The 143,582-nt window shown below is 58.1% G+C and overlaps 8 protein-coding genes across 9 annotated transcripts in view; 1 reads left to right on the top strand and 7 right to left on the bottom strand.

Moving 5' to 3' along the window:
• Positions 1–2,260: 2,260 nt before the first annotated feature.
• Positions 2,261–18,668, top strand: LOC308051172 (synaptophysin-like protein 1; the record flags this gene model as incomplete). The annotated part of the gene is made up of 4 exons (XM_080361502.1): positions 2,261–2,379; positions 4,716–4,926; positions 11,017–11,193; positions 18,561–18,668. Coding segments are annotated over 4 exons (615 nt in total), but the record flags the coding sequence as incomplete, so codon positions are not given.
• Positions 18,669–23,197: 4,529 nt separating this feature from the next.
• Positions 23,198–30,631, bottom strand: LOC308051179 (kallikrein-14-like; the record flags this gene model as incomplete). The annotated part of the gene is made up of 5 exons (XM_080361529.1): positions 23,198–23,350; positions 24,688–24,824; positions 26,295–26,548; positions 29,017–29,083; positions 30,586–30,631. The coding sequence occupies 5 exons, from the start codon at positions 30,629–30,631 to the stop codon at positions 23,198–23,200; spliced, it is 657 nt and encodes a 218-aa protein (XP_080217655.1).
• Positions 30,632–36,448: 5,817 nt separating this feature from the next.
• On the bottom strand, positions 36,449–43,465 carry LOC308051180 (trypsin-like; the record flags this gene model as incomplete). Its single annotated transcript, XM_080361530.1, has 5 exons — positions 36,449–36,601; positions 37,950–38,086; positions 40,291–40,556; positions 42,910–43,063; positions 43,453–43,465. 5 exons carry the CDS (start codon positions 43,463–43,465, stop codon positions 36,449–36,451), a joined length of 723 nt encoding a protein of 240 aa, XP_080217656.1.
• Positions 43,466–47,721: 4,256 nt separating this feature from the next.
• On the bottom strand, positions 47,722–58,479 carry LOC308051181 (kallikrein-14-like; the record flags this gene model as incomplete). Its single annotated transcript, XM_080361531.1, has 6 exons — positions 47,722–47,874; positions 49,772–49,908; positions 51,077–51,330; positions 53,007–53,169; positions 55,278–55,364; positions 58,431–58,479. The coding sequence occupies 6 exons, from the start codon at positions 58,477–58,479 to the stop codon at positions 47,722–47,724; spliced, it is 843 nt and encodes a 280-aa protein (XP_080217657.1).
• A 9,126-nt stretch (positions 58,480–67,605) lies between these two features.
• LOC308051182 (trypsin-like) lies at positions 67,606–80,446 on the bottom strand (the record flags this gene model as incomplete). The annotated part of the gene is made up of 5 exons (XM_080361532.1): positions 67,606–67,767; positions 69,003–69,139; positions 72,042–72,295; positions 76,427–76,589; positions 80,410–80,446. 5 exons carry the CDS (start codon positions 80,444–80,446, stop codon positions 67,606–67,608), a joined length of 753 nt encoding a protein of 250 aa, XP_080217658.1.
• A 9,865-nt stretch (positions 80,447–90,311) lies between these two features.
• Positions 90,312–97,708, bottom strand: LOC308051183 (trypsin-like; the record flags this gene model as incomplete). The annotated part of the gene is made up of 8 exons (XM_080361533.1): positions 90,312–90,464; positions 91,342–91,478; positions 91,710–91,957; positions 95,248–95,407; positions 96,666–96,848; positions 97,147–97,222; positions 97,451–97,526; positions 97,611–97,708. The coding sequence occupies 8 exons, from the start codon at positions 97,706–97,708 to the stop codon at positions 90,312–90,314; spliced, it is 1,131 nt and encodes a 376-aa protein (XP_080217659.1).
• Positions 97,709–113,383: 15,675 nt separating this feature from the next.
• LOC308051184 (kallikrein-8-like) lies at positions 113,384–120,339 on the bottom strand (the record flags this gene model as incomplete). Its single annotated transcript, XM_080361534.1, has 5 exons — positions 113,384–113,536; positions 113,752–113,888; positions 116,603–116,856; positions 117,092–117,239; positions 120,297–120,339. The coding sequence occupies 5 exons, from the start codon at positions 120,337–120,339 to the stop codon at positions 113,384–113,386; spliced, it is 735 nt and encodes a 244-aa protein (XP_080217660.1).
• A 12,095-nt stretch (positions 120,340–132,434) lies between these two features.
• FBL (fibrillarin) overlaps positions 132,435–143,582 on the bottom strand; it is a 17,499-nt gene continuing 6,351 nt past the window's right edge. For both annotated transcript variants that reach the window (XM_080361546.1, XM_080361547.1), the window contains 6 exons: positions 143,473–143,567; positions 141,955–142,125; positions 138,984–139,116; positions 135,843–135,955; positions 134,708–134,853; positions 132,435–132,573 (listed from right to left, as the gene is read on the bottom strand). In XM_080361546.1, coding sequence (XP_080217672.1) covers positions 132,552–132,573; positions 134,708–134,853; positions 135,843–135,955; positions 138,984–139,116; positions 141,955–142,125; positions 143,473–143,567 — 680 coding nt within the window. In that variant the 3' untranslated portion in view covers positions 132,435–132,551. The remainder of the gene's footprint in view (positions 132,574–134,707; positions 134,854–135,842; positions 135,956–138,983; positions 139,117–141,954; positions 142,126–143,472; positions 143,568–143,582) is intronic.

A 143,582-nucleotide genomic window follows, 5' to 3' on the forward strand; every position in this document is an offset into this window, starting at 1 on the left:
TGGGAGGGAAATGGGGGGGACTGGGAGCAAACAGGGACTCCAGTGGGTGTGAGGGACTGGGGGGAACTGGGAGCACTGGGAGGGAAATGAGGGGGGGACTGGGAGTGAAATGGGAGGGACTGGGATGGACTGGGAGGGAATGGGATTGAAATGGGGGGAACTGAGGGGGACTTGGAGCACTGGGAGGGAAATGGGGGGCACTGGGAGCACTGGAAGGGAAATGGGGGGCACTGGGAGCACTGGGAGGGAAATGGAGGGGACTGAGGGGGACTGGGAGCACTGGGATGGACTGGGAGCAAACAGGGAGTCCAGTGGGTGTGAAGGACTGGGGGGAACTGGGAGGGAAATGGGGGGGAACTGGGAGCACTGGGGGTAACTGGGATAGACTGGGGCGCACTGGGAGCACTGGGAGGGACTGGCAGGGAAATGGGAGGGACTGGGATGGACTGGGAGCGACTTGGGGGGAACTGGGAGGGAAATGGGGGGGACTGGGAGGGACTGGGATGGTTAATTGGGGGTTAATGGGGGACAATGGGGGGACTGGGAGGGAAATGGGAGGGAACTGGGAGCACTGGGAGGGAAATGGGAGGGACTGGGATAGACTGGAGGGGACTGGGAGCACTGGGAGGGACTGGGAGGGAAATGGGGGGGACTGGGAGCACTGGGGGGGACTGGGAGGGACTGGGATAGACTGGAGGGGACTGGGAGCACTGGGAGGGACTGGGAGGGAAATGGGGGGACTGGGAGCACTGGGAGGGAAATGGGGGGGACTGGGGGGGAAATGGGTGGAACTGGGAGCACTGGGAGGGAACTGGGAGCAAACAGGGACTGCAGTGGGTGTGAGGGACTGGGGGGAACTGGGAGGGACTGGGATGGAATGGGAGGGAACTGGAGGGGACTAAGGGGGACTGGGAGGGAAATGGGGGCGACTGGGAGGGACTGGGAGCACTGGGGGTAACTGGGAGGGACTGGGAGCACTGGGGGAGCCTCTGGGGCTGGTGCGGGGGCTGCAGGGGGTGAGAGTGGGAGTGGGGGGAATGGGGGGGACTGGGAGGGACTGGGAGGGACTGGGAGCAAATTGGGAAATTTGGAAATTGGGAAATTTTGAAGTTGGGAATTTTGAAAATTAGGAAATTTGAGAATTTGGAAATTTTGAAAATTTGGAAATTTTGAATTTGGTAAATTGGGAAATTTTGATAATTGGGAAATTTTGATAATTGGGAAATTTTGATATTTGGGAAATTTTGATATTTGGGAAATTTTGAATTTGGGGAATTTGAAATTTGGGGAATTTGAAATTTTGGAATTTTGAAAATTGGGAAATTTTGAAAATTGGGAATTTTGAAGTTGGAAATTTGAAAATTGGAAAATTTTGAAGTTGGAAATTCGATAATTTGGAAAATCGGGAAATTTGGGAAATTTTGAATTTGGGAATCGGGACATTTTAGGAATTGGGAAATTTGGAAATTGGGAAATTTTGAATTTGGGAATTTGGAAATTTAGAAATTTGAAAAGTTGGGAATTTGGGATATTTTGAATTTGGGAAATTTTGAATTTGGGAAATTGGGAAATTTTGAAAATTGGGAGAATTTGAAATTTGCAAATTCGGAAATTTTGAATTTGGGAAATTTGAACATGGGGAAATTTGGAAATCTGGGAAATTTGGGAAATTGAGAATTTGGGAAATTGGGAATTTTGAAAATTTGGAAATTTGAAAATTGGAAAATTTTGAAGTTGGAAATTTGAAAATTTGGAAATTTGAGAATTTGGGAAATTTTGAATTTGGGAAATTTGAAAATCAGGAAATTGGGAAATTTTGAATTTGGGAAATTTGGAAATTTGAAAATTTGGGAAATTTGGGAATTTGAGAATTGGGAAATTTTAAATTTGGAAATTTGGGAAATTTGGAAATTTGGGAAATTTTGAATTTGGGAAATTTGAAAATCAGGAAATCGGGAAATTTTGAATTTGGGAAATTTGGGAAATTTGAAAATTTGGGAAATTTGAAAATTTGGGAAATTTGAAAATTTGAGAAATTTGAAAATTTGAAAATTTGAAAATTTGGGAAATTTTAAATTTGGGAATTTGGGGAATTTTGAATTTGGGAAATTTTGAGTTTGGGAATTTTGAAAATTCAAAAATTTTGAAAATTCAAAAATTTTGGTTAGAAATCAGAATTTTGTGTCTTTTGGTTCCCTCCCCCGCCCCCGCTGGCTCCATTTTTGGGTTCAAATCCCCGTTTTTGCCCATTTCCCGGCAGTTTTTCTCCATCTTCGCCTTCTCCACCGTGGGCGGTTACAGCGGCGCCGTCTCCTTCCGCGTCAGCTGCTTCAACCAATCAGACGTCACCGTCAGCGCCGCCTTCGCCTACCCCTTCCGGTGAGGCCCCTGATTGGGTGGGGAGGGGCTGGAGGGGGCGGGGCCGGGTGGGAGGAGCTCTTTGATTGGTTAATCGGGTCTTTTGGGTTGGGAGGTTCTGGAAGATCCAGGAGGGTTCTAGAAGGTCCAAGAGGGTTCTAGAAGGTCCAAGGAGGTTCTAGAAGGTCCAGGAAGGTTCTAGAAGGTCCAAGAGGGTTCTAGAAGGTTCAGGAAGATTCTAGAAGGTCCAACCAGCTCTTGGATATCATGGGAGATAATGGAAGGTTCTAGAAGGTCCAAGAAGGTTCTAGAAGGTCCAAGAAGGTTTTAGGAGACCCAAGAGGGTTCTAGAAGGTCCAAGAAGGTTCTAGGAGACCCAACAGGGTTCTAGAAGGTCCAATAGGGTTCTAGAAGGTTCAGGAAGGTTCTAGAAGGTCCAACTGGCCCTTGGACATCATGGGGGATAATGGAAGGTTCTAGAAGGTCCAAGAAGGTTCTAAGAGACCCAAGAGGGTTCTAGAAGGTCCAAGAAGGTTCTAGGAGACCCAACAGGGTTCTAGAAGGTCCAAGAGGGTTCTAGAAGGTTCAGGAAGGTTCTAGAAGGTCTAACCAGCTGTTGGATATCATGGGAGATAATGGAAGGTTCTAGAAGGTCCAAGAAGGTTTTAGGAGACCCAAGAGGGTTCTAGAAGGTCCAAGAAGGTTCTAGGAGACCCAACAGGGTTCTAGAAGGTCCAATAGGGTTCTAGAAGGTTCAGGAAGGTTCTAGAAGGTCCAACCAGCTCTTGGATATCATGGGAGATAATGGAAGGTTCTAGAAGGTCCAAGAGGGTTCTAGAAGGTTCAGGAAGGTTCTAGAAGGTCCAACTGGCCCTTGGACATCATGGGGGATAATGGAAGGTTCTAGAAGGTCCAAGAAGGTTCTAGGAGACCCAAGAGGGTTCTAGAAGGTCCAAGAAGGTTCTAGGAGACCCAACAGGGTTCTAGAAGGTCCAAGAGGGTTCTGGAAGGTTCAGGAAGGTTCTAGAAGGTCTAACCAGCTCTTGGATATCATGGGAGATAATGGAAGGTTCTAGGAGACCCAAGAGGGTTCTAGGAGACCCAAGAGGGTTCTAGAAGGTTCAGGAAGGTTCTAGAAGGTCCAACTGGCCCTTGGACATCATGGGGGATAATGGAAGGTTCTAGAAGGTCCAAGAAGGTTCTAGGAGACCCAAGAGGGTTCTGAAAGGTTCAAGAGGGTTCTAGAAGGTCCAAGGAGGTTCTAGAAGGTCCAAGAAGGTTTTAGGAGACCCAAGAGGGTTCTGGAAGTTCCAAGAGGGTTCTAGAAGGTCCAAGGAGGTTCTAGAAGGTCCAAGGAGGTTCTAGAAGGTCCAACGAGCTCTTGGACATCATGGGAGATAATGGAAGGTTCTAGAAGGTCCAAGAAGGTTCTAGGAGACCCAACAGGCTTCTAGAAGGTCCAGGAGGGTTCTAGGAGGCCCAAGACGGTTCTAGAAAGTTCTAAGAGGCACAGGAGGGTTCTAGGAGGCCCAACAGGGTTCTAGGAGGTCCTAGAAGGCCCAGATTGGTTCTAGAAGGTTCTGGAAGGCCCAGAGAGGTTCTACAAGGTTCAAGGAGGCCCAACAGGGTTCTAGGAGGCCCTAGAAGACCCAAGAGGGTTCTAGGAGGCCCAGGAAGGTTCTAGGAGGTCCAAGAGGGTTCTAGAAGGCCCAAGGAGGCCCAGGAAGGTTTTAGGAGGCCCAGGAAGGTCCTAGAAGGCCAAGAGAGGTTCTAGAAGGTTCTGGAAGGCCCAGGAAGGTCCTAGGAGGCTCAAGAGGGTTCTAGGAGGCCTAAGAGGGTCCTAGAAGGTCCACGAAGGTCCTAGAAGGCCCAGGAAGGTCCTAGAAGGCCCAGAGAGCTTCTAGAAGGCCCAGGAAGGTTGTAGAAAGTTCTAGAAGGCCCAGGGAGCTCCTAGAAGGCCCAGATTGGTTCTAGAAGGTTCTGGAAAGCCCAGAGAGGTTCTAGAAGGTTCTAGGAGGCCCAACAGAGTTCTAGGAGGTCCTAGAAGGCCCAGATTGGTTCTAGAAGGTCCTAGAAGGCCCAGAGAGGTTCTAGGAGGTTCTAGAAGGCCCAGAGAGGTTCTAGAAGGCCCAAGAAGGTCCTAGAAGGCCAAGAGAGGTTCTAGAAGGTTCTGGAAGGCCCAGAGAGGTTCTGGAAGGTTCTAGGAGGCCCAACAGGGTTCTAGGAGGCCCAACAGGGTTCTAGGAGGTCCTAGAAGGCCCAGATTGGTTCTAGAAGGTCCTAGAAGGCCCAGGAAAGTTCTAGAAGGTTCTGGAAGGTTCTAGAAGGCCAAACCACCTCGCATTGTTGTGCCGCAGGTTGAACCAGGCCACGTTCCAGCCGGCGCTGCCCGGGCTGTGCAACGGCACGTGGGCGCAGGACGTGCACCTGGTGGGCGACTTCTCGGGGGCGGCGCGGTTCCTGGTGGCCGTGGGGGCGCTGGCCTTCCTGGGCAGCATGGCGGCCGCCGCGCTCTACCTGGGCGCCATGCAGATCTACCGCCGCGCCGGAGCGCGCCTGCCCCTCCTGGTGAGTCCGGACGCGACGACGCCGCCGCCGTCTGTCCGGCTTGGTTTCGGCCGTCTGTCCGGCTTGGTTTCATCCGTCTGTCCGGCTTGGTTTCATCCGTCTATCCGGCTTGGTTTCATCCGTCTGTCCGGCTTGGTTTCATCCGTCTGTCCGGCTTGGTTTCATCCGTCTGTCTGTCTCGGTTTCATCCGTCTGTCTGGCTTGGTTTCATCCGTCTGTCTGGCTTGGTTTCATCCGTCTGTCCGGCTTGGTTTCAGCCGTCTGTCCGGCTTGGTTTCAGCCATCTGTCCGGCTTGGTTTCAGCCGTCTGTCTGGCTTGGTTTCATCCGTCTGTCTGGCTTGGTTTCAGCCGTCTGTCTGGCTTGGTTTCATCCGTCTGTCCGGCTTGGTTTCGGCCGTCTGTCCGGCTTGGTTTCGGCCGTCTGTCTGTCTTGGTTTCGGCCGTCTGTCTGGCTTGGTTTCAGCCGTCTGTCCGGCTTGGTTTCGGCCGTCTGTCCGGCTTGGTTTCATCCGTCTGTCCGTCTTGGTTTCAGCCGTCTGTCCGTCTTGGTTTCAGCCGTCTGTCCGTCTTGGTTTCAGCCGTCTGTCCGTCTTGGTTTCAGCCGTCTGTCCGGCTTGGTTTCAGCCGTCTGTCCGGCTTGGTTTCAGCCGTCTGTCCGGCTTGGTTTCAGCCGTCTGTCTGGCTTGGTTTCATCCGTCTGTCTGGCTTGGTTTCAGCCGTCTGTCTGGCTTGGTTTCATCCATCTGTCCGGCTTGGTTTCGGCCGTCTGTCCGGCTTGGTTTCGGCCGTCTGTCTGTCTTGGTTTCGGCCGTCTGTCTGTCTTGGTTTCGGCCGTCTGTCTGGCTTGGTTTCAGCCGTCTGTCCGGCTTGGTTTCAGCCGTCTGTCCGGCTTGGTTTCAGCCGTCTGTCTGGCTTGGTTTCGGCCGTCTGTCCGGCTTGGTTTCGGCCGTCTGTCCGGCTTGGTTTCGGCCGTCTGTCTGTCTTGGTTTCGGCCGTCTGTCCGGCTTGGTTTCGGCCGTCTGTCCGGCTTGGTTTCAGCCGTCTGTCCGGCTTGGTTTCATCCGTCTGTCCGGCTTGATTTCATCCGTCTGTCCGGCTTGGTTTCATCCGTCTGTCTGGCTTGGTTTCAGCCGTCTGTCCGGCTTGGTTTCAGCCGTCTGTCCGGCTTGGTTTCAGCCGTCTGTCCGGCTTGGTTTCAGCCGTCTGTCCGGCTTGGTTTCATCCGTCTGTCCGGCTTGATTTCATCCGTCTGTCCGGCTTGGTTTCAGCCGTCTGTCTGGCTTGGTTTCAGCCGTCTGTCTGGCTTGGTTTCAGCCGTCTGTCCGGCTTGGTTTCATCCGTTTGTCCGGCTTGGTTTCAGCCGTCTGTCCGGCTTGGTTTCAGCCGTCTGTCCGGCTTGGTTTCGTCCGTCTGTCCGGCTTGGTTTCAGCCGTCTGTCAGTCTTTGTCCGTCTTCGTTTTGTCCGTCTTGGTTATTTCCATCCATCTGGCTTGGTCATGTCTGTCTGTCTTGGTCACCTCCGTCCATCTATCTTGGTCTTGTCCGTCTTGGTCGCCTCTGTCCGTCTATCTTGGTCTTGTCCATCCATCTTGGTCATCTCTGTCCATCTTGGTCACCTCTGTCCGTCCATCTTGGTCTTGTCCATCTTGGTCTTGTCCGTCTTGGTCTTGTCCATCTTGGTCATCTCTGTCTGTCTTGGTCACCTCTGTCCGTCCATCTTGATCTTGTCCGTCTTGGTTTTGTCCGTCTTGGTCTTGTCCATCTTGGTCTTGTCCGTCTTGGTCATCTCTGTCCATCTTGGTCACCTCTGTCCATCCATCTTGGTCTTGTCCATCTTGGTCTTGTCCATCTTGGTCATCTCTGTCCGTCTGTCTTGGTCTTGTCCGGCTTGGTCACCTCTGTCCGTCTTGGTCTTGTCCGTCTTGGTCTTGTCCGTCTTGGTCTTGTCCGTCTTGGTCATCTCTGTCCGTCTGTCTTGGTCTTGTCCGTCTTGGTCACCTCTGTCCGTCTTGGTCTTGTCCGTCTTGGTCTTGTCCGTCTTGGTCTTGTCCATCTTGGTCTTGTCCATCTTGGTCATCTCTGTCCGTCTGTCTTGGTCTTGTCCGTCTTGGTCACCTCTGTCCATCTTGGTCTTGTCCGTCTTGGTCTTGTCCGTCTTGGTCTTGTCCGTCTTGGTCTTGTCCGTCTTGGTCATCTCTGTCCGTCTGTCTTGGTCTTGTCCGTCTTAGTCACCTCTGTCCGTCTTGGTCTTGTCCGTCTTGGTCTTGTCCGTCTTGGTCTTGTCCGTCTTGGTCATCTCTGTCCGTCTGTCTTGGTCTTGTCCGTCTTGGTCACCTCTGTCCGTCTTGGTCTTGTCCGTCTTGGTCTTGTCCATCTTGGTCATCTCTGTCCGTCCATCTTGGTCATCTCTGTCCGTCCGTCTTGGTCTTGTCCGTCTTGGTCTTGTCCGTCTTGGTCATCTCTGTCCATCTTGGTCTTGTCCATCTTGGTCTCCTCTGTCTTGGTCGTCTGGGTCCTGTCCGTCTGGGTCCTGTCCGTCTGGGTCCTGTCCGTCTGGGTCTTGTCCGTCTGGGTCTTGTCCGTCTGGGTCTTGTCCGTCTGGGTCTTGTCCGTCTTGGTCTCGTCTATCTTGGTCATATCTGTCCGTCTGTCTTGGTCTTGTCCATCTTGGTCTTGTCCGTCTTGGTCACCTCTGTCCGTCTTGGTCACCTCTGTCTGTCTAACTTGGTCTTGTCCATCTTGGTCATCTCTGTCTGTCTTGGTTGTCTTTGTCCATTTGTCTTGGTCTTGTCCATCTTGGTCGTCTCCATCCATTTGTCTTGGTCATCTCTGTCCATCTTGGTCTTCCCCATCCATCTATCTTGGTCTTGTCCGGCTTGGTCATCTCCATCCATCTTGGTCTTCTCCGTCCATCTTGGTCACCTCTATCCATGTATCTTGGTCTTGTCCGTCTTAGTCTTGTCCATCTTGGTCTTGTGCGTCTTGGTCATCTCTGTCCATCTGTCTTGATCTTGTCCGTCTTGGTCTTGTCCGTCTTGGTCATCTCTGTCCATCCGTCTTGGTCTCGTCCGTCTTGGTCTCGTCCGTCTCTGTCCGTCCGTCTTGGTCGTCTCTGTCCGTCCGTCTTGGTCTTGTCCGTCTTGGTCATCTCTGTCCATCTGTCTTGGTCTCGTCCGTCTTGGTCTCGTCCGTCTCTGTCCGTCCGTCTTGGTCGTCTCTGTCCGTCCGTCTTGGTCTTGTCCGTCTTGGTCACCTCTGTCTGTCCATCTTGGTCTTGTCCGTCTTGGTCTTGTCCGTCTTGGTCTTGTCCGTCTTGGTCATCTCTGTCCGTCTGTCTTGGTCTTGTCCGTCTTGGTCACCTCTGTCCGTCTTGGTCTTGTCCGTCTTGGTCATCTCTGTCCGTCTGTCTTGGTCTTGTCCGTCTTGGTCACCTCTGTCCGTCTTGGTCTTGTCCATCTTGGTCACCTCTGTCTGTCCATCTTGGTCATCTCTGTCCATCTTGGTCGCCTCCATCTGTCCATCTTGGTGTTGTCCATCCGTCCGTCCGTCCGTCCGGTTCCTCCCCCCCTGTGCTGGTTGGGGACACATTGGGGGTCATGGGGACGTTTTGGGGGGTCAATAACCCTCTGACTTCTCTCCTCCTGCTGCCCTGGACAGGACACGGGGTAAGTGCCCCCCCTTGATTTTGGGGTCCCCCCCCTTGATTTTGGGGTCCCCCCCATGTTTTGGGGTCCCCCCAATGTTTTGGGGTCCCCTCACTTTTGGGATCCCCCCCAAACTTGTAGCACTTGGGGTCCCCCCATTGTCCTCCTCGCCCCCATATTTTGGGGTCCCCCCACTTTTGGGATCCCCCCCAAACTTGTAGCACTTGGGGTCCCCCCCATTGTCCTCCCCACCCCCACATTTTGGGGTCCCCCCCATTGTCCTCCCCACCCCCACATTTTGGGGTCCCCCCCACATTTTGGGGTCCCCCCATTGTCCTCCCCACCCCCACATTTTGGGGTCCCCTCCACATTTTGGGGTCCCCCCTATATTTTGGGGTCCTCCCCATTGTCCTCCCCACCCCCACGTTTTGGGGTCCCCCCCACATTTTGGGATCCCCCTTATATTTTGGGGTCCCCTCCATTGTCCTCCCCACCCCCACATTTTGGGGTCCCCCCCACATTTTGGGGTCCCCCCACATTTTGGGGTCACCCCTATATTTTGGGGTCCCCCCCATTGTCTTCCCCATCCCCACATTTTGGGGTCCCCCCTATATTTTGGGGTCCCCCCCATTGTCCTCCCCACCCCCACGTTTTGGGGTCCCCCCCACATTTTGGGATCCCCCTTATATTTTGGGGTCCCCCTATTGTCTTCCCCACCCCCACATTTTGGGGTCCCCCCACATTTTGGGGTCACCCCTATATTTTGGGGTCCCCCCCATTGTCCTCCCCACCCCCACATTTTGGGGTCCCCCCCACATTTTGGGGTCACCCTTATATTTTGGAGTCCCCCCCATTGTCTTCCCCATCCCCACATTTTGGGGTCCCCCCCACATTTTGGGGTCCCCCCCATTGTCCTCCCCACCCCCACGTTTTGGGGTCCCCCCCACATTTTGGGATCCCCCTTATATTTTGGGGTCCCCCCCATTGTCCTCCCCACCCCCACATTTTGGGGTCCCCCCCACATTTTGGAGTCACCCCTATATTTTGGGGTCCCCCCCATTGTCTTCCCCATCCCCACATTTTGGGGTCCCCCCTATATTTTGGGGTCCCCCCCATTGTCCTCCCCACCCCCACATTTTGGGGTCCCCCCCATTGTCCTCCCCACCCCCACATTTTGGGGTCCCCCCACATTTTGGGGTCCCCCCACGTTTTGGGGTCCCCCCCACATTTTGGGGTCCCCCAGATCTATAGGAATTGGGGTCCCCCACAACTGTCCCCTCCAGCCCCCAAATTTTGGGGTCCCCCCACTTTTGTGCCACTTGGGGTCCCCCCACTTTTTGGGTCCCCCCATAACCTGTAGCACTTGGTCCCCCCCAACTTTTGGGGTCCCCCCCATAACCTGTAGCACTTGGGTTCCCCCCACATTTTGGGGTCCCCCTACATTTTGGGGTCCCCCCACTTTTGGGTTCCCCCATAACCTGTAGCACTTGGGCTCCCCCAACTTTTGGGTCCCTCCATAACCTGTAACACTTGGGGTCCCCCCACTTTTGGGTTCCCCCCCAACCTGTAGCACTTGGGTTCTCCCAACTTTTGGGGTCCCCCCATAACCTGTAGCACTTGGGTTCCCCCCACATTTTGGGGTCCCCCCATAACCTGTAGCACTTGGGGTCCCCCCACATTTTGGGGTCCCCCCACTTTTGGATTCCCCCCCCAACCTGTAGCACTTGGTCTCCCCCAACTTTTGGGTCCCCCCCATAACCTGTAACACTTGGGTTCTCCCAACTTTTGGGATCCCCCCATAACCTGTAGCACTTGGGTTCCCCCTACATTTTGGGGTCCCCCTACATTTTGGGGTCCTCCCACTTTTGGGGTCCCCCCCATTTTTGTGACACTTGGTCTCCCCCAACTTTTGGGTCCCCCCCATAACCTGTAGCACTTGGGCTCCCCCAACTTTTGGGTCCCCCCATAAACTGTAACACTTGGGGTCCCCCCACATTTTGGGGTCCCCCCACATTTTGGGGTCCCCCCACTTTTGGATTCCCCCCCCAACCTGTAGCACTTGGTCTCCCCCAACTTTTGGGTCCCCCCCATAACCTGTAACACTTGGGTTCTCCCAACTTTTGGGGTCCCCCCACTTTTGGGTCCCCCCATAACCTGTAGCACTTGGTCTCCCCCACCCTTTTCCTCCCCCCCAAACCTGTAACACTTGGGGTCCCCCCACATTTTGGGGTCCCCCCACTTTTGAGTCCCCCCATAACCTGTAGCACTTGGTCTCCCCCACCTTCTTCCTCCCCCCATAACCCATCGCACTTGGTTCCTCCCACTCTCCTCCCTCCCCCCATTCATATCCCTTGGGTCTCCCCCCCCCAATTCCCCACCCCCCCCAATTTTTGGGGTCCCCCCCGATTTTTGGGGTCCCCCCCCCTGATTTTGGGGTCCCCCCAGGACTTTGTGTTCACGGTGGCGCTGTCGTTCCTATGGCTGGTGAGCTCGTCTGCCTGGGCCAAAGCGCTGGGGGACATCAGGACGTCCACGGGCGCCCCCCTGCCCGGCTGCCACCGGGGGGGCGTCACCTGTGTCCCCAATGGGAGCCCCCCCATGGGGTCCCTCAATGTGTCTGTGGTGAGTGGTGGGGACAATGGGGACAATGGGGGGGGATGGGACCCCCCTATGGGATCCCTCAATGTGTCTGTGGTGAGTGATGGGGACAATGGGGGGCAATGGGGGACAATGGGAGGGACAATGGGGGACAATTGGGGGCAATGGGGACAGTGGGGGGCAATGGGACCCCCCCATGAGGTCCCTCAATGTGTCTATGGTGAGTGATGGGGACAATGGGGGGGACACTGAGGCACAATGGGGGACAATGGGACCCCCCCATGGGGTCCCTCAATGTGTCTGTGGTGAGTGATGGGGACAATGGGGGGCAATGGGGGACAATGGGAGGGACAATGGGGGACAATTGGGGGCAATGGGGACAGTGGGGGGCAATGGGACCCCCCCATGAGGTCCCTCAATGTGTCTGTGGTGAGTGATGGGGACAATGGGGGAGACAATGGGGGGCAATGGGAGACAATGGGACCCCCCCATGGGGTCCCTCAATGTGTCTGTGGTGAGTTATGGGGACAATGGGAGAGACAATGGGGGGCAATGGGGGACAATTGAGGGCAATGGGGGACAATGGGAGGGACAATGGGGGACAATTGGGGGCAATGGGGACAGTGCGGGGCAATGGGACCCCCCTATGGGGTCCCTCAATGTGTCTGTGGTGAGTTATGGGGACAATGGGGGGCAATAGGGGACAATGGGGAGACAATGGGGGACAATGGGAGGCAATGGGAGAGACAATGGGGGCAATGGGAGGGACAATGGGGGGCAATGGGGGGCAATGAGGCACAATGGGGGACAATGGGGGGCAATGAGGCACAATGGGGGGCAATGGGGGACAATGGGGTACAATGGGGGCGACAATGGGGGCAATGAGGCACAATGGAGGACAATGGGGGGGACAACTGGGGGCAATGAGGCTCAATGGGAGGGATAATTGGGGGCAATGGGGGACAATGGGGAGTCAATGGGGGACAATGGGAGGGACAATTGGGGGCAATGGGGCACAATGGGGGCAATGGGAGAGACAATGGGGAGTCAATGGGGAATCAATGGGGGACAATGGGAGGGAGAATTGGGGACAATGGGGGGCAATGGGAGGACAATGGGGGGGACAACTGGGGGCAATGAGGCTCAATGGGAGGGACAATTGGGGGCAATGGGGGACAATGTGGGGCAATGGGGGGGACATCAGGACGTCCACGGGCGCCCCCCTGCCCGGCTGCCACCGGGGGGGCGTCACCTGTGTCCCCAATGGGAGCCCCCCCATGGGGTCCCTCAGTGTGTCTGTGGTGAGTCATGGGGACAATGGGGGGGACAATGGGGGGCAATGGGGGACAATGGGAGGGACAATGGGGGACAATTGGGGGCAATGGGGACAGTGGGGGGCAATGGGACCCCCCCATGAGGTCCCTCAATGTGTCTGTGGTGAGTGATGGGGACAATGGGGGGGGCAATGGGAGACAATGGGACCCCCCCATGGGGTCCCTCAATGTGTCTGTGGTGAGTGATGGGGACAATGGGGGGGACACTGAGGCACAATGGGGGACAATGGGACCCCCCCATGGGGTCCCTCAATGTGTCTGTGGTGAGTGATGGGGACAATGGGAGAGACAATGGGGGGCAATGGGGGACAATTGGGGGCAATGGGGGACAATGGGAGGGACAATGGGGGACAATTGGGGGCAATGGGGACAGTGGGGGGCAATGGGACCCCCCTATGGGGTCCCTCAATGTGTCTGTGGTGAGTTATGGAGACAATGGGGGGCAATAGGGGACAATGGGGAGACAATGGGGGGCAATGGGGGACAATGGGAGGCAATGGGAGAGACAATGGGGGCAATGGGAGGGACAATGGGGGGCAATGGGGGGCAATGAGGCACAATGGGGGACAATGGGGGGCAATGGGGGACAATGGGGTACAATGGGGGCGACAATGGGGGCAATGAGGCACAATGGAGGACAATGGGGGGGACAACTGGGGGCAATGAGGCTCAATGGGAGGGATAATTGGGGGCAATGGGGGACAATGGGGAGTCAATGGGGGACAATGGGAGGGACAATTGGGGGCAATGGGGCACAATGGGGGCAATGGGAGAGACAATGGGGAGTCAATGGGGAATCAATGGGGGACAATGGGAGGGAGAATTGGGGACAATGGGGGGCAATGGGAGGACAATGGGGGGGACAACTGGGGGCAATGAGGCTCAATGGGAGGGACAATTGGGGGCAATGGGGGCAATGGGGGGGACATCAGGACGTCCACGGGCGCCCCCCTGCCCGGCTGCCACCGGGGGGACGTCACCTGTGTCCCCAATGGGAGCCCCCCCATGGGGTCCCTCAATGTGTCTGTGGTGAGTGGTGGGGACAATGGGGGGCAATGGGGGACAATGGGGGCAATGAGGCACAATGGGATACAATGCGGGGGACAACTGGGGGCAATGGGGGGCACAATGGGAGACAATGGGGACAATGGGGGGCAATGGAGAGTCAGTGGGAGAGACAATGGGGGGCAATGGGAGAGAAAATGGGGGCAATGGGAGGGACAACTGGGGGCAATGGGGGACAATGGGGAGTCAATGGGAGAGACAATGGGGGGCAATGGGGCAGACAATGGGGGGCAATGGGAGAGACAATGGGGGCAATGGGAGGGACAACTGGGGGCAATGGGGCACAATGGGGGGGTAATGGGGGGCAATGGGGACAGTGGGGGGCAATGGGACCCCCCTATGGGGTCCCTCAATGTGTCTGTGGTGAGTGATGGGGACAATGGGAGGGACAACTAGGGGACAATGGGGGGCAATGGGAGGGACAGTTGGGGGCAATGGGGGACAATGGGGGGCAATGGGAGAGACAATGGGGGGCAATGGGGCACAATGGGCGGCAATGGGGGGCAATGGGGGGGACGGGACCCCGCCATGGGGTCCCTCAATGTGTCTGTGGTGAGTGATGGGGACAATGGGGAGACAATGGGGTGCAATGGGGGACAATGGGGGGCAATGAGGCACAATGGGGGCAATGGGAGGGACAGTTGGGGGCAATGGGGCACAATGGGGGGGACAATGGGGGCAATGGGGCACAATGGGGGGGACAATGGGGGCAATGAGGCACAATGGGGGACAATGGGGGCAATGAGGGACAATGGGAGGGGCAATGGGGGGCAATGGGGCACAATGGGGGGCAATGGGGGACAATGGGGGACAATGGGGGGCAATGGGGCACAATGGGGGACAATGGGGAGTCAATGGGGGACAATGGGAGCGACAATGAGGGGCAATGAGGCTCAATGGGAGGGACAATTGGGGACAATTGGGGGCAATGGGGGACAATGGGTGACAATGGGGGACAATGGGGAGTCAATGGGGGACAATGGGAGGGAGAATTGGGGGCAATGAGGCACAATGGGGGGAGTAATGGGGGCCAATGGGGGGGGACAACTGGGGGCAATGAGGGGCACAATGGGGGGCAATGGGAGACAATGGGGCACAATGGGGGCAATGGGGGACAATGAGGAGTCAATGGGGGACAATGGGAGGGAGAATTGGGGGCAATAAGGCACCATGGGGGACAATGGGGGGCAATGGGGGCAATGAGGCTCAATGGGAGGGACAATTGGGGGCAATGGGGGGCAATGGGGGCAATGGGGGGGACATCAGGACGTCCACGGGCGCCCCCCTGCCCGGCTGCCACCGGGGGGGCGTCACCTGTGTCCCCAATGGGAGCCCCCCCATGGGGTCCCTCAATGTGTCTGTGGTGAGTGGTGGGGACAATGGGGACAATGGGGGGGGATGGGACCCCCCTATGGGGTCCCTCAATGTGTCTGTGGTGAGTGATGGGGACAATGGGGGGGACAATGGGGGGCAATGGGGGACAATGGGAGGGACAATGGGGGACAATTGGGGGCAATGGGGACAGTGGGGGGCAATGGGACCCCCCCATGAGGTCCCTCAATGTGTCTGTGGTGAGTGATGGGGACAATGGGGGAGACAATGGGGGGCAATGGGAGACAATGGGACCCCCCCATGGGGTCCCTCAATGTGTCTGTGGTGAGTGATGGGGACAATGGGAGAGACAATGGGGGGCAATGGGGGACAATTGGGGGCAATGGGGGACAATGGGAGGGACAATGGGGGACAATTGGGGGCAATGGGGACAGTGGGGGGCAATGGGACCCCCCTATGGGGTCCCTCAATGTGTCTGTGGTGAGTTATGGGGACAATGGGGGGCAATAGGGGACAATGGGGAGACAATGGGGGGCAATGGGGGACAATGGGAGGCAATGGGAGAGACAATGGGGGCAATGGGAGGGACAATGGGGGGCAATGGGGGGCAATGAGGCACAATGGGGGACAATGGGGGACAATGGGGTACAATGGGGGCGACAATGGGGGCAATGAGGCACAATGGAGGACAATGGGGGGGACAACTGGGGGCAATGAGGCTCAATGGGAGGGATAATTGGGGGCAATGGGGGACAATGGGGAGTCAATGGGGGACAATGGGAGGGACAATTGGGGGCAATGGGGCACAATGGGGGCAATGGGAGAGACAATGGGGAGTCAATGGGGAATCAATGGGGGACAATGGGAGGGAGAATTGGGGACAATGGGGGGCAATGGGAGGACAATGGGGGGGACAACTGGGGGCAATGAGGCTCAATGGGAGGGACAATTGGGGGCAATGGGGGCAATGGGGGGGACATCAGGACGTCCACGGGCGCCCCCCTGCCCGGCTGCCACCGGGGGGACGTCACCTGTGTCCCCAATGGGAGCCCCCCCATGGGGTCCCTCAATGTGTCTGTGGTGAGTGGTGGGGGCAATGGGGGACAATGGGAGGGACAATGGGGGACAACTGGGGGGGATGGGACCCCCCCATGGGGTCCCTCAATGTGTCTGTGGTGAGTGATGGGGACAATGGGGGACAATGGGGGGGACAATGGGGGGCAATGGGGGACAATGGGAGGGACAATGGGGGACAATTGGGGGCAATGGGGACAGTGGGGGGCAATGGGACCCCCCCATGAGGTCCCTCAATGTGTCTGTGGTGAGTGATGGGGACAATGGGGGAGACAATGGGGGGCAATGGGAGACAATGGGACCCCCCTATGGGGTCCCTCAATGTGTCTGTGGTGAGTGATGGAGACAATGGGGGGGACACTGAGGCACAATGGGGGACAATGGGACCCCCCCATGGGGTCCCTCAATGTGTCTGTGGTGAGTTATGGGGACAATGGGGGGCAATGGGGGACAATTGAGGGCAATGGGGGACAATGGGAGGGACAATGGGGGACAATTGGGGGCAATGGGGACAGTGGGGGGCAATGGGACCCCCCTATGGGGTCCCTCAATGTGTCTGTGGTGAGTTATGGGGACAATGGGGGGCAATAGGGGACAATGGGGGGACAATGGGGGGCAATGGGGGACAATGGGAGGCAATGGGAGAGACAATGGGGGCAATGGGAGGGACAATGGGGGGCAATGGGGGGCAATGAGGCACAATGGGGGACAATGGGGGGCAATGGGGGACAATGGGGTACAATGGGGGCGACAATGGGGGCAATGAGGCACAATGGAGGACAATGGGGGGGACAACTGGGGGCAATGAGGCTCAATGGGAGGGATAATTGGGGGCAATGGGGGACAATGGGGAGTCAATGGGGGACAATGGGAGGGACAATTGGGGGCAATGGGGCACAATGGGGGCAATGGGAGAGACAATGGGGAGTCAATGGGGAATCAATGGGGGACAATGGGAGGGAGAATTGGGGACAATGGGGGGCAATGGGAGGACAATGGGGGGGACAACTGGGGGCAATGAGGCTCAATGGGAGGGACAATTGGGGGCAATGGGGGGGACATCAGGACGTCCACGGGCGCCCCCCTGCCCGGCTGCCACCGGGGGGGCGTCACCTGTGTCCCCAATGGGAGCCCCCCCATGGGGTCCCTCAATGTGTCTGTGGTGAGTGGTGGGGGCAATGGGGGGGACAATGGGGAGCAATGGGGGACAATGGGAGGGACAATGGGGGACAATTGGGGGGGATGGGACCCCCCCATGGGATCCCTCAATGTGTCTGTGGTGAGTCATGGGGACAATGGGGGGGACAATGGGGGGCAATGGGGGACAATGGGAGGGACAATTGGGGGCAATGGGGACAGTGGGGGGCAATGGGACCCCCCCATGAGGTCCCTCAATGTGTCTGTGGTGAGTGATGGGGGCAATGGGGGGGACAATGGGGACAATGGGGGGCAATGGAGGGAATGGGACCACCCCATGGGGTCCCTCATTGTGTCTGTGGTGAGTGATGGGGACAATGGGGGGGCAATGGGGGACACTGGGGGACAATGGGGGGACACTAGGGCACAATAGGGGGGATACTGGGGCACAATGGGGGACAATGTGGGGGACACTGGGGGACAATGAGGGGCAATGGGGGACAATGGGGCACAATAGGGGGGATACTGGGGCACAATGGGGGGACACTGGGGGACAATGCAGGGACACTGGGGCACAATGGGGGGACACTAGGGCACAATGGGGGGACACTAGGGCACAATAGGGGGGATACTGGGGCACAATGGGGGACAATGTGGGGGACACTGGGGGACAATGAGGGGCAATGTGGGGACACTGGGGGGCAATGTGGGGACAATGGGGGGCAATGGGGGACACTGGGGGACAATGGGGGGGACACTAGGGCACAATGGGGGGGACACTGGGGGACAATGGGGTGCAATGGGGGATACTGGGGCACAATGTGGGGACAATGGGGCACAATGAGGGGACACTAGGGCACAATAGAGGGGATACTGGGGCACTATAGGGGGGACAGTGGGGGGCAATAGGGCACAATGGGGGGACACTAGAGGACAATGGGGGGACATTGGGGCACAATAGGGGGGACAATGGGGGGACACTGGGGGACAATGAGGGACAATGGGGGGACACTAGGGCACAATAGGGGGGATACTGGGGCACAATGGGGGACACTGGGGGGCAATGGGGAACACTGGGGGACAACGAGGGGCAATGGGGGACAATGGGGGGACACTAGGGCACAATAGGGGGGATACTGGGGCTCAATGGGGGACACTGGGGGACAATGAGGGGCAATGGGGGACAATGGGGGGACACTAGGGCACAATAAGGGGGATACTGGGGGACAATGGGGGACAATGGGGGGGACACTGGGACACTATGGGGGACACTTGGGCACTATGGGGGACACTGGGGCACAATGGGGGAAACTGAGGCCCAATCGGTTCATTTTGGGGCAACTGCGGCACAACTGGGGGGTCGGTGCCATCGAGGGGAAACCGAGGCAGGTCGAGGTGGGATTTTGGGGTCAATTTGACCCATTTTGGGTCCATTTCCCCCCCCCCCAGATCTTCGGCTTCCTCAACCTGCTCCTGTGGGTCGGCAGCTGCTGGTTCGTCTACAAAGAGACCGAGTTCCACCGCCCGGCCCCGCCCCCCGCCCCGCCCACTGTGTGACCCCGCCCACCGCCACGCCCACCGTCACATGACCCTCCCCTCCCCCCCTCCCCACCCCCCCCATCTCGAGTCCTCCCCATCCCCCCCATCTCCATTCCTCCCCATTGATGATTTTGGGCTGGTCTTGGGTGAGTTTTGGGTGTGGCCTCTTCTGATTGGCTGCCGGGCCGGAGATCAGCTGTGATTGGTGCAGGGGGAGGTGGGGATGTGGGACATGAGGTCAAACTGGGCTGGACTGGGCTCAACTGGGGCCTTTTCCGGCTTGAGCTGCGCAGGGATTGGTCGAGTTGGCGTTGGTTGGTCATTGGTTGGTCAAGTTGACATTGGTTGGCCATTGGTTGGTCCAATTGGCCATTGGTTGGTCCAGTTGACCATTGGTTGGTCCAGTTGACCATTGGTTGGCCGTTGGTTGGTCAAGTTGACATTGGTTGGCCGTTGGTTGGCCATTGGTTGGTCAAGTTGAAGTTGGTTGGCCATTGGTTGGTCAAGTTGAGGTTGGTTGCCCATTGGTTGGTTAAGTTGAGGTTGGTTGGTCCAGTTGACCTTGGTTGGCCATTGGTTGGTCCAGTTGACCATTGGTTGGCCATTGGTTGGTCAAGTTGACGTTGGTTGGCCATTGGTTGGTCAAGTTGACGTTGGTTGGCCATTGGTTGGTCCAGTTGATGTTGGTTGGCCATTGGTTGGTCCAGTTGACCATTGGTTGGCCATTAGTTGGTCCAGTTGACACTGGTTGGCCGTTGGTTGGTCAAATTGACATTGGTTGGCCGTTGGTTGGCCATTGGTTGGTCAAGTTGAAGTTGATTGGCCATTGGTTGGTCAAGTTGAGGTTGGTTGCCCATTGGTTGGTTAAGTTGAGGTTGGTTGGTCCAGTTGACCTTCGTTGACCATTGGTTGGTCAAGTTGACATTGGTTGGCCACTGGTTGGTCCAGTTGACGTTGGTTGGCCATTGGTTGGTCCAGTTGACCATTGGTTGGCCATTGGTTGGTCCAATTGACACTGGTTGGCCGTTGGTTGGTCAAGTTGATGTTGGTTGGCCATTGGTTGGCCAAGTTGAGGTTGGTTGGCCATTGGTTGGTCAAGTTGGCATTGGTTGGTCAAGTTGACCTTGGTTGGTCAAGTTGACGTTGGTTGGCCATTGGTTGGTCAAGTTGACGTTGGTTGGCCATTGGTTGGTCAAGTTGACGTTGGTTGGCCATTGGGTGGTCCAGTTGACCATTGGTTGGCCATTGGTTGGTCCAGTTGACACTGGTTGGCCGTTGGTTGGTCAAGTTGATATTGGTTGGCCATTGGCTGGCCAAGTTGACAGTGATTGGCCATTGGTTGGTCAAGTTGACCTTGGTTGGCCATTGATTGGTCCAGTTGACCTTGGTTGGCCATTGGTTGGTCCAGTTGACCATTGGTTGGCCATTGGTTGGTCAAGTTGACGTTGATTGGCCATTGGTTGGTCCAATTGACCATTGGTTGGCCATTGGTTGGTCAGGTTGATGTTGGTTGGCCATTGGTTGGTCAGGTTGGCATTGGTTGGTCATGTTGACCTTGGTTGGCCATTGGTTGGTCGAGTTGGTTGGTTGGTCCAGTTGACGTTGGTTGGCCATTGGCTGGCCAAGTTGACGTTGGTTGGTCATTGGCTGGCCAAGTTGACAGTGGTTGGCCATTGGCTGGCCAAGTTGACCTTGGTTGGCCATTGGTTGGTCAAGTTGACCTTGGTTGGCCGCTGATTGGCCGTTGGCTGGCCAAGCTGATGTTGGTTGGCCATTGGTTGGTCAAGTTGGCGTTGGTTGGCCAAGTTGATGTTGGTTGGCCCTTGGTTGGTCAAGTTGACTGTTGGTTGGTCAAGTTGACCTTGGTTGATGTTGATTGGTCAAGTTGACCTTAGTTGCCCATTGATTGGGTTGTTCTTGTGTCATGGTGACCATTGGTGCTTGGTTGGTGGCCCAGACATGGGATTGGTCACCAGGGTGGGGGGTTGGACCTGGATTGGCCCGTCCGAGGGCTGGTCAAGACCGGGCTTGTCCATTGGTGGTTGAGTTGGAGCAGATCTGGATTGGCCTCTTCTGATTGGCCTGGTCTGAGTAGATCAAGACATTCTGGTGGCTGATTGGTCCAATCATTGAGTAGATCAAGACCTTCTGGTGGCCAATTGGTCCAATCATTGAGTAGATCAAGACCTGGTGACCAATTGGTCCAATCATTGAGTAGATCAAGACCTTCTGGTGGCCGATTGGTCCAATCATTGAGTAGATCAAGACCCTATGGCCAATCATTGAGTAGATCAAGACCTTCTGGTGGCCGGTTGGTCCAATCATTGAGTAGATCAAGACCCGATGGCCAATCATTGAGTAGATCAAGACCTTCTGGTGGCCGGTTGGTCCAATCATTGAGTAGATCAAGACCTTCTGGTGACTGATTGGTCCAATCATTGAGTAGATCAAGACCTTCTGGTGGCTGATTGGTCCAATCATTGAGTAGATCAAGACCTGGTGTCTGATTGGTCCAGTCATTGAGTAGACCAAGACCCAATGGCCAATCACTGAGTAGATCAGGGCCGTCTGCTCTCCCATTGGCCAACCGTTGGCTTGGCCTCTTCCAGTTGACTCCCCATTGGCCGTTGCCACCAACGGCCACCTTGACCCCCCCCCACCCCGAGTTGTCCCCTCCCCCCTCTCAGGGCTCCACCCATGGGTGTCGGTCACCCCATGTCCCCCCCTATGGCCCCGCCCACCCTTAGGGGCGGGGCCTGACACCATCACACTCCCATTGGTGGCCGCAACCATGGGTGTCAACGTTCAGGTCACCGCCCCCCCGATGTCACCCCCTCCCCAATTGGGGGGTCCCTGTCCCCCCCTTATCCACGGCTCAATAAAGACGTGATTGGTAGAACCTCCCGCCATATCTGGGGGGGCTTTGGCCACCACCATGCGCTGGGACGGACAGACGGACGGACAGACCCCGGGTTGCTTTTGCTGCTGCTTTATTGGCCCCACCCCCCAGAGTGCAAAGCCACGCCCCCCCCCTGTGACGTCACGGCCGTGTCACCCAATCAGTGGTGGCCCAGATCTTGGTGGCCTCATCATAGACTTTGGTGGCCAAGATCCATGGTCCATGGTGGCCAAGATCCATGGTCCATGGTGGCCCAGACCCATGTCCTTGTGTCCATGGTCATAGTCCATGGTGGCCAAGATCCATGGTCCATGGTGGCCCAGATCTTCTGGCCATAGTCATAGACTTTGGTGACCAAGATCCATGGTCTATGGTGGCCAAGGTCCATGGTCCATGGTGGCCCAGACCCTTGTCCTTGTGTCCATGGTCATAGTCCATGGTGGCCAAGATCTTCTATCCATAGTCATAGACTTTGGTGGCCAAGATCCATGGTCCATGGTGGCCAAGACCCTTGTCCTTGTGTCCATGGTCATAGTCCATGGTGGCCAAGATCTCTCTGTCCATGTCATAGACTTTGGTGGCCAAGATCCATGGTCTGGTGGCCCAGACCCTTGTCCTTGTGTCCATAGTCCATGGTGGCCAAGATCCATGGTCTATGGTGGCCAAGACCCTTGTCCTTGTGTCCATGGTCATAGTCCATGGTGGCCAAGATCTCTCTGGTCATAGTCATAGACTTTGGTGGCCAAGATCCATGGTCCATGGTGGCCAAGACCTTTGTCCTTAGTCATAGTCCATGGTGACCAAGATCCATGGTCCGTGGTGGCCCAGATCTTCTATCCATAGTCATAGACTTTGGTGGCCAAGATCCAAGGTCCATGGTGGCCAAGACCTTTGTCCTATGTGTCCATGGTCATAGTCCATGGTGGCCAAGATCTCTCTGGCCATAGTCATAGACTTTGGTGGCCAAGATCCATGGTCCATGGTGGGCAGACCTTTGTCCTTGTGTCCATAGTCATAGTCCATGGTGGCCAAGGTCCATGGTCTATGGTGGCCAAGACCCTTGTCCTTGTGTCCATGGTCATAGTCCATGGTGGCCAAGATCTCTCTGGCCATAGTCATAGACTTTGGTGGCCCAGGTCCATGGTCTGGTGGCCCAGACCCTTGTCCTTGTGTCCATAGTCCATGGTGGCCAAGATCCATGGTCTGTGGTGGCCAAGACCCTTGTCCTTGTGTCCATGGTCATAGTCCATGGTGGCCAAGATCTCTCTGTCCATGTCATAGACTTTGGTGACCAAGATCCATGGTCTATGGTGGCCAAGACCTTTGTCCTTAGTCATAGTCCATGGTGACCAAGATCGATGGTCCATGGTGGCCAAGATCCATGGTCCATGGTGGCCCAGATCTTCTATCCATAGTCATAGACTTTGGTGGCCAAGATCCATGGTCTGGTGGCCCAGCCCCTTGTCCTTGTGTCCATAGTCATAGTCCATGGTGACCAAGCTCCATGGTGACCCAGATCTTGGTCTTCATGTCCTCATTGTCCCTGGTGACCCAACCCCATGTCCCCACCCCCATAACAACCCAACCCTTTGTCTCCCCGCCCCCTCCCCCATGGTAGCCCCGCCCCCCCCATCCCCATTGGTGGCCCCTAATTGGCCCTCATGGTCCTCTCGATCCAGCCCACGTAGTCGCAGACGCGCGTGTAGACGCCGGGGTGGCCGGGGAGGGCGCAGGTCTGCAGCCCCCAGGACACGATGCCCTGCAGGGTCCCATTGCACGACAGGGGACCCCCCGAGTCGCCCTGTGGGGGGGGACACAAAGTTGGGGACCCCCCGAGGGTTGGGGGACACGTGGGGGTGATGTTGAGCCATTGGGGGAGAAGGTTCTTGGGCTGGAGGACACGTGGGGATGGGGGGACACCAAGAGATCTTGAGTTGGGGGGACACCAAGAGACCTTGAGTTGGGGGGACATGTAGATATGGGGGGACACATAGATTTTGGGGGGTCCTTTGGGTGGGAATGGGGGGTCACAACATTGGGGGGTCTTGAGAACTTGAGGTTCCTCTTGGGCCAACCATGGAGGCTCCTTGGTCATGGTGGGGTGACCAAGAGACCTTGAGTTGGGGGGACACGTAGATATGGGGGGGACACATAGATTTGGGGGGGACATGTAGATTTGGGGGGGTCCTTGGGGTGGGAATGGGGGGGAAATAAGATTGGGGGGTCTTGAGAACTTGAGGTTCCTCTTGGGCCAACCATGGAGGCTCCTTGGTCATGGTGGGGTGACCATGGGGAGTCTTGGGGGTACATGGGTGGGGATTTGGGGTCCCCCCTGGGTTACTTTGTGGGTCTCACTCTATGGGGGGGACACAATGTTGGGGACCCCCCAATGTGGGGCTGGGGGACACATGGGGGTGACGTTGAGCCATTGGGGGAGAAGGTTCTTGGGCTGGAGGACACGTGGGGATGGGGGGACACCAAGAGACCTTGAGTTGGGGGGACATGTAGATATGGGGGGGACACATAGATTTGGGGGGGGACATGTAGATTTGGGGGGGACACGTAGATTTGGGGGGGTCCTTGGGGTGGGAATGGGGGGGAAACAACATTGGGGGGGTCTTGAGAACTTGAGGTTCCTCTTGGGCCAACCATGGAGGCTCCTTGGTCATGGTGGGGTGACCATGGGGAGTCTTGGGGGTACATGGGTTGGGATTTGGGGTCCCCCCTGGGTTACTTTGTGGGTCTCACTCTATGGGGGGGACACAAAGTTGGGGACCCCCCCGAGGGCTGGGGGACATGTGGGGGTGACGTTGAGCCATTGGGGGAGAAGGTTCTTGGATGGAGGACACGTGGGGATGGGGGGACACCAAGAGACCTTGAGTTGGGGGGACACCAAGAGACCTTGAGTTGGGGGGACACATAGATATGGGGAGGACATGTAGATTTGGGGGGGACACGTAGATTTGGGGGGTCCTTAGGGTGGGAATGGGGTGGTCACAACATTGGGTGGGTCTTGAGAACTTGAGGTTCCTCTCGGGCCAACGCTCCTTGTTTGTGGTGGGAATGGGGGGACTTGGGGGGGGGGTCCCTTTTGTCAGGGTAGATTTGGGGGTGTGGGGGGGTGGGATTTGGGGTTACCTGGCAGGTGTCGGTGCGCTGGTCGCCCGCCCCGGCGCAGAGCATCTGGGGGGTGACACGTTGGGGGTACGCGCGCCGACATTCGGCTTCCGAAACCACCGTGACGTAGGCGCAGATCAGGTGACGGGGGAGGGTCACTGGGTGGGGGGGGGGGAGAAGGTAGGGGGAGGGGTTTAGGGTGGCCGCGACACCCCCCGGGGGGCTGCCGGGGTCATCCTGACCTTAGTCATAGGTTACTCATAGGTTACTCATGGGTTACTCATGGGTTACTCATAGGTTACTCACAGCTTAAACGTCAGTTATTTGGAGGTTATAGATCACCCGGTTACTTGTGGGTTAATCTCGGCTACTATAGGTTGGTTTAATATTAGTATGGACTTACTATGGCTTTACTATGGGGTCAACTACAGCTTGGGTTACTATTAATGGGTCAAGGGCTCACCTTGGGGGCTGGTGATGGTCCCCCAGTCTACTATGGGGTTACTATGGTGATAGTATGGGGTTACTACAGGTATCCTATGTGGTCAAGGGCTCAACTTGGGGGCTGGTGATGGTTCCCCAGTCTACTATGGGGTTACTACAGGTTTACTACAGGTTCACTATGGGTCGCAGGGCTCACCTTGGGGGCTCCTGAGGTCCCCAGCCTACTATGGGGTTACTATGGTGATACTATGGGGTTACTACAGGTATCCTATGGGTCGCAGGGCTCACCTTGGGGGCTGGTGACAGTCCCCCAGCCTACTATGTGGTTAGTAGAGGTTTACTATGGGGTTACTATGGTGATACTATGGGGTTACTACAGATATCCTATGGGTCGCAGGACTCACCTTGGGGGCTGGTGACAGTTCCCCAGCCTACTATGGGGTTAGTAGAGGTTTACTATGGGGTTACTATGGTGACAGTATGGGGTTACTATGGTGATACTATGGGGTTACTACAGGTATCCTATGTGGTCAAGGGCTCACCTTGGGGGCTGGTGACGGTCCCCCAGTCTACTATGGGTTTACTACAGGATTACTACGAGGTTACTACAGGTTCACTATGGGTCGCAGGGCTCACCTTGGGGGCTGGTGACAGTTGCCCAGCCTACTATGGGGTTACTACGAAGTTACTCCAGGTCCCCTATGGGTCGCGGGGCTCACCTTGGGGGCTGGTGATGGTCCCCAGCCTACTATGGGTTACTACAGGTTTACTAAGGAGTTACTACAGGTTTACTACGGAGTTACTCCAGGTCCCTATGGGTCACAGGGCTCACCTTGGGGGCTGGTGAGGTCCCCCAGCCTGCTTTGGGGTTACTACAGGTATACTAAGGGGTTACTACAGGTTTACTATGGGGTTACTACAGGTCCCTATGGGTCACAGGGCTCACCTTGGGGGCTGGTGAGGTCCCCAGCCTACTATGGGGTTACTACAGGTTTACTAAGGGGTTACTACAGGTTTACTATGGGGTTACTACAGGTCCCTATGGGTCGCAGGGCTCACCTTGGGGGCTGGTGATGGTCCCCAGCCTACTATGGGGTTACTACAGGTTTACTATGAGGTTACTACAGGTTTACTACAGGTTTACTATGGGGTTACTACAGGTCCCTATGGGTCGCAGGGCTCACCTTGGGGGCTGGTGACGGTCCCCCAGCCCGACACGAGGCAGATGGCACCGGGGGGGGCGCAGGAGCGGGGGAGGGGGAGGGGCCGCACGGCGCGTCCCAGCTGCGCCGGCCGGTCCAGTCTGACCAATAGGAGGTCGTGTTGCAGGGTGGAGGGGTCGTAGGCCGGGTGGGGGATGGTGAGCGCCCCCCGGCGCTCCTGCTCCGTCCCCTCGCGCCGCTGAAGGTCGCTCTCCCCAAGGCGAAGGCGCAGCCCTCTGAGGGGACATGGGGACAATGGGGACAGTGGGGACACTAGGGGATGTGGGGATATGGGGGGACATAGGGAGATGTGGGGACATTGGGGGATATGGGGAGAGTGGGGGACATGGGGACTTTGGGGGGATATGGGGACATGGGGAGAGTGGGGGACATGGGGAGAGTGGGGGGCATGGGGGGACATGGGGACACAGAGGGGGATATGGGGACAATGGGGGGATATGGGGACAATGGGGAACAATGGGGGACATGGGGGGACATGGGGACGTTGGGGGATGTGGGGACATTGGGGGACATGGGGGGATGTGGGGACATTGGGGGATATGGGGAGAGTGGGGGACATGGGGACTTTGGGGGGATATGGGGACATGGGGAGAGTGGGGGACATGGGGACAGTGGGGGGATGTGGGGAGAGTGGGGGGACATGGGGACAATGGGGGGGATATGGGGACAATGGGGGACGTGGGGAGAGTGGGGAATATGGGGACAGTGGGGGATGTGGGGTGAGTGGGGAACATGGGGACAGTGGGGGACATGGGGACAGTGGGGGACAGTGGGAGATGGGGGGACATGGGGAGAGTGGGGGACATGGAGGGACATGGGGACAATGGGGGACAGTGGGAGACATGGGGAGAGTGGGGGACACGGGGACACTGGAGGATGTGGGGACAATGGGGGACATGGGGGGACATGGGGACGTTGGGGGATGTGGGGACATTGGGGGACATGGGGGGATGTGGGGACATTGGGGGAGATGTGGGGATATGGGGGGACATGGAGACATTGGGGGGGATGTGGGGAGAGTGGGGGACATGGGGACAGTGAGGGATGTGGGGACAGTGGGAGATGGGGGGACATGGGGACAGTGGGGGGACATGAGGACAGTGGGGGACATGGGGACATTGTGGGGGACATGGGGGGATGTGGGGACATTGGGGGATGTGGGGATATGGGGGGACATGGGGAGAGTGGGGGACATGGGAACAGTGGGGGGGATATGGGGTGGAGAGGGGGTTGGGGACATGGGGACATTGTGGGGGACATGGGGACAGTGGGGGGTGGGGGGACATGGGGGGATGTGGGGACATTGTCCCCCCCCAGTTTTCCCATCCCCACACTGTGTCCCCATGGGGTGTCCCCACGGTGTCCCCATCCCCACACTGTGTCCCCATGGGGTGTCCCCATGGTGTCCCCATCCCCACACTGTGTCCCCATGGGGTCCCCCCCAGTTTCCCCATCCCCATGAATGTCCCCATGGGGTGTCCCCACAGTGTCCCCATGGTGTCCCCATCCGCACGTTGTGTCCCCATGGGGTGTCCCTATGATGTCCCCATCCCCACACTGTGTCCCTATGGGGTGTCCCCATGGTGTCCCCATGAGGTGTCCCCATGGGGTCCCCCCCAGTTTCCCCATCCCCATGAATGTCCCCATGTGGTGTCCCCCTGCTGTCCCCATGGTGTCCCCATCCCCACGCTGTGTCCCCATGGGGTGTCCCCGTGGTGTCCCCATGGTGTCCCCATCCCCATGAGTGTCCCCATGGGGTGTCCCCATAGTGTCCCCATGGTGTTCCCACAGTGTCCCCATCCCCACACTGTGTCCCCATGGGTGTCCCCATGGTATCCCCATCCCCATGGGGTGTCCCCACTGTGTCCCCACGGTGTCCCCATCCCCACACTGTGTCCCCATGGGGTATCCCCAGTGTCCCCATCCCCACAGTGTCCCCATGGGGTGTCCCCATGGTGTCCCCATGGTGTCCCCATCCCCAGAGTGTCCCCATGGTGTCCCCATCCCCATGGGGTGTCCCCACTGTGTCCCCATGGTGTCTCCATCCCCACACTGTGTCCCCATGGGGTGTCCCCATGGTGTCCCCATCTCCACTCTGTGTCCCCATGGGGTGTCCCCACAGTGTCCCCATCCCCACACTGTGTCCCCATGGGGTCCCCCCCAGTTTCCCCATCCCCACATTGTGTCCCCATGGTGTTCCCCCCAGTGTCCCCATCCCCACACTGTGTCCCTATGGGGTGTCCCCATGGTGTCCCCATGGTGTCCCCATCCCCACACTGTGTCCCCATGGGATGACCCCAGTGTCCCCATCCCCACACTGTGTCCCCATGGGGTGTCCCCAGTGTCCCCATCCCCACAGTGTCCCCATGGGGTGTCCGTCAGTGTCCCCTTGGTGTTCCCATGGTGTCCCCATCCCCACACTGTATCCCTATGGGATCTCCCCCAGTTTCCCCATCCCCATGAATGTCCCCATGTGGTGTCCCCCTGCTGTCCCCACAGTGTCCCCATCCCCACGGGGTGTCCCCAGGGCTGTCCCCCCATTGTCCCCCCGTTGTCCCCCGTTGTCCCCACCTGCGGTTGCAGTGTGCGGCCGACAGCACCCAGGTGTCGCTGATCAGGACCCCCCCCGCAGCGCACGGGCGCGTAGATGAACACCTGCCAGGGCTGGGACAGGGGGACGCACGGGTACCCCCCGATGATGCGGTCGTCGTCACCCAGGACACCGTGGGGGACCTGGGCACAGCAGACACCTGGGGGGACATGGGACATGGGGACAGGGGGACATGGGATATGGGACATGGACGTGGGACATGAGGACAGGGGGATATGGGATATGGGGACATGGGATATGGGATATGGGGATATGGACATGGGATATGGGGATATGGGGATATGGGATATGGGACATGGGATATGGGATATGGGATATGGGACATGGGACATTGGACATGGGACATGGACATGGGATATGGGGACATGGGATATGGGATATGGGGTATGGGAAATGGGGACATGGGGATATGGGGACATGGGGATATGGGACATGGGACGTGGGACATGGGATATGGGATATGGGGTATGGGATATGGGATATAGGATATGGGGATATGGGGACATGGAGATATGGGGATATGGGGTTATGGGGATATGGGGATATGGACATGGGGACATGGGATATGGGATATGGGGATATGGGGATATGGGACATGGGGTATGGGGACATGGGATATGGGGACATGGGGATATAGGGATATGGGGACATGGGGACATGGAATATAGGATATGGGATATGGGACATGGACATGGGGACAGGGGGACATGGGGATATGGGGACATGGGATATGGGATATGGGGTATGGGACACGGGGTATGAGGACATGCGATATGGGATATGGGGACATGGGGACATGGGATATGGGACTTGGGGATATGGGGACATGGGACATGGGGTATGGGATATGGGATATAGGATATTGGGATATGGGATATAGGATATGGGGATATGGGATATGGGAACATGGGGACATGGGATATGGGACTTGGGGATATGGGGTATGGGATATGGGACATGGGATATGGGGATATGGGGACATGGGATATGGGGACATGGGATATGGGACTTGGGGACATGGGGATATGGGATATGGGACATGGGGTATGGGACATGGGGACATGGGATATGGGATATCGGGATATGGGGACAGGGGGATATGGGACATGGGATATGGGACATGGACATGAGGACAGGGGGACATGGGGATATGGAGACATGGGACATGGGATATGGGGACATGGGATATGGGACTTGGGGATATGGGGATATGGGGATATGGGGACATGGGGACATGGGATATGGGGACATGGGGATATGGGACATGGGATATGGGACATGGGATATGGGATATGGGGACATGGGATATGGGATATGGGATATGGGGTATGGGACATGGGATATGGGATATGGGGTATGGGATATGGGATATAGGATATGGGGATATGGGATATGGACATGGGGACATGGGATATGGGATATGGGATATGGGATATATGGGGACATGGGATATGGGATAAGTGATATGGGATATGGGACATAGGGACATGGGGATATGGGGACATGGGATATGGGGACAGGGGGATATGGGGACAGGGGGATATGGGGACATGGGGGGACATGGGGATATGGGGACAGGGGGACATAGGGACATGGGGACAGGGGGATATGGGGACATGAGGGGATATGTGTCCCACGTACCCGCCAGCAGCAGCAGCAGCAGCAGCGTGTGGGGCAGCAGCTCCATGGCCTGGGGGGGACACGATGGGTGTCCTGGTGTCCCACTTCCTTCCTTCCTTCCTCCCTTCCTTCCCACTTCCATCCTCCTTCCTTCCTCCCTTCCTCCCTTCCCACTTTTCTTCCTCCTTCCATCCCATTCCCTTCCTCCCTCTTTCCTCCTTCCTTCCTCCTTCCTCCCCCTAGACTTCCATCCTTACTTCCCCTTCCATCCTCCTCCTTGGCCCCTTCCTTCTCCTTCCCTTCCTTCTCTCCCCTTTCTATCCCTTTTCCATCCCTCCTTCCTTCCTCCTCTCCCACTTCCGTCCTCGTTACTTCCCTTCCCTTCCCTTCCCTTCCCTTCCCTTCCCTTCCCTTCCCATTTCCCCCCCCTTCCCTTCCCTTCCTCCTTCCTATTTCCCTCCCTTCCCTTCCTCCTCCTCTTCTTCTTCCACCCCCTTCCCTTCCTCTTCCTCTTCCTATTCCCCCCTTCCTTTCCTCCTCCTCTTCTTCTTCCACCCCCTTCCCTTCCTCCTTCCCTTCCTATTTCCACCCCCTTCCCTTCCTCCTCCTTTCCCTATTTCCTTCCCTTCCCTTCTTCCTTCTCTTCTTATTTCCACCCCTTTCCCTTCCTCTTTCTCTTCCTATTTCCACCCCCTTCCCTTCCTCCTCCTTTCCCTATTTCCTTCCCTTCCCTTCTTCCTTCTCTTCTTATTTCCACCCCTTTCCCTTCCTCTTTCTCTTCCTATTTCCACCCCCTTCCCTTCCTCCTCCTTTCCCTATTTCCTTCCCTTCCCTTCCTCCTTCTCTCCCTATTTCCTTCCCTTCCTCCTCCTTTCCCTATTTACCCCCCTTCCTTTCCTCCTCCTCTTCTTCTTCCACGCCCTTTCCCTTCCTCTTCCCCTTCCTATTTCCACCCCCTTCCTTTCCTCCTCCTTTCCCTGTTTCCTTCCCTTCCCTTCCCTTCCCTTCCCTTCCCTTCCCTTCCCTTCCCTTCCCTTCCCTTCCCTTCCCTTCCCTTCCCTTCCCTTCCCTTCCCTTCCCTTCCCTTCCCTTCCCTTCCTTTCCCTTCCCTTCCCTTCCCTTCCCCCTTCTCTTCCTATTTCCACCCCTTTTCCCTTCCCCCTTCTCTTCCTATTTCCACCCCTTTTCCCTTCTTCTTTCTCTTCCTATTTCCACCCCTTCCCTTCCTCTTCCTCTTCCTATTTCCACCCCCTTCCCTTCCTCCCTCCTCCCTATTTCCTTCTGTTCCTTCTTCTCTTCCTATTTCCTTCCCTTCCTCCTTCTCTTCCTCTTCCACCCCCTTCCCTTCCTCCTCCTTTCCCTATTTCCTTCCCTTCCCTTCCCTTCCTATTTCCACTTTCCACCCCTTTTCCCTTCCCCCTTCTCTTCCTATTTCCACCCCTTTTCCCTTCTTCCTTCTCTTCCTATTTCCACCCCTTTCCCTTCCTCTTTCTCTTCCTCTTCCACACCCTTTCCCTTCCTCCTCCTCTCCCTATTTCCTTCCCTTCCCTTCCCCCTTCTCTTCCTATTTCCACCCCTTTCCTTTCCTCTTCCTCTTCCTATTCCCACCCCCTTCCCTTCCTCCTCCTCTCCCCCTTCCCTTCCCTTCCCTTTCTCCTTCTCTTCCTATTTCCTTCCCTTCCTCCTCTCCCTATTTCCTTCCCTTCTCTTCCTCCTTCTCTTCCTATTTCCACCCCTTTCCCTTCCTCTTTCTCTTCCTATTTCCACCCCCTTCCCTTCCTCCCTCCTCCCTATTTCCTTCCCTTCCTCCTTCTCTCCCTATTTCCTTCCCTTCCTCCTCTCCCTATTTCCTTCCCTTCCCTTCCCCCTTCTCTTCCTATTTCCACCCCTTTCCCTTCCTCTTCCTCTTCCTATTCCCACCCCCTTCCCTTCCTCCTCCTCTCCCTATTTCCTTCCCTTCCTCCTTCTCTTCCTCTTCCACCCCCTTCCCTTCCTCCTCCTCTCCCTATTTCCTTCCCTTCCTCCTCCTCTCCCCATTTCCTCCTCTTCCTCCTCCCATTTCCTCCCCCACCGCGTGTCCCCCGTGTCCCCTCCCATGTCCCCCTGTCCCCCGTGTCCCCCATGTCCCCATGTCCCCCCATGTCCCCCCGTGTCACCTCCCGTGTCCCCACGTCTCGTCGCAGCCTCCGGGTGCCCACGGGTGGCGCTGGGTGGGGTGGGGGGGGGGGGGTGGGGTGGGGTGTGGGTTTGTCACCGAGTGGGAGGGGCCAGATCACGTGGTCCCGCCCCTGCCATAGGGGAGGGGCCAGGGATGGGGGAAGGGGAGTCCCAGGGGACCCAGGCGTCCGGGACCTGCACCCCCCATGTCCCTCCCAATAACCCAAGGGGACCCAGGCGTCTGGGTCACCCCCATATCCCCCCAATAACCCCAGGGGACCCAGGTGTCCGGGTACCCCCCATATTCCCCCAATAACCCCAAGAGACCCAGGCGTCCGGGTACCCCATGTCCCCCCAATAACCCCAAGGGACCCAGGCGTCCAGGCCCCCCTATGTCCCCCCAATAACCCCAGGGGACCCAGGCGTCCGGGCCCCCCATATTCCCCCAATAACCCCAGGGGACCCAGGCGTCCAAGCCCCCTATGTCCCCCCAATAACCCCAGAGGACCCAGGCGTCCGGGCCCCCTATGTCCCCCCAATAACTCCAAGGGACCCAGGCGTCCGAGCCCCCTTTGCCCCCCCAATAACCCCACAGGACCCAGGCGTCCGGGCCCACTATGTCCCCCCAATAACCCCTAGGGACCCAGGCGTCCGGGCCCCCTATGTCCCCCCAATAACCCCAGGGGATCCAGGCGTCCGGGCCCCCCATGTCCCCCCAATAACCCCAGAGGACCCAGGCGTCCGAGCCCCCCATGTCCCCCCAATAACCCCAGGGGACTCAGGCGTCCGGGCCCCCTATGTCCCCCCAATAACCCCAGGGGACCCAGGCGTCCAGGCCCCCTATGTCCCCCCAATAACCCCAGGGGACCCAGGCGTCCGAGCCCCCTATGTCCCCCCAATAACCCCAGGGGACCCAGGCGTCCGGGCCCCCTATGTCCCCCCAATAACCCCAAGGGACCCAGGCGTCTGGGTACCCCCCATGTCCCCCCAATAACCCCAGGGGACCCAGGCGTCCGGGCCCCCCATGTCCCCCCAATAACCTCAGGGGACCCAGGCGTCCGAGCCCCCTATGTCTCCCCAATAACCCCAGAGGACCCAGGCGTCCGAGCCCCCTATGTCCCCCAATAACCCCAAGGGACCCAGGCATCCGAGCCCCTCTATGTCCCCCCAATAACCCCAGGGGACCCAGGCGTCCGGGCCCCCCAGTTGCTCCCAGTTCCCCCCATACCAGCTCTCAAGATGTCCCAGTTCACCCGGGCCGGGATGGGGGAGGAGGCGATTCCCGGACGCCTGGGTTCCCTGCCAGCGCCCCGGGGCGGATCGGGGCGTTCGTGGGTGCCAGGACGCCTGGGTCCCCTCCCGACGCGGCTTTACCGAAGCTCCACGGTGGCCTCCCTGGCCCCCGGGCCTCAGTTTCCCTCTGGCCTCGTTATCTGCCCTAATTACCCCCTAACGAAGCCGGGGCGGGGCCATCATTGGCCCCGTTGACTCAACACATTCCCCCCCATTTGCTGACTCAGCGCATTTTCGCTCCCGTTTGGCCCCATTTGCCCCCACACGAGGTTCTGGAGATGCTGGGGGGGTTTATTGGAGTGGGAGGGGGATCTAGGGGGGGTTGGGGGTCAAAATGGGGGATGGGATGACCATGGGGGCATCTACAGGGGGTCAACATGATGATGGTGGGGTCTATGGTGGAGTGGTCCATCATGGTGGGGTCAATGGTGGGTTCAGTCTATCATGGTGAGGTCTATGGTGGGTTCGATCCATCATAGTGGGGTCTATGGTGGGGTTGGTCCATCATGGTGGGGTCAACCCAACCATGGTGGGGTCAATCTTGTCAATGGTGGGGTTGGTCCATCATGGTGGCATCTATGGTGGGGTTGGTCCATCATGGTGGGGTCTATAGTGGGTTGGTCCATCGTGGTGGGGTCTATGGTGGGTTCAGTCTATCATGGTGAGGTCTATGGTGGGTTCGGTCCATCATAGTGGGGTCTATGGTGGGTTGGTCCATCATGGTGGGGTCTATGGTAGGGTTGGTCCATCATGGTGGGGTCTATGGTGGGCTTGATCCATCATGGTGGGGTCAGCCCAACCATGATGGAGTCAGTCTTGTCAATGGTGGGTTCAGTCCATCATGGTGGGGTCAATGGTGGGCTTGGTCCATCATAGTGGGGTCTATGGTGGGGTTGGTCCACCATGATGGGTCCATGGTTGGGTTGGTGGTTTCATGGTTGGTTTGGTGCGTCCATGATTGGGTTGATGGTTCTCTGGCAGAGTTGATGGGTCCATGGCTGGGTTGGAGGGTCCATGGTTGGGTTGGTGGGTTCGTGGTTGGGTTGGCGGGTCCATGGTTGGGTTGGTGGGTTCATGGTTGGGTTGGTGGGTCCATGATTGGGTTGATGGGTTCATGGTTGGGTTGGTGGGTTCCTGGTTGGGTTGGTGAGTCCATGGTTGGGTTGGTGGGTTCCTGGTTGGGTTGATGGGTCCATGGTTGGGTTGATGGGTCCATGATTGGGTTGGTGGGTTCATGGTTGGGTTGGCAGGTTCATGGTGGAATTGACGGGTCTATGGTTGGGTTGATGGGTTCATTGTGGGATTAATGGGTCCATGGTTGGGTTGGTGGGTCCATGGTGGGGTTGGCGGGTTCATGGTTGGGTTGGCGGGTCCATGGTTGGGTTAGTGGGTCCATGGTTGGGTTGGTGGGTTCATGGTTGGTTTGGTGGATCAATGGTTGGGTTGGTGGGTCTATGGTTAGGTTGATGGGTCGATGGTGGGGTCTGTGGGTCCGTGGTTGGGTTGGTGGGTCCATGGTTGTGTTGGTGGGTCCATGGTTGGGTTGGGGGGGTCCATGGTTGGGTTGGCGGGTCCATGGTTGGGTTGGTGGGTTCATGGTTGGTTTGGTGGATCAATGGTTGGGTTGGTGGGTCAATGGTTAGGTTGATGGGTCCATGGTTGGGTTGGCGGGTTCATGGTTGGGTTGACGGGTTCATGGTTGGGTTGGTGGGTCCATGGTTGGGTTGGCGGGTTCATGATTGGGTTGGTGGGTCCATGGTTGGTTTGATGGGTCCATGGTTAGGTTGATGGGTCCATGGTTGGGTTGGCGGGTTCATGGTTGGGTTGGTGGGTCCATGGTTGGGTTGGCGGGTCCATGGTTGGGTTGGCGGGTTCATGGTTAGGGTGATGGGTCCATGGTTGGGTTGGCGGGTTCATGGTTGGGTTGACGGGTTCATGGTTGGGTTGGTGGGTCCATGGTTGGGTTGGTGGGTTCATGGTTGGGTTGGTGGGTCCATGGTTGGGTTGGTGGGTCCATGGTTAGGTTGATGGGTCCATGGTTGGGTTGGCGGGTTCATGGTTGGGTTGGTGGGTCCATGGTTGGGTTGATGGGTCCATGGTTGGGTTGACGGGTTCATGGTTGGGTTGGTGGGTCCATGGTTGGGTTGGCGGGTCCATCATCGGGTTGGCAGGTCCATGGTTGGGTTGATGGGTTCATGGTTGGGTTGGTGGGTCCATGGTTCGGTTGGTGGGTCCATGGCTGGGTTGGTAGGTCCATGGTGGGGTTGGTGGGTCCATGGTTGGGTTGGTGGGTCCATGGTTGGGTTGATGGTTCTCTGGCAGGGTTGATGGGTTCATGGTTGGGTTGGTGGGTCCATGACTGGGTTGGTGGGTCCATGGTTGTGTTGGTGGGTCCATGGCTGGGTTGGGGGGTCCATGGCTGCCTGAGGAGGTCTCAGGTGTCCCCAATGGTCTCCAAGATCCAGGGCAGGTAGCTGTAGACCTGGCTGTAGACCCCCGGCCTCCCCGCCTGCCCGCAGGGGTGGTCGCCCCAGGACACGATGCCCTGCAGGACCCCGTCACACACCAGAGGTCCCCCCGAGTCACCCTGGGGACAAAAGGAACCGTGACAGGACCTTGGTCACAGACCTTGGCCAGGGAGGGGACACCGGGGAGGGGACACGTGGCCACCGGTGGGGACGGCTGCCCCTGAGACCTGGGGACAGCGAGGTGACCAGGGTGGGGTGCAGGGGCTGAAGAGGGGTGACCATGGGACGTGGTGATTGGACATGGGGACGTGGTGATGGGACATGGGGACATGATGATGCGACATTGGGACATGGTGATGGGACATGGAGATGTGAAGATGGGACATGGTGATAGGACATGGGGATGTGGTGATGGGACATGGGGATGTGAAGATGGGACATGGGGACATGGTGATGGGACATGGGGACATGATGATGGGACATGGAGATTTGGTGATGGGACATGGAGATGTGGTGATGAGACATGGAGATGTGAAGATGGGACATGGGGACATGGTGATGGGACATGGGGACATGGTGATGGGACATGGAGATGTGGCTGTAGAACATGGTGAGGGGACATGGGGACATGGGGACATGGGGACATGGTGACGGGACATGGGAACTTAAAGATGGGACATGGGAACATGGTGATGGAACATGGAAATGAGACATGGGGACACGGGGATGTGATGGGACATGGGGATGGGACATGGGGATGTGAAGATGGGACATGGGGACATGGTGATGGGACATGGGGACATGGTGATGGGACATGGGAACATGGTGATGGAACATGGAGATGGGACATGGGGACACGGGGATGTGATGGGACATGGGGATGTGGTGATGGGACATTGGGACATGGTGATGGGACATGGAGATGTGGTGATGGGACATGGGAACATGGTGATGGGACATGGGGATGTGGCTGTAGAACATGGTGAGGGGACATGGGGACATGGGGATATGGTGATGGGACATGGGGACATGGTGATGGGACATGGAGACATGGTGATGGGACATGGGGATATGGTGATGGGACATTGGGACGTGGTGATGGGACATGGGGACGTGGTGATGGGACATGGAGATGTGGTGATGGGACATGGAGATGTGAAGATGGGACATGGGGACATGGTGATGGGACATGGGGACATGGTGATGGGACATGGGGACAAGGTGATGGGACATGGAGATGTCGTGATGGGACATGGAGATGTGAAGATGAGACAGGGGGACATGGTGATGGGACATGGGGACATGGTGATGGGACATGGGAACATGGTGAGCGGACATGGAGATGTGGTGATGGGCCATGGAGCCATGGGAACATGGTGATGGGCCATGGGGACATGGGGACGTGGTGATGGGACATGGAGATGTGGTGATGGGACATGGAGATGTGGTGATGGGACATGGCGGTACCTGGCAGGAGTCCTTGCCGCCCCCATCGGCGCCGGCGCACAGCATGTCCCCGGTGACCTTGGTGCCATAGGCCGTCTGGCAGGCGGTGTCACTCACCACGGTGACGTTCACGCACTGGGGGGTGTCGGGGTAGGACTCTGGGGACACACGTGGACAGCCGGGGTCAGGGACCATGGAGATGCCACCACCCAACCCAAGGCAGGTTGAGGTGACCATCCCTTGGTCACTTGTGCCCATTGACCATGGAGATACCACCACCCAACCCAAGGCAGGTTGAGTGACCATCCCTTGGTCACCTGTCCCCATTGACCATGGAGATGCCACCACCCAACCCAAGGCAGGTTGAAATGAATGTCCCTTGGTCACACGTGCCCCATTGACCATGGAGACGCCACCACCCAACCCAAGGCAGGTTGAGGTGACCATCCCTTGGTCACCTGTGCCCATTGACCATGGAGATGCCACCAGCCAACCCAAGGCAGGTTGAGTTGACCATCCCTTGGTCCCCTGTGCCCATTGACCATGGAGATGCCACCAGCCAACCCAAGGCAGGTTGAGGTGACCATCCCTTAGTCACACGTGTCCCATTGACCATGGAGATGCCACCACCCAACCCAAGGGAGGTTGAGGTGACCATCCCTTGGTCACACGTGTCCCATTGACCATGGAGATGCCACCACCCAACCCAAGGAAGCTTGAGGTCACCATGAAGATGCCACCACCCAACCCAAGGCAGTTGAGGTGACCATCCCTTGGTCACCTGTGCCCATTGACCATGGAGATGCCACCACCCAACCCAAGGCACGTTGAGGTGACCATCCCTTGGTCACACGTGTCCCTTGACCATGGAGATGCCACCACTCAACCCAAGGCACAGTGAGGTGACCATCCCTTGGTCACACGTGTCCCTTGACCATGGAGGTGCCACCACCCAACCCAAGGCAGGTTGAGTTGACCAACCCTTGGTCACATGTGTCCCATTGACCATGGAGATGCCACCATCCAACCCAAGGCAGGTTGAGGTGACCATCCCTTGGTCCCCTGTGCCCATTGACCATGGAGATGCCACCAGCCAACCCAAGGGAGGTTGAGGTGACCATCCCTTGGTCACACGTGTCCCATTGACCATGGAGATGCCACCACCCAACCCAAGGAAGCTTGAGGTCACCATGAAGATGCCACCACCCAACCCAAGGCAGTTGAGGTGACCATCCCTTGGTCACCTGTGCCCATTGACCATGGAGATGCCACCACCCAACCCAAGGGAGGTTGAGGTGACCATCCCTTGGTCACACGTGTCCCATTGACCATGGAGATGCCACCACCCAACCCAAGGAAGCTTGAGGTCACCATGAAGATGCCACCACCCAACCCAAGGCAGTTGAGGTGACCATCCCTTGGTCACCTGTGCCCATTGACCATGGAGATGCCACCACCCAACCCAAGGCAGGTTGAGTTGACCATCCCTTGATCACACGTGTCCCATTGACCATGGAGATGCCACCACCCAACCCAAGGCAGTTGGGGTGACCATCCCTTGGTCACACGTGCCCCATTGACCATGGAGATGCCACCACCCAACCCAAGGCAGGTTGAAGTGACCATGCCTTGGTCACCTGTGCCCATTGACCATGGAGATGCCACCAGCCAACCCAAGGCAGTTGGGGTGACCAACCCTTGGTCACACGTGTCCCATTGACCATGGAGATGCCACCAGCCAACCCAAGGCAGGTTGAGGTGACCATCCCATATTAACTTGTGCCCATTGACCATGGAGATGCCACCACCCAACCCAAGGCAGGTTGAGTGACCATCCCTTGGTCACATGTGTCCCATTGACCATGGAGATGCCACCAGCCAACCCAAGGCAGGTTGAAGTGACCATGCCTTAGTCACCTGTGCCCATTGACCATGGAGATGCCACCACCCAACCCAAGGCAGGTTGAAGTGACCATCCCTTAGTCACACGTGTCCCATTGACCATGGAGATGCCACCACCCAACCCAAGGCAGGTTGAGGTGACCATCCCTTGGTCACATGTGTCCCATTGACCATGGAGATGCCACCACCCAACCCAAGGTAGGTTGAGTGACCATCCATTGATCACACGTGCCCCATTGACCATGGAGATGCCACCACCCAACCCAAGGCAGTTGGGGTGACCATCCATTGATCACACGTGCCCCATTGACCATGGAGATGCCACCACCCAACCCAAGCCACACTGAGTGTCCATTGACCATGGAGATGCCACCACCCACCCCAACGTCCATCAAGCTCTCCATCCCCAAACCCCTGCAGAGATACCACCACCCTCCCCGAACGCCTGGGTCCCGCGTACCCTGCGGACTGGTGGTCGTCCCCCAGCCCATGACGGTGCAGTTGTCCCCGGTGGCCGGGGGTCCCTGGGGGAGCCGCAGGGGTTGGACAAAGGAGGTGACATGGAACGACGGCTCCACCCGCAGCAGCATCAGGTCGTGGGCGTAGGAGTTGTCACCATCCAGGGCATCGAAGCCGGGGTGGACCACGATGTCCACGGCCGTGGCGAACTGCTCATGGCCCGTAGAGGTGGCCAGGTCGTGCTCCCCGGCGCGCACCTGGATGTGGCTGGGGGACAGGGGACACCCGTGGGGTGGGGGACGTGGGGACGGGGGTGGGGGACATGGGGGAGGTGGCCATGAGGGTGGGGGGTGAAGGTGGGGGAGGGAAGGGTGGGGGTGGGCGTGGGGGTGGGGACAAAGGGATGTGGGTATGGAGGGGTGGGGACAAGAGGGGTGGGACAAGAGGGATGGGGACACAAGGGACATGGTCATAGAGAGATGGGGACATGAGGGACATGGCCATGGTGAGATGGGGACATGAGGGACATGGCCATGGAGAGATGGGGACATGAGGGATGGGGACATGAGGGAGGTGGTCATGGAGAGATGGGGACAAGAGGGACATGGCCATGGAGGGATGGGGACACGAGGGCCATGGAGGGATGTGGACAAGAGGGATGGGGACAAGAGGGATGGGGACAAGAGGGACGTGGCCATGGAGGGATGGGGACATGAGTGATGGGGACATGAGGGATAGGGACATGAGGGATGGGGACAAGAGGGACATGGTCATGGAGGGATGGGGAGAAGAGGGACATGGTCATAGAGAGATGGGAACAAGAGGGACACAGTCATGCAAGGATGGGGACAAGAGGAATGGGGACAAGAGGGACATGGCCATGGAGGGATGAGGACATGAGGGATGGAGACAAATGGGACATGGCCATGGAGGGATGGGGACAAGAGGGATGGGGACATGAAGGACATGGCCATGGAGGGACGGGGACAAGAGGGACATGGTCATGGAGAGATGAGGACATGAGAGATGGGGACAAGAGGGACATGGCCATGGAGAGATGGAGACAAGAGGGAGATGGTCATTGAGAGATGGGGACAAGAGGGATGGGGACAAGAGGGACATGGCCATGGAGGGATGGGGACAAGAGTGATGGGGACATTAGGGATGGGGACAAGAGGGACATGGCCATGGAGTGATGGGGACAAGAGGGATGGGGACAAGAGAGATGAGGACATTAGGGATGGGGACAAGAGGGATGGGGACAAGAGGGACATGGCCATGGAGAGATGGGGACATGAGGGAGATGGCCATGGAGGGATGGGGACATGAGGGATGGGGACAAGAGGGACATGGCCATGGAGGGATGGGGACAAGGGGGATGGGGACAAGAGGGACATGGTCATGGAGAGATGGGGACAAGAGGGACATGGTCATGGAGGGATGGGGACATGAAGGACATGGCCATGGAGAGATGGAGACATGAGGGATGGGGACAAGAGGGACATGGCCATGGAGGGATGAGGACAAGAGGGAGATGGTCATGGAGAGATGGTGACAAGAGGGAGATGGCTATGGAGGGATGGGGACATGAGGGATGGGGACATGAGGGACGTGGTCATGGAGGGATAGGGACAAGAGGGACACAAGGGATGGGGACATGGGGGCACGGCCGTGGCAGGTGTGGCACTGTCATGGTGACCCAGTTTCTCTTTCCAGTGCCCGTCACAGTTCCTCCCAGTTCCTCCCAGTGCCCCCAGTGCCCGTCCCATTGTCCCCATTGACCCCATTGCCCTCATTGCCCCCATTGCCCCCATTGTCCCCATTGACCCCAATGTCACCATTGCCCCCAATATCCCCATTGTCTCCATTGCCCCCAATGTCCCCATTGTCCCCATCGCACCCATTGCCCCCAATGCCCCCAATGCCCCCAATGCCCCCATCGCCCCCACTGTCCCATTGCCCCCAATGTCCCCATTGTCCCATTGCCCCCATTGTCCCCATTGCCCCCATTGCCCACATTGTCCCCAGTGCCCCCAGTGCCCCCATCACACCCACCACCCCCATTGCACCCATTGTCCCCATCGTCCCCATTGCCCCCAATGTCCCCATTGCCCTCAGTGCCCCGATTGCCCCCAATGTCTCCATTGCTCCCAATGTCTCCATTGCCCCCATTGTCCCCACTGTCCCCAATACCCCCATTGCCCCCATCGCCCCCATTGTCCCCAATGTCCCCATTGCCCCTAATGTCCCCATTGCCCTCAATGCCCCAATTGCCCCCAATGTCTCCAATGTCCCCATTGCCCCCATTGTCCCAAATGCCCCCATTGTTCCCATCGCCACCATTGCCCCCATTGCCCCCATTGCCCCCACTGCACCCATTGCCCCTATCACCCCCATTGTCCCCAATGCCCCCATTGTCCCAATCGCCCCAATGTCCCCATTGCCCCCAATGTCCCTATTGCCCCCAATGTCCCCATTGTCCCCATTGCCCCCAATGCCCTCAGTGCCCCAATTGCCCCCATCACCCCCATTGCCCTTATTGCCCCCACCACCCCCATTGCCTCCATTGCCCCCATCGCTCCCATTGCCCCCATATACCCCATAGCCCCCATTTCCCCACCTGGTCCTGCAGTGGGCGGCGCTGAGCACCCACTGGGTGTTGATCAGGGCCCCCCCGCACTGGTGCTGGTCGAACTGGAACAGCAGCACCAGCCCAGGGTGCCCAAGGGGGGGACATGTGGTGCCCCCAATGATCCGCTCGCCCCACGGCTGCCCTGGGGGGCACGGGGAGGTGGGGGTCATGGGAGACCCCCCCCATGTCCACAGGGACCCCCCTATACCCACATTGGGGACCCCCCTGTACACCCATTCCCACCCCATAGCACTCACAGGGACCCCCTCATATACCCATAGACCCTCCCCCCCCCATACACCCATTGAGGACCCCCATGTACCCCCATTTCCACCCAATAGCATGCACAGGGACCCCCATATCCCTATAGACACTCCCCATACCCACCTTGGGGACCCCCCTGTAACCCCATTCCCACCCCATAGCACCCACAGGGACCCTCCCCCATCTCCCCATAAACCCATCTATACCCACATTGGGGACCCCCCTGTACCCCATCCGCGCCCCATAGCGCCCCCCAAGTCCCCTCACCGGGGGTCACCATTGCCAGAAGGAGGAGGAGGAGGGGGCCGAGGCCGCGCTGTGGGGCCATGATGGGGGTCACTATGGGGCGGGGGGGGTGGGTGGCCCCGCTTATCAAGGCTCTTCGTTAATTATTAACTCGTTAACCGTCCCCCCCCGTGTTTGTTTCGTGACTTTAAACAGCAGGTGGCACATTCACACCCCACCCCCCAACTTATGATGTGGGGCTGGGGAAGTGGGGCCTGGACGCCTGGGTCCCTTTGGGTGGCTGTGGGGCTGGGGAAGGGGGACCCGGACACCTGGGTCCCTTAGAGTGGGTGTGGGGCTGGGGAAATGGGGCCCGGACACCTGGGTCCCTTTGGGTGGCTGTGGGGCTGGGGAAGGGGGACCCGGACGCCTGGGTCCCTTTTGGTGGCTGTGGGGCTGGGGAAGGGGAACCCAGACGCCTGGGTCCCTTTGGGTGGTTGTGGGGCTGGGGAAGTGGGGCCCGGACGCCTGGGTCCCTTTGGGTGGGTGTGGGGCTGGGGAAGGGGAACCCGGACGCCTGGGTCCCTTTGGGTGGGTGTGGGGCTGGGGAAGTGGGATCCGGACGCCTGGGTCCCTTTGGGTGACTGTGGGCTGGGGAAGTGGGGCCCGGACACCTGGGTCCCTTAGGGTGGGTGTGGGGCTGGGGAAGGGGGGCCTGGACGCCTGGGTCCCTTTGGGTGGCTGTGGGCTGGGGAAGTGGGGCCTGGACGCCTGGGTCCCTTAGGGTGGGTGTGGGGCTGAGGAAGTGGGACCCGGACGCCTGGGTCCCTTTGGGTGGGTGTGGGGCTGGGGAAGTGGGGCCCAGATGCCTGGGTCCCTTTGGGTGGGTGTGGGGCTGGGGAAGAGGGACCCGGACACCTGGGTCCCTTAGGGTGGGTGTGGGGCTGGGGAAGTGGGGCCCGGACGCCTGGGTCCCTTTTGGTGGCTGTGGGGCTGGGGAAGGGGAACTCGGAGTCCTGGGTCCCTTTGGGTGGTTGTGGGGCTGGGGAAGTGGGCCCGGACGCCTGGGTCCCTTTGGGTGGCTGTGGGCTGGGGAAGTGGGGCCCGGACACCTGGGTCCCTTTGGGTGGGTGTGGGGCTGGGGAAGTGGGGCCTGGACGCCTGGGTCCCTTAGGGTGGCTGGGGGGCTGGGGAAGTGGGGCCCGGATGCCTGGGTCCCTTTGGGTGGCTGTGGGGCTGGGGAAGTGGGGCCTGGACGCCTGGGTCCCTTAGGGTGGGTGTGGGGCTGTGGAAGGGGGGCCTGGACGCCTGGGTCCCTTTGGGTGGGTGTGGGGCTGGGGAAGTGGGACCCGGATGCCTGGGTCCCTTAGGGTGGCTGTGGGGCTGGGGAAGGGGGACCCGGACACCTGGGTCCCTTAGGGTGGGTGTGGGGCTGGGGAAATGGTGCCCGGACACCTGGGTCCCTTTGGGTGGCTGTGGGGCTGGGGAAGGGGGACCCGGACACCTGGGTCCCTTTTGGTGGCTGTGGGGCTGGGGAAGGGGAACCCGGACGCCTGGGTCCCTTTGGGTGGGTGTGGGGCTGGGGAAGTGGGCCCGGATGCCTGGGTCCCTTTGGGTGGCTGTGGGCTGGGGAAGTGGGGCCCGGACACCTGGGTCCCTTTGGGTGGGTGTGGGGCTGAGGAAGGGGGGCCTGGACGCTTGGGTCCCTTTGGGTGGCTGTGGGCTGGGGAAGTGGGGCCCGGACGCCTGGGTCCCTTTGGGTGGGTGTGGGGCTGGGGAAGGGGGGCCTGGACGCCTGGGTCCCTTTGGGTGGCTGGGGGGCTGAGGAAGTGGGGCCCGGACGCCTGGGTCCCTTTGGGTGGGTGTGGGGCTGGGGAAGAGGGGCCTGGACGCCTGGGTCCCTTTGGGTGGGTGTGGGGCTGGGGAAGGGGAACCCGGACGCCTGGGTCCCTTTGGGTGGGTGTGGGGCTGGGGAAGTGGGACCCGGACGCCTGGGTCCCTTTGGGTGGCTGTGGGCTGGGGAAGTGGGGCCCGGACACCTGGGTCCCTTTGGGTGGGTGTGGGGCTGGGGAAGTGGGACCCGGATGCCTGGGTCCCTTAGGGTGGCTGTGGGGCTGGGAAAGGGGGACCCGGACACCTGGGTCCCTTAGGGTGGGTGTGGGGCTGGGGAAGGGGGGCCTGGACGCCTGGGTCCCTTTAGGTGGGTGTGGGGCTGGGGAAGTGGGGCCCGGATGCCTGGGTCCCTTTGGGTGGGTGTGGGGCTGGGGAAGAGGGGCCCGGACGTCTGGGTCCCTTAGAGTGGCTGTGGGGCTGGGGAAGGGGGACCCGGACGCCTGGGTCCCCTACAGCATCTATGGGGTGAAGTGGGTTCTTTACAGTATCTATGGGGTGACGTGGGGCAGCCCGGGACGCCTGGGTCCCCCATGGTATCTATCGGGTGCCGTGGGGCAGTGCCCCGCCCCCTCCCGCCCCATTCCTGTGGGATTAAGCAAATCCCCACGCGGCAGCACAGCAGCCACGCCCTGGGCGTGGGTCACGTGACCCCGAGGGCGTTAACGCTAATTACAGCCCTAACGCTAATTACACCCCTAACGATCCTCAAGAGGATCGGGCCCCTGGCGGCTGATTGGGGCAGGGACCCTGGGGTTGGAAGCCACGCCCAATGGGGGGCGGGACATGGGGGGGGTGGGTCCCGCCCCCTTTTGGCAGTGAGACCCAAAATGTGGGGAGGGGGCGGGACTTGGGAAGCGTCCAACCAATGACCTTCCTTGGGTTGGCCAACAGTCATTGGTTGGATGACCTTCATGGGATTGAGTGACCCTCATTGGCCGACTCTTGTTGAGTTGGCCAACGGTCATTGGTTGGGTGACCTTCATGGGATTGGGTGACCCTTATTGGCCAACTCTTGTTGGGTTGGCCAACCGTCATTGGTTGGGTGACCTTCATGGGATTGGGTGACCTTTATTGGCCAACTCTTGTTGGGTTGGCCAATCGTCATTGGTTGGGTGACCCTCATGGGATTGGATGACCCTTATTGGCCAACTCTTGTTGGGTTGGCCAACCGTCATTGGTTGGGTGACCTTCATGGGATTGGGTGACCCTTATTGGTCAGCTCTTGTTGGGTTGGCCAATGGTCATTGGTTGGGTGACCCTCATGGGATTGGGTGACCCTTATTGGCCAACTCTTGTTGGGTTGGCCAATCGTCATTGGTTGGGTGACCTTCATGGGATTGGGTGACCCTTATTGGTCAGCTCTTGTTGGGTTGGCCAACCGTCATTGGTTGGGTGACCATGGTGTCAACCAACCTTCTTGGCTAGACCAACCATCATTGATTGGATGACCTTCATGGGATTGGGTGACTCTCATTGGCCAGCTCTTGTTGGGTTGGCCAACTGTCATTGGTTGGGTGACCTTCATGGGATTGGGTGACCCTCATGGAATTGGATGACCCTTATTGGCCAACTCTTGTTGGGTTGGCCAACCATCATTGGTTGGGTGACCCTCATGGGACTGGGTGACCTTTGGGATTGGATGACCCTTATTGACCCACTCTTGTTGTGTTGGCCAATCGACATTGGTTGGGTGACCATGGTGTCAACCAACCTTCTTGGCTTGACCAACCATCATCATCTTTGGCTGACCCTTATTGGCCAACTCTTGTTGGGTTGGCCAATCATCATTGGTTGGGTGACCTTCAAGGGATTGGGTGACCCTCATGGGATTGGGTGACCCTTATTGGCCAACTCTTGTTGGGTTGGCCAACTGCCATTGGTTGGGTGATCCTCATGGGACTGGGTAACCTTTGGGATTGGATGACCCTTATTGGCCAACTCTTGTTGGGTTGGCCAACCGCCATTGGTTGGGTGATCTTCTTGGGACTGCGTGACCCTCATGGGATTGGGTGACCTTAGTTGCTCATCGCGTTCTTCATTCCCATTGGCCATCTCCTCTTGCTGGGTTGACTTGGGTGACCATCTTTGATTGGCAACCCTTATTGAATTGACCATTTGGATTGGAGGACCTGGCCACCAGCCCTGTGTCCTCAGTGCCACCGCAAGGCCACTGCAGCCCCATGTCTTGGTCCTTGAGGTGGCCACAAAGTCAATGAGGTCGAAAGGACGAATGTTCCCACCAAACATCACAACGCTTTAATTCCTCCCACCATCCCACCCACCGTCTCACCAGCTTCGCCAGCTCACCCTGGTTCTACCCCCCAGCGTCCTACCCCGGCGAGCGGTGGACGGGTGGACATGGCGGGGGGTCCTCTAACCCCCCCCCCCCCCAGACATCTGGAGGTTGTTGGACCATTGTTAGTTCTCCTTCATGATGTTCTGGATCCACTGGAAGTATCTGCAGACCTTGGTGTAGACACCAGGTCTCTTGGGTTGCCCACATCTCTCCATCCCCCAGGACACGATGCCTTGGAGGGTCCGGTTGCAAACCAGAGGTCCCCCGGAGTCGCCCTATGGAAAGACGGGGGCTGGTCACCCAACCTTTGGTGGGTGAGCCCACGGTCAACCGATCGTTGTTGGGTCTTGATGGGTTGGTTGGATGACCTCTGTTGAGTTGGGAAACCAACGTTGGGTTGGGCAACCGCCATTGGGTTGGGCAACCTCTGTTGAGTTGGTCAACCACCACTGGGTTGGGCAACCACCATTGGGTTGGTCAACCATCATTGGGTTGGTCAAAGACCATTGGGTTTGCCAACCACCATTGGGTTTGCCAACTGCCATTGGGTTGGTCAACCACCGTTGGGTTGGTCAACCATCAGGGGCTCACCAACCACCATTGGGTTGGCCAACTACCATTGGGTTGGTCAACCACCATTGGGTTGGTCAACCACCGTTGGGTTGGTCAACCGTCATTGGGTTTGCCAACCACCATTGGGTTGGTCAACCGCCATTGGGTTGGCCAACCACCGTTGAGTTGGTCAACCATCATGGGTTGGCCAACCACCATTGGGTTGGTCAACTGCCATTGGGTTGGTCAAGCACCGTTGGGTTGGTCAACCATAATTGGGCTCATCAACCACCATTGGGTTGGCCAACCGCCATTGGGTTGGTCAAGCACCGTTGGGTTGGTCAACCATCATTGGGCTCATCAACCACCATTGGGTTGGCCAACCGCCATTGGGTTAGTCAACCGCCATTGGGTTGGTCAACCACCATTGGGTTAGTCAACTGCCATTGGGTTGGCCAACCATCATTGGGTTGGTCAATGATCATTGGGTTCGCTAAACACCATTGGGTTGGTCAACCATCATTGGGTTGGCCAACCACCATTGAGTTGGTCAACCACCGTTGGATTGGTCAACCATTATGGGTTCACCAACTGCCATTGGGTTCACGAACTGCCATTGGGTTGGTCAACCACCATTGGGTTGGTCAACCGTCATTGGGTTGGTCAACCACCGTTGGGTTGGTCAACCACCATTGGGTTAGTCAACCACCATTGGGTTAGTCAACCGCCATTGGGTTGGTCAACCACCATTGGGTTGGCCAGCTGCTATTGGGTTGGTCAAGCACCGTTGGGTTGGTCAACCATCATTGAGCTAACCAACCACCAATGGGTTGGCCAACCGCCATTGGGTTGGTCAAGCACCGTTGGGTTGGTCAACCATCATTGGGCTCATCAACCACCATTGGGTTGGCCAACTGCCATTGGGTTAGTCAACCGCCATTGGGTTGGTCAACCACCATTGGGTCGGTCAAACACTGTTGGGTTTGCCAACCATCATGGGTTGACCAACCACCATTGGGTTGGTCAACCACGATTGGGTTGGTCAACTGCCATTGAGTTGGCCAACCACCATTGGGTTGGTCAATGATCATTGGGTTCGCTAAACACCATTGGGTTGGTCAACCATCATTGGGTTGGCCAACCACCATTGGGTTGGTCAACCACCGTTGGATTGGTCAGCCATCATGGGTTCACCAACTGCCATTGGGTTCACCAACTGCCATTGGGTTCACGAACTGCCATTGGGTTGGTCAACCACTATTGGGTTAGTCAACCGCCATTGGGTTGGTCAACCACCGTTGGGTTGGTCAACCACCATTGGGTTGGTCAACCACCATTGGGTTGGCCAACCGCCATTGGGTTGGTCAACCACTACTGGGTTGGCCAACCACCATTGGGTTGGTCAACCACCGTTGGGTTGGTCAACCATCATGGGTTCACCAACCACCATTGGGTTCGCCAACCGCCATTGGGTTGGTCAACCACCATTGAGTAGGTCAACTCAGAACGATTTGGACAACCCTTCCTTGTCTGAAGACCATCATTGGGTTGGCCAATGAGGGTTGATTTGGAGACCCGTTCTTTGGCTGAAGACCATCATTGGTTGGCCATTGACCATACCTGGCAGGAGTCCCTACCGCCCTGGATGCTCCCGGCGCAGAGCATGTTGTCGGTGATGGAGCCGGGGTAGAACTGGCGGCACTGGGCCATGGAGAAGATGGTGACGTTGACGCACTGCAAGACGTCCGGGTAAGAGACTGAGATGGGAAACCGAGGGGGAGGAGAGAGAAACCAGAGCAATCGACCCGGAAATCAGCACAAATCTGCTTCCCGACCCAAAATATCCCAACGTCGACAACCCCCGCCCCGACCTGGAGTGGTTGGGTCCACCACAGGAAACCACTTGGAGATGATTCTCCAGGTTGGTTTGGGGTGAAATATGAGCTTGAGGAGGACCCAGAGGTCCATATGGAGACCCAGAGGTCCATGGGGAGACCTAGAGGTCCATAAGGGGACCCAGGTGTCCAGGAGAGGACCCAGGTGTCCATGGGGGGACCCAGATGTCCATGTGGGGACCCAGATGTCCATGGGGGGACTCAGGTGTCCAGGAGAGGACCCAGGTGTCCATGAGGGGACCCAGGTGTCCAGGAGAGCACCCAGATGTCCATGGGGGGACCCAGAGGTCCATATGGGGACCCAGAGGTCCAGGAGACCACCCGTAGGTCCAGGAGACCACCCAGATGTTCATGGGGGGACCCAGAGGTCCATATGGGGACCCAGAGGTCCATAAGGGGACCCAAGTGTCCAGGAGAGTACCCAGATGTCCATGGGGGGACCCAGAGGTCCATATGGGGACCCAGAGGTCCATAAGGGACCCAAGTGTCCAGGAGAGCACCCAGATGTCCATGGGGGGACCCAGAGGTCCATAAGGGGACCCAGTTGTCCAGGAGAGGACTCAGGTGTCCATGGGGGGACCCAGAGGTCCATATGGGGACCCAGAGGTCCAGGAGACCACCCATAGGTCCAGGAGACCACCCAGATGTCCATGAAGGGATTCAGAGGTCTAGAAGAGGATGTGGGTGCACAGGAGGGGACTTGGGAGCTTGAGGAGGACCCAGAGGTCCATAAGGGGACCCAAGTGTGGAGGAGAGCACCCAGATGTCCATGGGAGGACCCAGTGGTCCAGGAGAGGACCCAGGTGTCCAGGAGACCACTCAGAGGTCCAAGAGACCACCCAGATGTCCATGGGGAGACTCAGAGGTCCAGGAAGGACCCAGAGGTTCAGGATGGGACTTGGGTGTCCAGAAGACGACCCAGGAACTCGTGAGAGGACCAAGGTGCCAAGGAGATGACCAAGGGGGACACCCAGACCTCCAGGAGAGGCCCAAGACCCCCAAGAGGAGACCCAGAAGGGCCCATTGGTACCTTCAGGGGAGGTGACGGCCCCCCATCCCGATGTGGTGCAGACGGTGCCGGGGTCCGGGAGGCAGGAGGCCACGGGGATGGCCTGGATACTGCTGCTGAGGGTGACGGGCGTCAGGAGCTTGATCATCATGATGTCGTTGTCCTTGGTGGTGGGGTCGTAGCTGGGGTGGGGCACCAGCTTCTGCACCATCCGCTGCATCTCACCCGCCTCCCGCGTGTACAGGTTGTGCTTGCCCAGGCGGATGGTGGTGATCCTGGGGAGGGGACACGCGTGGGACAATGGGGAAGGACAGAGAGACCATGGGCAACTTGTGGGACATGGGGTCTACAGTATGGCCAACATATGGTCTATGGGATCTACAGCACGTCCAAGACACGTGTGGGACACGGCATGGCCAACGTTTGGGACATGGGGTCTACAGCATGGCCAACGTGTGGGACACGGGGTCTACAGCATGGCCAGGACATGGCATGGCCAATGGGTGGGACATGGGGTCTACAGTGTGGCCAGGACATGTGTGGGACACGGCATGGCCACCATATGGTCTATGGGGTCAACAGTATGGCCAACATATGGTCTATGGGGTCTACAGCACGTCCAAGACACGTGTGGGACACGGCATGGCCAACGTGTGGGACATGGGGTCTACAGCATGGCCAACATGGAGGACATGGGGTCTACAGCATGGCCAGGACATGGCATGGCCAACGTGTGGGACATGGGGTCTACAACATGTCCAAGACATGTGTGGGACATTGCATGGCCAACATGTGGGACATGGGGTCTACAGCATGGCCAGGACACGTGTGGGACACGGCATGGCCAACATGTGGTCTATGGGGTCTACAGCATGGCCAGGACACAGCATGGCCAACATGTGGGATATGGGGTCTACAGCATGGCCAATGTGTGGGACATGGCATGGCCAACATGTGGTATATGGAGTCTATAGCATGGCCAGGACACGGCATGGCCAACATGTGGGGCACGGCATGGCCAACATGTGGTCTATGGGGTCTACAGCATGGCCAACATGTGGGACATGGGGTCTACAGCATGGCCAGGACATGTGTGGGACACGGCATGGCCAACATGTGGTTTATGGGGTCTACAGCATGGCCAACATGTGGTCTATGGGGTCTACAGCATGGCCAGGACACATGTGGGACACGGCATGGACAACATGTGGTCTATGGGGTCTACAGCATGGCCAACATGTGGGACATGGGGTCTACAGCATGGCCAGGACACGGCATGGCCAACGTGTGGGACATGGGGTCTACAGCATGGTCAGGACACATGTGGGACACGGCATGGCCAACATGTGGTCTATGGGGTCTACAACATGGTCAACATGTGGTCTATGGGGTCTACAGCACGTCCAAGACACGTGTGGGACACGGCATGGCCAACATGTGGTCTATGGGGTCTACAACATGGCCAACATGTGGTCTATGGGGTCTACAACATGTCCAAGACACGTGTGGGATACGGCATGGCCAACGTGTGGGACATGGGGTCTACAGCATGGCCAAGACATGTGTGGGACACGACATGGCCAACATGTGGTCTATGGGGTCTATAGCACGTCCAAGACACATGTGGGACATGGCATGGCCAACATGTGGTCTATGGGGTCTACAGCATGGCCAACATACAATCTATGGGGTCTACAGCACGTCCAAGACATGTGTGGGACACGGCATGGCCAACATGTGGTCTATGGGTCTACAGCATGGCCAACGTGTGGTCCATGGGGTCTACCACACGTCCAGACCACATGTAGACCACAGAAACCCCCCCATGGCCATAACCCTCACCGGACCCCCCCACAGGACACGTGTGGGCCATGCCGACCACGTCCCGCGTGTCCCCGCCCCACCTGGAGACCCAAGACCCACGGGAGACGACCCGGGTCGCCATCCTTACCCCGGCGTGGTGCAGTGCGCCGCCGTCACCACCCACTGCCTGTCCACCAGCACGCCGCCGCAGTACAGCTTGTACATGTCCAAGATGGCCGCCTGCCACGGCTGCGAGTGGGGCACGCAGTCCATGCCGCCCACCACACGCGTGTCGCCCCACGCCGAGGACGCTGCAAGGGGAGCCGGGACACGCGTGTCAGCGCCGCCACACGGGTGTCATGGCCACCCCACGCGTGTCACCACCACCACATGAGTGTCACCACCACCACATGAGTGTCACCACAACCACATGTATGTCAGTGTCACCACACACGTGTCACGGCCACTACATGAGTGTCACGGCCACTACATGAGTGTCACTGCCACCACATACATGTCACCACCATCACATGTATGTCAGTGTCACCACACGTGTGTCACGGCCACCACACGCTTGTCACAACCACCATACGTATGTCACGGCCACGACACGCGTGTTAGCATCACCACACGCATGTCACCACCACCACATGAGTGTCACCACAACCACATGTATGTCAGTGTCACCACAACCACATGTATGTCAGTGTCACCACACGCGTGTCACGGCCACCACATGTGTGTCACGGCCACTACATGAGTGTCACTGCCACCACATGTATGTCAGTGTCACCACACGTGTGTCACTGTCACCACACACGTGTCACTGCCACCACACGTGTTAGCATCACCACACGCATGTCATCACCACCACATGAGTGTCACCACCACCACATGTATGTCAGCACCACCACATGCGTGTCACGGCCACCACATGTGTGTCACCACCACCACATGAGTGTCACTGCCACCATATACATGTCACCGCCACCACATGTACGTCAGTGTCACTACACATGTGTCACTGCCACCACAAGCGTGTCACAGTCACCACACGTGTGTCAGCGTCACCACATGTGTGTCACCACCATCACATGTATGTCACTGTCACCACACACGTGTCACGGCCACCACACACGTGTTAGCATCACCACACGCATGTCACCGCCACCACATGAGTGTCACCACAACCACATGTATGTCAGTGTCACCACACATGTGTCACGGCCACCACATGTGTGTCACTGCCACCACATGTATGTCACTGCCACCACACACGTGTCACCGCCACCACATGTATGTCAGTGTCACCACACGCATGTCAAGGCCACCACACGTGTGTCACCGCCACCACACATGTGTCAGAGCCACCACATGAGTGTCACCACCACCACATGTATGTCACCACCACATGAGTGTCAGCGCCACCACATACATGTCACCACCACCACATGTATGTCAGTGTCACCACACATGTGTCACAGCCACCACATGAGTGTCACCACCACCACGAGTGCCACCACAACCACATGTATGTCAGTGTCACCACACGTGTGTCACGGCCACCACATGTGTGTCACCACCACCACATGAGTGTCACCACAACCACATGTATGTCAGTGTCACCACACACGTGTCACGGCCACCACATGTGTGTCACCACCACCACATGTATGTCAGCGCCACCACACGCGTGTCACCGCCACTACATGAGTGTCACTGCCACCACAAGTGTCACTGCCATCACATACATGTCACCACCACCACATGTATGTCAGTGTCACCACACGTGTGTCACGGCCACCACATGTGTGTCACCACCACCACATGAGCGTCACCACAACCACATGTATGTCAGTGTCACCACACGCGTGTCACGGCCACCACATGAGTGTCACTGCCACCACATACATGTCACCGCCACCACATGTATGTCAGTGTCACCACACGTGTGTCACGGCCACCACATGAGTGTCACCACCACCACATGGGTGTCACCACAACCACATGTATGTCAGTGTCACCACACGCGTGTCACGGCCACCACACATGTGTCACCACCACCACATGAGTGTCACTGCCACCACATGTATGTCAGTGTCACCACACACGTGTCACAGCCACCACATGAGTGTCACTGCCACCACATACATGTCACCGCCACCACATGTATGTCAGTGTCACCACACGTGTGTCACGGCCACCACATGAGTGTCACCACCACCACATGGGTGTCACCACCACCACATGTATGTCACCACCACCACACGCGTGTCACCACAACCACATGCATGTCAGCATCACCACACGTGTGTCACAACCACCACATGTATGTCACCCCCACCACATGCGTGTCACCACCACCACACACGTGTCACCACCACCACACGCGTGTCAGCGTCACCACCCGTGGACTCACCCGCGGTCGCCACCAGGACCAGCGTTCCCAGCACCCTCATGGCTCCCCAGAGCCCCGTGGCCACCATGGCTCGCGTCTCCGTGGCCGCTGTGGGGCAGAGCCGTTAGTGCCCCCCTCGCGTGGGACCCTCTGCCCCACACCCCACTCCAGGAGACCACCCAGGTGTCCATGGGGGGACCCAGAGGTCCAGGAGACCACCCAGATATCCATGGAGGTACCCAGAGGTCCATAAGGGGACCCAGAGGTCCAGGAGACCACCCAGAGGTCCATGGGAGGACCCAGATGTCCATGGGGGGACCCAGAGGTCCGTAAGGGGACCCAGAGGTCCAAGAGACCACCCAGATGTCCATAAGGGGACCCAGAGGTCCATAAGGGGACCCAGGTGTCCAAGAGACCACCCAGATGTCCATAAGGGGACCCAGAGGTCCATAAGGGGACCCAGGTGCCCAAGAGACCACCCAGATGTCCATGGGGGGACTCAGAGGTCCATAAGGGGACCCAGAGGTCCAGGAGACCACCCAGAGGTCCAAGAGACCACCCAGATGTCCATGGGGGGACCCAGAGGTCCAAGAGACCACCCAGATGTCCATGATGTGACCCAGATATCCATGGGGGGACCCAGATGTCCATAAGGGGACCCAGAGGTCCATAAGGGGACCCAGAGGTCCAAGAGACCACCCAGATGTCAATGGGGGGACCCAGAGGTCCATAAGGGGACTCAGGTGTCCAGGAGACCACCCAGATGTCCATAAGGGAACCAGAGGTCCAAGACACCACCCAGATGTCCATGGGGGGACCCAGAGGTCCATGGGGGGACCCAGAGGTCCAGAAGACCACCCAGATATCCATGGGGGGACCAGAGGTCCAGGAGAACACCCAGAGGTCCATGGGAGGACCCAGATGTCTATGATGTGACCCAGATATCCATGGGGGGACCCAGAGGTCCATAAGGGGATCCAGAGGTCCAGGAGACCACCCAGATGTCCATAATGGGACCCAGAGGTCCATAAGGGGACCCAGAGGTCCAGGAGACCACCCAGATGTCCATAATGGGACCCAGATGTCCATGGGGGGACCCAGAGGTCCAGGAGACCACCCAGATGTCCATAATGGGACCCAGAGGTCCATAAGGGGACCCAGAGGTCCAGGAGACCACCCAGATGTCCATAATGGGACCCAGATGTCCATGGGGAGACCCAGAGGTCCAAGAGACCACCCAGATGTCCATAGGGGGACCCAGAGGTCCAAGAGAACACCCAGATGTCCATGATGTGACCCAGATATCCATGGGGGGACCCAGATGTCCATGGGGGGACCCAGGGGTCCATAAGGGGACCCAGGTGTCCAGGAGACCACCCAGATGTCCATGGGAGGACCCAGAGGTCCATAAGGGGACCCAGAGGTCCAGGAGAACACCCAGAGGTCCTTGGGGGGACCCAGAGGTCCATAAGGGGACTCAGGTGTCCAGGAGACCACCCAGAGGTCCATAAGGGAACCAGAGGTCCATGGGAGGACCCAGAGGTCCATGTGGGGACCCAGAGGTCCATAAGGAGACTCAGGTGTCCAGGAGACCACCCAGATGTCCATGGGGGGACCCAGAGGTCCAAGAGACCACCCAGATGTCCATGGGGGGACGCAGAGGTCCATAAGGGAACCCAGGTGCCCAAGAGACCACCCAGATATCCATGGGGGGACTCAGAGGTCCATAAGGGGACCCAGATGTCCAGGAGACCACCCAGATGTCCATAATGGGACCCAGATGTCCATGGGGGGACCCAGAGGTCCAAGAGACCACCCAGATATCCATAGGGGGACCCAGAGGTCCAAGAGAGGACCCAGAGGTCCATGGGGGGACCCAGAGGTCCAAGAGACCACCCAGATGTCCATGATGTGACCCAGATATCCATGGGGGGACCCAGATGTCCATAAGGGGACCCAGAGGTCCATAAGGGGACCCAGGTGCCCAAGAGACCACTCAGATGTCCTTGGGGGGACCCAGAGGTCCATAAGGGGACCCAGGTGCCCAAGAGACCACTCAGATGTCCATGGGGGGACCCAGAGGTCCATAAGGGGACTCAGGTGTCCAGGAGACCACCCAGATGTCCATAAGGGAACCAGAGGTCCAAGACACCACCCAGATGTCCATGGGGGGACCCAGAGGTCCATGGGGGGACCCAGAGGTCCAAGAGACCACCCAGATGTCCATGGGGGGACCCAGATGTCCAGGAGACCACTCAGAGGTCCAGGAGACCACCCAGATGTCCATGGGGGGACCCAGAGGTCCCTAAGGGGACCCAGGTGCCCAAGAGACCACCCAGATGTCCATGGGGGGACCCAGAGGTCCAGGAGACCACCCAGAGGTCCATAAGGGAACCAGATGTCCATGGGAGGACCCAGAGGTCCATGGGGGGACCCAGAGGTCCATAAGGGGACCCAGGTGCCCAAGAGACCACCCAGATGTCCATGGGGGGACCCAGATGTCCAGGAGACCACCCAGAGGTCCATAAGGGAACCAGAGGTCCATGGGGGGACCCAGAGGTCCAAGAGACCACCCAGATGTCCATGATGTGACCCAGATATCCATGGGGGGACCCAGATGTCCATAAGGGGACCCAGAGGTCCATAAGGGGACCCAGGTGCCCAAGAGACCACCCAGATGTCCTTGGGGGGACCCAGAGGTCCATAAGGGGACTCAGGTGTCCAGGAGACCACCCAGAGGTCCATAAGGGACCCAGAGGTCCATAAGGGGACCCAGGTGTCCAGGAGACCACACAGATGTCTATGGGAGGACCCAGAGGTCCAAGAGACCACCCAGAGGTCCATGAGGGGACCCAGGTGTCCAGGAGACCACCCAGATGTCCATAAGGGGACCCAGATGTCCATGTGGGGACCCAGAGGTCCATAAGGGGACCAAGAGGTCCAGGAGACCACTCAGATGTCCATAATGGGACCCAGATGTTCATGGGGGGACCCAGAGGTCCAGGAGACCACCCAGAGGTCCATGGGGGGACCCAGAGGTCCAAGAGACCACCCAGATGTCCATGATGGGACCCAGATATCCATGGGGGGACCCAGATGTCCATAAGGGGACCCAGAGATCCTGGATGGGACTTGATTTTTGGGTGTCGCCCCACACCACTTTGGGGTCCCCACCCCCAACCTCGGTCCCCTCCACCTCGGGCCACACAATCCGCCCCGTCATCGCGCCCCAGCGATGGTGACACCGTCACCCTGGGCGCCACGGTGACGGTGACACAGTCATCGTTAATGAGGCCACTAATTATGGGTTCCACCAGCTCTTCTGCTTCCCCCTCCTTGGCCCGGGGGGTTTGACCTCCCAGAACCTCCCGCTGCCCTTGGATGCCTCTGTGGGGCTGGGGCTGTGGGTCACGGCCCCATGGAGATGTGGGTCACAGCCCCCCCTGTGGTTGTGGGTCACAGTTCTTCAAGGCCATTGGTTGGGGGGACCCTTGAATGGGGGTTGGAAGTACCCTTAGATATGGGGTGTTGCTCCCCCAAGGTCATTGCTCCCCATAGTTGTGGGTCGTGTCCACCCACGGCTGTGGGTCCCCGTGGGTCACCGTTCCCCGTGGATGTGGGTCTGGGGTTCCCATGGGTCGTGGGTGTCCATGGGGCTGAGTCGTGGTTCCCTATGGCCATGGGTTGGAGGGACCTTTGAGTCATAGTTTCCCCATGGCCGTGGGTCACAGATCCCCGTGGCCGTGGGTCACTGGTGGTCGTGGCCGTGGGTCACTGGTGGTCGTGGTTATGGGGTCGCTGCTCCCCATGGAGGAAGGTTGTGGGCCCCATGGAAATGGGTCAAGGCTCCACGTGAGTGTGGGTCACGGTTCCCATGGCCATGGGTCGGAGCCACCCATGGGTGTGGGGCACCACTCCCTGTGGACGTGTGCCACAGGCCCCACAGATAAGGGCGGGAAATGGGTCCCATGGGTGCTGGTCCTTGCTCCCCATGGAGGTGGGAGGTGGTGGGACCCATGGATGGAGGTGGTGGGACCCATGGATGGAGGTGGTGGGACCCATGGATGTGAGAGGTGGTGGGACTCATGGATGGAGGTGGTGGGACCCATGGACATGGGAGGTGGTGGGACCCATGGACATGGGAGGTGGTGGGACCCATGGATGGAGGTGGTGGGACCCATGGACATGGGAGGTGGTGAGACCCATAGATGGAGGCGGTGGGACCCATGGATGGAGGTGGTGGGACCCATAGATGGAGGTGGTGGGACCCATGGATGTGGGAGGTGGTGGGACCCAAGGACATGGGAGATGGTGGGACCCATGGACATGGGAGGTGGGACCTATGGATGTGGGAGATGGTGGGACCCATAGATGGAGGCGGTGGGACTCATGGATGTGGGAGGTGGTGGGACCCATGGATGGAGGTGGTGTGACCCATGGACATGGGAGGTGGGACCCATGGATGGAGGTGGTGGGACCCATGGACATGGGAGGTGGTGAGACCCATGGATGGAGGTGGTGGGACCCATGGACATGGGAGGTGGTGGAACCCAAGGACATGAGAGGTGGGACCCATGGATGTGGGAGATGGTGGGACCCATGGATGGAGGTGGTGGGACCCATGGACATGGGAGGTGGGACCCATGGACATGGGAGGTGGTGGGACCCATGGACATGGGAGGTGGTGGGACCCATGGATGTGAGAGGTGGTGGGACCCATAGATGGAGGTGGTGGGACCCATGGACATGGGAGGTGGGACCCATGGACATGGGAGGTGGGACCCATGGATGGAGGTGGTGGGACCCATGGACATGGGAGGTGGGACCCATAGATGGAGGCGGTGGGACTCATGGATGTGGGAGGTGGTGGGACCCATGGATGGAGGTGGTGTGACCCATGGACATGGGAGGTGGGACCCATGGATGGAGGTGGTGGGACCCATGGACATGGGAGGTGGTGAGACCCATGGATGGAGGTGGTGGGACCCATGGACATGGGAGGTGGTGGAACCCAAGGACATGAGAGGTGGGACCCATGGATGTGGGAGATGGTGGGACCCATGGATGGAGGTGGTGGGACCCATGGACATGGGAGGTGGGACCCATGGACATGGGAGGTGGTGGGACCCATGGACATGGGAGGTGGTGGGACCCATGGATGTGAGAGGTGGTGGGACCCATAGATGGAGGTGGTGGGACCCATGGACATGGGAGGTGGGACCCATGGACATGGGAGGTGGGACCCATGGACATGGGAGGTGGTGGGACCCATGGATGGAGGTGGTGGGACCCATGGACAAGGGAGGTAGTGGGACCCATGGATGGCGGTGGTGGGTCCCATGGACCGAGGTGGTGGGACCCATGGACATGGGAGGTGGTGGGACCCATGGGAGAGGAAGCAAAGCCTGGAGAAGGACAGACGGACGGATGGATGGATCATGGAGAAGAAAGGGTGGCTGGAGAGCTGGGATCAAGGGGTGGAGCCCCGTGAAGAAGGAAGAAAGGGATGCAGGACAGAGGGACGGAACGAGGCTGGAGAAGGACAGAGGGACGGACACCAAGGATGGAGGAGGAAGGATGGAGGTGATGGAGGAAACCTGGAGAAGGATGGAGATGAGATGATGGAGGAAACCTGGAGAAGGCTGGAGATGAGATGATGGAGATGGAGATAGATGGAGATGGAGATGGAGATGGAGAAGGAAGGATGGACATGGAGAAGGAAGGATGGACATGGAGATGGATATAGAGATGGATATAGAGATGGATATAGAGATGGATATAGAGATGGATATAGAGATGGAGATGATGGATCAAACCTGGAGAAGGAAGGATGGAGATGGAGATGATGGAGATGGAGGAAACCTGGAGAAGGAAGGATGGAGATGGAGATGATTAGATGGAGATGGAGACTGAGATGGAGATGGAGATAGATGGAGAAGGAGATAGAGATTGAGATGGAGATGGAGATGGAGGAGATGGAGGAAACCTGGAGAAGGAAGGATGGAGATAGATGGAGATGGAGATAGATGGAGAAGGAGATGGAGATGGAGATAGAGATGGAGATGGAGGAAACCTGGAGAAGGAAGGATGGAGATGGAGATGATGGAGATGATGGAGATGGAGATGGAGATGGAGATGGAGATGGAGATGGAGATGGAGATGGAGATGGAGATGATGGAGATGGAGATGGAGATGGAGAAAACCTGGAGAAGGAAGGATGGAGATAGATGGAGATGGAGATGATGGAGATGGAGGAAACCTGGACAAGGAAGAACGGACATGGAGAAGGAAGGAACTCACGGACAGAACGACCCCGAAGGACCCACAGACCGACACCAGTGGGTGACAACAACTCCCACGCACCGCCCCCACCCCCACCCCCACCCCCCACCAAACCTGCGTGTCCCGCGGGGGGCGGCGGGGGGCGCCCGCCCGGCTCCATGTCCCGCGTGCCGCCCGTGGCTCCCGTGGCCGAGGTCCCGCTGGTGGCGGCTTCCGCGTCCCGTCCCCGGCAAACGCGGCGAACAGGAGCCCAAACCCGGCCCGACCGGCCCCACCGCGCCCGGCGCCGCCCACGGGGGCCGCGGTTTTATCCCTGAGCTGGAGGCGTCGTGACCGGCACCGAGACGCCTCCACCCCTAATCCCCCGGCCCCGCCCCGGCTCGCGTCACCATTGGCCGCTCGCCTCGCCCGCTGATTGGTCGGGACGGGGTTCGGAGGCCGTGGGGAGGTGGCGATTGGGTGGGGAGGTGGTGGTGGTGGGGGGTCGGGTGGTGGGGGGGAGGGGAGGGAGGGGATTGGGTGGTTGTGATGGAGGGGGAGGCGGGAGGTTGGCCAAATGGATTTGAGAAGCTGGAGGTACTGCCTGGCCAATCAGCTTTGAAAACCTGGAGGTACTGGCTGGCCAATCAGCTTTGGAGACCGAAGTGTATTGGCTGACCAATCAGCTTTGGAGACCAACATGTGCTGGCTGACCAATCAGCTTTGAAAACCTGGACATACTGGCTGGCCAATCAGCTTTGGAAACCTGGACATACTGGCTGGCCAATCAGCTTTGAGAACCTGGAGGTACTGGCTGGCCAGTCAGCTTTGGAGACCAACGTGTGCTGGCTGACCAATCAGCTTTGAAAATCTGGACATACTGGATGGCCAATCAGCTTTGAGAACCTGGAGGTACTGGCTGGCCAATCAGCTTTGGAGACCGAAGCGTGCTGGCTGACCAATCAGCTTTGGAGACCAACGTGTGCTGGCTGACCAATCAGCTTTGAAAACCTGGAGGTACTGGCTGACCAATCAGCTTTGGAGACCGAAGTGTGCTGGCTGACCAATCAGCTTTGGAGACCGGGAGGTCCTGATTGGCCAGTCAGCTTTGGAAACCAACATGTGCTGGCTGACCAATCAGCTTTGGAAACCAACATGTGCTGGCTGACCAATCAGCTTTGGAAACCTGGATGTACTAGCTGGCCAATCAGCTTTGGAGACCGTGTGCTGGCTGGCCAATCAGCTTTGGAGACCAACATGTGCTGGCTGGCCAATCAGCTTTGGGGACCAGTATGGACTGGTTGGCCAACCAGCTTTGGAGACCAGGATGTCCTCATTGGCCAATCAGCTGTGTAGATCAATGTGTGCTGGCTGGCCAATCAGCTTTGAAAACCTGGATGTACTGGTTGGCCAATCAGCTTTGGAGACCAGGATGTCCTGACTGGCCAATCAGCTTTGGAGACCAACACATACTGGCTGACCAATCAGCTTTGGAGACCAACCTGTGCTGGCTGACCAATCAGCTTTGGAGACCAGGATGACCTCGTTGGCCAATCAGCTTTCGAGACCAGGACATATTGGTTGGCCAATGAGCTTTGGAGACCAACATGTGCTGATTGGCCAATCAGCTTTGGAGACCCCCAATCCATGGGTTGGTGGCCAACTTTGAGGGTTGGAGAAGACTGAAGCTGTGACATGTGTCTATACATCCATGACATGTGTCTATACATCCATCACACGTGTCTATACATCCATGACACGTCCACACCTCCCGACACGTCTGTATGTCCATGACACACATCAACACGTCCATGATGTGTCCACATGTCCATGGCATGTCCACATGTCCATGACACACGTCGACACGTCCATGACACATGTCAACATGTCCATGATGTGTCCACATGTCCATGACACACATCAACACGTCCATGATGTGTCCACATGTCCATGGCGTGTCCACATGTCCATGACACACGTCAACATGTCCATGACACAAGTCAACACGTCCATGACACATGTCAACACGTCCACGGTGTGTCCACATGTCCATGACGTGTTCACATGTCCATGACACACGTCAACATGTCCATGACACACGTCAACATGTCCATGACACACGTCAACACGTCCATGACACAAGTCAACACGTCCATGACACATGTCAACATGTCCACGGTGTGTCCACATGTCCATGACACACGTCAACACGTCCATGACACACGTCAACACGTCCATGACGTGTCCACATGTCCACGGTGTGTCCACATGTCCATGACACACGTCAACACGCCCATGACACACGTCAACACATCCATGACGTGTCCACATGTCCATGACACACGTCAACACGTCCATGACACACGTCAACACATCCATGACGTGTCCACATGTCCATGACATGTTCACATGTCCATGACACACGTCAACACGTCCATGACACACGTCAACACGTCCATGATGTGTCCACATGTCCACGATGTGTCCACATGTCCATGACACATGTCAACATGTCCATGACGTGTCCACATGTCCATGACGTGTCCACATGTCCATGACACACGTCAACACGTCCATGATGTGTCCACATGTCCACGATGTGTCCACACGTCCATGACACACGTCAACACGTCCAAGACACAAGTCAACACGTCCACGATGTGTCCACATGTCCATGAAACACATCAACACGTGCATGACGTGTCCACATGTCCATAACGTGTTCACATGTCCATGACACACATCAACACGTGCATGACGTGTCCACATGTCCATGACGTGTCCACATGTCCATGACACACGTCAACACGTCCATGACACACGTCAACACGTCCATGATGTGTCCACATGTCCACGATGTGTCCACATGTCCATGACACATGTCAACATGTCCATGACGTGTCCACATGTCCATGACGTGTCCACATGTCCATGACACACGTCAACACGTCCATGATGTGTCCACATGTCCACGATGTGTCCACACGTCCATGACACACGTCAACACGTCCAAGACACAAGTAAACACGTCCACGATGTGTCCACATGTCCATGAAACACATCAACACGTGCATGACGTGTCCACATGTCCATGACGTGTTCACATGTCCATGACACACATCAACACGTGCATGACGTGTCCACATGTCCATAACGTGTTCACATGTCCATGACACACATCAACACGTGCATGACGTGTCCACATGTCCATGACGTGTCCACATGTCCATGACACACGTCAACACGTCCATGACACACGTCAACACGTCCATGACGTGTCCACATGTCCACCATGTGTCCACATGTCCATGACACACGTCCACATGTCCATCACGCGTGTCCCACCACTCTCACCCTCACAGGGGCGGGGCTTCCGGCTGGTGGAGGGGGGGGGCGTGGCCAGGAGGTGGGGCTGGCTCCGCCCCCTCTTAATCCTAACTGGGCGTCAATGGTGTAAACAGGGCTTGGCGGCTTCTCGGGCTCGTTAGCGGTCGCCTCGTTAGGCAGCTCTTAATTGGCGCCAATTAGGACGCCCACGCGCTGCCAGGAGGAGCCAACTTCCTGCTTGACACCTCGGGGTGGCCCCTGGGTGGCCAGGAGTTGCCACCTTGGCCACGGGGTGGCGGTTGTAGGTCACCACCAACCACCAAAGGCCATGAGATGCCACCATGGCTACGAGACGTGTGGTTGCAGGTTGTCACCATGGCCACCAGCCACGCATGGCCATGAGATGCCACCATGGCCACCAGGTCATGGTTGCAAGTCACCACCATGGCCACCAACCACCCATGGCCATGAGATGCCACCATGGCCACCAACCGCCCATGGCCATGAGATACCACCATGGCCACCAACCACTCATGGCCATGAGACACCACCATGGCCACCAACCACCCATGGCCATGAGATGCCGCCCTGGCCACCAACCACCCGTGGCCATGAGATGCCACCATGACCATCAGCCATGTGCTTGCAGGTTGCCACCATGGCCACCAGCCACCAATGGTCATAAGTTGCCACCATGGCCACCAGCACCAGACGTGTCGCTGCAGGTCACCACCATGGCCACCAGGTCATGGTTGCAAGTCACCACCATGGCCACCAACCACCAACAGCCACGAGATGCCACCATGGCTACCAGCCATGTCCTTACAGGTTGTCACCATGGCCACCAACCACCCATGGCCATGAGACACCACCATGGCCACCAACCACCCATGGCCATGAGATGCCACCATGGCCACCAACCACCCACGGCCCTGAGACGCCACCACGGCCACCAACCACCCACAGCCACGAAATGCCACCATGGCCTCCAACGACCCATGGCCACAAGATACCACCATGACCACCAACCACCCATGGCCACGAGACACCACCATGGACACCAACCACTCATGGCCATGAAATGCCACCATGGCCACCAGCCATCCATGGCCATGAGATGCCACCATGGCCACCAGCCATGTACTTGTAGGTCACCACCACGGCCACCAACCACCCATGGCCATGAGATACCATGGCCACCAGGTCTTGGTTGCAAGTCACCACCATGGCCACCAACCACCCATGGCCACGAGACACCACCATGGCCACCAACCACCCACGGCCATGAGATGCCACCATGGCCACCAACCACTCATGACCATGAGACGCCACCATGGCCACCAACCACCCACGGCCATGAGATGCCACCATGGCCACCAACCACCCATGGCCACGAGACACCACCATGGCCACCAACCACTCATGGCCATGAGACGCCACCATGGCCACCAACCACTCATGGCCATGAGAGGCCACCATGGCCACCAACCACTCATGGCCATGAGATGTCACCATGGCCACCAACCACCCACGGCCACGAGAGGCCACCACGGCCACCACCCGTGTGCTTTCAGGTTGTCACCATGGCCACCAACCACCCATGGCCATGAGATATCACCTGGCCACCAGGTCATGGTTGCAGGTCATCACCATGGCCACCAACCACTCATGGCCATGAGACGCCACCATGGCCACCAACCACCCACGGCCATGAGATACCACCATGGCCACCAACCATGTACTTGTAGGTCACCACCACGGCCACCAGCCACCCATGGCCATGAGATACCACAATGGCCACCAACTGCCCATGGCCATGAGAAGCCACCATGACCATCAACCACCCGTGGCCATGAACTGCCACCATGGCCACCAACCACCCACAGCCACGAGACGCCACCATGGCCACCAACCACCCATGGCCATGAGATGCCACCAACCACCCATGGCCACGAGACGCCACCACGGCCACCAACCACTCATGGCCATGAGACGCCACCATGGCCACCAACCACCCACGGCCATGAGATACCACCATGGCCACCAGCCATGTGCTTGTAGGTCACCACCATGGCCACCAACCACCCATGGCCATGAGATGCCACCATGGCTACCAACCACCCATAGCCACTAGACACCACCATGGCCACCAACCACCCACAGCCACGAGATGCCACAATGGCCACCAACCACCCACAGCCACGAGATGCCACAATGGCCACCAACCACCCATGGCCACCAACCACTCATGGCCATGAGACGCCACCATGGCCACCAACCACCCATGGCCACCAACCACTCATGGCCAGAGACGCCACCATGGCCACCAACCACCCATGGCCACTAGACGCCACCATGGCCACCAACCACCCACGGCCACGAGATGCCACCATGGCCTCCAACCACCCATGGCCACAAGATGCCACCATGGCCTCCAACCATGTGCTTTCAGGTTGTCACCATGGCCACCAACCACCCACGGCCATGAGATGGCACCACGGCCACCAACCGCCCATGGCCATGAGATCATGAGATGCCACCATGGCTACCAACCACCCATGGCCACAAGATGCCACCACAGCCACCAACCACCCACGGCCACGAGACGCCACCACGGCCACCACCCGTGTTCTTGCAGGTTGTCACCACGCGTTTTATTGCAGGAGCTCTTCCCCCCCACCACGTGGGGCGGGAAGAGGGGGGGGTCACCCCCCTCCCCCATCGCTCGTGGGGGGGCCGGGGCGAGGAGAAGCCGTGGGGCTCAGTCGCGGCTGTTGTTCTTGATGGTGCTGTGGATCCAGGAGGTGAACTCGCAGACGCGGGTGTAGACGCCGGGCTTGCCGCGCTGGCCGCACACCTGCATGCCCCACGACACGATGCCCTGCAGCTCGTCCCGGCACACCAAGGGACCTCCGGAGTCACCCTGGTGGGGACAAGAACCGACCTCAGGAGGTGGCACCAGGGTTGGGGTGACCAAAGCGGTCCAAGTCTACCCCATGGGGAGGGATCACAACCCATCGGTTTGCATTGGATAACACACGGACTATGGGGTAGGACATGGAGGACACCATGGTCAATGGGGTGAGTCATGGAGATGACCATGGCCAATGGGGTGAGCCATGGAGACCATCATGGCCAATGGGGTCAAGGCATGGAGATGACCATGGCCAACGGGGTGAGTCATGGAGACCACCATGGCCAATGGGGTCAAGGCATGGAGACCACGATGGCCAATGGGGTCAATGGGGTATGGGGTCAAGGCATGGAGACCACCATGGCCAAGGGGGTGAGCCATGGAGACCATCATGGCCTATTGGGTAGGACATGGAGGCCACCATGGCCAATGGGGTGAGCCATGGAGGCCACCATGGCCAATGAGGTGAGGGCATGGAGACCATCATGGCCAATGAGGTGAGGGCATGGAGACCACCATGGCCAATGGGGTGAGGGCATGGAGACCACCACAGCCAATGGGGTAGGGGTCCCTATAGCACCCAGAGCATCCCTATAGCAATTAGAGGGTCCCTATAGCACCCAGCAGGTCACTATAGAACCTACGAACCCTGAGTGGTTCCTATAGCACCCAGAAGGTCCCTATAGCACCCAGGGGGTCCCCATAGCACCTACGAACCCTGAGTGGTTCCTATAGCACCCACAAGGTCCCCATAGCACCCAGAGGTCCCCATAGCAATTAGAGGGTCTCTATAGCACCCAGCAGGTCACTATAGAACCTATGGACCTTCAGTGGTTCTTATAGCACCCAGAAGGTCCCTATAGCACCCAGCAGGTCACTATAGAACCTATGGACCCTGAGTGGTTCCTATAGCACTCATAGGTCCCCATAGCACCGGGGGGTCTCCATAGCACCCAGGTGTCCCCATAGCACCTATGGACCCTGAGTGGTTCCTATAGCACCCACAAGGTCCCCATAGCACCCAGGGGGTCCCCATAGCACCCACGGGGTCCCCATGGTCTTTACAGGTGTCCCTAGACCTTCCTATGTCCCCAACCCTCCATGAAGTCTTCTACTGGTCCTCAACCCCAAGTGACGTCCCCACCACCCCCCAAGTTCTTCTCCTTTGGAGTAGGTAGGGCCACCGGGACCACCCCCATGGGGTGAGACCACCAGGAGGGACCCCAGGGTGCTACCAGCCGTACCTGGCAGGAGTCGGTGCCCCCCGCGGTGGCACCGGCGCAGAGCATGTTCTTGGTGATGCCTTTGGGGTAGAGCTTGGAGCACTCTTCATTGGGGATGGTGTAGACCAGCCCGCACTGGAGGATGTCGGGGAAGAACCCTGGGGACAGGGGGGACACGGGGGTCAGGGGGACATGGAGATGGGAGCCAACTGGCCATGCTGAATGGGGGTTGGAGGGTCCCCAAAGATGTCCCCAAGACACCAAGATGTTCCCAAGATGCTGAGATGTCCCCAAGACACCCAGATGCCCCCAAGGTACTGAGATGTCCCCAAGATGCTGAGATGCCCCCAAGGTACTGAGATGACCCAAAGATGCCGAGATGACCCAAAGATGCCGAGATGACCCAAAGATGCCGAGATGACCCAAAGACGCTGAGATGACCCAAAGACCCCGAGATTGCCCCAAGGTACTCAGATACCCCGAAGATACTGAGATGCCCCCAAGACGCTGATGACCCAAAGACGCTGAGATGACCCAAAGACCCCGAGATTGCCCCAAGGTGCTGAGATGACCCCAAGACACCAAGATGACCCCAAGACACCAAGATGACCCCAAGACACCAAGATGACCCCAAGACCCCGAGATTGCCCCAAGGTGCTGAGATGCCGCCAAGGTGCTGAGATGCCACCAAGGTGCCGAGATGTCCCCAAGGTGCCGAGATGTCCCCAAGGTGCCGAGATGTCCTCAAGACACTGAGATGTCCCCCAGGATGCCGAGATGTTCCCAAGATGCTGAGATATCTCCAAGAAACTGAGATGTCCCCAAGATAGACACTGAGATGTCCCCAAGATAGACACTGAGATGTCCCCAAGACACCGAGATATCTCCATGATGCCAAGATGACTCCAAGACAGTGAGATGTTTCCAAGGTGCTGAGATGCCCCCAAGGTGCCGAGATGCCCCCAAGACGCTGAGATGCCCCCAAGACAGACACCGAGATGCCCCCAAGACAGACACCGAGATGCCCCCAAGATGCCAAGATGACCCCCAGGTACCGAGCTGTCCCCAAGGTGCTGAGATATCCCCAAGACGCTGAGATGCCCCCAAGACGCTGAGATGCCCCCAAGACGCTCTTACATTCCCAAGAAGCCAAGATGCCCCCAAGATGCTGAAATGTCCCCAAGACACCAAGATGTCCCCAAGACATTGAGATATCTCCAAGGTGATGAGATGCCCCCAAGATGCCAAGAGGACCCCAAGGTACTGAAATGTCCCCAACATGCCAAGATGTCCCCAAGATGCCAAGATGTCCCCAAGACGCCAAGATGTCCCCAAGGTGCTCTTACATTCCCAAGAAGCCAAGATGCCCCCAAGATGCTGAGATGTCCCCAAGACACCAAGATGTCCCCAAGACACCAAGATGTCCCCAAGACATTGAGATATCTCCAAGGTGCTGAGATGCCCCCAAGATGCCAAGAGGACCCCAAGGTACTGAAATGTCCCCAACATGCCAAGATGTCCCCAAGATGCCAAGATGTCTCCAAGACGCCAAGATGTCCCCAAGGTTCTCTTACATTCCCAAGAAGCCAAGATGCCCCCAAGATGTTGAGATGTCCCCAAGACACCAAGATGTCCCCAAGACACCAAGATGTCCCCAAGACATTGAGATATCTCCAAGGTGATGAGATGCCCCCAAGATGCCAAGAGGACCCCAAGGTACTGAAATGTCCCCAAGATGCCGAGATGTCCCCAAGACGCCGAGATGTCCCCAAGGTGCTCTTACATTCCCAAGAAACCAAGATGCCCCCAAGGTAATGAAATGTCCCCAAGGTACTGAGATGTCCCCAAGACACCGAGATATCTCCATGATGCCGAGATGACCCCAAGGTACTGAAATGTCCCCAAGACACTGAGATGACCCCAAGGTGCTCTTACATTCCCAAGAAGCCAAGATGCCCCCGAGACACCAAGATGACCTCAAGACACCAAGATGTCCCCAAGACACCAAGATGTCCCCAAGACACCAAGATGTCCCCAAGGTACTGAAGTCTCCCCAAGACGCTGAGATGTCCCCAAGATGCTCTTACATTCCCAAGACACCAAGATGACCCCAAGGTACTGAAATGTCCCCAAGACACTGAGATGACCCCAAGGTGCTCTTACATTCCCAAGACACCAAGATGACCCCAAGGTACTGAAATGTCCCCAAGACACTGAGATGACCCCCAAGGTGCTCTTACATTCCCAAGAAGCCAAGATGCCCCCGAGACACCAAGATGACCTCAAGACACCAAGATGTCCCCAAGACACCAAGATGTCCCCAAGGTGCTGAGATGCCCCCAAGACGCCAAGATGACCCCAAGGTACTGAAGTGTCCCCAAGACGCCGAGATGTCCCCAAGATGCTCTTACATTCCCAAGAAACCAAGATGCCCCCAAGGTAATGAAATGTCCCCAAGGTACTGAGATGTCCCCAAGGTACTGAGATGACCCCAAGACACTGAGATGACCCCAAGACACTGAGATGACCCCAAGGTGCTCTTACATTCCCAAGAAGCCAAGATGCCCCAGAGACACCAAGATGACCCCAAGACACCAAGATGTCCCCAAGACACCAAGATGTCCCCAAGGTGCTGAGATGCACCCAAGGTGCTGAGATGCACCCAAGGTGCTGAGATGCACCCAAGACGCTGAGATGTCCCCAAGATGCTCTTACATTTCCAAGACACCAAGATGACCCCAAGGTACTGAAATGTCCCCAAGACACTGAGATGACCCCAAGGTGCTCTTACATTCCCAAGAAGCCAAGATGCCCCCGAGACACCAAGATGACCTCAAGACACCAAGATGTCCCCAAGACACCAAGATGTCCCCAAGACACCAAGATGTCCCCAAGGTACTGAAATCTCCCCAAGACGCCAAGATGTCCCCAAGATGCTCTTACATTCCCAAGACACCAAGATGTCCCCAAGACACCAAGATGACCCCCAAGACACCAAGATGACCCTCAAGACACCAAGATGAGCCCCCCAATGAGGTGCAAGGAGATGTCTCCACCCACCTTCAGGGCTGCTGGTGCTCCCCCAGCCCGAGACGATGCACTTGGTGTTGGGGGGTGGACAACGCTTGGGCAGGGCCACCGGCCGGACGTGCTCGGTGAAGTGCACGGGCTTCTGGAGCTTGAGGAGCATGATGTCGCTGTCGTGGCTGGTGGGGTCGTAGTTGGGGTGGACAAAGGCCTTGGCCGAGTTGACACACTGTTCTGTCCCCTCCTTGGTCCTCAAGCTGTGGTCACCCATGCGGATGGGGATGGAGCTGCGGGAGAGAAGAGCACAGTGAGGTTCTCTGGTGGACGTGGCACCATGGGAGGTCCATGGAAGGACCATGGTGAGGTTCTCTGGTGGACATGGAACCATGGAAGGTCCATGGAAGGACCATGGTGAGGTCTCTGGTGGACATGGAACCATGGAAGGTCCACATGGTGGAGACAAGACCATGGTGAGGTTCTCTGGTGGTCGTGGCACCATGGAAGGACCATGGTGAGGTTCTCTGGTGGACATGGTACCATGGAAGGACCATGGTGAGGTTCTCTGGTGGATGTGGAACCAATAGAAGCCCATGGAGTGGAGAAAAGACCATGGTGAGGTCTCTGGTGGACGTGGCATCATGGAAGGTCCACACGGTGGAGAAAAGACCATGGTGAGGTCTCTGGTGGACATGGCATCATGGAAGGTCCATGGAAGGACCATGGTGAGGTTCTCTGGTGGACGTGGCACCATGGAAGGTCCATGGAAGGACCATGGTGAGGTTCTCTGGTGGACGTGGCACCATGGAAGGTCCATGGAAGGACCATGGTGAGGTTCTCTGGTGGACATGGCATCAAGAGAAATCCATGGAGTGGAGAAAAGACCATGGTGAGGTCTCTGGTGGACGTGGCACCATGGAAGGTCCATGGTGAGGTTCTCTGGTGGACATGGTACCATGGAAGGTCCATGGAAGGACCATGGTGAGGTTCTCTGGTGGACATGGAACCATGGAAGGTCCACATGGTGGAGACAAGACCATGCTGAGGTTCTCTGGTGGCTGTGGCACCACGGGAGGTCCATGGAAGGACCATGGTGAGGTTCTCTGGTGGCTGTGGCACCATGGAAGGTCCATGGAAGGACCATGGTGAGGTCTCTGCTGGACGTGGCATCATGGAAGGTCCATGGGGTGGAGAAAAGACCATGGTGAGGTTCTCTGGTGGACGTGGCACCATGGAAGGCCCATGGTGAGGTCTCTGGTGGACATGGCACCAAGAGAAGTCCATGGGGTGGAGAGAAGACCACAGTGAGGTCTCTGGTGGACATGGAACCATGGAAGGTCCACATGGTGGAGACAAGACCATGGTGAGGTTCTCTGGTGGACGTGGCACCATGGAAGGTCCATGATGAGGTTCTCTGGTGGCTGTGGCACCACGGGAGGTCCATGGAAGGACCATGATGAGGTTCTCTGGTGGACGTGGCACCATGGAAGGACCATGGTGAGGTTCTCTGGTGGACATGGTACCATGGAAGGTCCATGATGAGGTTCTCTGGTGGACGTGGCACCAAGAGAAGTCCATGGCGTGGAGAGAAGACCATGGTGAGGTCTCTGGTGGACATGGAACCATGGAAGGTCCATGGAAGGTCCATGGTGAGGTTCTCTGGTGTTTGTGGCACCATGGAAGGACCATGGTGAGGTTCTCCAGTGGACGTGGCACCAAGAGAAGTCCATGGGGTGGAGAGAAGACCACAGTGAGGTCTCTGGTGGACGTGGAACCATGGGAGGTCCACATGGTGGAGAAAAGACCATGGTGAGGTCACTGGTGGACGTAGCACCATAGAAGGTCCACATGGTGGAGACAAGACCATGGTGAGGTTCTCTGGTGGATGTGGCACCATGGAAGGTCCATGGTGAGGTTCTATGGTGGATGTGGCACTATGGAAGGACCATGGTGAGGTTCTCTGGTGGACGTGGCACCAAGAGAAGTCCATGGCGTGGAGAGAAGACCACAGTGAGGTCTCTGGTGGACATGGAACCATGGAAGGTCCACATGGTGGAGAAAAGACCATGGTGAGGTTCTCTAGTGGACATGCAACCACGGAAGGTCCATGGGGTGGAGAAAAGACCATGGTGAGGTCTCTGGTGGACGTGGCACCATGGAAAGTCCATACAGTGAAGGGTGGGAGAAGCCACCCAGAAGTAAGATATGAAGCTTCTCCTGTCATCCATGGAGGGGGAAACTGAGGTAGGTCAAGCAAAGAGTTGGCCAATGTGAGTCCTCCGTGGTCCAGCCCAACCTGGAGAAGAACCAGCTCCAACCCACCCAAAGAAACCCTAAAATCTGGGGTTTCTTCCCCATTTTTGTGGCAGGTCCTTCCCGTGAACTTGGACTTGGCCAGGAGAAGCTCAGGCCACCAGAAGGTCCTTCTGGGAGCCCAAATGGGTGGTGCTGGTGGCCAACTGGCTGAGGTGGGGAGGAGGACCTGAGCTGGAGATACCCCCATGATGACCATCTCCAGCACTGTTGTTCTCCACTCTTGATCTTCTTCACCACTGATGTTCCCCAACATTGACGTTCTCCACCGTTGACCTTCTCCATTGTTGATGTTCTTCACCGTTGACCTTCACCACCATGACCTTCTCCATTGTTGATGTTCTTCACCGTTGACCTTCACCACCATGACCTTCTCCACTGTTGATGTTCTCCACCATTGACCTTCACCACCATGACCTTCTCCATTGTTGATGTTCTCCACCATTGACCTTCTCCAGCCCCACTGACCTTCTCCAACATTCTCCACCATTGACCTTCTCCACCATTGGCCTTCACTCCCATTGAGTTTCACCCCCATTGACCTTCTCCACCCCCACTGACCTTCTCCACCCCCACTGACCTTCTCCCCATTGATGTTCTCCACCAACATTCACTCCATTGACCTTCTCTACCCCCACTGACCTTCTCCATCACTGACCTTCACCCCATTGATGTTCTCCACCAACATTCACTCCCATTGACCTTCTCCACCCCCACTGACCTTCTCCAACATTCTCCACCATTGAGTTCCTCCACCATTGACCTTCACCCCATTGATGTTCTCCACCCCCACTGACCTTCATCCTCAATGACCTCCACCACCATTGAGATTCTCCAATGTTCTCCACCATTGAGTTCCTCCACCATTGACCTTCACCCCCATCGACCTTCACCACTCCCATTGAGCTTCTCCAACCCCATTGACCTACTCCACCCCCACTGACCTTCTCCACCTTGTACCTTCACCCCCATTGACCTTCACCCCCTTTGACCTTCTCCACCCTCATTGAGTTTCTCCAACATTCTCCACCATTGACCTTCACCCCCATTGACCTTCACTCCCATCGACCTTCACCCCCACTGACCTTCTCCACCCCCACTGACCTTCACCCCCATTGATGTTCTCCACCAACATTCACCCCATTGACGTTTTCCACCCCCATTGACCTTCTCCACCTCCATTGACCCCCATTGATGTTCTCCACCCCCACTGACCTTCTCCACCCCCACTGACCTTCTCCACCCCCATTGAGTTTCTCCAACATTCTTCGCCACTGACCTTCTCCACCATTGACCTTCACTGCCATTGATTTTCACCCCCATTGACCTTCTCCACCCTCATTGACCTTCTCCACCCCCATTGACCTTCTCCACCCCCACTGACCTTCTCCACCAACATTCACCCCCATTGATGTTCTCCAGCCCCACTGACCTTCTCCACCTGCACTGACCTTCACCCCCATTGACCTTCTCCAGCCCCACTGACCTTCTCCAACATTCTCCACCATTGACCTTCACCCCCATTGACCTTTACCCCCACTGACCTTCTCCACCCCCATTGACCCCATTGACCTTCTCCACCCCCACTGACCCCACTGACCTTCTCCACCCCCACTGACCCCACTGACCTTCTCCACCCCCATTGACCTTCTCCACCCCCATTGACCTTCTCCACCCCCATTGACCTTCTCCAACATTCTCCACCATTGAGTTCCTCCGACATTGACCTTCACCCCCATTGACCTTCTCCAGCCCCACTGACCTTCTCCACCTCCACTGACCTTCAGCCCCATTGAGTTTCTCCACCATTGACCTTCTCCACCCCCATCAACCTTCAGCCCCATTGACCTTCATCCTCAATGACCTCCACTACCATTGAGTTTCTCCAATGTTCTCCACCATTGACCTTCACCCCCACTGACCTTCACCCCCATTGACCTTCACCCCCATTGACGTCCTCCACCCCCATTGACGTCCTCCACCCCCACTGACCTTCTCCACCTTGGACCTTCACCCCCATTGATGTTCTCCACCAACCTTCACCCCATTGACGTTCTCCACCCCCATTGACCTTCTCCACCCCATGGACCACCCCCCCGCCCCCTCACCTCTGTGTGTCGCAGTGGGCGGCGCTCAGCACCCATCGGCGCCCCAGCAGGACCCCCCCGCAGTGGATGTTGCGCTCGGGCCCCAGCAGCACCACTTGGTACGGGTGGCGCCGCTGGGGACAATCCTGCCCGTGCACGATGCGCGTCTCGTCCGCCGCGGCCGCTGGGGGATGCGGGGGTCAGGGCCTCCCAGTGCCCCCCAGTGCGTCCCAGTACATCCCAGGGCCTCCCAGTAACTCCCAGTGCCCCCCAGTCCCTTCCCAGTATGTCCCAGTGCCCTCTGGTTCCTTCTCATTCTCTTCCCAGTATGTCCCAGTGCCCTCCAGTTCCTTCTCATTCCCTTCCCAGTGCCTCCTAGTGCCTCCCAGTGTGTCCCAGTACATCCCAGTGCCCCCCAGTTCCTTCTCATTCCCTTCCCAGTGACCCCAGTGACTCCCAGTGCCCCCCAGTGACTCCCAGTGACCCCCAGTGACTCCCAGTGACCCCCAGTGACTCCCAGTGCATCCCAGGGCACCCCAGTGCCTCCCAGGGCACCCCAGTGCCTTCCCAGTATGTCCCAGTGCCCTCCAGTTCCTTCTCATTCCCTTCCCAGTACATCCCAGTGCCTCCCAGTCCCCTCCAGTTCCTTCTCATTCCCCTCCCAGTGTGTCCCAGTACATCCCAGTGCCCCCCAGTGCCTTCCCAGTATGTCCCAGTGCCCTCCAGTTCCTTCCCAGGGTATCCCAGTGCCCCCCAGTGCCTCCCAGTGCCCTCCAGTTCCTTCTCATTCCCCTCCCAGTGCCTCCCAGTGCCCCCCAGTGGTTCCCAGCGTGTCCCAGTGCCCCACAGTGTGTCCCAGTGCGTCCCAGTGCCTCCCAGTGTGTCCCAGTGTCTCCCAGTGTGTCCCAGTGCCTCCCAGTGCCCCCCAGTGTGTCTTAGTGCCTCCCAGTGCCCCCCAGTGTGTCCCAGTGCCCTCCAGTTCCTTCTCATTCCCTTCCCAGTGCCTCCCAGTACATCCCAGTGCCTCCCAGTGTGTCCCAGTGCCCTCCAGTTCCTTCTCATTCCCTTCCCAGTGCCTCCCAGTGCCCTCCAGTTCCTTCTCATTCCCTTCCCAGTGCCTCCCAGTGTGTCCCAGTGGGTCCCAGTGCCTCCCAGTACATCTCAGTGCCCCACAGTGCCTCCCAGTGCCCCACAGTGCCCCCCAGTACATCCCAGCACCCCCCAGTGCCTCCCAGTGGCCCCTAGTACATCCCAGTGCCCCCCAGTATATCCCAGTGCCCCCTAGTGCCCTCCAGTTCCTTCCCAGTGCATCCCAGTGCCCCCCAGTGCCTTCCCAGTGCATCCCAGTGCGTTCCAGTGCCTCCCAGTGCCCTCCAGTCCCTTCCCAGTATGCCCCAGTGCCCTCCAGTTCCTTCTCATTCCCTTCCCAGTGCCTCCCATTACATCCAGTGCCCCCCAGTGCCTCTCAGTACATCCCAATGCCCCCAGTGCGTTCCAGTACATCCCAGTGCCCCCCAGTGCGTTCCAGTGCCTCCCAGTGTGTCCCAGTGCCCCCCAGTGTGTCCCAGTGCCCCCCAGTGTGTCCCAGTGCCCCCCAGTGTGTCCCAGTACATCCCAGTGCTCCCCAGTGCATCCCAGTGCCTGCCAGTCCCTTCCCAGTATGTCCCAGTGCCCTCCAGTTCTTTTTCAGTCCTTTCCCAGTGCCCTCCAGTCCCATCCCAGTGCATACCAGTGCCCTCCAGTCCCTTCCCAGTCCCATCCCAGTGCCCTCCAGTACCCTCCCAGTGCCTTGCAGTTATTTCCCAGTGCTCCCCAGTATCACCCCATTTCCTCCCACCACCTGCCAGCTCTTCCCAGTAGCCTCCAGTTCCCTCCCAGTTCCCTCCCAGTATCCCTCAGCACCTCCCAGTGCTTCCTCATTCCTTCCCACGTGCTCCCAGTTTGCTCCCAGTGCCCCCAGTTCACATCCTGCTCCTTCCCAGTACCCTCCCAGTACCCTCCCAGTACCCTCCACTTCCCCCTCATTCCTTTCCATGCTCGACCAGTGCTCCCAGTGCTTCCCAGTACCTCCTCTCACCCACACCAGTATGATCCTGCTGCCTCCCAGTGTCCCCAGTTCACCTGCAGCTCCTTCCCAGCACTCCCCAGTGCCTCCCAGTCTGTCTCCCAGCAGCCCCCAGTGCTCCCCAGTTCCATCCCAGTAACACCCAGTGCCCTCCCAGTGCCTCCCAGTGCTCCCCAAGTCCTTCCCAGTGCTTCCCAGTTCCCCCCAGTGTCTCCCAGTGCCCTCCCAGCTTCCCTCCTAGTGCCTTCTCAGTGCCCCCAGTCCCTCCCAGTGCTTTCCCAATGCCTCTCAGTGCCCCCCAGTTCCCTCCCAGTGCCCCATAGCACCTTCCCAGTGCTTCCCAGTCCCTCCCAGTGACCCCCAGTTCCCTCGCAGCTTCGCCCCCAGTGACCCCAGTCCCTCCCAGTGCTTTCCCAATGCCTCCCAGTGCCCCCCAATTCCCTCCCAGTGCCCCCTAGTGCCTTCCCAGTGCCTCCCAGTGTCCCCAGTCCCCTCCCAGTGCCCTCCCAGTTTTACCTCCAGCTCCCTCCCAGTGCTTTCCCAATGCATCCCAGTGTCCCCTAGTTTCCCCTAGTGCCTTCCCAGTGCCTCCCAGTGTCCCCAGTCCCCTCCCAGTTGCTCCCAGTGCCCCCAGTCCCTCCCAGTGTCCCCCAGTTCCCCCTAGTGCCTTCCCAGTGCCTCCCAGTGCCCCCCAGTCCCTCCCAGTGCTTTCCCAATGCCTCCCAGTGTCCCCCAGTTCCCTCCCAGTTCCCCCTAGTGCCTTCCCAGTGTCCCCCAGTTCCCCCCAGTCCCCTCCCAGTTGCTCCCAGTGCTTTCCCAATGCCTCCCAGTGTCCCCCAGTTCCCTCCCAGTGTCCCCCTAGTGCTTTGCCAGTGCCTCCCAGTGCCCCCCAGCTCCCTCCCAGTGCCACCCAGTCCCCTCCCAGTGCCCCCTAGGGTCCCCCAGTCCCCTCCCAGTCCCTCCCAGTGTCCCCCTAGTGCTTTGCCAGTGTCTCCCAGTGCCCCTCAGTCCCTCCCAGTCCCTCCCAGTGTCCCCCTAGTGCTTTACCAGTACCTCCCAGTGCCCCCCAGTCCCTCCCAGTGTCCCCCTAGTGCTTTACCAGTACCTCCCAGTGTCCCCCCAGTCCCCTCCCAGTGTCCCCCTAGTGCTTTACCAGTACCTTCCAGTGCTCCCAGTTCCCTCCCAGTTCCCCCTATTGCCTTCCCAGTGTCCCCCAGTCCCCTCCCAGTTCCCTCCAATCCCCTCCCAGTTGCTCCCAGTGCCCCCCAGCGGCTCCCAGTGCCTCCCAGTGCCCCCCAATCCCCTCCCAGTTCCCCCTATTGCCTTCCCAGTGTCCCCCAGTTCCCTCCCAGTTCCCCCTATTGCCTTCACAGTGTCCTCCAGTTCCCTCCCAGTTCCCCCTAATGCCTTCCCAGTGCCTCCCAGTGCCCCCTAGTCCCCTCCCAGTTCCCTCCAATCCCCTCCCAGTTGCTCCCAGTGCCCCCCAGCGGCTCCCAGTGCCTCCCAGTGCCCCCCAATCCCCTCCCAGTTCCCCCTATTGCCTTCCCAGTGTCCCCCAGTTCCCTCCCAGTGTCCCCCTAGTGCTTTGCCAGTGCCTCCCAGTGCTCCCAGTTCCCTCCCAGTTCCCCCTATTGCCTTCCCAGTGTCCCCCAGTTCCCTCCCAGTTCCCCCTATTGCCTTCCCAGTGCCTCCCAGTGCCCCCCAGTCCCCTCCCAGTTCCCTCCAATCCCCTCCCAGTTGCTCCCAGTGCCCCCCAGCGGCTCCCAGTGCCTCCCAGTGCCCCCCAATCCCCTCCCAGTTCCCCCTATTGCCTTCCCAGTGTCCCCCAGTTCCCTCCCAGTTCCCCTTAATGCCTTCCCAGTGCCTCCCAGTGCCCCCCAGTCCCCTCCCAGTGCCCCCCAATCCCCTCCCAGTTGCTCCCAGTGCTCCCAGTGCTCACCAGTGAGCAGCAGCAGCAGCGGCAGCAGTTGCTCCATGGCGGCGGGAGGAGGAGGAGGAGGAGGAGGAAGAGGCTGAGCAGGCAGCGCCGGATCGGGCCCCTTAAATCCCCGCGGGCCCCGGGAGGGACCGGGACGCGCCCGCTGAGAGGGGGGGGCGGGGCCAAGCCTGGCCACGCCCACCGCGGGGTGGGGGGGGTAAGAGGGGGGAGGCACCAGTGCTCCCAGTGACAGCGCGGAGACTTCCCAGTGCTCCCAGTACAACCCTGGAGCCTTCCCAGTGCTCCCAGTACAATCTTGGAGTCTTCCCAGTGCTCCCAGTACAACTCTGGAGTCTTCCCAGTGCTCCCAGTGCTCCCAGTAACAGCTTGGAGCCTTCCCAGTGCTCCCAGTAATACCTTGGAGTCTTCCCAGTGCTCCCAGTACAACCCTGGAGTCTTCCCAGTGCTCCCAGTACAGCCCTGGAGCCTTCCCAGTGCTCCCAGTAAAACATTGGAGCCTTCCCAGTGCTCCCAGTACAGCCCTGGAGCCTTCCCAGTGCTCCCAGTACAATCTTGGAGTCTTCCCAGTGCTCCCAGTAATACCTTGGAGTCTTCCCAGTGCTCCCAGTACAACCCTGGAGTCTTCCCAGTGCTCCCAGTACAGCCCTGGAGCCTTCCCAGTGCTCCCAGTAAAACATTGGAGCCTTCCCAGTGCGCCCAGTACAACCCTGGAGCTTTCCCAGTGCTCCCAGTGCTCCCAGTAACAGCTTGGAGCCTTCCCAGTGCTCCCAGTAAAACATTGGAGCCTTCCTAGTGCTCCCAGTACAACCCTGGAGTCTTCCCAGTGCTCCCAGTGCTCCCAGTAACAGCTTGGAGCCTTCCCAGTGCTCCCAGTACAACCCTGGAGACTTCCCAGTACTCCCAGTACAAACCCAGAACCTTCCCAGTGCTCCCAGTACAACCCTGGAGCTTTCCCAGTGTTCCCAGTAAAGCCTTGGAGTCTTCCCAGTGCTCCCAGTACAACCCTGGAGCTTTCCCAGTGTCCCCAGTGACAGCGCGGAGCCTTCCCAGTGCTCCCAGTACAACCCTGGAACCTTCCCAGTGTTCCCAGTAATACCTTGGAGCCTTCCCAGTGCTCCCAGTACAACCCTGGAGTCTTCCCAGTGCTCCCAGTGCTCCCAGTACAAACCCAGAACCTTCCCAGTGCTCCCAGTGCTCCCAGTACAACCCTGGAGCTTTCCCAGTGCTCCCAGTGACAGCGCGGAGCCTTCCCAGTGCTCCCAGTACAACCCTGGAGCCTTCCCAGTGTTCCCAGTAATACCTTGGAGCCTTCCCAGTGCTCCCAGTACAACCCTGGAGTCTTCCCAGTGTGCCCAGTAACAACCTGGAGCTTTCCCAGTTCTCCCAGTACAACCCTGGAGCTTTCCCAGTGTTCCCAGTAATACCTTGGAGCCTTCCCAGTGCTCCCAGTACAATTTTGGAGCCTTCCCAGTGTTCCCAGTACAACCCTGAAGACTTCCCAGTGCTCCCAGTGCTCCCAGTAACAGCTTGGAGCCTTCCCATTGCTCCCAGTAATACCTTGGAGTCTTCCCAGTGCTCCCAGTACAACCCTGGAGTCTTCCCAGTGCTCCCAGTGCTCCCAGTAACAGCTTGGAGCCTTCCCAGTGCTCCCAGTAATACCTTGGAGTCTTCCCAGTGCTCCCAGTACAACCCTGGAGACTTCCCAGTGCTCCCAGTACTCCCAGTACAACACTGGAGCCTTCTCAGTGCTCCCAGTACAACCCTGAAGCTTTCCCAGTGCTCCCAGTAAAGCCCTGGAGTCTTCCCAGTGCTCCCAGTGCTCCCAGTAAAGCCTTGGAGTCTTCCCAGTGCTCCCAGTAACAGCTTGGAGCCTTCCCAGTGCTCCCAGTACAACCCTGAAGACTTCTCAGTGCTCCCAGTACAACCTTGGAGTCTTCCCAGTGCTCCCAGTGCTCCCAGTAACAGCCTGGAGCCTTCCCAGTTCTTCCAATACAACCCTGGAGCTTTCCCAGTGCTCCCAGTACAACTCTGGAGCTTTCCCAGTGCTCCCAGTACCACCCTATAGCCTTTCCAGTGTTCCCAGTACTCCCAGTACAACCTCAGAGCCTTCCCAGTGCTCCCAGTGCTCCCAGTGCTCCCAGTAACAGCCTGGAGCCTTCCCAGCGCTCCCAGTACAACCCCGGAGCCTTCCCAGTGTTCCCAGTACCTCCCAGTGCTCCCAGTGCCTCCCACTATTTCCTGGGGCCTTCCCAGTGTCTCCCAGTGCCTCCCAGTTCCTCCCAGTATCTCCCAGTGCCTTCCCAGTGCCCTCCCAGTGTCTCCCAGTGTCTCCCAGTGTCTCCCAGTGCCCTCCCAGTGCCCTCCCAGTATCTCCCAGTGCCTTCCCAGTGCCTTCCCAGTTCCTCCCAATGCCTTCCCAGTGCCCTCCCAGTGCCTCCCAGTATCTCCCAGTGCCCTCCCAGTGCCTCCCAGTATATCCCAGTGCCTTCCTAGTGTCTCCCAGTGCCTTCCCAGTGCCTCCCAGTATCTCCTAGTGCCCTCCCAGTACCATCCCATCCCAGTTCACCCCCAGACACTGGGACCCCCAAAAAGTGGGGAGGGGGACCCCAAATTGGGGCTTAGGGACCCCAAATTGGGGGAGGGGGACCTCAAATGGGGGGTGGAGCCAAACGTGCCTCAGTTTCCCCAGAATCACTTAATGAGGGGGCGGAGCCTCTGGGGGGGCGGGGAGGGGAGTGGGCGGGGCCAAAACGGGTGGGGTGGGGTGGGGAGGGGACCCCAAAGGCGTGGGTGGCCCCGATTGGTCGGTGTCACCAGGGTCACCTCCCGGTGGTGACATCGAGCAGGAAGTCCCCGGGGGCTCCCCCACCCTGTCCCCACCCTCCGTCTGTCTGTCTGTCTGTCTGTCTCTATCTGTCTGTCCGTCCGCCCCCGGTGGCCTCGGTGACACCACCTCCGGGTCCCCAAAAGCTGCCCCACGTGTGGCCCCCCCCCCCCCAGTGTCACCATCCCGGTGTCACCATCCGGGAACTGGGGTGACAGGTTTGGGGACAAGGAGGTGGCGGAGGGGAGGGAGGTTTGGGTTGGGGACAGTGGGGATGGGGTGGGGACAAGGGGTGGGGACAAGATGGGGACAAGGGATGGGGACAAGGGATGGGGACAAGGGACAAGGGATGGGGACAAGGGACAAATATGGGGACAAGGGACAGGGACAAGGGACAGGGATGGGGACAAGGGATGGGGATGGGGACAAGGGACGGGGTGGGGACAAGGTTGGGGACAAGGGACAAAGGTTGGGGACCCTGGTGACCGGAGTGGGGACAAGGGGCAAACATGGGGACAAGGGATGGGGATGGGGACAAGGGACAAATATGGGGACAAGGGACAGATATGGGGACAAGGGACGGGGATGGGGACAATGGATGGGGACAAGGGATGGGGACAAGGGATAGGGGTGGGGACAAGGGAGGGGGATGGGGACAAGGGACAAGTATGGGGACAAGGGACAAGGACAAGATGGGGCTGGGGACAAGGGACGGGGTGGGGACAAGGAGTGGGGACAAGGGACAAAGGTTGGGGACCCTGGAGACAGGAGTGGGGACAAGGGACGGGGATGGGGACAAGGGATGGAGACAAGGGACAGGGACAAGATAGGGACAAGGGATGGGGACAAGGGACAGGGTTGGGGACAAGGGACAGGGGTGGGGACAAGGGACAGGGGATGGGGACAAGGGACAGGGTTGGGACAAGGGATGGGGACAAGGGACAGGGACAAGATGGGGCTGGGGACAAGGGACGGGGTAGGGACAAGGGATGGGGTTGGGGACAATGGATGGGGACAAGGGACAGGGACAAGATGGGGCTGGGGACAAGGGACGGGGTTGGGGACGAGGGACAAAGGTTGGGGACCCTTGGGACAGGAGTGGGGACAAGGGATAGGGGATGAGGACAAGAGATGGGGACAAGGGACAAAGGATGGGGACAATGGACAGGCATGGGGACAAAGGACAGGGATGGGGACAAGGGACAGGGGTGGGGACAAGGGATGGGGATGGGGACAAGGGACAAATAGGGGGACAAGGGATGGGGATGGGGACAAGGGACAGGGCTGGGGACAAGGGAGGGGGACAAGGGATGGGGACAAGGGACAAGGGATGGGGACCCTGGGGACAGGAGTGGGGACAAGGGACAGGGGATGGGGACAAGGGACAGGGGTGGGGACAAGGGATGGGGACAAGGGACAGGGACAAGATAGGGACAAGGGATGGGGACAAGGCAGGGGGACAAGGGACAGGGGTAGGGACAAGGGACAGGGAGGGGGACAAGGGATGGGGACAAGGGATGGTGACAAGGGACAGGGGTGGGGACAAGGGATGGGGATGGGGACAAGGGACAAATAGAGGGACAAGGGATGGGGATGGGGACAAGGGACAGGGGTGGGGACAAGGAATGGGGACAAGGGACGGGGATGGGGACAAGGGACAGGGGTGGGGACAAGGGAGGGGGACAAGGGATGGGGACAAGGGACAAGGGATGGGGACCCTGGGGACAGGAGTGGGGACAAGGGACAGGGGATGGGGACAAGGGACAGGGGTGGGGACAAGGGATGGGGACAAGGGACAGGGACAAGATAGGGACAAGGGATGGGGACAAGGCAGGGGGACAAGGGACAGGGGTAGGGACAAGGGATGGGGATGGGGACAAGGGACAAATAGAGGGACAAGGGATGGGGATGGGGACAAGGGACAGGGGTGGGGACAAGGAATGGGGACAAGGGACGGGGATGGGGACAAGGGACAGGGGTGGGGACAAGGGAGGGGGACAAGGGATGGGGACAAGGGACAAGGGATGGGGACAATGGACAGGGGTGGGGACAAGGGATGGGGACAAGGGACAGGGGTAGGGACAAGGGATGGGGATGGGGACAAGGGATAGGAGTGGGGACAAGGGAGGGGGACAAGGGACAGGGACAAGATGGGGCTGGGGACAAGGGACAGGGGTGGGGACAAGGGACGGGGACAAGGGACAGGGATGGGGACAAGGGACAAATATGGGGACAAGGGACAAATATGGGGACAAGGGACGGGGAGGGGACAAGAAACAAATATGGGGACAAGGGATGGGGATGGGGACAAGGGACAGGGTTGAGGACAAGGGACAAATAGGGGGACAAGGGACAGGGCTGGGGACAAGGGACAGGGTTGGGGACAAGGGACAGTGACAAGGGACATTGACAAGGGACAATGTCAGGGCTGGAGCCCAGACGGACGTCACCAGCAGGGACACCCACACGTGTCCCCAGATGCCACCACGGGGACAACCACCTGTCCCCAACCCACGTGACTGACGTCACCATTGTCACCCCCCCCCGGCCAACAGGTGTCCCCAAGTGTCCCCTTGCACCCCCCTCAATGTCCCCTGAGGTCCCCACGAACTTGTCACCCTACAGGACAAGCCCTGTCCCCAAGGGGCCCGATGTCCCTTGAGGGGACAGTCTCGCCCCCCCCTCAGCTAATTAGCAGCCTAATTAACCCTAATGAGCTTTCCCTCCTCGTGTCACCGTGTCCCCAAAGTGTCCCCCCCTCTTCCCCAGGCGACCTGGGCTTTCACAGCGTCTCCTAATTAGCGCTGCTGCTTGACCGGCGTTAATTAATTAATGCCTTAATTAGGTAATTAATTAGGGCGAGGTCGTCGCGACCGGCACCGGAAGGTGTCCAGGGATTTGGCTGATGATTAATTAGCTCTATTAATTAGTGGGGATTAATTAGTCGCTTTCCCCAGCGCCGGGGGTGGGAGGAGGAGGAGGAGGAAGGTGACGGTTAATGGGTCGTTAATTAGTGTTAATTGGCCTGTTAATAGGAAGCTGTCCCCCCCCAAACCAGTTACCCCCCAGTTCCCACTCCCAGTGCTCCCAGTGCTCCCAGTTCACACCAACCCCAAACCAGTTACCCCTCAGTTCCCACTCCCAGTGCTCCCAGATCCCACTCCCAGTGCTCCCAGTGCCCCCAGTTCCAAATCCCAGTGCTCCCAGTTCCCACTCCCAGTGCTCCCAGTGCCCCCAGTTCCCTCTTCCAGTGCTCCCAGTGCCCCCAGTTCCCACTCCCAGTGCTCCCAGTTCCAACTCCCCAGTGCTCCCAGTTCCCACTCACCGGTGCTCCCAGTGCTCCCAGTTCCCACTCCTCAGTGCTCCCAGTGCTCCCAGTTCCAACTCCCAGTGCTCCCAGTTCCCACTCCCCAGTGCTCCCAGTGGTCCCAGTTCCCACTCCCCACTGCTCCCAGTGTTCCCAGTTCCAACTCCCAGTGCTCCCAGTCCCCACTCCCCAGTGCCCTCAATTCCAACTCCCAATGCTCCCAGTGCCCCCAGTTCCCACTCACCAGTGCTCCCAGTGCCCCCAGTTCCAAATCCCAGTGCCCCCAGTTCCCACTCCCCACTGCTCCCAGTGCCCTCAGTTCCAACTCCCATTGCTCCCAGTGCCCCCAGTTCCCACTCCCAGTGCTCCCAGTGCCCCCAATTCCAACTCCCAGTACTCCCAGTGCCCCCAGTTTCCACTCCCTAGTGCTCCCAGTGCCCCCAGTTCCAACTCCCAGTGCTCCCAGTGCCCCCATTTCCAAATCCCAGTGCCCCCAGTTCCCACTCCCAGTGCTTCCAGTGCCCCCAGTTCCCACTCACCGGTGCTCCCAGTGCTCCCAGTTCCCACTCCCAGTGCTCCCAGTTCCCACTCCCCACTGCTCCCAGTGCTCCCAGTTCCAACTCCCCAGTGTTCCCAGTTCCCACTCCTCAGTGCTCCCAGTGCTCCCAGTGCCCCCAGTTCCCACTCACCAGTGCTCCCAGTGCCCCCAGTTCCAACTCCCAGTGCTCCCAGTGCCCCCAGTTCCCACTCACCAGTGCTCCCAGTGCCCCCAGTTCCAACTCCCAGTGCTCCCAGTGCCCCCAGTTCCCACTCACCAGTGCTCCCAGTGCCCCCAGTTCCAATTCCCAGTGCTCCCAGTTCCCACTCCCCAGTGCTCCCAGTGCCCCCATTTCCAAATCCCAGTGCCCCCAGTTCCCACTCCCAGTGCTTCCAGTGCCCCCAGTTCCCACTCCTCAGTGCTCCCAGTGCTCCCAGTTCCCACTCCCAGTGCTCCCAGTGCCCCCATTTCCAAATCCCAGTGCCCCCAGTTCCCACTCCCAGTGCTTCCAGTGCCCCCAGTTCCCACTCCTCAGTGCTCCCAGTGCTCCCAGTTCCCACTCCCAGTGCTCCCAGTTCCCACTCCCCATTGCTCCCAGTGCTCCCAGTTCCAACTCCCCAGTGTTCCCAGTTCCCACTCCCCAGTGCTCCCAGTGCTCCCAGTGGTCCCAGTTCCCACTCCCCAGTGCTCCCAGTGTTCCCAGTTCCAACTCCCAGTGCTCCCAGTCCCCACTCCCCAGTGCCCTCAATTCCAACTCCCAATGCTCCCAGTGCTCCCAGTTCCAACTCCCCAGTGCTCCCAGTTCCAACTTCCCATTGCTCCCAGTGCCCCCAGTTCCAACTCCCCAGTGCTCCCAGTGCCCCCAGTTCCCACTCCCAGTGCTCCCAGTGCTCCCAGTTCCAACTCCCAGTGCCCCCAGTTCCCACTCCCAGTGCTCCCAGTGGTTCCAGTTCCCACTCACCAGTGCTCCCAGTGTTCCCAGTTCTAACTCCCAGTGCCCCCAGTTCCAACTCCCAGTGCCCCTAGTTCCCACTCCCAGTGCTCCCAGTGCCCCCGGTTCCCACTCCCAGTGTTCCCAGTGCCCCCAGTTCCCACTCCCAGTGCTCCCAGTGCCCCAGCAAACAACGGGGCCCTTCCCCACCCATCCCAGTTCCAAACTGGGCCGCACGGGTTTCCCCCCACTCCCCCACCCCCGGCCACGACTCCACCTCCCTGGTTTGTCTCTTTTCCTTTATTTTCACCCCAAATTTCACCCCAGTGCATTCTGGGTAAACACCCCCCCTCAGGACACAGGTCCCTGGTGGGAGGGGGTTTGGATGGGGACACGGTGGCCATGGTGGTGTCGTGGTGGCCACCAGGGTGTCATGGTGGCCACCAGGGTGTCACGATGGCCACGAGGGTGACACAGTGGGCACAAGGGTGTCACGATGGCCCTGGGGATGTCATGATGGCCACGAGGGTGTCATGGAGGTCATGGTGGTGTCATGGTGGCCACTAAGGTGTCACGATGGCCATGGTGATGTGATGGTGGCCACCAGGGTGTCATGATGGCCACAAGGGTGACACGATGGCCATGGTGGTGTGATGGTGGCCACCAGGGTGTCACGATGCCCACAAGGGTGTCATGGTGGCCACCAGGGTGTCATGGTGGCCAGAAGGGTGTCACGATGGCCACGAGGGTGTCATGGTGGCCATGAGGGTGTCACGGTGGCTACCAGGGTGTCACGATGGCCATGGTTGTGTCATGGTGGCCACCAGGGTGCACGATGGCCATGGTGGTGCCATGGTGGCCACGAGGGCATCGTGATGGCCACAAGGGTGTCACAGTGGCCACGAGGGTGACACGGTGGCCATGGTGGTGTAATGGTGGCCAACAGGGTGTCACAAGGGTGACATGGTGGCCACAAGGGTGACACGATGGCCATGGTGGTGTGATGGTGGCCACTAGGGTGTCACGATGGCCCTGGGGGTGTCATGATGGCCATGGTGGTGTGATGGTGGCCACCAGGGTGGCACGGTGGCCACAAGGGTGTCATGATGGCCATGGTGGTGCCATGGTGGCCACGAGGGCATCATGATGGCCACAAGGGTGACACAGTGGCCATGGTGATGTGATGGTGGCCACCAGGGTGTCATGGTGGCCACGAGGGTGTCATGGTGGCCACCAGGCTGTCACGATGGCCACAGGGGTGTCCTGATGGCCATGGTGGTGTCATGGTGGCCACAAGGGTGTCATGATGGCCATGGTGGTGCCATGGTGGCCACGAGGGCATCATGACGGCCACAAGGGTGTCACGGTGGCCACAAGGGTGACACGGTGGCCATGGTGGTGTAATGGTGGCCAACAGGGTGTCACAAGGGTGACATGGTGGCCACAAGGGTGACACGATGGCCATGGTGGTGTGATGGTGGCCACTAGGGTGTCATGATGGCCCTGGGGGTGTCATGATGGCCATGGTGGTGTGATGGTGGCCACCAGGGTGGCACGGTGGCCACCAGGGTGTCACGATGGCCACGAGGGTGTCATGGTGGCCAGAAGGGTGTCACGATGGCCACAAGGGTGTCATGGTGGCCATGAGGGTGTCACGATGGCCATGGTTGTGTCATGGTGGCCACCAGGGTGCACGATGGCCATGGTGGTGCCATGGTGGCCACGAGGGCATCATGATGGCCACAAGGGTGACATGGTGGCCACAAGGGTGACACGGTGGCCATGGTGGTGTAATGGTGGCCAACAGGGTGTCACAAGGGTGACATGGTGGCCACAAGGGTGACACGGTGGCCATGGTGGTGTGATGGTGGCCACAAGGATATCACAGTGGCCACCAGGGTATCACAGTGGCCACCAGGGTGTCATGATGGCCATGGTGGTGCCATGGTGGCCACGAGGGCATCATGGTGGCCACCAGGGTGTCACGGTGGCCACAGGGGTGTCATGATGGCCATAGTGGTGTCATGGTGGCCAGAAGGGTGTCATGGTGGCCACGAGGGACACATGGTGGCCACCAGGCTGTCACGATGGCCACAAGGGTGTCATGGAGGCCATGGTGGTGTCATGGTCGCCACCAGGGTGTCATGATGACCATAGTGGTGTCATGGTGGCCACAAGGATATCACAGTGGCCACCAGGGTATCACAGTGGCCACAAGGGTGTCATGGTGGCCACAAGGGTGTCACAATGGCCATGAGGGTGTCACAGTGGCCACGAGGGACACACGGTGGCCCCGGGGGTGTCACCCCGTCCTGACGAGCCTGCGGATCCAGGGGACGGCGCGGCAGACGTTGGAGTAGACGCCGGGCTGGCCGCGGCGGCCGCAGACGGCCATGCCCCAGGAGACCACCCCCTGCAGCACCCCCTGGCACTCCAGGGGGCCACCGGAGTCACCCTGCGGGGACAAGGACAACGCTGGGGACACCGCGGAGCCACCACGGACACCCCCGGGGATGGGCGGCGAGGAGAAGGTGGGTGGTGGGAACCCATAATTGGTGTTGATGTGGCTACATACTATGGACCTTCCCCAGATCCCAGGGTCAAGGAGAAGGTTCTTGGTGGAACCCAGACCTTATGTTGACCCATCTACAAGCTGTGGCCATCTCCAGATCCCAGATTCAAGGAGAAGGTTGGTGGTGGGAACCCAAAGCTTATGTTGACCCATCTACAAGCTGTGGCCATCTCCAGATCCTGGGGTCAAGGAGAAGGTTCTTGGTGGGAACCCAAAGCTTACATGGACCCATCTACAAGCTGTGGCCATCTCCAGATCCTGGGGTCAAGGAGAAGGTTCTTGGTGGAACCCAAAGCTTTTGTTGACCCATCCATGAGCTGTGGACCTTCCACGGGTCCAGAGTTCAAGGAGAAGATTCTTGGTGGAACCCAAAGCTTATGTTGACCCATCTACAAGCTGTGGCCATCTCCAGATCCTGGGGTCAAGGAGAAGGTTCTTGGTGGAACCCAAAGCTTACATGGACCCATCTACAAGCTGTGGCCATCTCCAGATCCTGGGGTCAAGCAGAAGGTTCTTGGTGGAACCCAAATCACACTGGAGGAACCTCAACCTCCCATTGGCCTGTCCATGCTCCACCTCAACCTCCACGGCCCAATCAGAAGCTTGGTGGTGGGATCCCAAACCTCCTCCGCACCCACCCACGTGCCGTGGCCCTTCCCCAGCTCCATGGCTTGGAGGACCCCAAACCTCCCATGGTGCCACCTCACCCAAGGGTGAACCCAGAGCTCCTCCCCATGGGTGGCGGCGCCCACTAGTGTACCTGACAGGAATCCACGCCCCCCTGGGGGACGCCGGCGCAGAACATGTTGGGGGTGATGGCGTTGCCGTAGGCTCTGGCGCACGCGTCCTCCCCGAACGTCTGGATGGCGGCGCAATGAAGATCTTTGGGCAGTTTCGCTGCGAATCAAGAAAGATGGAGAATGAGGAAGGGGGCGGGGCCATCACCTTGAGGTCATCATGACGGTGGTTGGGTGGTGGCCAATGAGATGAGAACCCCAACCCAACCAGACGCCGCGGTTGGGCAGAGCGACGGTGGCGCCGGGTGGTGTTTCCTCAACCCGTTGATCCCTCCCCGTTGACCAATCGCCTTTCTCCACCCACCCCGCGTCATCACCACCAGCCAATTACCTCCCGGGGATTTGGTGGTGCCCCATCCGGACACGGTGCAGCTCATCCCCTCCCTTGGACACTCTCTGGGCAAGCGGATCTTCTTGACGGTGTCGCTGAAGCGAACGGGCTTGTTGAGCCTCAACAACATGAAGTCGTTGTCGTTGCGGCCGCGGTTGTAGTTGGGATGGACCAGAGCGCGGGTGACGGATCGCACGGTGCCCGAACCGTCGCGTAACGTGGCCGTCCCGATCAACACCCTGACGGAACTGAACCGAGGGAGAAGGTGGAGAGAGCAGGAGATCAGGAGATGCGCCAAGATGTGGCATCCAGGGTTGGACTTGAAGGAGAACGTTGAGGTGTTTCCACTGGAGCTTCTATTGATGAAGGTGATGTGGGACAACCTCATCCCTGGTGGCACCGTGGGGCAACCTCGTCATTGATGTGGCCATGGGACAAGCTCATCATGGGGCAACCTCATCATTGACATGGCCATGGGACAACCTCATCCCTTGCATGGCCATGGGACAACCTCATCATTGGTATGGCCATGGGACAACCTCATCATGGGACAATCTCATCCTCGATGTGGCCATGGGGCAACCTCATCATTGATATGGCCATGGGACAACCTTATTGCTGATGTGGCCATGGAACAACCTCATCATGGGACAACCTCATCATTGATGTGGCCATGGGACAACCTCATCCCTTGTATGTCCATGGGACAAGCTCATCATGGGACAATCTCATCATTGATATGGCCATGGGACAACCTCATCCCTTGCATGGCCATGGGACAAGCTCATCACGGGACAACCTCATCCCTGGTGGCACCGTGTGGCAACCTCGTCATTGATGTGGCCATGGGACAACCTTAGTATTGATGTGGCCATGGGACAAGCTCATCATGGGACAACCTCATCATTGATATGGCCATGGGACAACCTCATCGTTGACATGGCCATGGGACAACCTCATCCCTTGTATGGTCATGGGACAACCTCATCCCAGATGTGGCCAAGGGACAGCCTTAGTATTGATGTGGCCATGGGACAAGCTCATCATGGGACAACCTCATCACTGATATGGCCATGGGACAACCACATCGTTGACATGGCCATGGGACAACCTCATCCCTTGTATGGTCATGGGACAACCTCATCCCTTGCATGGTCATGGGACAACCTCACCATGGGACAACCTCATCCCTGGTGGCACCATGGGGCAACCTCATCATTGATGTGGCCATGGGACCACCTCATCATTGATATGGCCATGGGACAACCTTATTGCTGACGTGGCCATGGGACAACCTCATCCCTTGCATGGCCATGGGACAACCTCACCATGGGACAATCTCATCATTGATATGGCCATAGGACAACCTCATCATGGGGCAACCTCATCATTGATATGACCATGGGACAACCTCATTGCTGATGTGGCCATGGGACAACCTCATCTCTTGCATGGCCATGGGACAACCTCATCATGGGGCAACCTCATCCTTGACGTGGCCATGGGAGAACCTCATCATTGATATGGCCATGGGACAACCTTAGTATTGATGTGGCCATGGGACAACCTCATCATTGATATGGCCATGGGACAACCTTAGTATTGATGTGGCCATGGGACAACCTCATCATTGATATGGCCATGGGACAACCTTAGTATTGATGTGGCCATGGGACAACCTCATCATTGATATGGCCATGGGACAACCTTAGTATGGATGTGGCCATGGGACAACCTCATCATTGATATGGCCATGGGACAACCTTAGTATTGATGTGGCCATGGGACAACCTCATCATCGATATGGCCATGGGACAACCTTATTGCTGATGTGGCCATGGGACAAGCTCATCATGGGACAACCTCATCCCTGGTGGCACCATGGGGCAACCTCATCATTGATGTGGCCATGGGACAACCTTAGTATTGATGTGGCCATGGGACAAGCTCATCATGGGACAACCTCATCATTGATATGGCCATGGGACAACCTCATCCCTTGCATGGCCATGGGACAACCTCATCCCAGATGTGGCCAAGGGACAGCCTCATCCCTTGTATGGCCATGGGACAACCTTATCATGGGACAACCTCATCCCAGATGTGGCCACAGGACAATCTCATCATTGATATGGCCATGGGGCAACCTCATCATGGGACAACCTCATTGCTGGGGTGACGGGACCTCCAAGTGGGGTGAGGTTGGAGGACCCACCATCAGCTCCTCCAGTGTCTGGAGCTCCAATGCCCTCTAGAGTTACCAGCACCTGGACACCAACATCTGGTGACACCCACACCCTAAACCCCAACATCTGGACAAAACCACATCTAGAACGGCAACATCTGGAGATATCAACACATAGAACATCAACATCTGGCTGTGGGATACCAAACATCTGAGGCTCCAAGATCTGGACACCCCAACATCTGGAGGTATCAACCTCTGGAGATCCCAACCTCTGCGGCTACCAGACTCAGTGTCCCCAACTTCAGGCCACCAACATCTGGAGGTGTTGACATCTGGAGGCACCAGACCCTGGAGGTGCCAACATCTGGGACACCTCTTTGGTTTCCACCACTTGCAGGCGCCATCGTCAGGAACTACCAACATCTGGTGCCCCAAACATCTGGAGGCTCCAACATCTGGAGTCCCCAAAATCTGGATATGCCAACATCTTTGGTTTCCACCATTTGGAGGCGCCACTGTTGGGAAGCACCAGCATCTGGTTCCCTCAACATCTGGTTCCACCACCAACTGGTGCCATGAACATCTGGAAGCTCCAGACCCTGGAGACACCAACATTTGGGGACCCTCTTTGGTTTCTACCACTTGGAGGTGCCATCGTTGGGAAGCACCAACATCTGGTTCCCCCAACATCTGGTTCCACCACCAACTGGTGCCATGAACATCTGGAAGCTCCAGACCCTGGAGACACCGACATTTGGGGACCCTCTTTGGTTTCTACCACTTGGAGGTGCCATCGTTGGGAAGCACCAACATCTGGTTCCCCCAACATCTGGTTCCACCACTAACTGGTGCCAACAACATCTGGAGGCTCCAACCTCTGGAGATGCTGATATTTGGGGACCCTCTTTGGTTTCCACCACTTGGAGGCGTCATTGTTGGGAAGCACCAACATCTGGTTCCCCCAACATCTGGTTCCACCACCAACTGGTGCCAACAACATCTGGAGGCTCAAACATCTGGTGATGCTGATATTTTGGGACCCTCTTTGGTTTCCACCACTTGGAGGCACCATCGTTGGGAAGCACCAACATCTGGTTCCCCCAACATCTGGTTCCACCACTAACTGGTGCCAACAACATCTGGAGGCTCCAACCTCGGGAGATGCTGATATTTGGGGACCCTCATTGGTTTCCACCCCTTGGTGGCGCCATCGCTGGGAACCACCAACATCTGGCACCACCAACACCTGGTGCCACCACCCAACATCTGGAACACCCACCCCTCACCTCGTGACCTTCAGAGCCCGTGGGAAAGACGCCATTGGTCCACGGCATCCCGGAGCCTCCTTACCTGATTGGCTGCTTGCAGTGGGCGGCGCTCAGCACCCATTGGTCGCTTATCAAGCTTCCCCCACACAGGATCTGGCCCCTTTTGATGATGGCGACCTGGAAGGGGCGCTGGTCAATGCGACAGGGTCTCCCCCCAATGATCCGCGCCTCCTCGTCGGCCGCTGAAACACACGGTGACAAAAACACCCTCAAAACCGACGATTCTGAAGAGAAAATCGCACGATTTTGGTTGTTCGGCCTCAAAATACCCCAAATAATCTCTTGGGGTCCCAACGGACTTTGTTTTGGGGTGAAAAGGGGGTGATTTGGGGAGCAGAAGCCGAGTTTGAGGTGGGTCTTGGAGGTGTCGTTTGACTCCGCGTCCTGTGCGACCATCTCGAGGGTGACATCCCCATGGGTGACACCTCCATGTGTGACACCCCCACGGGTGACAACCCCACGAGGAGACCCCCCCCCATGGGTGACACCCCCACGGGTGACACCCCCATGAGGAGACCCCCCCATGGGTGACAGCCCCCATGGGTGACAGCCCCACGAGGAGAACCCCCCACGTGTGACACCCGCATGTGTGACACCCCCACAGGTGACACCTCCAGGAGGAGACCCCTCCATGGGTGACACCCCCACAAGGAGACCCCTCCCCATGGGTGACACCCCCACGGGTGACAGCCCTATGGGCAACACCCCATGAAGAGACCACCCCATGGGTGACACGTCCACAGGTGACCGCCCCACGGGTGACTGCCCCACAAGGAGAACACCCCCCATGGGTGACACCCCCCCATGGGTGACCCCTCCTTCCCCCACGGGTGACACCCCCACGGGTGACCGGCCCACAAGGAGAACCCCCCAATGTGTGACAGCCCCATGGGTGACACCCCACAAGGAGAACCGCCCCCCTACGGGTGACACCCCCACGGGTGACCCCCCCCCAACCATGGGTGACACCCCACAAGGAGAACCCTCCTATGGGTGACAGCCCCATGGGTCACACCCCCACAGGTGACAGCCCTATGGGTGACACCCCCGCGGGTGACACCCCCCGCGGGTGACCCCACCGTGGGTGACAGCCCCGTGGGTGACACCCCACAAGGAGAACCCTCCCATGGGTGACACCCCCATGGGTGACACCCCCATGAGTGACACCCCCCACGGGTGACACCCCCCCCCAATGGGTGACACCCCCCCATGGGTGACACCCCCACAGGTGATGCCCTCATGGGTGATGCCCCCAAATGGGGGACCCCCCTGCCATGGGTGACACCCTTATGGTTGCCACCCCCATGCGTGACACCCGCACGGGTGACACCCCCACGGGTGACACCCCCACGGGTGACAGCCCTATGGTTGCCACCCCCATGTGTGACACCCCCACGGGTGACACCCCCACGGGTGACCACCCCCACATGTCATTCCCACCCCGGAAACCACCAGCCATCACCGAGTCACCACTTATCTCCACGGGTGTCGCCACCTCGGCGAGTCCTCCCAGCCCGAGCGCCGAGTCGGCGGCGGGGGTGACGCACCCCGAAAAGAGCTGATGTCCCCGTCCCCCGTCCTGTAGGACCAGCTCAGGGCCACCTCCCGCCCCCGTGGTGACTCCTCGGTGGGGTGGGACGTTGTTGCGTCAACGCGCCGGAGAAGCCCTGACGCGGTGAAACGCCGTACGAGGAACACGAGTCCTTCCGGGGAGATGGAGAAGAGACTTTTGGGTCCCATGAGGGGTGAGAAGAAGTCCAGAAGGTCATCGTGGTCCTTTGGGTGGTACTTTGGTAGAGAAGAAGGGGCTCACCACTTCCAACGTGGATCTCGCTGTCTTCGAGGAGGCATCTCCCACAGCTTCGCGTGGCTGCAGGACATGGGCGCCCATTGGTGTTGGACAATGTTGACGTTGTCCTACGTTGACGTTGTCCCACGTCGACGTTGTCCCACGTCGACGTTGACCTACGTCGGCGTTGTCCTACGTCGGCGTTGTCCTACATGGACGTTGTCCTATGTCAGCGTTGTCCAATGTTGATGCTATCCTACGTGGACGTTGTCCTACATTGGCGTTGTCCTACATGGACGTTGACCTATGTGGACATTGTCCTACGTTGTTGTTGTCCTACCTTGACGTTGTCTGACGTTGACGTTGTCCTACATGGACCTTGTCCTACGTTGGCGTTGTCCTACGTCGACGTTGTCCTACGTCAACGCTGTCCCACATTGACGTTGTCCCACGTCGGCGTTGTCCTACGTCGGCGTTGTCCTACGTCGGCGTTGTCCCACATCGGCGTTGTCCTACGTGGACGTTGACCTACATGGACGTTGTCCTACGTGGACGTTGTCCCACATCGACGTTGTCCCACGTTGACGTTGACCTACGTGGACGTTGTCCTACGTCGACGCTGTCCCACGTTGACGTTGTCCCACGTTGACGTTGTCCTACATCGACGCTGTCCCACATTGACGTTGTCCCACATTGACGTTGTCCTACGTTGGCGTTGTCCTACGTGGACATTGTCCTACATGGACATTGTCCTACGTTGGCGTTGTCCTACATGGACATTGTCCTACATGGACATTGTCCTACATGGACATTGTCCTACGTTGGCGCTGTCCTACGTGGACGTTGACCTACGTGGACGTTGACCTACGTGGACGTTGTCCCACGTCGACGTTGACCTATGTGGACGTTGTCCCACATCGGCGTTGTCCCACGTCGGCGTTGTCCAATGTGGGCATTGTCCTACGTGGATGTTGTCCTACGTTGTTGCTGTCCCACGTCGACGTTGTCCCACGTCGACGTTGTCCCACGTCGACGTTGTCCCACGTCGACGTTGTCCCACGTCGGCGTTGTCCCACGTCGACGTTGTCCCACGTCAGCGTTGTCCCACGTCGACGTTGTCCCACGTCGACGTTGTCCTACGTGGACGTTGACCTACATGGACATTGTCCTACATGGACATTGTCCTACATTGGCGTTGTCCTACATGGACATTGTCCTACGTTGGCGCTGTCCTACGTTGGCGCTGACCTACGTTGGCGCTGTCCTACATGGACGTTGACCTACGTGGACGTTGACCTACGTGGACGTTGACCTACGTGGACGCTGTCCTACGTGGACGTTGACCTACGTGGACGTTGTCCCACGTTGGCGTTGTCCCACGTTGGCGTTGTCCCACGTCGACGTTGTCCCACGTTGGCGTTGTCCCACGTCGGCGTTGTCCCACGTCGGTGTTGTCCCACGTCAGTGTTGTCCTATGTGGACATTGTCCTACGTTGGTGTTGTCCTACATTGATGTTGTCCTACGTGGACGTTGTCCTACGTGGACGTTGTCCTACATTGACATTGTCCTACATGGACGTTGTCCTTGAAGACCAGGAGGGACCATTCTGAGGTGATCCCACCACGTCTAGAAGATGAAGCCCCCATCCTCTCCTTGGGGTCTTTATGGTCAACGACGTTTGTGGGGTGACCACCCAAATCTCCACTTGGGTGCCCACTCAAGGGCGCCCCAAATCCTTGCAACGTGCCCCTTGTGTCCCTCCTGGGCTCCATCTACAGCTTCACACAGTCAAGACCTATTGGGAACCTCTACCAAGACCACCAGAGAAGACCCCAAAGGCTTGAGTTGGGTCCAAGTGGGACGAGACAAGATTTACCCCAAAACCAAGAGAATCCTCCCCAAAAAGACCTTGTTCTACGAGGTGTCCTCATGGGTGTTGCGCCAGGTCCTTCACGCTGCGATTTGGGGCCGTTTTGGGGTGAAACAGGTTGCCACATCCATGGGTTGACCACTTAGTGCTGATCCCGTCCCGTGGTACCCGCGGTCGCCTCCCGGCGAGCGTTGGGACATCGGAATGCACTGGTGGGACTGGTTTGTACTGGTGGGGATTACAGCCCGTGCTGGGCGGCGCTGGGAGACGCCCGAGTGCCGCGGCGCGTGGAATTCGCCGCCATCCGGTCCCGCCGGCGTTGCCAAGATCAGAGGGTGGGAACCACCTCCCCGCCGACACTCATCGGAGAAGCATCTCCTGGTCAACCCCATGGAGACCAACACGGGGCTTTAGATCCCAATGGAGCTCCTTGGAGGCATCTCAGCGGCTTCCATGGGGAAGGTGGAGATGTGGGCAAGGGGAAGTGGTGGAATCCATCCCTTGGGTTCCTAGAGGCCGTTGGCAACCAGAAAGCCCCAATCAAGGTGGTGTCTCCATCTCCATCCATCTCCATATCTCCATCTCCATATCTCCATCCATCTCCATATCTCCATCCATCTCCATATCTCCATCTCCATATCTCCATCTCCATATCTCCATCTCCATATCTCCATCTCCATATCTCCATATCTCCATCCATCTCCATATCTCCATATCTCATCTCCATATCTCCATATCTCCATATCTCCACCTCCATCCCAACGACCAACCTGCCCTTCAGAAAGCAGTTCTGGGAAGGTTATGGGGTGAATTGTGACCTTGTTCCTTCTCCATGGGGCTTTGGGGTTCCAGGTTCGCCTTTGGGGGCGCAGATTTGGGGGGAGAGACGCCAAGATCAGCTCTTGGCATCTGATGGTCAAGAAATCATGGCGCTCCTCTTCCCACCCTAAGATAGACCCATCCATTGGGTTCTCCTCCAGCTTTGGAGGCCAGAAGAACATGAGATGTTCCCACCATGATTAAGTCCCCCCGGGGGGACATTTTGCCTCCTTTTCACATGAAAATCCCAGCGCAACGTTCCAGAGAAGGGAAAGAACCTCATCCCGGAGCTCCTGGGACCCCCGAGGGGACACTGGGACTTGTCCTCCACGTCACTTTTGGGGACAATTCTCCCCACCGAAGGCAATTGCTCCATCTCAGGTTTCGGAACCGCGGGGCCTGATCCGGATCTTCCCAATGGCCACATTCCCATGATGATGATGATGATGAGGAGGAGGATGCTCCTCGTTCCCACCCCACCCCATAGGACACGTTTGCCCCCATGGAGGTGCCCGTGACCCACTCGTGGGGTCCCCCCATGGCCACCACTCGCACTCACCACCATTGGTGCCGTTCCCTTGCAGCAGCGCCCGCGCTGGGGCGCCCAGGAGGAGCCCACCAGCCATGAGGACGAGGATGGAGGTGAAGCCGAAGGTCCTATGGCCATCTTGAGCCATTCCTGGGTGGGGAGAAACCAAATTAGACCAGCCCTCGGTTGGTGGGAAGGACCTCGGTGGCATCACACGTGGGATGGAGGTGACCAAGATGTTTTGGGGTGTCATCAGCCTTATGGAGGTTGGGGTGGGCTTGGGGCATCTTGTCCAGCGTGATGGGTTGAGTTTGGTTCTTCCCGTGGCAACAAACCCACTGGTGGGAGCTTGGGAAGGTCCCAGCGCCCCATGGAACTGAGAGGACCCACCTCACGTGGGGATGGGTGAAGCCAACCCACAGGGAAGGTCCCACCAAGAGATGGGGAACCCCCATCCAATCCATGGTCCACCAAGAGATGGGGAGCCCCATCCCATCCATGGCCCACTAAGAGATGGGGAACCCCATCCATGGTCTACCAAGAGGCAAGAAACCCCATCCGTGGTCCACCAAGAGATGGGGAACCCCATCTGTGGTCTAGCAAGAGATGGGAAACTCCATCCCATCCCATCCCATCCATGGTCCACAGAGAGATGGGGAACCCCATCTGTGGTCTACCAAGAGATGGGGAACCCCATCCCATCCCATCCATGGTCCACCAAAAGACAGGGAACCCCATCGGTGGTCTACCAAGAGACGGGGAGCTCCATTCCATCTCATCCCATCCCATCTCATCCCATCCATGGTCCACCAAGAGATGGGGAACCCCGTCTCATTCAATCCATGGTCTACCAAGAGACAGGAAACCCCATCCATGGTCCACCAAGAGATGGGGAAACCCATCCCACCCCACTTGTGGTCCACCAAGAGATGGGGAACCCAATCCATGGTCCACCAAGAGATGGGAAACCCCATCCCACCCCACTTGTGGTCCACCAAGAGATGGGGAACCCAATCCATGGTCCACCAAGAAATGGGGAACCCCATCTCATCCCATCCCATCCATGGGCCACCAAGAGATAGGGAACTCCATCCCACTGAATCCATGGTCCACCAAGACATGTGAACCCCGTCCATGGTCCACCAAGAGATGGGGAACCCCATCCCATTCCATCTCATCCCACCCCATCCATGGTCCACCAAGAGATGGGGAACCCCATCCCACCTAATCCATGGTCAAACAAGATACAGGGAACCCCATCCCACCTAATCCATGGTCCACCAAGAGATGGGAACCTCACCCAATCCATGGTCCACCAAGAGATGGGGAACCCCATCCCACCTAATCCATGGTCAACCAAGATACAGGGAACCCCATACCACCTAATCCGTGGTCCATCAAGAGATGGGAAACCCCATTCCACCCCATCTATGGTCCACCAAGAGATGGGAACCCCATCCATAGTCCACCAAGAGATGGGGAACCCCATCCCACCCAATCCATGGTCCACCAAGGGATGGGGAAACCCATCCATGGTCCCCCAAGAGATGGGGAACTCCATCCCACCCCATCCCATCCCATCCCATCTCACCCCATCCCACCCCATCTATGGTCCACCAAGAGACAAGAAACCCCATCCATGGTCCACCAAGAGATGGGAAACCCCATCCTACCCAAAACATGGTCCACCAAGAGATGGGGAACCCCATCCCATCCCATCCCATCTCATCCCACCCCATCCATGGTCCACCAAGAGGTGGGAAACCCCATCCTACCCAAAACATGGTCCACCAAGAGATGGGGAACCCCATCCCATCCCATCCCATCCCATCCCACCCCATCCCACCCCATCCATGGTCCACCAAGACATGGGGAACCCCATCCCACTCAATCCATGGTCCAGCAAGAGATGGGGAACCCCATCCCATCCCATCCCATCCCACCCCATCCATGGTCCACCAGGAGACAAGAAACCCCATCCATGGTCCACCAAGAGATGGGGAACCCCACCCCATCTCATTCCATCTCATCCCACCCAATCCATGGTCCACCAAGACATGGGGAACCCCATCCCATCCCATCCCACCCAATCCATGGTCCACCAAGAGATGGGGAACCCCATCCCACTCCATCTATGGTCCACCAAGAGATGGGGAACCCCATCCCACCTAATCCATGGTCAACCAAGATACAGGGAACCCCATACCACCTAATCCGTGGTCCATCAAGAGATGGGAAACCCCATTCCACCCCATCTATGGTCCACCAAGAGATGGGAACCCCATCCATAGTCCACCAAGAGATGGGGAACCCCATCCATGGTCCACCAAGAGATGAGAACCCCACCCAATCCATGGTCCACCAAGAGATGAGGAACCCCATCCCACCCCACTTGTGGTCCACCAACAGATGGGGAACCCAATCCATGGTCCACCAAGAGATGGGGAACCCCATCCCACCCCACTTGTGGTCCACCAAGAGATGGGAACCCCATCCATAGTCCACCAAGAGATGGGGAACCCCATCCATGGTCCACCAAGAGATGAGAACCCCACCCAATCCATGGTCCACCAAGAGATAGGGAACCCCATCCCACCCCACTTGTGGTCCACCAAGAGATGGGGAACCCCATCCATGGTCCACCAAGAGATGAGAACCCCACCCAATCCATGGTCCACCAAGAGATGGGGAACCCCATCTGTGGTCTACCAAGAGATGGGGAACCCCATCCCATCCCATCCCACCCCACCCAATCCATGGTCCACCAAGCCCCATGGACCCCCCCATCCTCCCGGTCCCCTCTCCCGCCCCATGGCCGCACTCACCGGCGCAGGAGCCCGTGCCGGTGCCGGTGCCGGGACGCCGGGCGGGGGCGGCGGGGCCGTATTTATGGCGGGAGGGGCCGCGTGGCCGCGGTGTCGGTGACTCAGGGGGGTGGGGGACGCTGGGTCCGCGGGGCCAGCGTGGGCGGCGCCCGATTGGTGGCTTTGATGTCCCACGGCAGCCCCACCCGGCCCCGCCCCCCACCCAGGGACGGTGGCACGTGGCACGTCTGTCTGTCTGTCTGTCCGTCCGTCCGTCTGCACGGCGGGGTTGTGAGGCTGACAAGCTGTCTGTCCATCTGTCCGTCTCTCTCCGTCCATAAATCCGCCAAGCTGGCTGTCCGCTCGTCCGTCCGTCTGTCCTGCTGTCAGTCTGTCCATCTCTCTCTGCCCATGAATCTGCCAGGCTGGTTGTCCACCCATCTGTCTGTCCGTCCGTCTGCCTGGCGGGGTCGTAAGGTTGACAAGCCGTCTGTCTGTCCGTCTGTCCTGCTGTCAGTCTGTCCATCTCTCTCCACCCATAAATCTGCCAAGCTGGTTGTCCACCCATCTGTCTGTCTGTCTGTCTGCCCGGTGGGGTTGTGAGGCTGACAAGCTGTCTGTCTGTCTGTCCATCTCTCTCCACCCAGAAATCTGCCAGGCTGGTTGTCCGCCCGTTCGTCCGTCTGTCCTGCTGTCAAGTCTGTCCGTCTGGCCATCTGCCCATAAATCCGCCAAGCTGGTTGTCCGCCTGTCCGTCCGTCTGTCCTGCTGTCAGTCTGTCCATCTCTTTCCACCCATGAATCTGCCAGGCTGGTTGTCCACCCATCTGTCTGTCTGTCCATCTGCCTGGCGGGGTCGTAAGGCTGACAAGCCGTCTGTCTGTCCGTCTGTCCTGCTGTCAGTCTGTCCATCTCTCTCCACCCATAAATCTGCCAAGTTGGTTGTCCGCCCATCTGTCTGTCTGTCCGTCTGCCCGGTGGGGTTGCGAGGCTGACAAGCTGTCTGTCCGTCCGTCCGTCTCTCTCCGCCCGTAAATCTGCCAAGCTGGTTGTCCACCCATCCGTCTGTCTGTCTGTCTGGTGGGTTGTAAGGCTGACAAGCCGTCCATCTGTCTGGCTGGCTGGCAGGTTGTAAGACTGACAAGCCGTCCATCTGTCTGTCTGCCTGTCCTGCTGTCATTCTGTCCATCTCTCTCCGCCCGTAAATCTGCCAAGCTGGTTGTCCGCCCGTCTGTCCGTCTGTCCTGCTGTCAGTCTGACCATCTGCCCATAAATCTGTGAGGCTGGTTGTCCGCCCGTCCGTCTGTCTGTCCTGCTGTTAGTCTGTTTGTCTGGCCATCCGCCCGTAGATCTGCCAAGCTGGTTTTCCACCCATTTGTCTGTCCGTCTGTCTGCCTGGCGGGGTCGTAAGGCTGACAAGCCGTCCGTCTGTCTGTCCTGCTGTCTGTCTGTTCACCCGTAAATCTGCCAGGCTGGTTGCCCACCCATCCATTTGTCTGTCCGTCTGTCTGGCAGGTTGTGAGGTTGACAAGCCATCCATCTGTCCTGCTGTCAGTCCGTCTGTCTGTCCAAAGTCTGCCAGGCTGCTTGTCCGCCTGCTTGCCCGCCCGTCCATCCGTCCGTCTGTCCGGCTGCGAGGCTGACGAGCTGTCCATCTGTCTGTCCCGCTATCTGTCTGCGCTGTCTGTCTGGCTGCCCATAAAGCTGCGAGGCCGGTTGTCCACCCATCCGTCTGTCTGTCTGTCCATCTGTCTGTCCGTCCATCTGTCTGTCCTGCTGTCCGTCTGTCCGCAAATCTGCCAGGCTGCCTGTCTGCCCACTTACCTGTCTGTCTGTCTGTCTCTCTGCCGGTCCGCTTGTCTGTCCATCCCTCTGTCTGTCTGCCTGTCCATCCGTCCGCCTGTCTGTCTGACTGTAATGCTGTCCAGATATCTGTCTGTCCATCTGTCCATGCAACTACAAACCTGTCTGTCTGTCCATCTGTCTGTGCCTGCAACTGTAAGACTGCCCGTCTGTCTACTCATCCGTCCGTCTGTCTGCCAATCCAGCTGTCTGCTTGTCTGTCCATCCATCTGTCCAGGTACCAGCCCAGCCGTCTGTCCGTCTGTGCAACTGTGATTATGTCCGGATACTATGTCTGTCTGTCCATCTGTCTGTCCGTGCAGCGATGAGTCTGTCCGGATATCTGCCCATTTGTCTGTCCGTGCAACTCAAAGTCTGCCTGTCCATCTGTCAGTCCATGGAACTGTTTGTCCATCTGTCTGCCCGTCCACCCATCTGTGCCCATCCTCCCACCTTGCCTGTCCATCTGTCTGTCTCCATGTCCACCTGACTCTAAGATGTGTCCATCTGTCCATCTCAGCCTGTCTGTCTGTCTGTCTGTTCATCTATTGATCCATTCTTCCATCATCTCTCCATCCATCTGTCCATCCCTCCATCCGTCTGTCCATCCCTCCATCCGTCTGTCCATCTGTCTGACCTTCCCTCTGTCCATCTGTCTGACCTTCCCTCTGTCCATCTGTCCATCCTTCCATCTATCCCTCCATCCATTGGTCCATCTGTCTGTCCATCCCTCCACCTAGTTTCCATCGCCCTGTCCGTCCATCTGTCCATTTATCTTTCCCTCCATCTGTCCATTCCTCTGTCCATCTGTCTGTCCATCCTCCAACTATCCCTCCTTCCATCTATCTGTCCATCTCCCCGTCCATCTGTCCATCTGTCTGTCCATCCCTCCACACAGTTCTCCATCCATCTGTCCATCTGTCTGTCCACGAGTCCCCTGTGGTTCCAACCCTCATGGACATGACCATCATGGCCCAAGGTCTCCATGGCCAAGGTCTCCATGGCCAAGGTCTCCATGAGTCCCCCATGGTTCCAACCCTCATGGACATGACCACTATGGCCCAAGGGCTCCATGGCCAAGGTCTCCATGGCCAAGGTCTCCATGAGACCCCCAAGGTTCCAACCCTCATGGAGGTGATCACCATGGCCCAAGGTCTCCATGGCCAAGGTCTCCACGGCCAAGGTCTCCACAAGAGCCCCATGGTTCCAACCCTCATGGACGTGACCACCATGGCCCAAGATCTCCATGGCCAAGGTCTCCACGAGACCCCCATGGTTCCAACCCTCATAGACATGACCACCATGGCCCAAGGTCTCCATGGCCAAGGTCTCCATGAGTCCCCCATGGTTCCAACCCTCATGGCCAAGGCCACCAACAGAGCAGATCCCCATGGACGGGATCTCCATGGACCAGATCTCCATGAGACCCCCATGGTTCCAACCCTCATGGACATGACCACCATGGCCCAAGGTCTCCATGGCCAAGATCTCCATGGCCAAGATCTCCACAAGACCCTCATGGTTCAAACCCCCATGAATGTGACCACCATGGCCCATGTGGACCCCCAGGAGGTTCAAGCCACCACCACCAATGGTCCTTGTCCCCTGGGCGAACATCCCGTAGCCGGAAGGCCCCATAGGATTTTGGGTCCCCTAAAGCCACCCGGGGGTGACGCAGGTGCAGCAGCTCCAGGGCTGGTGTGACGGCACCTCCGTGTCTCCGCAGCTCAAGGCAATTAAGAGCTTGACGAGTAATTAAGGGGTGGAGTTGAGGGCGGGTGGGTGAGTCACGGGTTGGAGATGCTGATCTCGGCGATGGGGACCCCATGGGGGGGGTTTGGGCTTGAACCCCAAGATCTGGTCCAATAAGGGCCCGTTTGTGGAGAACTTGGCCACTAAGATCCTGTCCTGGGGAGGTTTGGGCCACTAAGTTGCCATTTGTGGAGATCTGGGCCACCAGGATCCTATTGGTGGAGATCTGGGCCACCAGGATCCCATGCCATGGAGATGTGGTCCATGGAGGTCCCATCCTATGGAGGTCTGGTCCATGGAGGTCCCATCTCATGGAGGTCTGGGCCATAGAGGTCTGGGCCATGGAGGTCCCACCTCATGGAGGTTTGGGCCACTAAAAGCCCATCCCATGGAGATCTGGTCCATTGAGGTCCCATCTCATCGTGGTCTGGTCCATGGAGGTCCCATCTCATGGAGATCTGGTCCATGGAGGTCCCATCCTGTGGAGGTTTGGGCCACTAAAAGTCCATCCCATGGAGATCTGATCCATTGAGGTCCCATCTCATGGTGGTCTGGTCCATGGAGGTCCCATCTCATGAAGGTCTGGTCCACTGAGGTCCCATCTCATGGAGGTCTGGTCCATGAAGGTCCCATCCCATGGAGGTTTGGACCACTAAAAGCCCATCCCATGGAGATCTGGTCCATGGAGGTCTCATTTCATGGTGGTCTGGTCCATGGAGGTCCCATCTCATGAAGGTCTGGTCCATGGAGGTCCCATCTCATGGAGGTCTGGTCCATGGAGGTCCCATCTCATCGTGGTCTGGTCCATGGAGGTCCCATCTCATGGTGGTCGGGTCCATGGAGGTCCCATCCTGTGGAGGTTTGGGCCACTAAAAGCCCATCCCATGGAGATCTGGTCCATGGAGGTCCCACCTCATGGAGATCTGGTCCATGGAGAACTTCACTATGGGGATCTTGTCTGTGGAGACCTTGCCCATGGAGACCTTGCCCATGAAGACCTTGGACATTGACACCTTGTCTGTGGAGACCTTGGACATGAAGATCTGGTCCGTGGAGATCTTGGCCATGGAGACCTTGGCCATGGAGATCTGGTCCATGGAGACCTTGTCCATGGAGACCTTGGCCATGGAGATCTCGTCCATGAAGACCTTGGCCATGGAGATCTCGTCCATGAAGACCTTGGACATGGAGACCTTGACCGTGGAGATGTCCATGGAGACCTTGGCCATGGAGACCTTGGGCCATGGTGGTCACGTCCACAAGGGTTTGAACCACGGGGATCTTGTGGAGATCTGGTCCATGGAGATCTGGTCCATGGAGATCTGGTCTGTCGGTGGCCTTGGCCATGAAGATCCTGCCCATGGGGATCCCTGGTGACACGAGGGGACTCACAAGGGGACATGGGAGCAAATGAGGGGACACAGGGGACATGAGGGGATATGGGGGCACATGAGGGGACACAGGAGACATGGGGACTCAAGAGGACATGGGGGGACATGAGGGGACACAAGGGGACATGGGAGCATGAGAGGGGACAGGAGGGGACATGGGGGGACATGAAGGGACATCATGAGGGGACAGAAAAGGACATGGGGACTCAAGAGGACATGGGGGGACATGAGGGGGACCCAGGAGCCCATAGGGGACTTGGGGGGGACAGGAGGTGACATTAAGGGACACAAGGGGACATGGGGGCACATGAGGGGACACAGGGACCCACCTGGGGAAATGAGGGACACGAAGGGACATGAGGGGACAAAAGGGACTGTGGGGGACCCAGGAGCCCATAGGGGGCTTGGGGGGGACAGGAGGTGACATTGAGGGACATGAGGGGACATGGGGACACATGAGGGGACATGGGGGGACCCAGGAGCCCATAGGGGACTTGTGGGGGGACAGGAGGTGACATTGAGGGACACAAGGGGACATGGGGGCACAGGGACCCACCTGGGGACATGGGGGACATGGGGGACATAGGAACCCACATGGGGGACTTGGGGTGGGGGACAGGAGGGGACATTGAGGGACATGAGGGGACATGGGGGCATCATGAGGGGACACGGGGACCCACCTGGGGACATGGGGGACACGGGAGGACATTGGGGGACCCAGGAGCCCACAGGAGGACTTGAGGGGACAGGAGGGGACAGGAGGTGACATTGAGGGACACGAGGGGACACGGAGGTGACATGAGGGGACATGGGGGCACAGGAGAGGACATGGGGGACATGGGGGGACCCAGAAGCCCATAGGGGACTTGGTGGGGACAGGAGGTGACATTAAGGGACACGAGGGGACATGGGGGCACATGGGGGCACAGGAGAGGACATGGGGGGACATGGGGGGACCCAGGAGCCCATAGGGGACTTGGGGGGGACAGGAGGTGACATTGAGGGACACGAGGGGACATGGGAGGGGACACGGGAGGGAACACAAGGACCCACCTGGGGACACGGGGGGGGAACCCACGAGCGGCCCCACGGACACGGGGAAGGGGGGAGGGGGGGGAGGGGAGGGGTGAGCGGTGACGTCAGCGCAGCGCCGGGGGTGGGGGAGGGGCAAAACCAGTTCTCCCAGTTCCTCAGCTCCAATCTCAGCGCCTTAATTAGAGCTAATTACCTAATTACCCTGCGGGGCCAGGGCAGAGCCCGCCCGGACCTGCCACCCACTGCCAGGGCCACCCCCTGTGTCCCCTCCCGCTGTCCCCACAGCTTCGGGTGGCCCCGGGGTGACACAAGAGGTGGCAGCGCCCTGGGTGACACGGGTGACACACGGGGCAGCGGCTCCGTGGGTGGCAGCGCCCTCGGTGACACTGGGGGGTGGCACAGGGGACACGGGGGTGGCCCTGGGGACACGGGGGGTGGATGAGGGGACACGGGGGTGGTCCTGGGTGACAATGGGGGTGGCTCAGGGCACACAGGGATTGGATCAGGGGACAAGTCGGGGTGAATCAGGGGACACGGGGGGTGGCCCTGGGTGACAATGGGGTGGCCCTGGATGACACGGGGGGTGGCTCAGGGGACATGGGGGTGGCCCTGGGTGACACGGGGGGTGGCTCAGGGGACACCGGGGTGGCCCTGGGGACACGGGGATTGGATCAGGGGACACGGGGACTGGATCAGGGTGACAATGGGGGTGGCCCTGGGTGACACGGGGGCTCAGGGGACACAGGAATTGCATCAGGGGACACGGTGGGTGGCCCTGGGTGACACGGGGGGTGGTCCTGGGTGACACGGGGGGTGGCTCAGGGGACACGGGGGGTGGCCCTGGGTGACAATGGGGGTGGATCAGGGGACACGGGGGGTGGGTCTGGGTGACACGGGGGGGTGGCTCAGGGGACACGGGAGGTGGTCCTGGGTGACAATGGGGGTGGCTCAGGGGACACAGGGACTGGATCAGGGTGACAATGGGGACTGGATCAGGGTGACAATGGGGGTGGCCTTGGGTGACACGGGGATTGGATCAGGGGACATGGGGGGTGACCCTGGGTGACACGGGGGGTGGCCCTGGGTGACACGGGGGGTGGCCCTGGGTGACACGGGGGGTGGTGCAGGGGACACGGGGGGTGGTGCAGGGGACACGGGGGGTGGCTCAGGGGACACGGGGGTGGTCCTGGGTGACAATGGGGTGGCCCTGGGTGACACGGGGGGTGGCCCTGGGTGACACGGGGGGTGGCCCTGGGTGACACTGGGACTGGATCAGGGTGACAATGGGGGTGGCCTTGGGTGACACGGGGATTGGATGAGGGGACACAGGAATTGCATCAGGGGACATAGGGGGTGGCCCTGGGTGACATGGGGGGTGGCGCAGGGGACACGGGGGCTCAGGGGACACGGGAATTGGATCAGGGGACACGGGGATTGAATCAGGGGACACGGGGGGTGACCCTGGGTGACATGGGGGGTGGCTCAGGGGACACAGGGAGTGGCCCTGGGTGACACAGGGGGTGGCTCAGGGGACACAGGGACTCAGGGGACATGGAGGCTCAAGGGACATAGGGGGTGGCCCTGGGTGACATGGAGAGTGGCGCAAGGGACACAGGGGGTGGCCTTGGGTGACACGGGGGGTGGATCAGGGGACATGGGGGGTGGCCCTGGGTGACACGAGGGGTGGTGCAGGGGACACAGGGGGTGGCCATGGGTGACACAGGGGGTGGCTCAGGGGATACAGGGGGTGGCTCAGGGGATACAGGGGGTGGCTCAGGGGACACAGGGGCTCAAGGGACACAGGGGGTGGCCCTGGGTGACATGGAGAGTGGCTCAGGGGACACAGGGGTGGCCCTGCGGACACAGGGATTGGATCAGGGGACACGGGGGGTGGCCCTGGGTGACAATGGGGGTGGCCCTGGGTGACAATGGGGGTGGATCAGGGGACACAGGGATTGGATCAGGGGACACGGGGGGTGGCCCTGGGTGACAATGGGGGTGGCCCTGGGTGACAATGGGGGTGGCCCTGGGTGACAATGGGGGTGGATCAGGGGACACAGGGATTGGATCAGGGGACAAGGCGGGGTGAATCAGGGGACACGGGGGGTGACCCTAGGTGACACGAGGGGTGGCACAAGGGACACAGGGGGTGGCCTTGGGTGACACGTGGAGTGGATCAGGGGACACCGAGGGTGGCCCTGGGTGACACAGGGGGTGGTGCAGGGGACACAGGGGTGGCCGTGGGTGACATGGGGGGTGGCTTGGGGTGACATGGGGGGCTCTGAGGGACATGCAGGGTGGCACAGGGGACACAGGGGTGGCTTTGGGGACACAGGGGTGGACATATTGACTGGACCTTCATGGTCACCTTGGTCAAACCACCATGAACATGTTGACCAGACCTTCATGGTCACCTTGACCACACCTCCATGAACATGTTGACCAGACCTTCATGGTCACCTTGACCAAACCTCCATGAACATGTTGGCCAGACCTTCATGGTCACCTTGACCAAACCACCATGAACATGTTGGCCAGACCTCCATGAATGTGTTCACCAGACCATCATGAACACATTGTCCACACCTTTATAGTCACCTTGATGAAACCACCATGAACATGTTGACCAGACCTTCATGGTCACCTTGACCAAACTACCAAGAACATGTTGGCCAGACCTCCATGAGTGTGTTGACCAGACCATCATGAACACATTGTCCACACCTTCATAGTCACCTTGATGAAACCACCATGAACATGTTGACCAGACCTTCATGGTCACCTTGGCCAAACCTCCATGAACATGATGACCAGACCTTCATGGTCACCTTGACAAAACCACCATGAACATGTTGACCAGACCTTCATGGTCACCTTGGCCAAACCACCATGAACATGTTGGCCAGACCTCCATGAATGTGTTGACCAGACCATCATGAACACATTGTCCACACCTTCATGGTCACCTTGACCAAACCACCATGAACACGTTGACCAGACCTTCATGGTCACCTTGACCAAACCACCAAGAACATGTTGGCCAGACCTCCATGAATGTGTTCACCAGACCATCATGAACACATTGTCCACATCTTCATAGTCACCTTGATGAAACCACCATGAACATGTTGACCAGACCTTCATGGTCACCTTGACCAAACTACCAAGAACATGTTGGCCAGACCTCCATGAGTGTGTTGACCAGACCATCATGAACACATTGTCCACACCTTCATAGTCACCTTGATGAAACCACCATGAACATGTTGACCAGACCTTCATGGTCACATTGGCCAAACCACCATGAACATGTTGACCAGACCTTCATGGTCACCTTGGCCAAACCACCATGAACATGTTGGCCAGACCTCCATGAATGTGTTGACCAGACCATCATGAACACATTGTCCACACTTTCATAGTCACCTTGATGAAACCACCATGAACACGTTGACCAGACCTTCATGGTCACCTTGACCAAACCACCAAGAACACGTTGACCAGACCTTCATGGTCACCTTGGCCAAACCACCATGAACATGTTGGCCAGACCTCCATGAATGTGTTCACCAGACCATCATGAACACATTGTCCACACCTTCATAGTCACCTTGATGAAACCACCATGAACACGTTGACCAGACCTTCATGGTCACCTTGACCAAATCACCATGAACATGTTGGCCAGATCTCCATAAATGTGTTGACCAGAGCAAACCTTGGGGCCAACAAGTCTACCTCATGGTGGGCTGCCCAATGGTGGGGCCATTGGCCCAAGGTGGGGCCAACAGGTCTAACTCCTGGTGGTCCAACCCATGGTGGGATCAACAGATCTACCTGCAGTAGGGTCAGGTCTACTGCAATGGGGCCAAGAGGTCTACATCATGATGGGGCCAAGAGGTCTACGTCATGGTGGGGCCAAGAGGTCTGCCCCATAGCGGTTTTTCCTATGGTGGGGCCAACAGGTCTACCTACAGTAGGTTCAATGGGTTCACCCCATGGCCAATGAGTGTCCCCATGGTGGAGTCCACAGTTCAGTGCCCTGCTGAGGCCCAATTATTGGGGTCAAGAGGTCCACCCCAAAGACTGAGCTGGGTCTTCTCCTGCCCCTCCGAGACCTGGGGCGACCACGGGGGTCCCCGACCTACTGAAGCCGTGGTGAAAAGCCACCTTTTATTCACCAACATCTCAATGGGGCCCCATGGCCAAGTCCCATCCCCGCCCCAGCGCTCGGACCGGCCGGCTCTGGGGACCTTCATGGGGGACAAGGAGGAGGAGGAGGAGCTGGGGGTCCCGTCCCATGGCTGTAGGGGTGGGGACAGGGGGGTCAGTTCCGTCTCATGGTGTCCTGGATCCATTGGGTGTATTTGCAGAGGTTGACGTAGACGCCGGGTTTCTTGGGGTCCCCGCAAACTCCCGGACCCCAAGACACGATGCCCTGGAGCCGCCCGTCGCACATGAGGGGTCCCCCGGAGTCCCCCTGATGAGACAAGAGGGGCGACATCTTAGAGGGGGGTCACCCCAAAGAGTCACCCCAAATTTGGGGCTGTTTCAGGGCTTTGGTGGCATCTCCACCCACAAAATTCCCCTCCATGAGTGACACCCGCCCCACACACCCAAACCTTGTGGGTGCTGCCGGTGACGCTGAATTGTCCCCGTTGTCAACCCAAACCGTCGCGGTGACGCGGGACCCACCTGGCAGGAGTCGGCGCGGTTGTCGGATTCACCGGCGCACACCATGTTGGGGGTGATGGAGCCGGGGTAGATGCGCCGGCACTGCTCCTCGGGGACCACGGTGACCTTGGCGCAGTGAAGGTCCTCGGGGAAGTTGACTGGGTGACAAGAGAATAGGAGGGTCAACCAGAGTGGGGACAGACCCACCATGGAGCCCTGGACCCACCATGGAGCCCTGGACCCACCATGGACACACAGACCCATCTTGGACCCACCATGGACACATGGAACCCATCTTGGACACATGGACCCACCATGGAGCCCTGGACCCACCATGGAGCCCTGGACCCACCATGGAGCTACCATGGACACATGGACCCATCTTGGAGCCCTGGACCCACCATGGACACATGGAACCCATCTTGGACACATGGACCCACCTTGGACACATGGAACCCATCTTGGACACATGGACCCACCATGGAGTCCTGGACCCACCATGGACACATGGAACCCACCTTGGAGCCCTTGACCCACCTTGGACACACGGACCCACCTTGGAGCCACCACGGACACATGGAACCCATCTTGGACACATGGACCCACCATGGAGCCCTGGACCCACCATGGACACATGGAACCCATCTTGGAGCCCTTGACCCACCATGGACACACGGACCCCCCTTGGACCCACCATGGACACATGGAACCCATCTTGGACACATGGACCCACCATGGAGTCCTGGACCCACCTTGGACCCATCATGGACACATGGACCCATCTTGGAGCCCTGGACCCACCATGGACACATGGAACCCATCTTGGACACAGGGATCCACCATGGAGTCCTGGACCCACCATGGACACACGGAACCCACCTTGGAGCCCTTGACCCACCATAAGACACACGGACCCATCATGGACACATGGAACCCACCTTGGAGTATTGGACCCATCTCAGAGCCCTGGACCCACTATGGACATAGGGACCCACCATGGACATAGGGACCCACCATGGACACAGGGACCCCACCATGGACACAGGGACCCCACCTCGGAGCCCTGGACCCACCATGGACATAGGGACCCACCATGGACACATGGACCCACTTCGGACACATGGATCCATCTTGGAGCCCTGGACCCACCATGGACCCACCTTGGATACAATGACCCACCATGGACATATGGAACCCACCTTGGAGCCCTTGACCCACCATAAGACACACGGACCCATCATGGACACATGGAACCCCCCTTGGACACATAGGACCCACCTTGGACACATGGGACCCGCCTTGGACCCACCATGGACACCTGGAACTCACCTTGGAGCCCTGGACCCGCCTTGGACACATGATGGAGCCCTGCACCCACCTTGGAACCTGGGACCCACCTTGGACACAGGGACCCACCTTGGACAACATGGAACCCACCTTGGACAACATGGACCCACCTTGGACAACATGATGGAGCCCTGTACCCACCTTGGAACCCAGGACTCATCTTGGACCCATCTTGAACACATGGACCCACCTTGGACACATGGAGCCACCCTGGACAGATGGACCCACCTTGAAGCCCTGGACCCACCTTAGACACATGGACCCATCTTGGAGCGCTGGACTCACCTTGGAACCTGGGACCCATCTTGGAGTATTGGACCCACCTTGGACACCTGGAACCCACCCTGGAGCCCTTGATCCACCTTGGACACTTGATGGACCCCTACACCCACCCTGGAATCTGGGACCCACCATAGACATATGGACCCACCTTGGAGCCCTGGACCCATCCTGGAGTCTTGGACCCACTTTGGACACTTGGACCCCACCTTGGACTCACCATGGACACATGGAAACCACCCTGGAGTCCTGGACCCATCTTGGACACATGGAACCCACCATGGAGCCCTGGACCCACCTTGGACACATGGAACCCACCTTGGACACATGGAACCCACCATGGAGCTCTGGACCCATTTTGGACACACGGACCCACCATGGACACATGGAACCCACCATGGACCCACCTTGGACACATGGACCCATCATGGAGCCCTGGACCCACCTTGGACACATGGAACCCACCTTGGACCCACCTTGGACACATGGACCCCACCTTGGACACATGGACCCACCTTGGACACATGGAACCCATCTTGGACACATGGAACCCACCATGGAGCCCTGGACCCATTTCGGACACACGGACCCACCATGGACACATGGAACCCACCCTGGACACATGGAACCCACCTTGGACACATGGACCCCACTTTGGACACATGGACCCACCTTGGACACATGGACCCACCTTGGACACATGGAACCCACCTTGGACACATGGAACCCACGCTGGACACATGGAACCATCATGGAGCCCTGGACCCACCTTGGACACATGGAACCCACGCTGGACACATGGACCCACCATGGACCCACCTTGGACACATGGAACCCACCCTGGACACATGGAACCCACCTTGTACACATGGACCCCACCCTGGACCCACCTTGGACACATGGAACCCACCTTGGACACATGGAACCCACCCTGGACCCCACCTTGGACACATGCAACCCACCTTGGACACATGCAACCCACCCTGGACCCACCTTGGACACATGGAACCCACCATGGACCCACCATGGACACATGGAAACCACCCTGGACCCATGAACCCACCATGGAACCCTGGAGCTCATCCCTACTCCTGGTGGCCCCAAAGAGCAACCAAGGAGGAGCAACCACGGAGGAGCAACCACGGAGGAGCAACCACAGAGGAGCAACCACAGAGGAGCAACCAAGAGTCCCCGGCGCCGTCACCGGCGGAGGAGACACAACCGGAGGGGTGACCTGAGCCGGTACCTTCAGGGCTGGTGGTGGATCCCCATCCCGAGATCTGGCAGACGCTGCCGGGCGCGGGACACTCGGTGGCCAACGGCAACGGCTCCACGCGCTTGGTGACGCGGACGGGCAGGAGGAGCTTGACCAACATCAGGTCTCCATCCTTGGTGGCCGCGTCGTAGCGCGGGTAGGTGACCACCTTGGCCGAGCGCCTCCATTGCTCCGTGGTCCCCCCGTCCGCCCGGCGCTGCCCGCCCAGCCGCACGCTCAGGACGCTGCGGGGGGACAACAGAAGGTCCATGGTGGCCATGGGGACCATGAGAAGAAGCCACACCCAAAGCCACCACCACCAAAAGTGGAGACGAGCGCAAGGGAAGACCCCAAAATGAGCAGAATTGGGGTTATACGGAGGAAACTTGAAGCCCCATGAGATGCCACCAACCCATCCCATCTCCTCCAGGTGTCACCGGGTGGCATGGAGATGGTGAAGCCACCGCGGTCACCACGTACCCTGGGATGTGGCAATGGGCGGCCGTCAGCACCCAGTTGCGGGCCACCAGTGTCCCACCGCAGATGAACTTGTCCCCTTGGAAGAGGGCGGCTTGCCAGGGCAGCTCGCACGATGTCCCCTCGATCACCCACAGAACGGAGCGGGAGGCTGCGGGGACAAAGGGACACCGGGTGGGCACCTTGGGGGACACCAAAACCTTCTCATGGACCTCCTGGAACCATCGAAACCTTCACCTGGACCTTCCTGAAACACCAAAGTTCTTCACCAGCTCCCTCAAGATACCCCAGAAACCCCTTGGAGATGCCTCCAGACCTTCTACCAAACCTCAAAACCACCTTGAGGAACATCAAAACCTTCTCATGGACCTCCTGGAACCACCAAAATCTTCTCCTAGACCTTCCTGAGACACCAAAGTTCTTCACCAGGTCCCTCAAGATACCCCAAAACCAACCCAGAAAGCCCTTGGAGATGCCTCCAAACCTTCTACTGAACCTCCAAACCACCTTGAGGAACCTCAAAACCTTCTCCTGAACCCACATGAAACCCACAGAACCTTCTCCTGGACCTTCCAGAGACACCAAAGTTCTTCACCAGGTCCTTTAAGATACCCCAAAATCACCCCAGAAACCCCTTGGAGATGCCTCCAAACCTTCTACTGAACCTCCAAACCTTCACCTGGACCTTCCTGAGACACCAAAGTTCTTCACCAGCTCCCTCAAGATAACCCAGAAACCCTTTGGAGGTGCCTCCAGACCTTCTACCAAACCTCAAAACCACCTTGAGGAACCTCAAAACCTTCTCATGGACCTCCTGGAACCATCAAAACCTTCACCTGGACCTTCCTGAGACACCAGGTCCCTCAAGATAGCCCAAAACCAACCCAGAAACCCCTTGGAGATGCCTCCAGACCTTCTCCTGAACCTCAAAACCTTCTCCTGGACCTTCCAGAGACACCAAAGTTCTTCACCAGGTCCCTCAAGATACCCCAAAATCACCCCAGAAACCCCTTGGAGATGCCTCCAGATCTTCTCCTGAACCCCAAAACCTTCTCCTGGACCCACATGAAACCCCCAAAACCTTCACCTGAACCCTCCTGAGACCCCAAAACTTGTCTCTTGGACCCCCCCAAAAAACCACGACCACCCATAGATTTCCAAAAGACCCCAAGAAACCCCTTGGAGATGCCTCCAGACCTTCTCCCTGACCCCCAAACCACGGAGGGGTCCCAAAGTTGGACGTGGGTCACCTGAGGTTGAGCTGGGGGTCCCATGGGTGGACATGGGAGCTCTGGGGTGGACTTGGGGGTCCATGGGTGGACATGGGAGCTCTGGGGTGGACTTGGGGGTCCATGCGTGAACTTGGGGTCCCATGGGTGGACATGGGAGCTCTCGGGTGGACTTGGGGGTCCATGGGTGGACATGGGAGCTCTAGGGAAGACATGGGACCCTTTTGGGGGGTCAATGTGGGGGTCCCAATGTGGGGGTCCCATAGGTGGACATGGGAGCTCTGGGGTGGACTTGGGGGTCCATGGGTGGACATGGGATCTCTAGGGAAGACATGGGACCCTTTTGGGGGGTCAATGTGGGGGTCCCAATGTGGGGGTCCCATGGGTGGACATGGGAGCTCTGGGGTGCACTTGGGGGTCCATTGGTGGACTTGGGGGTCCCATGGGTGGACATGGGAGCTCTAGGGAAGACATGGGACCCTTTTGGGGGGTCAATGTGGGGGTCCCAATGTGGGGGTCCCATAGGTGGACATGGGAGCTCTGGGGTGGACTTGGGGGTCCCATGGGTGAACGTGGGGGTCCATGGGTGGACATGGGAGCTCTGGGATGGACTTGGGGGTCCATGGGTGGACATGGGAGCTCTGGGGTGGACTTGGGGGTCCATGGGTGGACATGGGATCTCTAGGGAAGATATGGGACCCTTTTAGGGGGTCAATGTGGGGGTCCCAATGTGGGGGTCCCATGGGTGGACATGGGAGCTCTCGGGTGGACTTGGGGGTCCATGGGTGGACATGGGAGCTCTGGGGAAGAAATGGGACCCTTCTGGGGGGTCAATGTGGGGGTCCCAATGTTGAGGTCCCATGGGTGGACATGGGAGCTCTGGGGTGGACTTGGGGGTCCCATGGGTGGACATGGGAGCTCTGGGGAAGACATGGGACCCTTTTAGGGGGTCAATGTGGGGGTCCCAATGTGGGGGTCCCACGGGTGGACATGGGAGCTCTGGGGTGGACTTGGGGGTCCATGGGTGAACGTGGGGGTCCATGGGTGGACATGGGAGCTCTGGGATGGACTTGGGGGTCCATGGGTGGACATGGGAGCTCTGGGGTGGACTTGGGGGTCCATGGGTGGACATGGGAGCTCTAGGGAAGACATGGGACCCTTTTGGGGGGTCAATGTGGGGGTCCCAATGTGGGGGTCCCATGGGTGGACATGGGAGCTCTGGGGTGGACTTGGGGGTCCATGGGTGGACATGGGAGCTCTGGGGAAGACATGGGACCCTTCTGGGGGGTCAATGTGGGGGTCCCAATGTTGGGGTCCCATGGGTGGACATGGGAGTTCTGGGTGGACTTGGGGGTCCATGGGTGGACATGGGATCTCTAGGGAAGACATGGGACCCTTTTGGGGGGTCAATGTGGGGGTCCCAATGTGGGGGTCCCATGGGTGGACATGGGAGCTCTGGGGTGCACTTGGGGGTCCATTGGTGGACTTGGGGGTCCCATGGGTGGACATGGGAGCTCTGGGGAAGACATGGGACCCTTTTGGGTGGTCAATGTGGGGGTCCCATGGGTGGACATGGGAGCTCTGGGGTGGACTTGGGGGTCCATGGGTGGGCATGGGAGCTCTGGGGTGGACTTGGGGGTCCATTGGTGGACATGGGAGCTCTGGGGTGGACTTGGGGGTCCATGAGTGAACTTGGGGTCCCATAGGTGGACATGGGAGCTCTGGGGTGCACTTGGGGGTCCATTGGTGGACATGGGAGCTCTGGGGTGCACTTGGGGGTCCCATGGGTGGACATGGAAGCTCTGGGGTGGACTTGGGGGTCCATGGGTGGATATGGGAGCTCTGGGATGGACTTGGGGGTCCATGGGTGGACATGGGGGTCCATTGGTGGACATGGGAGCTCTGGGATGGACTTGGGGGTCCATGGGTGAACTTGGGGGTCCCATGGGTGAACTTGGGGGTCCCGGGACGTCTCATACCTGCAGGTACCAGCACCAGGATCATCAGCCCGAGGATCTTCATGGTGGGAGCTGTGGGGACATGGGGGGGACGTGGGGACACGGGGGGGACGTGGGGACACGGGGGGGACGTGGGGACACGGGGGGGCACGTGGGGACAGGAAAAGAGGGGGGACATGGGGACAGGAAAAGGGGGGGGGACATGGGGACAGGAATAGGGGAAGAGAGGCCAGAAAAGGGGGGAAGAAAAGGAGGAAGAGGGGGAAGGAAATGGGGGAATAAAGGACGGAAATGGGGGAAGAAAGGACAGAAAAGGGGGAAGGGGAAGAAAAGATGAGAAAAAGAAGGAAAAAGGGGGAGGGAAAGAGGAAGAAAATATGAGGAAAAGAGGGAAAAGGGGGAAGGGAAAGAGGAAGAAAATATGAGGAAAAGAGGGAAAAGGGGGAGAAAAGACAAAAGAAAGAAGGAAAAGGGGGGAAGGGAAAGAGGAAGAAAAGACAGAAAAGAGGGAAAAGGGGGAAGGGAAAGGGGAAGAAAATATGAATAAAAGAAGGAAAAAGGAGGATGGAAAAGAGGAAGAAAAGATTTAAAAAGATGGAAAAGGGGGAAGGGAAAGAGGAAGAAAAGATGAGAAAAAAGAGGGAAAAGGGGGAGAAAAGGTAAAAAAGAAGGAAAAGGGGGAGAAAAGGTAAAAAAGAAGGAAAAGGGGGAAGGGAAAACGGGAAAGGGGAAGAAAATACCAAAAAAAGGGAAAAAGGGGAAGGGAAAGAGGAAGAAAAGATGAAAAAAAAGAAGGAAAAGGGGGAAGGGAAAGAGGAAGAAAAGATGAAAAAATAAGGAAAGGGGAGGAAGGGAAAGAGGAAGAAAAGATGAAAAAAGAGGGAAAAAGGAGGATGGGAAAGAGGAAGAAAAGACAAAAGAAGAGGGAAAAGACAAAAAAGAAGGAAAAGGGGGGAAGGGAAAGAGGAAGAAAAGACAAAAAGAGAGAAAATGGGGAGAAAAGAAAAAAGAAGGAAAAGGGGGGGAAGGGAGGACGGGAAAGAGGAAGAAAAGATGTAAAAGAAGGAAAAGGGGGGGAAGGGAAAATGGGAAAGGGGAAGAAAAGCCCAAAAAAAGGGGAAAAAGGGGGAAGGGAAAGAGGAAGAAAAGATGAAAAAAATAAGGAAAGGGGAGGATGGGAAAGAGGAAGAAAAGATGAAAAAAGAGGGAAAAAGGAGAATGGGAAAGAGGAAAAAAAGACCCAAAAAGTGGGAAAAGGGGAAAAAAGACAAAAAAAGAAGGAAAAGGGGGGGAAAGGAAAACAGGAAAGGGGAAGAAAAGATGTAAAAGAAGGAAAAGGGGGGAGGGAAAAGAGGAAGAAAAGATGAAAAAAGAGGGAAAAGGGGGAGAAAAGACAAAAAAGAAGGAAAAGGGGGGAAGGGAAAGAGGAAGAAAAGACAAAAAAGTGGGAAAAGGGAAGACAAGAAAGAGGAAGAAAAGACAAAAAAATAGGGAAAAGGGGGGGAAATGACAAAAAAAGAAGAAAAAGGGGGAAGGGAGAACAGGAAAGGGGAAGAAAAGCCCAAAAAAAGGGAAAAAGGGGGAAGGGAAAGAGGAAGAAAAGATGAAAAAAGAGGGAAAAAGGAGGACAGGAAAGAGGAAAAAAAGCCCCAAAAAAGTGGGAAAAGGAGAAAAAAGACAAAAAAGAAGGAAAAGGGGGGGAAAGGAAAACAGGAAAGGGGAAGAAAAGCCCCAGAAAAGAAGGAAAAGGGGGGGAAGGGAGGATGTTAAAGAGGAAAAACCGGGATGGGAGGAGAGGACACGCAAGGACACGCAAGGAAGGACACGCGAGGACACAACAACCCCGCGGGGGAGGGGAAGCACCCAACCCCCACCCCATGGACCCCCCCCCACCCAACCCAACCCAACCCCCCCCCACCCAACCCCCACCCCCCCATGGCTCCGTACCGGGGGAGGGGCGGCGGCGGGCGAGCTGCGACGCGGCCGCGGGCGCGTCTGGTCCCGTCCGGTCCCGCCGGGTTTTTATCCGGGGGCAGAGGAGGAAACGCGGAACGTGTCCCTCCGCCGCCACCGAACGGAACCTTCCGCCCCATGGGAACGCGGTGTGGGGGGGGAGGGGTGGAATGGGGCGACTTGGGGGGCGTCCAGATCCTTGGGGAACGTTGGGGGTGTCTTCAGGGGGTTTAAACCCAAAATGTGGCTCTTGGAGGGTCTAGAACATGGGAGGACATCAAGACCCCAAACGTGGCTCCTTGGTGGGTCTAGAACATGGGAGGACATCAGGACCCCAAACGTGGCTCCTTGGTGGGTCTAGAACATGGGAGGACATTGGGAGTGTCTTCATGGGGTTCAACCCCAAAATGTGGCTCTTGGAGGGTCTAGAACGTGGGAGGATATCAGGACCTCAAACGTGGCTCTTGGTGGGTCTAGAACATGGGAGGACATTGGGGGTGTCTTCAGGGGGTTCAACCCCAAACGTGGCTCCTTGGTGGGTCTAGAACATGGGATAACATTGGGGGTATTCAACCCCAAATGTGGTTCTTGGTGTGTCTAGAACATGGGAGGACATTGGAGGTGTCTTCAGGGTGTTCAACCCCAAAATGTGGCTCTTGGAGGGTCTAGAACGTAGGAGGATATCAGGACCCCAAACGTGGCTCCTTGGTGGGTCTAGAACATGGGAGGATATCAGGACCCCAAACGTGGCTCCTTGGTGGGTCTAGAACATGGGAGGACATTGGGGGTGTCTTCAGGGGGTTCAACCCCAAAATGTGGCTCTTGGAGGGTCTAGAACATGGGGGGACATCAGGACACATCTCCAGTTGGGTCAACTCCAAAATGTGGCTCTTGGTGGGTCTAGAACATGGGGGGACATCAGGACACATCTCCAGTTGGGTCAACTCCAAAATGTGGCTCTTGGTGGGTCTAGAACATGGGAGAACGTTGAGGGTGTCTCCATGGGGTTTAACCCCAAAATGTGGCTCTTGGAGGGTCTAGAACATGGGATGACATTGGGGGTGTCTTCAGGGGGTTCAACCCCAAAATGTGGCTCTTGGAGGGTCCAGAACATGGGGGGACATCAGGACACATCTCCAGTTGGGTCAACTCCAAAATGTGGCTCTTGGAGGGTCTAGAACATGGGAGGATATCAGGACCCCAAACGTGGCTCCTTGGTGGGTCTAGAACATGGGAGGACATTGAGGGTGTCTTCATGGGGTTCAACCCCAAAATGTGGCTCTTGGAGGGTCTAGAACATGGGAGGATATCAGGACCCCAAACGTGGCTCCTTGGTGGGTCAAGAACATGGGAGGATATCAGGACACATCTCCAGTTGGGTCAACCCCAAACGTGGCTCCTTGGTGGGTCTAGAACATGGGAGGACATTGGGGGTGTCTTCATGGGGTTCAACCCCAAACATGGTTCCTTGATGGGTCTAGAACATGGGAGAACATTGGGACCATCTCCAGATGGGTCAAGCCAAGATGTGGTTCCTTGATGAGTTCCAGAACTTTGGAGAACATTAGGACCATCTCCAGGGGGTTCAACCCCAAATATGGCTCCTTGGTGGGTCTAGAACATGGGAGGACATCGGGGGCATCTCCAGGGGGTTCAATCCCAAATGTGGCTCCTTGGTGGGTCTAGAACATGGGAGAACATTGGGGGCATCTCCAGTTGGGTCAACCCAAGAAGTGGCTCTTGGTGCATCTAGAACATGGAGATGATGATGGTTGAAGGGACCCCAGTTCCTCCCAGTTCCTCCCAGTAGAAGATGTTCCCACAGCTCCTCCCAGTTCCTCCCAGTTCACCCCCTGTGGGGCTTCCCAGTAGAGAAGGTACCCCCAGAGCTCCTCCCAGTTCCTCCCAGTTCATCCCAGTTCAATTCCTGTGGAGACTCCAGTACAGAAGATACCCCCACAGCTCCTCCCAGTTCCTCCCAGTTCAACCCAGTTCATCCCAGTTCATTCCCTGTGGGGCCTCCCGTACAGAAGATGCCCCCACATCTCTTCCCAGTTCCTCCCAGTTCATCCCAGTTCAATTCCTGGGGAGCCTCCAGTACAGAAGATGCCCCCACAGCTCCACCCAGTTACTCCCAGTTCATCCCAGTTCAATTCCTGGGGAATCTCCAGTACAGAAGATGCCCCCACAGTTGCTCCCAGTTCAACCCAGTTCACCCCATGCAGGGTCTCCCAGTACAAGCTGCCCCCACATCTCCTCCCAGTTGCTCCCAGTTCAACCCAGTTCACCCCTGTGGGGCCTCCAGTACAGAAGATGCCCCCACAGCTCCTCCCAGTTACTCCCAGTTCATCCCAGTTCAATTCCTGGGGAGCCTCCAGTACAGAAGATGCCCCCAGAGCTCCTACCAGTTACTCCCAGTTCCTCCCAGTTCAGTTCCTGGGGAGTCTCCAGTAGAGAAGATGCCCCCACAGTTGCTCCCAGTTCAACCCAGTTCAACCCAGTTCACCCCATGTAGGGTCTCCCAGTAAAAGCTGCCCCCACATCTCCTCCCAGTTCCTCCCAGTTCAACCCAGTTCACCCCCATGGGGCCTCCAGTAGAGAAGATGCTTCCACAGCTTTTCCCAGTTGCTTCCAGTTGCTCCCAGTTGCTCCCAGTTCACCCCCTGTGGAGCCTCCAGTACAGAAGATGCACCCACAGCTCCTCCCCATTGCTTCCAGTTCAACCCAGTTCAACCCAGTTCAATCCATGTAGGGTCTCCCAGTACAAGCTGCCCCCACAGCTCCTCCCAGTTGCTCCCAGTTCAACCCAGTTCACCCCTGTGGGGCCTCCAGTAGAGAAGATGCCCCCACAGCTTCTCCCCATTGCTCCCAGTTCAACCCAGTTCAACCCAGTTCACCCCATGCAGGGTCTCCCAGTACATGCTGCCCCCCACAGCTCCTCCCAGTTCCTCCCAGTTGCTCCCAGTTCAACCCAGTTGCTCCCAGTTCACCCCTGTGGGGCCTCCAGTAGAGAAGATACCCCCACATCTCCTCCCAGTTGCTCCCAGTTCCTCCCAGTTGCTCCCAGTTCAACCCAGTTCACCCCCATGGGGCCTCCCAGTAGACGATGCCCCTACAGCTCCTCCCCGTTGCTTCCAGTTCAACCCAGTTGCTCCCAGTTCACCCCCTGTGGGGCCTCCAGTACAGAAGATGCCACAGCTCCTCCCCATTGCTCCCAGTTGCTCCCAGTTCAACCCAGTTCAACCCATGTAGGGTCTCCCAGTACAACCTAGTTCACCCTTGTGGGGCCTCCAGTACAGAAGCTGCCCCCACAGCTCCTCCCAGTTGCTCCCAGTTCACCCCCGTGGGGCCTCCAGTATAGAAGATGCCCCCACAGCTCCTCCCCATTGCTCCCAGTTCAACCCAGTTGCTCCCAGTTCAACCCAGTTCACCCCTGTGGGGCCTCCAGTACAGAAGATGCCCCCACAGCTCCTCCCAGTTGCTCCCAGTTCCTCCCAGTTGCTCCCAGTTCAACCCAGTTCACCCCTCTGGGGCCTCCAGTAGAGAAGATGCCCCCACAGCTCCTCCCCATTGCTCCCAGTTCCTCCCAGTTCCTCCCAGTTCAACCCAGTTCACCCCCGTGGGGCCTCCAGTACAGAAGATGCCCCCACAGCTCCTCCCAGTTGCTCCCAGTTCCTCCCAGTTGCTCCCAGTTCAACCCAGTTCACCCCCTGCAGAGCCTCCCAGTAAAGAAGATGCCCCCACATCTCCTCCCAGTTGCTCCCAGTTCCTCCCAGTTGCTCCCAGTTCAACCCAGTTCACCCCCTGCAGAGCCTCCCAGTACAGAAGATGCCCCCACATCTCCTCCCAGTTCCTCCCAGTTCAACCCAGTTCACCCTTGTGGGGCCTCCAGTAGAGAAGATGCCCCCACATCTCCTCCCAGTTGCTCCTAGTTCCTCCCAGTTGCTCCCAGTTCAACCCAGTTCACCCCTGTGGGGCCTCCAGTACAGAAGATGCCCCCACAGCTCCTCCCAGTTGCTCCCAGTTGCTCCCAGTTCAACCCAGTTCACCCCCTGCAGAGCCTCCCAGTAAAGAAGATGCCCCCACATCTCCTCCCAGTTGCTCCCAGTTCCTCCCAGTTGCTCCCAGTTCAACCCAGTTCACCCCTGTGGGGCCTCCAGTGGAGAAGATACCCCCACATCTCCTCCCAGTTGCTCCCAGTTCCTCCCAGTTGCTCCCAGTTCAACCCAGTTCACCCCCATGGGGCCTCCCAGTAGACGATGCCCCTACAGCTCCTCCCCATTGCTCCCAGTTCAACCCAGTTGCTCCCAGTTCACCCCCTGCAGAGCCTCCCAGTACAGAAGATGCCCCCACATCTCCTCCCAGTTCCTCCCAGTTCAACCCAGTTCACCCCGGTGGGGCCTCCCAGTGGCGGCTGCACCCACACCCCAGGCCTCCCAGTTGCTCCCAGTTCCTCCCAGTCTCTCCCAGTTCCCCCCGGGGACTGGGAGGCGCCGGGGGAGCTGGAATTCCCAGTTTGCCCCAGTACGGTCACTGGGCTGAACTGGGCAGGGCTGGGCTGACTCAGCCCCTCCCGCCTCGTCTGGACTTGCCCCTCGTTACCCAATCAGCTCCTTAATTAAGCCTCTTAATGAGCCCAGGTGTTAATTGAGCTGCAGGTGGTAATTACACAGTGCTAATTAACCTGGGCTGGCCCAGCTCCCATTACTGGGTGGCGGGGAGGGGAGGGCTGGGGTTAATTGGGGGGGGGGGGTGATTAGGGGGAGTTAATTAGGGGGGGTTAATCAAGGGGGTTAATTAGAAGGGCTCAGGGCCCCCCCACAACAAGGAGACCCCATTAACACACCAATTGCTCCCAGTGCCCCCAGTTCTCCCAGTTGCTCCCAGTGCCTCCAGTTGCTCCCAGTGCTTCCAGTTGCCCCTAGTGCTCCCAGTTGCCCCCAGTTGCCACCAGTTACCCCAATATCCCCAGTGTCCCCCACACCTCAGTGCTCCCAGTTGCCCCCAGTGCTCCCAGTTGCCCCCAGTGCTCCCAGTTGCCCCCAGTTGCCCCAATATCCCCAGTGTCCCCCACACCCCAGTGCTCCCAGTTGCCCCCAGTTACCCCCAGTGCTCCCAGGGTCTTCAATGCCCCCAACACTCCAGCTGACTCCAGTGCTCCCAGTTGCCCCCAGTGCTCCCAGTTGCTCCCAGTTGCCCCCAGTTGCTCCCAGTTGCCCCAATATCCCCAGTGTCCCCCACACCCCAGTGCTCCCAGTTGCCCCCAGTGCTCCCAGTTACCACCAGTTGCCCCCAGTGCTCCCAGTGTCTTCAATGACCCCAACACTCCAGCTGACCCCAGTGCTCCCAGTTGCTCCCAGTTGCTCCCAGTTGCCCCCAGTGCTCCCAGTTGCCCCAATATCCCCAGTGTCCCCCACACCCCAGTGCTCCCAGTTGCCCCCAGTTACCACCAGTTGCCCCCAGTGCTCCCAGTGTCTTCAATGCCCCCAACACTCCAGCTGACCCCAGTGCTCCCAGTTGCCCCCAGTGCTCCCAGTTGCCCCAATATCCCCAGTGTCTCCCACACCCCAGTGCTCCCAGTTGCCCCCAGTTGCCCCCAGTGTCTTCAATGCCCCAACACTCCAGTTGCCCCCAGTGCTCCCAGTTGCTCCCAGTTGCCCCAATATCCCCAGTGTCTCACACACCCCAGTGCTCCCAGTTGCCACCAGTGCTCCCAGTTGCCCCAATATCCCCAGTGTCTCCCACATCCCAGTGCTCTCAGTTACCCCCAGTGCTCCCAGTTGCCCCCAGTTGCTCCCAGTTGCCCCAATATCCCCAGTGTCCCCCACACCCCAGTGCTCCCAGTTGCCCCCAGTTACCACCAGTTGCCCCCAGTGCTCCCAGTGTCTTCAATGCCTCCAACACTCCAGCTAACCCCAGTGCTCCCAGTTGCCCCCAGTGCTCCCAGTTGCTCCCAGTTGCCCCCAGTTGCTCCCAGTTGCCCCAATATCCCCAGTGTCCCCCACACCCCAGTGCTCCCAGTTGCCCCCAGTGCTCCCAGTTACCACCAGTTGCCCCCAGTGCTCCCAGTGTCTTCAATGACCCCAACACTCCAGCTGACCCCAGTGCTCCCAGTTGCTCCCAGTTGCCCCCAGTGCTCCCAGTTGCCCCAATATCCCCAGTGTCCCCCACACCCCAGTGCTCCCAGTTGCCACCAGTTACTCCCAGTTGCCACCAGTGTCTTCAATGCCCCCAACACTCCAGCTGACCCCAGTGCTCCCAGTTGCTCCCAGTTACCCCAATATCCCCAGTGTCCCCCACACCCCAGTGCTCCCAGTTGCCCCCAGTGCTCCCAGTTGCCCCCAGTTGCCCCAATATCCCCAGTGTCCCTCACACTCCAGTGCTCCCAGTTGCCCCTAGTTGCTCCCAGTTGCCCCAATATCCCCAGTGTTCCCCACACTCCAGTGCTCCCAGTTGCCCCCAGTTGCTCTCAGTTGCCCCAATATCCCCAGTGTCCCCCACATCCCAGTGCTCCCAGTTGCCCCCAGTGCTCCCAGTTGCCCCAATATCCCCAGTGTCTCCCACTTGCCCCCAGTGCTCCCAGTTGCCCCCAGTTGCTCCCAGTTGCCCCAATATCCCCAGTGTCCCCCACACCCCAGTGCTCCCAGTTGCCCCCAGTGCTTCCAGTTACCACCAGTTGCCCCCAGTGCTCCCAGTGTCTTCAATGACCCCAACACTCCAGCTGACCCCAGTGCTCCCAGTTGCCCCCAGTGCTCCCAGTTGCTCCCAGTTGCCCCCAGTGCTCCCAGTTGCCCCAATATCCCCAGTGTCCCCCACACCCCAGTGCTCCCAGTTGCCACCAGTTACTCCCAGTTGCCACCAGTGTCTTCAATGCCCCCAACACTCCAGTTGCCCCCAGTGCTCCCAGTTGCCCCCAGTTGCCCCAATATCCCCAGTGTCCCTCACACTCCAGTGCTCCCAGTTGCCCCCAGTTGCTCCCAGTTGCCCCAATATCCCCAGTGTCCCCCACACCCCAGTGCTCCCAGTTGCCCCCAGTGCTCCCAGTTGCCCCCAGTTGCCCCCAGTTGCCCCAATATCCCCAGTGTCTCCCACATCCCAGTGCTCCCAGTTGCCCCCAGTTACCACCAGTTGCCCCCAGTGCTCCCAGTGTCTTCAATGCCCCCAACACTCCAGCTGACCCCAGTGCTCCCAGTTGCCCCCAGTTGCCCCCAGTTGCTCCCAGTTGCCCCAATATCCCCAGTGTCCCCCACACCCCAGTGCTCCCAGTTGCCCCCAGTGCTCCCAGTTACCACCAGTTGCCCCCAGTGCTCCCAGTGTCTTCAATGACCCCAACACTCCAGCTGACCCCAGTGCTCCCAGTTGCTCCCAGTTGCCCCCAGTGCTCCCAGTTGCCCCAATATCCCCAGTGTCCCCCACACCCCAGTGCTCCCAGTTGCCCCCAGTTACCACCAGTTGCCCCCAGTGCTCCCAGTGTCTTCAATGCCCCCAACACTCCAGCTGACCCCAGTGCTCCCAGTTGCCCCCAGTGCTCCCAGTTGCCCCCAGTGCTCCCAGTTGCCCCAATATCCCCAGTGTCTCCCACACCTCAGTGCTCCCAGTTGCCACCAGTGCTCCCAGTTGCCACCAGTGCTCCCAGTTGCCCCAATATCCCCAGTGTCCCCCACACCCCAGTGCTCCCAGTTGCCCCCAGTTGCCCCCAGTGTCTTCAATGCCCCAACACTCCAGTTGCCCCCAGTGCTCCCAGTTGCTCCCAGTTGCCCCAATATCCCCAGTGTCTCACACACCCCAGTGCTCCCAGTTGCCACCAGTGCTCCCAGTTGCCTCCAGTGCTCCCAGTTGCCCCAATATCCCCAGTGTCCCCCACATCCCAGTGCTCCCAGTTACCCCCAGTGCTCCCAGTTGCCCCCAGTTGCCCCAATATCCCCAGTGTCCCCCACACCCCAGTGCTCCCAGTTGCCTCCAGTTACCACCAGTTGCCCCCAGTGCTCCCAGTGTCTTCAATGACCCCAACACTCCAGCTAACCCCAGTGCTCCCAGTTGACCCCAGTGCTCCCAGTTGCCCCCAGTTGCCCCCAGTTGCCCCAATATCCCCAGTGTCCCCCACACCCCAGTGCTCCCAGTTGCTCCCAGTGCTCCCAGTTGCCCCAATATCCCCAGTGTCTCCCACACCCCAGTGCTCCCAGTTGCCCCCAGTTGCCCCCAGTGCTCCCAGTTGCCCCAATATCCCCAGTGTCCCCCACACCCCAGTGCTCCCAGTTGCCCCCAGTTGCTCCCAGTTGCCCCAATATCCCCAGTGACCCCCACATCCCAGTGCTCCCAGTTGCCCCCAGTGCTCCCAGTTGCCCCAATATCCCCAGTGTCCCCCACACCCCAGTGCTCCCAGTTGCCCCCAGTGCTCCCAGTTGCCCCAATATCCCCAGTGTCCCCCACACCCCAGTGCTCCCAGTTGCTCCCAGTTGCCCCAATATCCCCAGTGTCCCCCACACCCCAGTGCTCCCAGTTGCCTCCAGTTGCACCCAGTTACTCCCACTGGCCTCAGTGCCCCCCCAGCACCCATGGGTGCCCACAGATGTGGGTGCGGATCAGCCCCAGCAGGGGGCGCCCACACCGAGGAGGACACAGGGGTGGGGGGAAACTGGGGTGAACTGGGATGAACTGGGGTGAGCTGGGGCTCCCAGTGGTTCCTATGGGAGGGAACTGGGATAAACTGGGTGATCTCATTGATCAGAGTGGATAAGAGCAACAGGCAGTCATCAGTAGGTTCCAGAGTGAACGCACACAGCAAACAGCCAATGGCATCAACTGGAGGGGACAAATCAGTGTCTGACCATCAGTAGGGACCAGAGTGAACACGCACAATAAACAGCCAATGGCATCAACTGGGGGGGACAAATCAGTGTCTGACCATCAGTAGGGACCAGAGTGAACAGGCACAATAAACAGCCAATGGCATCAGCTGGAGGGGACAAATCAAGGTCTGACCATCAGTAGGTTCCAGAGTGAACACACACAATAAACAGCCAATGGCATCAGCTGGAGGGGACAAATCAAGGTCTGACCATCAGTAGGTTCCAGAGTGAACACACACAATAAACAGCCAATGGCATCAACTGGAGGGGACAAATCAAGGTCTGACCATCAGTAGGTTCCAGAGTGAACACACACAATAAACAGCCAATGGCATCAGCTGGAGGGGACAAATCAAGGTCTGACCATCAGTAGGGACCAGAGTGAACGTGCACAATAAACCGCCCCATCTCATCCTTTGGGCTACATAAGATCATCGTTCAGTCATCATTAGGGCCCAGAGTGAACACACACAATAAACGCCTGATCTCATCAACTGGGCTGGATAAGAGCAACAGTTGATAATCAGTAGGGACCAGAGTGAACACACACAATAAACAGCCAATGGCATCAGCTGGAGGGGACAAATCAAGGTCTGACCATCAGTAGGTTCCAGAGTGAACACACACAATAAACAGCCAATGGCATCAGCTGGAGGGGACAAATCAAGGTCTGACCATCAGTAGGTTCCAGAGTGAACACACACAATAAACAGCCAATAGCATCAGCTGGAGGGGACAAATCAACGTCTGACCATCAGTAGGTTCCAGAGTGAACACACACAATAAACAGCCAATGGCATCAACTGGAGGGGACAAATCAATGTCTGACCATCAGTAGGTTCCAGAGTGAACACACACAATAAACAGCCAATGGCATCAGCTGGAGGGGACAAATCAAGGTCTGACCATCAGTAGGGACCAGAGTGAACACACACAATAAACAGCCAATGGCATCAACTGGAGGGGACAAATCAATGTCTGACCATCAGTAGGTTCCAGAGTGAACACACAAAAGAAAATGGTACTGGGGGTCTATACTGGGACTGGGGGTTCTATACTGGGACTGGGGGGTCTCTAAGGGCTAATTAACCCCCCCAAGGGCTAATTAGCCTCCTACAAGGACTAATTACCGCCCCCCCACCCCAGGCACCTAATTAACCAGCCCCAAGGGCTAATTATCCCCCCCAGAGCATCAAATATACCCCCCCAAGGGCAAATTAAGCCCCCAGGGCATTAATTACCCCCCAAAGGCCTAATTACCCCCCTAATGAGTTAATTAGCCCTCCCCCCCGGGTTAATTAATCCCCCATTAATTGTCCCCAAAGGAAGGAGCCGCTTTTAGTTCCCTTTGGTTTTAATTAAAAAGCCCCATTTCCCCCCCCCCCCCCCCTCAAAATACCCCAAAACCGCACGAATTTGCCCCAAAAAACGCCTGGGGGTGAGGATGATGTCACCGATGATGTCACCGATGAGGTCACTTCTGCTTGGGAGGGGGCCTGGGGGGGAGGGGCAGATCAGTCACGTGACCCCCCCAGTAACCCCCAGTTCCCCCCAGTCATTCCCAGTTCGCCCCCAGTCACTCCCAGTTCCCCCCCCAGTCACTCCCAGTTCCCCCCCCAGTTCCCCTCCAGTCACTCCCAGTTCCCCTCCAGTCACTCCCAGTACTTCCCAGTCACTCCCAGTTCCCTCATGGTAACTCCCAGTTCCCCCCCAATCCCTCCCAGTAACTCCCAGTTCCCCCCCCAGTTCCTCCCAGTAACTCCCCAGTTCCCCCCTAGTTCCCTCCCAGTAACTCCCAGTCCCCTCCCATCCACTCCCACTCTATCCCAGTCCCTTCCCAGTCCCTCCCAGTCTCTCCCAGTCCCCTCCCATTATATTCCAGTTCCCCCCAGTCCCTTCCCAGTTCCTCCCAGTCTATCCCAGTCCCCTCCGATCCCCTCCCAGTCCCTCCCATCCACTCCCACTCTATCCCAGTCCCTCCCAGTCTATCCCAGTTCCCTCCCAGTCTATCCCAGTTCTCCCCAATCCCCTCCCAGTCCATCCCAGTCACCCCCAATCCCCTCCCAGTCTATCCTAGTCCCTCCCAGTATATCCCTATTCTCCCCAGTCCCCTCCCAATCCCCTCCCAGTCCATCCCAGTCCCTCCCAGTCCCCTCCCAGTCTCCCAATCCCCTCCCAGTCCATCCCAGTCCCCTCCCAGTTCCCCCCCATTTCCCTCCCATCCACTCCCACTCTATCCCAGTCTCCTCCCAATCCCCTCCCAGTCTATCCCAGTCCCTTCCCAGTCCATCCCAGTCCCTTCCCATCCACTCCCAGTCCATCCCAGTCCCTTCCCAGTCCATCCCAGTCCCTTCCCATCCACTCCCAGTCCCTTCCCAGTCCATCCCAGTCCCTTCCCATCCACTCCCAGTCTATCCCAGTCCCTTCCCAGCCCCCTCCCAGTCTATCCCAGTTCCCTCCCAGTCTATCCCTGTTCTCTCCAATCCCCTCCCAGTCCATCCCAGTCCCTTCCCATCCACTCCCAGTCCATCCCAGTCCCTTCCCAGTCCATCCCAGTCTATCCCAGTCCCTTCCCAGTCCATCCCAGTCCCCTCCCATCCACTCCCAGTCCATCCCAGTCCCCTCCCATCCACTCCCAGTCTATCCCAGTCCCTTCCCAGTCCATCCCAGTCCCCTCCCAGTCCCTTCCCATCCACTCCCAGTCTATCCCAGTCCCTTCCCAGTCCATCCCAGTCCCCTCCCAGTCCCTCCTAGTCCCCTCCCATCCACTCCCAGTCTATCCCAGTCCCTTCCCAGTCCATCCCAGTCCCCTCCCAGTCCCTCCTAGTCCCCTCCCATCCACTCCCAGTCTATCCCAGTCCCTTCCCAGTCCATCCCAGTCCCCTCCCAGTCCATCCCAGTCCCTTCCCATCCACTCCCAGTCTATCCCAGTCCCTTCCCAGTCCATCCCAGTCCCCTCCCAGTCCCTCCCAGTCCCCTCCCAGTCTACCCCTGTTCTCCCCAATCCCCTCCCAGTCCCTCCCAGTCCATCCCAGTCCCTCCCAGTCCCTCCCAGTCCCACCCATTTCCCTCCCAATCCCCTCCCAGTCCCCTCCCAGTTCCTTCCCAGTCCCTCCCATCCACTCCCAGTCCATCCCAGTCCCCTCCCATCCACTCCCAGTCTATCCCAGTCCCTTCCCAGTCCATCCCAGTCCCCTCCCAGTCCCTTCCCATCCACTCCCAGTCTATCCCAGTCCCTTCCCAGTCCATCCCAGTCCCCTCCCAGTCCCTCCCAGTCCCCTCCCATCCACTCCCAGTCTATCCCAGTCCCTTCCCAGTCCATCCCAGTCCCCTCCCAGTCCATCCCAGTCCCTTCCCATCCACTCCCAGTCTATCCCAGTCCCTTCCCAGTCCATCCCAGTCCCCTCCCAGTCCCTCCCAGTCCCCTCCCAGTCTACCCCTGTTCTCCCCAATCCCCTCCCAGTCCCTCCCAGTCCATCCCAGTCCCTCCCAGTCCCTCCCAGTCCCTCCCAGTCCCACCCATTTCCCTCCCAATCCCCTCCCAGTCCATCCCAGTCCCCTCCCAGTCCCTCCCATCCACTCCCAGTCCATCCCAGTCCACTCCCAGTCCATCCCAATCCCTCCCAGTACCGGTAGACGCCGACCACCAGCGCGTGGTCCCTCTCGTAGGGCTCCAGCGTGAGCTGCTCCTGCGGCTTCATCCGCTCCGAGGCCATTTTCCGCACCTCCCCCGCGAACACCGCCTCGGCCGGCGCCGTCGAGTCGATGCAGTTCGCCTACAGTGGGATATACTGGGATATACTGGGAGGGACTGGGATAGACTGGGAGGGGATTGGGTTATACTGGGATATACTGGGAGGGGATTGGGAGGGACTGGGAGGGGACTGGGAGGGGACTGGGAGGGGACTGGGAGGGGACTGGGAGTGGATGGGAGGGAAATGGGGGGGATCGGGAGGGACTGGGAGGGACTGGGAGGGGATTGGGAAACACTGTCTCGGCCAGCGCTGTCGAGTCGATGCAGTTCGCCTACAGTGGGATATACTGGGATATACTGGGAGGGACTGGGATATACTGGGAGGGGATTGGGTTATACTGGGATATACTGGGAGGGGATTGGGAGGGGACTGGGAGGGGACTGGGATAGAGTGGGAGTGGATGGGAGGGAAATGGGGGGGATTGGGAGGGACTGGAAGGGATTGGGATAGACTGGGATGGATTGGGAGGGACTGGGAGGGGACTAGGAGGGGACTGGGATAGCCTGCACGGGATACTGGGACGTACTGGGAGGGACTGGGATATACTGGGAGGGGACTGGGATATAGTGGGAGGGGACTGGGATATACTGGGAGGGGACTGGGATATACTGGGAGGGGGTTGGGAAACACCACCTCAGCCGTCAAGTCGATGCAGCTCGCCTGCATGGGATACTGGGATATACTGGGAGGAACTGGGATGGACTGGGAGGGACTGGGATGGACTGGGAAGCACTGGGAGGGACTGGGAGACACCAACTCAGACGTCGAGTCTATTCAGTTCACCTGGATGGGGCATACTGGGATGGACTGGGAGGGACTGGGAGGGGATTGTGAGGGGACTGGGACAGACTGGGAGGGAACTGGGACAGACTGGGAGCGCATGGGAGGGGATTGGGGGAGAATTTGATATACTGGGATGGATTGGGAGGGGACTGGGAGGGGACCCGTACTGATCCATACTGGTTTATACTGGTCTGTACTGGTTTATACTGGTCCGTACTGGTGGTTACCTTGATGGAGATGACGAAGTGCCCCCCGTTGCGCAGGAAGTTGTGGGCGTTGAGGGCGACGATTCGCGTCTGGTCGGGCTGGGCCACGTCCGCAAAGATGACGTCAACCATCCCTGAGAATGGGGAGAAACACCTACATCTGGCACCCGCCACCCAAATCGGCCGGAAACGGCCCAAAAACGCACCCGGGAGCCCAGAAACGCCAAAAAACGCCCCAGAAACGCCAAAAAACGCCCCAGAAACGCCAAAAAACGCCCCAGAAACGCTCCAAAAAACGCCCCAGAAACGCTCCAAAAAACGCCCCAGAAACGCTCCAAAAACAACACAAGGGAGCCCAAAAATGCTAAAAAACAACTCAAAAACTCCACCAGGGAGATCAAGAATGTAAAAGAACAGCCCCAAAATGTCAAAAAACGCCCCAAAAAACACACCTGGGAGACCAGAAACACTAAAAAACGCCCCTAAAACGCCAGAAAATCGCCAAAAAACTCCACCAGGGAGCCCAAAAACACTAAAAAAGGGCCCAAAACCGCCAAAAAACGCCCCAAAAACTCCAGAGAGCCAAAAAATGCTAAAAAACAGCCCAAAAGCTCCACCAGGGAGACCAAGAACATAAAAAAACGGCCCAAAAAACACACCCAGAAGAATAAAAACGCCAAAAACGGCCCAAAAACACACCCGGGAGACCAGAAACGCCAAAAAACGCCCCAAGACCACCAAAAAACGCCCCAGAAATGCCAAAAAACGCTAAAAAACAGCCCAAAAACTCCACCAGGGGGACCAAGAATGTAAAAAAACAGCCCAAAACCATCAAAAAATGCCCCAAAAAACACACCCAGAAGAACAAAACGGCCAAAACCGGCCCAAAAATGCTAAAAAACGCCCCAAATCGCCCAAAAACCACCAAAAACCATCTCAAAATCATCTCCTGGAACCTCCTGAGACCCCAAAGTTCAACTCCAAGACCCCAAAACTCTTCATCGGGTCCCTCAAAACCCCCCTGAGATGCTTCCAAACCTTCTCCAGCCACTTTGAGGAACCTCAACATCTTCTCCTGGGACCTCCTGAGACCCCAAAACTCACCTCTGAGACCCCAAAACTCACCTCTGGGACCTTCAAAAACCCTCTGAGATGCCTCCCAACCTTCTCCAACCACTTTGAGGAACCTCAACATCTCCTGGAACCTTCTGAGACCCCAAAACTCATCTCTGGGACCCCCAAACTCATCTCTAAGACACCAAAACTCACCTCTGGGACCCCAAAACTCACCTCTGGGACCTTCAAAAACCCTCTGAGATGCCTCCCAACCTTCTCCAACCACTTTGAGGAACCTCAACATCTCCTGGAACCTTCTGAGACCCCAAAACTCGTCTCTGGGACCCCAAAACTCACCTCTGGGACCCCAAAACTCACCTCTGGGACCTTCAAAAACCCTCTGAGATGCCTCCCAACCTTCTCCAACCACTTTGAGGAACCTCAACATCTCCTGGAACCTTCTGAGACCCCAAAACTCGTCTCTGGGACCCCAAAACTCATCTCTAAGACCCCAAAACTCACCTCTGGGACCCCAAAACTCACCTCTGGGACCTTCAAAAACCCTCTGAGATGCCTCCCAACCTTCTCCAACCACTTTGAGGAACCTCAACATCTCCTGGAACCTTCTGAGACCCCAAAACTCGTCTCTGGGACCCCAAAACTCATCTCTAAGACCCCAAAACTCACCTCTGGGACCTTCAAAAACCCTCTGAGATGCCTCCCAACCTTCTCCAACCACTTTGAGGAACCTCAACATCTCCTGGAACCTTCTGGGACCCCAAAACTCATCTCTGGGACCCCAAAACTCACCTCTGGGACCTTCAAAAACCCTCTGAGATGCCTCCCAACCTTCTCCAACCACTTTGAGGAACCTCAACATCTCCTGGAACCTTCTGAGACCCCAAAACTCGTCTCTGGGACCCCAAAACTCATCTCTGGGATCTTCAAAAACCCTCTGAGATGCCTCCCAACCTTCTCCAACCACTTTGAGGAACCTCAACATCTCCTGGAACCTTCTGAGACCCCAAAACTCGTCTCTGGGACCCCAAAACTCATCTCTAAGACCCCAAAACTCACCTCTGGGACCCCAAAACTCACCTCTGGGACCTTCAAAAACCCTCTGAGATGCCTCCCAACCTTCTCCAACCACTTTGAGGAACCTCAACATCTCCTGGAACCTTCTGAGACCCCAAAACTCGTCTCTGGGACCCCAAAACTCATCTTTAAGACCCCAAAATTCACCTCTGGGACCTTCAAAAACCCTCTGAGATGCCTCCCAACCTTCTCCAACCACTTTGAGGAACCTCAACATCTCCTGGAACCTTTTGAGACCCCAAAACTCGTCTCTGGGACCCCAAAACTCACCTCTGGGACCCCAAAACTCACCTCTGGGACCTTCAAAAACCCTCTGAGATGCCTCCCAACCTTCTCCAACCACTTTGAGGAACCTCAACATCTCCTGGAACCTTCTGAGACCCCAAAACTCGTCTCTGGGACCCCAAAACTCATCTCTAAGACCCCAAAAGTCACCTCTGGGACCTTCAAAAACCCTCTGAGATGCCTCCCAACCTTCTCCAACCACTTTGAGGAACCTCAACATCTCCTGGAACCTTTTGAGACCCCAAAACTCGTCTCTGGGACCCCAAAACTCATCTCTGGGATCTTCAAAAACCCTCTGAGATGCCTCCCAACCTTCTCCAACCACTTTGAGGAACCTCAACATCTCCTGGAACCTTTTGAGACCCCAAAACTCGTCTCTGGGACCCCAAAACTCACCTCTGGGACCCCAAAACTCACCTCTGGGACCTTCAAAAACCCTCTGAGATGCCTCCCAACCTTCTCCAACCACTTTGAGGAACCTCAACATCTGGAACCTTCTGAGACCCCAACATTCATCTCGGACCCCAAAACTCATCTCTAAGACCCCAAAACTCCCCATTGGGTCTCTGAAAACCCTCTTGAGATCCCCAAAAACGCCTCCAAAACCCCCTTGAGATGCCTCCAAACCTTCTCCAAGCCCCCCAAGAAGCCCCAAACCCATGTCCCCTGATGTCCCCATGGTCCCTATTGTCCCCTGATGTCCCCATTGTCCCCATGTCCCCGTACCGACGAGCATGCGGTACTTGTGGGGGTGCCGCGCGTCCTCGATGACGGGGATGACGTTGGTCCGTTTCTTGGCCACGTTGATGAGGTCGCGGCCCGAGCGGTGGGAAAACTCCACGGCGTAGACCAAGCCCTCCTGGGGACATTGGGGACATTGTCACCCATGGGGTCCCAAACCCCATGGGGACGTCCCCATGGGCTCCCAGTGTCACCCCCGTGTCCCCAAACCCCATGGGGACGTCTCCATAGAACCTCAAGGACCTTCTCAAGAACATGAACGTGTCACCTCCTAGTTGTCCCCAAGACCTTGGTGACCCCGTCCTCATGTCCCCAAACCCCAGGACCCCATATAATGTCCCCAAGGGCTCACAGTGTCACCCACATGTCCCCAAACCCATGGGGACATGCCCAGTGTCACCCCCATGTCCCCAAACCCCATGGGGACGTCCCCATAGAACCTCAAGGACCTTCTCAAGAACATGAAGGTGCCACCTTCAAGTTGTCCCCAGGGCCTTGGTGACCCCGTCCCCACGTCCCCAAACCTCATGGGGACATTCCCAGTGTCACCCCCATGTCCCAAACTCCATGTGGACATTCCCAGTGTCACCTCCATGTCCCCAAACCCCATGGGGACGTCCCCAAAGAACCTCAAGGACCTTCTCAAGAACATGAAGGTGCCACCTTCAAGTTGTCCCCAAGACCTTGGTGACCCCGTCCCTATATCCCCAAATCCCATGGGGACATTCCCAGTGTCACCCCCATGTCCCAAACCCCATGGGGACATTCCCAGTGTCACCCCCATGTCCCCAAACCCCATGGGGACGTCCCCATAGAACCTCAAGGACCTTCTCAAGAACATGAACGTGTCACCTCCAAGTTGTCTCCAAGACCTTGGTGACCCCGTCCCCATGTCCCCAAAGCCCATGGGGACATTCCCAGTGTGACCCCCATGTCCCAAACCCCATGGGGACATTCCTAGTGTCACCCACATGTCCCCAAACCCCATGGGGACATCCCCATAGAACCTCAAGGACCTTCTCAAGAACATGAACGTGTCATCTCCTAGTTGTCCCCAAGACCTTGGTGACCCCGTCCTCATGTCCCCAAACCCCAGGACCCCATATAATGTCCCCAAGGGCTCACAGTGTCACCCACATGTCCCCAAACCCATGGGGACATGCCCAGTGTCACCCCCATGTCCCCAAACCCCACGGGGACGTCCCCATAGAACCTCAAGGACCTTCTCAAGAACATGAAGGTGCCACCTTCAAGTTGTCCCCAGGGCCTTGGTGACCCCATCCCCATGTCCCCAAACCTCATGGGGACATTCCCAGTGTCACCCCCATGTCCCAAACCCCATGGGGACATTCCCAGTGTCACCCCCATGTCCCCAAACCCCATGGGGACGTCCCCATAGAACCTCAAGGACCTTCTCAAGAACATGAACGTGTCATCTCCTAGTTGTCCCCAAGACCTTGGTGACCCCGTCCTCATGTCCCCAAACCCCAGGACCCCATATAATGTCCCCAAGGGCTCACAGTGTCACCCACATGTCCCCAAACCCATGGGGACATGCCCAGTGTCACCCCCATGTCCCCAAACCCCACGGGGACGTCCCCATAGAACCTCAAGGACCTTCTCAAGAACATGAAGGTGCCACCTTCAAGTTGTCCCCAGGGCCTTGGTGACCCCATCCCCATGTCCCCAAACCTCATGGGGACATTCCCAGTGTCACCCCCATGTCCCAAACCCCATGGGGACATTCCCAGTGTCACCCCCATGTCCCCAAACCCCATGGGGACGTCCCCATAGAACCTCAAGGACCTTCTCAAGAACATGAACGTGTCACCTCCAAGTTGTCTCCAAGACCTTGGTGACCCCGTCCTCATGTCCCCAAACCCCAGGACCCCATATAATGTCCCCAAGGGCTCACAGTGTCACCCACATGTCCCCAAACCCCATGGGGACGTCCCCAAAGAACCCCAAGGACCTTCTCAAGAACATGAAGGTGCCACCTTCAAGTTGTCCCCAGGGCCTTGGTGACCCCGTCCCCATGTCCCCAAAGCCCATGGGGACATTCCCAGTGTCACCCCCATGTCCCAAACCCCATGGGGACATTCCCAGTGTCACCCCCATGTCCCCAAACCCCATGGGGACGTCCCCAAAGAACCCCAAGGACCTTCTCAAGAACATGAAGGTGTCACCTCCAAGTTGTCCCCAAGACCTTGGTGACCCCATCCCCGTGTCCCCAAACCCCATGGAGACATTCCCAGTGTCACCCCCATGTCCCAAACCCCATGGGGACACTCCCAGTGTCACCCCCATGTCCCAAACCCCATGGGGACGTCCCCATAGAACCTCAAGGACCTTCTCAAGAACATGAACGTGTCACCTCCAAGTTGTCCCCAAGACCTTGGTGACCCCGTCCCCATGTCCCCAAAGCCCATGGGGACACTCCCAGTGTCACCCCCATGTCCCAAACCCCATGGGGACACTCCCAGTGTCACCCCCATGTCCCCAAACCCCATGGGGACATCCCCATAGAACCTCAAGGACCTTCTCAAGAACATGAACGTGTCACCTCCAAGTTGTCTCCAAGACCTTGGTGACCCCGTCCCCATGTCCCCAAAGCCCATGGGGACACTCCCAGTGTCACCCCCATGTCCCAAACCTCATGGGGACATTCCCAGTGTCACCCACATGTCCCCAAACCCCATGGGGATGTCCCCATAGAACCTCAAGGACCTTCTCAAGAACATGAAGGTGTCACCTCCAAGTTGTCCCCAGGGCCCTGGTGACTCCGTCCCCATGTTCCCAAACCTCATGGGGACATTCCCAGTGTCACCCCCATGTCCCCAAACCCCAGGGGGACGTCCCCAAAGAACCCCAAGGACCTTCTCAAGAACATGAAGGTGCCACCTCCCCATTGTCCCCAAGGGGTGGTGACCCCATTGTCCCCATTGTCCCCACTCACCGGCCCCACGATGTCGGCCACGTGTGACACCGTTGTCCCCGAGGCCGCCCCCAGGTACAGGACCTTGGACCCGGGTCCCATGTGGATCTGGTCGATGCCACCCAGGATGGCGGCGGCGAGTTTGGACCTGAACGGGTTCCAGGCGCGATATTCCACCTTCGTGTCACCTTCCTGGGGACAGGGACATCGGGGACACGTCACATGGGGTCCCACAACCTCCCAGTGTCACCCAGTGCCACCAGTTCCCCTTCCCACTGCTCCCAGTATGAGATCTGAGAAGATTCTGGTGGTGCCTTCAAGGTTGGTGCCACCTCCTGGGGACATCTAAGTGTCCAGGGGACACTTGGGGACACGTCACTTGATGTCACATGGAGTCCCTGAACCTCCCAGTGTCACCCAGTGCCACCAGTTCCATATCCCAGTGCTCCCAGTATGGGATCTGAGAAGGTTTTGGTGGTGTCCCCAAGGTTGGTGCCACCTCCTGGGGACACTTGGGGACACGTCACTTGACGTCACATGGATTCTCTGAACCTCCCAGTGTCACCCAGCGCCACCAGTTCCATATCCCAGTGCTCCCAGTATGGGATCCGAGAAGTCACTCCCAGTTACCCTCAGTCCCCCCCATGTACTCCCAGTTCCCTCCCAGTTACTCCCAGTTGCCCCCAGTTACTCCCAGTTGCCAATTAACCTTCTCCACATCCCTCCCAGTTACCCCAGTCCCTCCCAGTTACCCCCAGTCCATTCCCAGTTACCCCCAGTCACATCTTAACCTTTCCCAGTCCCTCCCAGTTACCCCCAGTCCCTTCCCAGTTACCCCAGTCACCTCTTAACCTTTCCCAGTCCCTCCCAGTTACCCCCAGTCCCTTCCCAGTTACCCCTAGTCACCTCTTAACCTTTCCCAGTCCCTCCCAGTTACCCCCAGTCCCTTCCATGTACTCCCAGTTGCCCCCAGTTACTCCCAGTTGCCAATTAATCTTCTCCACCTCCTTCCCAGTTACCCCCAGTCCCTCCCAGTTACCCCCAATCCCCCCCCCAGTCCATTCCCAGTTACTCCCAGTCACCTCTAACCTTTCCCAGTCCCTCCCAGTTACCCCCAGTACCCCCATGTACTCCCAGTTCCCTCTCAGTTACTCCCAGTTGCCCCCAGTTACTCCCAGTTTCCAATTAACCTTCTCCACCTACCTCCCAGTTACCTCCAGTCCCTCCCAGTTACCCCCAGTCCCCCCCAGTCCCTTCCCAGTTACCCCAGTCACCTCTTAACCTTTCCCAGTCCCTCCCAGTTACCCCCAGTCCCTTCCCAGTTACTCCCAGTTACCTCTTAAGTGCTCCCAGTTACCCCCAGTCCCTCCCAGTTACCCCCAGTCCCTCCCAGTTACCCCCAGTCACCTCTTAACTGCTCCCAGTTCCCCCCAGTCCCTTCCCAATCTCTTCCCAGTCTCTCCTCCTCCAAACCAGTACAAACCAGTACAAACCAGTATAAACCAGTATAAACCAGTATAAACCAGTATAAACCAGTACCTCCACGCTGATCCTCTTCTCCCCGTACACCGACTCCCCGGGCACCAGGTTCCGCGTCACCAGCGCGTCCTCACGGCCCCGCACGATGAACACGCCTGCCCAGTATGGAC

The sequence above is a fragment of the Nesoenas mayeri genome, assembly GCF_963082525.1.
Source record: "Nesoenas mayeri genome assembly, chromosome: 33".
NCBI classification, from domain to species: Eukaryota; Metazoa; Chordata; class Aves; order Columbiformes; family Columbidae; genus Nesoenas; species Nesoenas mayeri.